This window comes from Dermacentor variabilis, chromosome 4, assembly GCF_050947875.1.
Source record: "Dermacentor variabilis isolate Ectoservices chromosome 4, ASM5094787v1, whole genome shotgun sequence".
In the NCBI taxonomy this organism is placed as follows: Eukaryota; Metazoa; Arthropoda; class Arachnida; order Ixodida; family Ixodidae; genus Dermacentor; species Dermacentor variabilis.
This window is the reverse complement of record NC_134571.1, coordinates 136,124,282-136,246,177: the sequence shown is the minus strand read 5'-3', so window position 1 is coordinate 136,246,177 and position 121,896 is coordinate 136,124,282. Positions and strand designations below refer to the sequence as shown.

Sequence of the window (121,896 nt, the reverse complement as noted above, 5' to 3'; positions counted from 1 at the left end):
TGCAACAATTCTTCTTCGCAAGACTGCGAGACTGCGAGTCGGCCTAGTTGGAATAAATTCATCTTTAAAACTTATTGTGCGCAAGCAAACAGGGACGAAGAATAGAAGAAACACAAGGAAAGTGCTCGTCCTTGTGTTTCTTCTATTCTTCGTTCCTGTTTGCTTGCGCACAATAAGTTTTAAAGATGAATTCTTCTTCGACATTCCCTGAAGCTTTGGCCACCCCACACGTGCGAATGGTGTTGCCTATCTTGCTCTGAAAACGTGAATAAGACAGAGAATCACGATCAACGACACAACAAACTACGGCGCGCGCCAGGCTCCTCTCCCGTGTGTTCTGCGCAAGGCCGCCACCAGTGGTGCGTCCGTCGGCGTGCACGGCGCGTATAAAGAGCTTGGTGGAGCAATCACCGCCCCGTTCCAAAGGGGACGCTCATAACATCCATCCATTCATCCATGACGCCGTTTGAGGCGCTTCCCGCCACCGGATCAATCCGACAGAAGCTGAGAAAAGTTTGCGCAGGTTGTGGCGTGGTACGGGTAGGGTAGTACGGGCTATTCGCAGGCATGGTCAGCACATGCCGGGCTCAGTTGTTCGCGAGAACCCACATGTGGACAATTCCACGACGAGACGTGTTTAGTGGAGCATTGCAGGCAGCATTTTGGTCCGCTAATGTTGGTTGGTGTGTGTTTCTGCGGCTTGTCAAGATGTGCGCGATGGAAGAAGCGAGGAAATACCGACGCTCCTTGCGTGCCGCAGTGTGCGAAGTGAGCGCTTAAAGGAAAGATTAGTCTTCATTGCTTTCCGAATGATGTGGTCAAGAGAAGAGAATCGATGTTGAGACTCTGCATCGACGAGCCGCTGTCGCGGTTGTGCAGCGCGAACTTCGTCGACAACGACTTCAAGGGTAAACATTCATTGACTCGTCCGTATAGATCACAACGTGCGCGGCCGTTGTATTCGTCGTTGCAAATTGCATGAGGAGACATAATTCGAAAAACGAGCACGAACATGACAAGGACTCAAAGAAAATACGACGAGACTCACTTTCTTTGAGAGGTCTTTGGCCGAAACCCCAGAATGAATTGTGCCAGTTCACCGAGGAACCAACTAACCACCTTTGTGTCATTGACCTGCTATTTTAATGCGAAGCATTCTATGTCAACGTTAGGCACTTTATCATCTGGCCTTTTACGCCTTCGTGATTCCGTCGTGGTCGTTTCTTTAACTGGATCATATCAGGATTTGTGTGAGGTGCATGCATGTCATGAATCGCATGACGCGCACGACACGATATGAATGTCATGACAGCATGCATTGAAGACATGACATGGATGGCATGTCATGCATGTCATGACGAGCTTGATTAACATGACGTCTTGCTTCTGTCGTCACACAGAGGCTTGCATAACACGCATTGCTTACTTAATACAAACACGTTCGCCCATCTAGTAACTCCTAAGAAACCCGCCGGGTTGCTTAGTGGCTTTGCGCTGCGAAGCACAAGTTCGCGATATCAAATCCAGGCCGCCATTGCCGCATTTCACCCCCCGAAATGCGAAAACGCCCGTGCACTTTGCATCGGGTGCATATTCAAGAACGCTAGGTGGTTGAAATTAATCCGGAGTCCTACACTATGGCGTGCCTCATAATCCTCACCCCTTTTTGTCAGGTTAAACCCCAGAATTAAAATTTAATTAACTCCTTAAAGTGCCCTGAATGATCTTGGATAACCAGCTGCCTGCAAGATGTTTCGTGTATTGTTGATTCCCCAGTACATCGAATGAGGATAATTTTTATCATTGATACCTTACGAACTCACTCAGTTGATTCATTTGCATGGGGCAATGTGTACACCACTTATTGATTTAACCATGCATTAGGACATTGATAACAATGCCAACCTATCTAGTATGCGTGCAGCACTTATTGAAGCTGCAGTAAAGTGCGATCTTTTAAGCTTCTCGTTTTCTGAATGTTTCCTTTGCCTCTTGGGTCACTGTGCAGGCAGTGCACGAATTGTTCTTTAACTATCACCTTATTTTGTACAATGAATACGATTTACTGTGGAACAGTGCTAAGGAATTAACATGTAGAAAAGGCATTCAAAGCAACAACAAAATTTTACAAAGCAACTCCAGGTACCTCTGTGAATGAAACTGTTTAAGTGTAAGTTTACATGTACATTTGTAAATGTAGACCAGCTTGTACATAAAGTTTCTTAATATAACACCTTGAGGGAAATCTGGTGCCATCGTCAATGAGACTTTCTTAGGGGCCGCTGTGCTGTCATGGGAATGGTGATATTTGTGTCTGTGAGGCTTGTGTTGGCTGGTGTTGCAAAAGGCTTAGTCTAAAATGTGGATATGGCAACACAAATAACGCATTCTTAAAGTAAAATCTTCATAAAAGGTTTTCATTCACGCATGTGGTTACAACCACAGTGTGGTTTTCAACCACAGCAAAGCCATGTATCCTCCCCCTGCGCAGACTACCTCTCATCTACAATAATTGTTTGTGAAAACCACCAGGGACTGGAACGGTCTGTCTGCCGACATAACGCACCACTCCGACGCTCCTCACTTCAAGGCTGCTCTCGAATCACTGTTTTGTTAAACTAAGCCGATCCCTCATGTAATACCCCATCTCTGGGGTCTTTGAGGTATAATAAATAAATAAATAAACAAATATTACATCTTCCAGTGAAGTTTATTCACCTACAATGCATAACCAAGCAAAGAAAAGCAAGAACAGACAACAAACTGTTCCAAAGCGAGCGCGAATCTTGTCGTCTATCCTCCAACTTTAGCGGCCCGCGGATACTTTTTACGTTTCATGTAGTTGTACATTCAATAACAAGTTCTCATAATTAAACAAAACATGTTTTTGTGTAATAATGCTTAAACAACTTTTTACGTGCTGTTTTAGTAGAAAATGAATCATTGTGACAGATGGAATGGTGCTTGCCAGGTGCGTCATCAAGGTGTCCTGGCTCTCCAAGAATGATGCCAATCTGAAGTCACAATATACCGGCCTTCCACAGCACACTAGCGTCAGATTTCCCTCTAGGTAATATAATGAGAAATTTTCTGGGCTTGTACTTCCTGGAATGACAGGCACTATGGGCCTCTTCAATGTGTCATCCCTGGAAAAATTGGCCTGCCCGGGAGTGCTCTAGACCTACTGCCTTGAGCATCCAGTGAGCATTGGTGTACGCAGATTTTTGACAGTCCTAGGCTGCCCGGGACGACAAATTGAAGAGTCCCAGGGCTGACACACCTCTTGGCCTGTTTTTCACTGTGAAAGGCCTGAAGGTATTTCCAGGTGTATTGATTTGTGAAGCACTGTTAAAATTATGCGTGAGTTCTAGAGCACACAGACACATTTTACAACTGTCCACTGTAAGTGGCCCTCACCTCCATGAGTTCGCAATGCTTTTGCAACCTGTCATTCTCACACATCCCAGCTTGTCTGAAGTGGTATCTTCCAAAAGGAAATTTTGAGTGCTACTCTGCTACTGCGCAGAAACAAAATTGGGAGTGGCTTAGCTCGGCTGTGCCAGGATATATGTAGCGAAAGCTAAGGCATAGCATGGTTAGCCTTGGTTAATTTTGATTGCAAGTCCAGGTTAGTCTGGTTGTCTAGCTATGTTGTGGCGTTTAGCCAGTCATTCAGCGCGTTGTTTGTCTGTTTCCTGGGCGATTTGTTTCCTTTTCATCTCGTTCCGATGTCGATTCCATGCCTCCTCCTGCTTATCAGAATTGTCGCCGTCAACACTGCCGCCTCAACTGTGGTTGCGGTGCCTGCGTGCTTTCCTTTTCAATCCTCCGACACGTTATCAGGCATGCGACGCAGCTGGCGAAGCGAGCAGAGGAACGCGGGGAGGAACGCCGAGGAACGCGGTGTGATGTCATACCAAACGGTGGCGGCGGAAAGGCGCGGCGCTGCGCAGCTGCAGAACACCGGTGGCTCGGTGCTACTAGTGGCGCATGTGCAGTAGTGACTAGGGAGCAAGAGAGAGAGAAATATCAGCGGCGAGGCACGCATTGGTGGCGTCATGTGCCTCCTTGGAGCACATCCACGGCGAAATCACACGTTCGAGGCCAGTAAAGCTTTCGCTTTAATAAAGTGGTGTAGTTCTTTGAGCAGAATGGCTTTCTTTCAGCATCATTCACAATGCAGCACATTCATGCCGGCATTTCCTGGGTTAACAAAAAAAAAACCAACAAGCAGCAGATGCCCGCATCTTCCCATCACTTTATTTGCATTGTGGATGTACCCACACAACTTATTGATGACGACTGTAAAGCCATTAACATCAATGCATCTAACTGGAAGGAGGTAAAGCATTGCATGATATAGTAGAGGCTGTGCATGACCCTGTGCAAACCCTGCCCCCACTGAACAGCACCACTGTCATTAAAAATGGACTAGTATGGGTTCAAGGGGAAAGCTAAGTAATTCCTGAAAATTTTCATATAGAAATGCTGCATTCTGAAAATTCTGCAAGTCCTTGTCCTTAATAAAAGTTGCGACAGTGCAGATCAGTTCTAGTTTTGGAACAGAGTGAAACGCATGTTTCAAGTCTGGAAACTGCAGACACTGCCAGCTTCACTATTTTGTCACTTCTGGCAAGGAAATCGGTGGATTTACTGCAGTGGCAGCTACTTGCACCTTGTAATTTGCCACCTGAAAACATTTGCAGGGGAATGTAGCAATATTCTGTTATCCCACCTCTGAAACACTGGCATGAAGATATTGTGATGAAGATAAGACAAAGATAAGGATGAATAACAGGGCAAGGGAACAAGAGTTCAGGATCACCAGTCAACTTCTAGAGTCAATGAAGGAGTATATTTGCCTAGGTCAGTTACTCACAGGGAACCCTGGTCATTTTCACAGAAGAATAAAAATGGGTTGGAGCGCATACGGCAGGCATTGTTAGCTCCTGACTGGATGCTTACCGTTATCATTGAAAGGGAAGGTGTACAATCAGTGCATTTTACCGGAGCTGACATATGGGGCAGAATCTTGGAGACTGACGGAGAAGCTTGAGGACAAGTTAAGGACCGTGCAAAGAGCGATGGAATGAACAATGCTAGGCATCACGTTAAGAGACAGAAAGAGAGTGGTTTGGATCTGAGAGCAAACGGGTATAGCCGATATTCTAATTGGCATTAAGAGAAAAAATGGAGCTGGGCAGGTTATGTAATGCGTAGGCTAGATAACCGATGGATCATTAGGGTTACAGAATGGGTGCCAAGAAAAGTGCAGTTGAGGATGGCAGAAGTCTAGGTGGGATGATGAAATTAGGGAATCTGCGGGCACTAGTTGGGATTTGGTTGGCACAGGACAGGGGTAATTGGAGATCACAGGGAGAGGCCTTCGTCCTGCAGTGGAAATAAAATTGGCTGATGATGATGATAGTGATGAAGATGTTCTGTCAGTAACACAACTAGAGAAGCTTCTCAAAGAACTACTTTGCTCTCTGTTCTGTACAGAATAAAGGTGCTGTACAAAAGCTTTTTTTTTTTAGCTCTGGCTTATGCTGTGTTGTTCAGAGCAATGGGTACATGTACAGCTGGCCACAAAATATTACGAACCATGAAATCTAGGAAAAATCTAATATTTCTGCAGCCTCACAATGCAGAGTAGTATTTGCATTTTGGTCTTCGTTTAGAATATGCTAACAACATTGCCGTATACAGTTTTACTGGCTAATGCTACAGGCTGCTCGGGAATTGAAAGTTTTCTGAGATCTTGTGGTCCATAAGCTTTTGTGGCCATGTGTACAACACATTTGATGAATACCATATAGTGTTGTGAACTAGGTGTTGTCAGTTGCCACTTGGCTAACCAGTGTATCTATGCATTCCAGTATTGACTAGCATGATTACTATCATTACTTTTTAATGCTCTCTCCACAAGGAGGTGTTAGGTTTCAGGTATTTTGTGCTCAGAAAGAGGCTTGTAGGTGTGCAAGTGCTATATATGTCTGTTGTCTTGACAAACAGCAAACTAATGTATCTTAGCAGATGTATGCCTAATTTTTAATAAATAACTGGCACTTATAGTGCTTGCTGACTTATGGTGTCTTCTATAATTAAATTTTTTTTCTGTGAATTTTGTACCTGTTGCTTCATCAAGCATTGTTCCAAGATCAGCTATAGTGCAATGTTTATCTTGCGCACTTCCCTCTATCTTCTTTAATGCTGGTTAATGGTGAGGCCTTAGCCTTAATCACTAACTCCTTTCATGTCCTTATGTCACCGGATTTTGTACTTCTCAAACCCACGAGCATCTACAGCAGAGCGAAAATTATTGCGGCTTAAGAAAACTGCAGTGCCGTCATGGTGCCTGCTTGTAACGATGGATGATGAACATGCTGAACTGGCACCAATGATGACTCATGATTGTATGTCTGTTAGCCTGTTTTCTACATTTTCGAGTAAAAATTGCATGACACCGAGTGTAAGCTGTAGACATTTTCATTAGCCTTACTATGCGCACACTAGCAAGTGAAAACAAGCTGAGGTGCTGCAAAGCGAATGTTCTCCACCATATAAGAAATGTTAAAGGCTGCAAGAACATCCATAAAGTGGTGTTGCACTATGGTTGATAATAGTGTGTGTCCTTTTGTTGACACAAGTGAATGTGTCTTGACTTGTGTGTACTGATTCTCCCTCACTAGCGTCAACAGTGCTTCACAATAGCGACGGCACACATGGAAGACATGAAAGGGTAAGCGCCGACTCCTGTCATCAGATATGTGTTAATTTAACATTTTTTTTAAACACGGCATGTCACAAGTGATGGTGCTAGTATACAAGAGGGCTTCTAGGGTTTCTAGTTTACCGTGCATGAAAGCAGTCAAAGTAAAAAAAAAAGTAATTGTGGGCTGTGTTGTCTACAGTTATGCTCTCTGTTAAAAAAAAAAATAAAGAATGCTAGTGAGAATCCCATCCTACTAGAAGCTTGTTGGCATTGTGCTAGTGAAACGACATAGCTGTCATGAAGATGGCTAACTGCTATTTGAGCTTAAGTTGTGCACAGACATTAGAGAAGATACCCCACGACTTGTACCTAGTGGAAACAATGGCTGGTGAAGAGGAGTCTGGAAGTAAAATGGTCGAAGTTGAAAATTGACTCTAGCAGTAATGTGAAGTTGAAGATTTAAAAATATAAGAAGAAAATAGGTACCCATTACTTCTTTTTTTGCCCGGAAAACGAGATGTGCCCCATCCACAAAGCCCTTTTCACTTCCAGCATGAAGGAGGATGAGCCGACCACCTTAGCCGCTTGGTGCAGGAAGCCCAGTTGTGAGACCCTTGCCAAAGGTGCCCTCATGTGATGACACAGTGGTTTCTTCCCACGTTCCCAAACCTTATCTTATGTGTGCCCAGCATTCATCCATGTCTCGTCGAGGTAATATGTAGTCCTGCAAAAGAAAGATAAATATGCGTCATATCTTTTTGTGAGAGAGGTCAGTTATGACAGAGAAGGCATTTATGGCATGCACCTAACATCATTATACCGTGCAGGCAGGTATCTGTGGCTTTTGGTGGCACTGCAATATACCAAAATAAAAATGTTCGCAGAAGGTCCATCGCCCACATGACCAGCGAAATGCCGCCATTGAGAGTTATCCATAATTCATTAGAACACGTCGATACATACTTGTCCCTTCCTTTGCTGTACCGGAACAGACAAAATACACATAAGAGGCACGGATGCAGAACCGGGCCAGAAAAAATATACAAACCAAAATGAACACCAGCATGTATGAGGAGCGGTGTTATTATTAAAAATTAAATATTTAGCTGTATGCGAACTTCCATAGTTATTTCCTCTTCCTGCATTTTCAACTCCGAATGTTTACATACAGCATTTGTGTTTTAATTGCCAGCACTGATATTTATTGCTTTGCCCAACAAATCAAAGCAGCAACTGTACGTAACGTTTGCACTTTCAAATTTCTCGAATGGTCCGCAGATTTTTCTGCCGGCACATTATGATGTCCTCCCTTTCCAGAAGCACACAGTTATGTTTTCACTTCCGAATAGCAAATCCAACCTCATTGAAAAGCCTGTGCATCATTCTGACATTCAGCTTCAGCAGCCCCATGTCGCAGTCACTGGTTACATTGCTGAGGATCTTTTCTGCAGTTGGCGCCTTGTTGCGAATGAAGTACTGATGTACTTTCTGTCATAGAGCATAAAGGGTGAAACTATCGTACCGCTGTACTCTTGTCTTTCCGGTAACTTTAGGTGGTGTTCCAGTCGCGAAACGAAGCCTTTTATGCTTTGGGGACTTCAAGGTACTACTCAGAACCTCCGCCTTGAGCCGTGCAACAGTACGCTCGCTTATGCCAGTAAGCTGGCTAACTGACTGACATGCGGAAATGACGGAGAGTTTTGCTTGTGTCAGTCTGACGTGGGTGTACACGTTGCAGACCACTTGCTTCAATTGTTTTGACAGGTTTTGGTTCTTCAGCTTCTTGAAAATCCTAAGTGGCAAGCTATTGCAGGAAAAGAAAGGTGCTGTTGATGAGTAGGCCATGTTTCTTTTTCTGAAGGGAACCTATGCGACGCGAGTGGAGAACGCCACAACTAAAGAAACCAGAAAATCTAAAAAATAATGGTGTTTCACATATTCACAAAAAGACAACAATATGAAATTACACTATATAACACATAAAAACCGCAAACAGCACTGCAATTCGAAGTTAACGTTTTCAGTTGTCGCACTTTTGTGTCAGCTTTCGCAGCAGCCGCCGCATCGTTCCATTGCTTATATTAGTTATTTAACATGATCTTCATTGAGCACTTTGCAATCATGCTAGTCAGCAAACTTGGATCGTGCCCATTCGAGCATGTCACTAGGTCTTCAAACTCTGGCAAGGTTTCGATTACCAGTTGCTTAACAACATGCCTCTGTTTTTTTGGCTGAAGGAACTTTGTGGCATTCTCTTGTAAACATGAGGAGATATAGTGTGCAATATGCAAGTGAGCACCATTGTTTGCGAAGAGTGCTGCAATCTTTCTTTCTCAACTAACACTTGCTCCCTCAAAAACTTGACAGTGTCCTTCCTATTTTCATGGACATTCTGCTGCAACTTATTTAATATATCAAGTAGGACATTGATATTACTGATGTCGTCCGGAACCACACAGTCTCCTATGCATTTTACTGAGTTACCATGAAAACATGCAATGATACAAAGGTCTTCAAAAACAGTAACAGAGGACAGGAGAACAGGCGAGCTTTCATTTACAATATTCAGGAACATTGTACAGTTCGGGTGATATATTATAGGTGGCGTGCACACCGATGGCTGCGCCACTGGTGGCGGCCTTGCGCGGAACGCACGGGAGAGGAGCGAGCCGCGCGCCGTAGCACGCCGTAGTTTGCTGCGTCGCTGATAGTGCTTCTCCGTCTTATTTGTGTTTTGAGAGCAAAATAGGCAACACCCTTCGCATGTGTGGGATGGCCAAAGCTTCCGAAGAATGTCGAAGAAGAATTGTTGCAGGGTGGGGGGCTCAAATACCGGCGAAAACGTGCCGGCGATAGGGTTCTAATTATTCCCCGCAAAGCCTCATCAGCAGGAGAAACGGTGGCAATGGATCGTCGCTTCGGCGCGAAATTTCTTGTTCTCATCCTTTCCTTCGTCGCTTCGGTTTCTTTTATTAATATTTTTTTACTCAATTGTAGTTAGACGCGTAAGCGACGAATTCCTTCTGCAGTGCAGCATGTGGTTTAAAGGCATTTTGCTAAAGTTCGGAATGCCGTTTGCCGCCTATATTGTTTTCCGCTTCTTTACCGCGTTGGGCTAGCTAGGCAGCACGACTGCATGAGCGCATTGTGTTGTATGTTAAAGCTACATAAGTTTGCAAGAACTGAAATTGTTAGTTTTATGTGGCCCGGTAAATCCTCGCACCAGCTGTCGCGGACTTCATGTTTTTACATCTATTTTATGCGTGGCTTCGCACATGTTTAACTGTTGCTAGTTGCTTCATGCATAACTCTTGATTCTTTTGGGCTGCGAGGTTTTCACCCTGCCTCGTTTGTAAAGGGTATAAATCACGCTGTGTCTTATCGGAATGACACCAAGCAAGCGCTTCTTTAACAGCTTTATTCATTTCGCCCGAGGGCATCTTAGATATCGTGGTTTTTTGGGAAATGTGTTTAGAAAATAGGTAGCTCAGGGCGAGAATTGCGAATAGTTGCTGCATATGGTATTTTGGTCCATTTTTCGCTGATCCATTTTTCGATGAATAGTTCGCGTCACGTTTGGTAAGTCATCACACGTTGATGCTGTCAGAGCAGACTTAACATGCCGAGTAATTTGTTTGTTTCACAACGTAGTCGCTTCTTGCAAGTGAATTTTGTACTCAACTGAATTATTTCTTGTTATGCTTACGCCGCATAGGACTAAACCCGGCCTTGCCGCCAGCGCTGGATCTAATTTAACTGGCGCTGCTCTGCCTTTAAATATATCATGTGGCACCTCTCTCTAGTAACATTTAAAAAAAGTACTGCAACGTTAGACTATAACTTTGTACGTTTCCAAGCAGCTCCCTTAGGGAATTTGAAATTGCAAAAACTGCAGCGCGAACGGCAGTTCATCGGCGGTACAGCGCTAACACGCGCTTTTATTAACCCGTGCGTTTGGTGGCTTCGTTGACTACAGTGTACGCGTTTCTATCAATAAATTCGCAATTATTCTTCTTCAGGCGACTTTCACTACACTTATTCGGCGGCGTCACATGTATTCATCGGCAGAAAAATCACAACGGCATATGCAGACATCGCACCGTGCGGATTTGTTATCTAAGTCTGCACTAACGACGGGTGCTTATTATTGAAGTACAGAAGCAGCATTACGGCAAGGGTAGAATTAAAGAAAAAAACACGGTCGAGACATCGCATTAGTCAACAAAATTTGTCGGCTAGTTTACATGAGCTCCACTTCATGTAAATGGTCTTCATGGCGTTTGTCTGCGGGACGCACCTGGCGCGTATGTGGACCATGTTGCCCCAAACACCGGTAACATCTTGTTCATACCCGCTCCCACAGAGGTCTGCGTCTTCCCTACAGCTGTCACCGCAGAAGAAGCAGTCTGGCGCCCGAACAAAGGACAAATCGCAGCCGCGAACTTCAGTCACCCTTGCTGCAAAGCGTTGTCGTCTGCTACTGCTCCCGCGCGTATTGTTGGAAGCGCCCGCTAGGTGGCTATCAGTGGCGCCTCTATAGGCGGTGCACGAGGCCTATAGTCCATTCCCCTGGAATACATTTTTTCTTTAAGCGCTCCATAATTTCTTGAAGTGACACAAATTCGCACTGCGTTTGTTCCTTGAGGTACAAGGCTGTGGACTCTTCAATAGCACAAGCAAGACCTGCTGCCTCCAGGCACATTTTCTTGGCATCTGGGGGGATTCCCTTGCTGGGTAGGCATCTTGCTTCAACAGATACGAAGGGCAGCCAGGGAACTGAGATGGCACTGATCCAAGGCGCATTTGTGGCACTTTTAGAGGGACTTTGAGCACCTTTTCTGTTTGGGGATCGGAGTACGATGATGTATCCTCAAGCCAGGACACGTGGAAGTGTAAGGTGCACACCTGCATTACAATGGCAAATGTGCAATGCACCGGATTGCCCACGTGATACAATATAATAACAAGGTCGATCATTATAACTTATTTCATGGCTCCCTCATATACCGTATGTTTTTGAGAACAAAGAAAAATTGCTTCATACCTTGTTGTTGGCTGTAGGCACAAAATCCTTTTGAGGAATCTCGCTAAGCCACTTCTGGTAGAGTGCTTCATCCTTGGGAACGAAAATACTTGCACCTTGTTTCCAGTCGTGTAGTTGCTTGAACACATGGGCACACAACACTTGTTCGGCATGTCGAAGCCTGCATGCCGCAGTAAGGGTGAGAGAACTGCATGGAAATGACTGTCTCGACAAACTAGCCGCCCGCCGAAAGAAAGGAAAAGTGCATGCCAGGAGGTGACGGGACGGAAAGGCCGGTACAGGGAACTGGCGGGGGCGGCCAAACCACTTCTAGGAGGCATTGGCAGGGTAGGTCATCGGGAACATAGGACGGCGGTTGCTGACGTCACCAAAGAGGGCGCAGGCCTTGAAAGTTCTAGGAGGCGTTGGCTCAGCCAACACTCCCTAGACTACTAAGGCCTCAGCACTTGCCCTGTGACGTAGTGCGAAGAGGCCCACAGTCATCACCACTGATGGCGACATTGAAGGAATCGCGGCTAGGTTCACCTATCAGCAGTATGCTTTCATTGACCACTCCACACTTTTTCCTCAGTCGAAACTGGAATGAGCGGCAGGCACCTTACACAGCATTTATTTAGAGGCACAGATACAAAGCAGCTTTGTAAAGCTTGCGCAGGTATTGAGGCCAGCAGCTTTTTATAGCATCGCACTTTGTCTTCTTTGTAATGTATGTTTTTTGCACATTACTTCAAATAAGTTGACCCCATAAAATCTTTTCCTTCTGTATTTTTGTACTTATGGTTCTTGTGAAGAATGTAACATACTCAATTAGCTTCACAGTTGCATATGAACAATGTTATTGGGGCACGTGTGCTTATTCCAGTCTAGATTATGCTTAAATGAATAATTTCACTTTCAAGGCACTAATTACTGCAGTCCACTTATTGACAACTCAAATAAGTTTAGAAATGGGATATGAAATGTCATGCATTTATTTACAAGGAAACAGCTGCCTTATTCCGCAGAGTTTCAGCTTTTCTCTTCTTTCCCTTAGCATTGGTATCCAATATTTTTGATTCATCTTGCTGCAGTAGTTCAATAAAATATTCGTGCTGCAGCACAAAAGGTGCCTTAACACAAATTCACACGCGTGTCCAGCAGTTCAAACGTGAGGTCAGTGACTAAACAACGTTGGTTCGGCAGATTAATAAATTCCTCTTTCGCTGATAGTTACTTAACAACCACATAGTTGTGTGCGACAGTATTGACGGCAAACATACGGCTTGCGCAGTGCCTATAGGGGCGCCACTGAAAGCCACGTAGCAGTGGCCGTTAAAACTGCAGGCTCCTGCCAGAAACGCCTGCTTCCACCGCCGGCATGACTGAAGTGTGTGCGTGCGATATGCCACTTGTGCGTGTCCCAGATAGTTACCTCTGCAGTGTCAGTGTGCGCAAGGAAATTGCACTGTACAGTAGTGCACATGTATCCAACTAGCCTTGTGATCATTCGCGATAGAACTGAGCTCTGGTTTCTTCTTCTGAAGAAATGCAGTTAGTACCACATAATATACACAACTACTCATTATGTTTGCATGGACCAGAAAGGTTTTCGTACAAATCAGTTGCTAGAAGTGCTTGTGGTAACAAGTGCGAAATCAGACACCCCACAAAAAGAGAAGACACGCAAAAGCACAGAAGCGTCTGTCCTTTGATATGCGACTTGTGGGAAATTACAGAAGCTAAAGACGTGCTAGCTTGGGCAGAAAGAGGTTTGCTGCTTGAAGTGCACTAATGTGTGCCAAAGGTTAGGCAAGACAAGAAATGTAACCACAGAATCAGCAACACATCATTACTTCTGGGATTCAAGGACCAGAGCTAGAGAAAATGTGACCAGACTGCCATATTACTATCAAAGGCAACACTGCGATTCAATCATCGCTATGCATTATTAAACATTTATGCCAAAACCTCCCTTGCAGTGCATAGCTCATACTCACATCCAAAACTTTGAAGAGGAATTCACTCCTTTCCCCAAAAGCCGCTGCCAAAAGTGATACTACTACGTGTTGTTTTGCTTTTTCGTTGCCGTTCTCCTCTTCAATTTTTTGTCGGACCATCAAGTACACAATGTCTTGCTTTGATGAAGATTGTAGGCAGGTCAGCAAGCCTGAAGAGCATGGCTGCAGGTGGCTTTCAAATGTAGCCTGGAATAGAAAATCAATTACCTTTGTTGAAGGAACAAAAAAAGTGGGGCCCGACTTTTTGTTGTGCTGTCATTCCACAATCCATAGGCAAACACAAAAATAAAGTTATAACATACTAGCTCACACATGTTCATATATTGTCTGACACAAGACTGAAGTGCTGTTTTGAGCATCACTAAATAAGTTACAATAGCATGCCTGATGTTTCACTACTTCTAAGAGTAACTTGTCTCAACTTCAAGCAGCACATTGTGATTGGAAAAACTACAAGCATTGAGAAAGAAGCTATTTAGCAGATTTGAACTGGAAATACAGCAAAACACTTACTCAATCTAACATCTATGCTAAAGCCATCTGCCAGGTTCATTTCTCACTAGAGCAGCAAGTTAGTGCTTACTTGTACATCTTTACCAATAAGTTTATTGGCATGGTGGTAAAAGAAGGGCCTGTGAAATATAAATGGCCATTCTTTTGCGACTTCTTCTGTGCTGTGTACTGGCTCTGAGTTTATAAATGCTTTCACTGCTGTGCATATGTCTCTTCCATGTACTTCATTACCAAAGGTGTGTCAAACTCTCGTGTGGTCTTCTGCCCTTCTTGTTTCAAAAACTCTATCTCACTGCCAATATCTTCTACTCCTGGACCATCTTTGGGCAGTTGCCAGTTTAGGCAGCCATATGTGAACTTGCTGTTCCTTCTGGAAGCTACTGCTTGCAACGATGCTGGCCGCTTTCCACATTTTCTATTCGGCTCTCCAGTTGCTGAAACAGAGAGTCATACCCATGGCCCAACAGTTTTTCGTTGACGCTTCTGTCTTTAAATGCCCTGGGAAATCTTATCGTGAGCTCCTCAGCGACACTTCTGATCAGTTCTTGGTTTGGCCGAGAAGTTTTCATCATTTCCCTTGCCACACATCGCACCAGTTCTCGTCTATCTGTAGGAGAAAGGCATGGTGGGGGTCTGCACAAAGAGCTCCTTGAATATGTGCCGGGAATGTCTCTGTCTGTAGCGTGAACCGTATTCCTCTTCCATGTGGTTAGAGGTGCTTGCTTGCTTGCACTTGCAATCCACCTATGACAAAATATTACACCTTATGTAATTATAACTCTATTAAAGTAAAAAAAGTTGAAAGTGACTGAAATACATCACAGGACATTTTGTCACTAACGGACAAATACGATCAAGCCTGTGCTGGGAATGGCCAAGAGAAATCAAAACAGGTTCTGTAGCAGGTTAAAAGTAAATTTGGAGTAACTTCCTTGTGTAATGTATCAGGGGCACAATACAAAGAAGCAAAAATGTAAACAGAGCTTGCATTTAGAGCAGATTTTCTTAAACAGCACCTAAGGGCCATTTTCAGCAAATGAGTTAACCAATTAGTTTTCATGAAACTTTCTTTCACACTACTTTCATCACCTATAAATAAGAAATCGGCACTCTGGTGGTGGTTTCAGAAAGGCAATTGTAGTACACATTTTTAAAGCATATCAGTCAGCTCGAATGACCACATTGCAAGTAAATCCATGTTTTCACGTCTCAAGAATGGTATTACACCTGTCTTCCAGTAGGCGAGTCATGGATGCTGCGGTGTGAACTGGGCTCCGGTCGTGTTTTAAGGAAAACAGACCGTCCTTAAGTGGGCCAATCATGGTGTACGGTATAAGGACGGTGTCCAGCAGGTCTACGTATGCTGCGGCAGTAAAACGTTTGTCCAGGCATACAAGCAGGCCCAAGCCGTTTTTGGAAATGGGCCCCCACACGTTGATGCTACATTGGCCGCTGCTTGCAACACGACACAGATTGGGCGCGTTGAACCTGGGCGAAGGAAGTGGAAAGAATACAGACATTATTTTACTTCACCACGATCTGTCGCTGCGATTAATAACCGCGATGGTAGCGGGCCCTGCTCTAGAATGTTGGCAGAATGCACTGCTTTTCGTAATTATTTCTATGAGCTGCTTGTATACAATGCACATAACAAGGCGTTGGTGAAATGTTTTTCGCCGTGCGCTCTATCCTTGCGGTAGCACAGTGCATTGAATATTAAACTTAGTTTTTGATGAAAATGTATACCTAGCCACCACATACATTTGACCATCTATCTTGTGCTACGGGAATGTAAAGAAGGCTAAAAGTTGGTCGATTGTTTAGAGAATCTGTGCAACCCTCGCATAGTGAAGCAGTCGACCTACCTCATGTCCTCCACAGTCGCTGCTGCTGGTCCCATTTTGATGTAAACATGTTCTCGTACGTAAAAATGACAATCTGCCACTCTTTCACTGTCCAGGACTGATGCTCCTGTGTAAACAGCAACTTTTTGATGCTGTTTTCCGACGAGACGAAAGGCTTTATCGCTGCCACATGGCTACGAAGGCCACCCATGTGAAGGTGCTCGCGTACTACTTGCGTGCTGGCTGCGAGCCCCAGGTCGTACTGTATTTATTTCACCGTCAGCTTCATGTTTCGTCTCGCTGCTTCAACTATTCGCTCGTCATCGAGGCAGATTTGTCAAGCGATCTTCCGTGCTGAAAGCCTGCACGATCCTGTTCACCGACAAGTGGGGGCATCCGGTCATATCGGCGATTTGTTGCTGCGGTAAATTTACTGCAGACAGCGTCGCAATCTGCATCCATTCTGAGATGGGTATTTCTGGCATTGCTGCTTGTGACTGAAACAGAGGCACGTCTCGTGCTCGCCATATATAACTGCCTGCCAACAATGCCAGGAGTTATTATTTCAAGGCTGAAATAAAGAAGGCCCTTTCTCGGCGGCCGCTCCACAGGTGTTCACACGAAATAGGCTTTCTAATTGTCAGGGGTGGAAGCAGGTTTTCGCCTTTTGGAGCAGGCACGGGAGCAGCAAAAGTGTTATTTTGGAGCAGCTTTGTACAGCAAAAACTCCATTTTGGAGCAGGTCTGGAGCAATTTAGGGGCTATATCAGAACACTTTTGGAGCACACTCAAGGCATTAAAAATAATTGAGTGTATTTTTTTATAGAAACTAATCCAAAAACTACATGAAAATTGATTCTCTCTCCCACTGACCAGAATTATTTAGAAGGAGCGCAACAAATCAAAAGATTTTTGCTCAAGTTCATGAAATAAGTGGCAGCTACTACAAACAGTAGTTGCACTAGTTTAGCTATTAATTTCAGTTGAAAACATCAAAAAAGCACCACATGATGGGGGAAGAACTTTATGTGTACTGAACAAAGCCATTGCACTTCGTTGCAACACCACCAACATACAGTACTATGACAGTGTATAAGAGCACACACCAGTGCAAAAAGAATCACAGGTGGTAATTTGCTTGCAGCAATGTAGTATCAGAAGCAACTAGCTACTGCCATACGAAATACAACGACCTTGCCGCTAAACATTAAAAACATGAATAGAGCCACGTAATGAGGTCTGCACACAAACACCACCTTAACAAAAATTCAATTGGCCTTCAAAGACTGAAGAGCTAGGTCAACTACTTTGATTCGCTGAAGGACAGGGGGCAGTTTAGAGTTCGCATCCCCCAGCAAAATATTGCCCCTGTCTACTTTGTCCATGTCCTTGGCAGCCAGACCTTTACCTATAAGCTCTTGTGCACTTCCAAGTAGAGCTTTGAGGGACAAAAGTCGGTTTTGGAGGCTTGACTTCTCGTTGATCAGCTTCTTTTGCTCACAATATTCAGTTGGCTCCTCCTCCTCGTGCTTTCAGCAGGAGTGTGCATCCCGCCTTTATGGAAAACGGCTCAAAGCAAGGTGCCACTGCATTGTTTTGCGCGGTGGCCGCCTCGCAAAACAAAGAACGTGTGGCCAGATCACTGCCATTGCCGCGACAGTGCGACTTCCCAGTAAGTGCGGAGTGCGATCATTACGCAGGAAGAAAAAAAACGAAATTTTGGTGACAGAATACAGGGGTGGCGACCATTATGCAAGCAAATATCGTATTACTAGATAACAGTTCAAAGTGCTGTATTTACTTGCATATAACCCGCACCCCTAACTTTGAATTCCACGAAAAAAAAAAAAAAGAGCACTAGAAAGATACAACTGCACACTCAGTGATAATTTCGTTTTCAGAACATTTATTCATATGACCACCACCATGTCACTGGTTATCCGATTCTCAATCGTCGCCGCTCTCACTGCTGCCATCTGAGGCTTCATCGCCACTCTCAAAGACGTAGTCGTCCTCGGAACCATCCAAGCTGTTACTGATGGCACATTTTTTAAAGCTTTTATGCACCAAGTCGGCCGGTATCGCTTTCCACGCATCCATGATCCACTAGCACAGCAATGGAATATCGGGCCTTCGCACGCGTCCTGTCAGTGTGAGGGCATAAAGGCCGTCGGCCATCCACTTGACATACAGCTGCTTCATGTGTGCCTTGAATGGCTTGTTCAGGCATACGTCGAGTGGCTGTAGCATGGATGTCATGCCACCAGGTATTATAACGAGGTCGGTGCCGGTCTTGGTAAGGCGCGCCTTCACCGCATCAGTGCAGTGGCCTCGAAAGGAATCCAATACGAGCATCAACCGGTGTGCCAGCAACGCACCTGGTCTTCGTTCGCAGATTATCGAAGCCAGTCACTGATTAGGCCACTGTTCATCCAGGAATTTTCTTAAGCATGCACAACGACTCCTGGGGGCAGTGGGGTGCTAGGTAGCGTCTTACGTTTGAAAATGACATACGGGCGCAGTTTCGTGTTGCCAGCCAAAGCACATAACATGACTGTGCAGTGCAGCATAGCATTTCTGCCGGGTCAGCACACTGACTGATTTGGAACCCTTTTTTTCCATGGTCATGTCCATTGGCATCTCAAAGTACACAGGTGTCTGATTAGCATTTCCCACCTGAGAAAGCAAATAGCTGTGCTCCTTCCGAAGTGCGATAACATATCGTTGAAAGTTCAAAAAGTTTTCCTCACAGGCATGAGGAAGCTGCTGGCACATGGTTGTTCGCCGCCACATAGAAAATCCATGTTTTTGCATGAAGCGCTGAAGTCATCCATGGCTTGTACGAAACTCGTGTGGAATGTTCATTTCCCTGGCCAACTTCAGGGCTTCCATTTGTGTCATCTCAGTCGAAACAACGTGGCTACGACTTCTCTGCTCCTCAATGAACTGGGCAAGCTGCATCTCAAGGTGGAGGTACGTGCCAGTCTTCGGAACACGAAATGCTTGCCTGTCCCGGTTCATTGTTTCAAGACTCTTTTTTTCTTCCTTCAGTCGCGAATGCACGACTCGTCGACGTCATTCTATCTTGCAGCAACTCTGTTGCCGATTTCTTTGGCAGTGGCTATAATCTTTAGCTTTTCTTTCGCTGTGAAAGACTGCCGCCGAGTCGTACTCAAGATGCCAAAACAAAGCAGGCAAACAGTGCACACTGGGGTGTAGTACACGAAACAGCGCCTGACACTAGGCTCAACAATGCTGGCTGAAAAAGACGTGGCCAGTGGCGTGGGTATGGTGGCTAGAAGGAGAGGTATCAGCATTAGTGCGCCGGAGAGGGAGCAAGAATTCATTCAGATGCGGCGCTGCTGCTGTCAACTCCAAGATGCCCTCCGCAAGCGCGCGTGCGTAGCAGCCGTTTTTTGTTGCAGCTATTTCACAATGCTGTGCAGATTACAACAAAGGCTAGTTGGCACACTTTTCTGAAGGCTCGCTGCAAAGTGTGTATTGGCACTGAAAACTATGTTTAAACTTGCTTCCCTGTGTATTAGCTGCGTGCGCTGCTGGCACCCTGAAGCGCTGGAATATAGTGAATCAAATTACTTGCCATGGGCTTGTCACCAAAACAATGTCCTTGCAGTTTTCGCTTTGATGCCGCAGTGTTCTTCATGACGTCTCAATTCAGGTAGAAGCATCAGCAACCATACTTGCACGCTTTATTTTTATGACTTGCACATCGAAAAGCAAGGTCTATTTCGTACAAGCTTTAATAAGCAAGACATTTATTTTGACACAATCTTACAACTAAACATCAAAAAGGCCATCAAAAGAAAATGCATCATTGTAGGGGATAACTGCAAGTTATACAAAACTAAGCTAAGGAAAGTAAGGCAAGTAAAAAGAAACAGTCAATATGCAATGCCAAGATGGGCATACACACATGGCATTGAGATTTGATTAACAAACACATGCAGTCATAAACCAGTTTACGAAAATTGATTTCTACCTATGTCAAACACAGCCAGATTGTGACATCAAATTTGCTAATGGGACCTTTGTAACAATGTGAATAAGACATTACTAAAGAGTCGCAACAGATGACACAATGTGGGTAATGTACAATAACATAAAAAAGAAAACCTTGTTGGCTGTGTTAACGTTATGAAAGTTAAGTAGTACGTCTCAACTTCAAAAACTTCATCTTTTCTCTCTTTTTTTGGTTGGATGCCTTTTTTCCAGCTACAAGAAAATGCATCCTTGTCAGTGTGAAGAAGTGAATGATTTGATTCGTCACTTCCACTTTGTGCTGCTCACAGCCGACCATACTTAACCTCTTCACAGACAGGCAAGAAATGAGGTCCATGATGCTATCAGTTTTCAACTTGTTGAAACTGAAGCAATAGGTAAAAGCATCCTCCACAGCTTTGACCAGGTCTGCTAGAGACTCAGACGGGTACAGGAGGCCACCTCTATCTATGTAACATGTGAGGCATGACTCTGCCGGAAGCAAGCTCAAGTTCTCTGTGTGAAGCAACAGCCTGCTACATTCATTGCACTTCGTCTTTTTCAACATCTTCCGGGCCACATAGCCACTGACGTAATAAGTGCTCTGGGAGTCACTTTTGTGTCCAACGATTTTAGCGTGGTCAGGGAGTACCAGCATTTCGAGAAAGCCGCGGTGATAACAGTGTTGAGACAAGCACTACAAGTAAACCATACGAGTGAACCGAACTTCAGTGGATATAGATGTGGCGACGTCCTTTATGTAGCCAGGGCTTAGGGTTTCTCGGCCAATGATAAGACTCTGCTAAATTTGGCACTATACACGTAGTATGCACGCCATAGTATGCACGCCGCCATCTTGGGGAACCTTATCAACAGGCACGCGCATAGGTGCGCGGTTATCACTTCATCATTATTTTTTTCGTGGCCTCCGTCGCAATAACTGTAGTGTGTTTGAGGCAGTGATGGCGAAAATGAATCCTGCTGGGCTTTGCCCAATGTATTTCAACGACCTTGTCGGCCCTGCGCGACAAAAGTGAAAATGTGTGATAAAATCGGCGTATACACATTATGCATCGGAACCGATGTCACTACAGACGCGGATTTTCTGCCAGCCACAACGTACCCGGACATTTATAATTACCTTGTTCTTCCGACAAACTACACCACACAGAATAAGATGAGAATGGTCAAGTCTTTGGAGGCCCATAACTTCTTCACAAGTGGATGGGTTAGAGGCCTCGCAGCGAAGCAACTGCCGCCAAAGCATGTCATGGTGCTCAGTGAGGTGAGTTTTCAAAAGAGTGAGCGTTTTCAGAGTGTGCTCGTCTCTTTTAACGACGCGATTCCAGCAGCGAAAGCTAGCAACGTTAGTCAGCGTATTGATGCGGCCTGTTTACCTGTCGCTGCTATGTTCCATGGGATGGCCACCGCCCGCATACACACAGCGTAGCTGAGTGATTGCTGCAAGCTAACGTTTAAAAAGCCTTCACTGTGCAAGCTACATTGACTTCTGCCTGCACTAAACTATGCCCTTAATGATTTTTCTTTTCATGTAGTCGCAGCGAAACTTCAAGAGGTTGAATTTACCATGAACGATTTTGTTTGCACCGTCGCCTTGCAGCACGCTCGTAGCGCACAGGGCCTTCATTCTTTGCTTTGTAGCCTAGCAAAAGCATTGGCGCCCAGTCTGGGTTCGGTTTTCCGCAAAGCTTGGAGGGTCTCCCTACCAATGCAAACAAATGTGATTCTAGCGCAGTGTTAAGTGCGCCTTCTGTAATAATAGTGCAGGTTTACCTGTTACAGAATGGGCGCCGCACACTCAGATGTTTGGGAGATCTCCCTTGAGATCGGCACGCTTGAATGTGTGACCGGCTTGCCATTCCACAACCATTCGCCTTGCCATTCCGCAACCTTCGGTAGCCGTAAAAGGTTTGTGTTTGCCGACTCCTTCCTGAGGCTGCTTTTACTTCCATTACATCTAACAACTGCACAAATAGCTGTTGCAAAACAGGGTTATTCGCATGCCGGAAAACCGTCCCGTCATTAGTGGAAGTGACGTCACTGCAAGCCATGTATACCGCAGCCATGCATTGGAAGCGCGCGCATTTATGACTACACAAAATCCCGCAAATAACCACCACGCGCTCGCGCATGCGAAAAGGTGATATATAATTGGCGGTTAATTATCACCGTACTGCTCAGAGATTGCACCTGACACTAGGCAGCTGCGGCAGTACTTGGCTAAAAGTACCACAGATATGAAGATATATCGACACAAAGTGTCGCGAGCTAGGTCAGTCATGCACTAGGACAAACTGACTAAACCTAATCTAGGTTAGAAAAGCACCCAAACAACAAGCTTGACAAACGAGCCCGCTCTGGAAAGCAGAGAAAAGGCCCGATTTGACAAGCATTAAACTAACGATGACCTCGCGTGCCGTTAATGCATGTCCGGAACAAAGGCCACTTACCCAAGTCCATTATTCGGCCATGAGCACCTGGGCAGTGGTTGCAATAGTCGCAACAAATTGTGCTTGCTTCGGAGTCGTCCGGCGAACAAACAACGACTTAGTGCCGACAGACGCAAAAAGGTTCGTTGGAGCTGCCGTACCCACATGTCCCTGCTGCTTAGCGGACCAATTTCGTGATGCGCACATCCGAAGTACAGTGGAACCCCGTTCATACGTTTTTCACCGGACCGAGGGAAAAAAACGTAACAGCCGGGAAAACGCAACAGTGAGGAAAGCTCCGAAAATGAATGAAAAAAGTGCAGCTTCAACTATAGACAATTTATTTACACCCCCCCCCCCCCCCAGAGTGCGCTTAGAACTTTAAAAAGTCTAAATGGTGACTTGCCGTTTCTTTCGCTCGCTCGAAATCACCACACGTTTCTCAATAGCCTGGAAGGCCGCATTGCTGTCAGGGTCGCTGTGAGGTGCGACGTACGTGCGGGGGAGGTCCAGAGCCGCGACGGCTTCTCCAAAGCTAGGATTTGGCAACTCCCCGGCATCATGTGGCTCGTGCTCCTCGTCGTCACCACGCCACGGCAATGGCAACGGACGAAGGAATATCTGCGGGAAATTTTGCCCTCTTTGGCGTAATCATGCTAACGTGCTAACGATTGTTTAGTATTGCTGCGGAGCGTGCGCGTCCGAGCAGCCCGGTTGCGCGCAGCGCGGCGTGGTTTCGCGAGAAATGTAAACAAGAGAGGAGAGCTGGCCCGATAGGCGGAGCAACGCCATGAGCAACACCAACTTCTGGCTTCCCTTTAGCTATAGCCTCACAAAGAGTGACGTCAGGGCCTCTCCCGAGTTTCCTTCCTCCGTGAGTCGACCCGTCCAGCAAACCATGCGGTGACCGTAATCACAGTGATGATAGTGAGAGCATTTTTCACAAATGGTTGTCACTGACAGCCACGGAAAAGTTGCATCCCACAAGATCTTCACGGTCGTCTTCACACTGTTTCGTAGTAAGTTAATGTCAAAAGTTTTTCACGAAGCTTTTTTTCACATTCGTAGAGTTGACGCACTCAAATGTGGTACTGTGCTCCTGCTTGTTGGAGGTAACGGCTTAACCGGTCTTCTAGTATGTCCGACTGAAACTTTCCCAGCAAGACGTACTTGAAGTTCTTCCAAGCACTACCGCGAGAGTTCTACCAGGCAATAGCACATCAGTCACAAAGCACTGTATGTCTCTTTCTTCGTCAGCGAGTCACTGCTGGTGCCAATTCGCATCCGAGCGTCCAGTCAGTCGACAATGGCACTCAGGAAAGTTAACTGTGTTTTGTCAACAGACCTTACAGGATATTGCATGCTGTCCCTAAGCCTGTGGCCTTTGCAAGGGGTCTTAACATTGACTATTCGCCGCCATGTGAGGATATTGTTCATGAAAAGAGCAGTCGACTCAGCTTGAGCAATCTTGAACGTGGAACCATGTGTTCTAAGTGCATTTGACACGAACTGATTCATGACATCCAAGATGAGTTTTACATTTTGCCGCTCCAAAGAGGTTGGACTCATGGCTTTTGCGTCCAATCTGTAGCCAGCCTTAACAAGCGATGTTTTTTCTGCAGAATAAAGCTGCTGCACAGCTCCAAAAGAAGCAGCTTTCATACGAGGAGGCCCTTCAGGCATGGTTCCACTCAAATCCATTTCAGGAGATTAGAGACATGTTCGGGAGTTTTTTCTGGTTGATACAATTGTTCTGGACGCACTTCGACAGATGCAGAGGATCTACAACGTAGAAAAGATGGAGAGCGTTGTCTGCTGGATGGGGATAGACAATGCTCACTTGAGGGCTTGCAGCAAATAAGGACATCATCTTGCGGTTCAGAGCATTGTTGTCTGTTATTACAGCGATAACTTTAAAGCCCATTTTCTCGACATTTAGGATTATATTTTTGGCATGCTCGTGCAAAATTTCTGTGTTCATTTTGCTCACAGGCAGTATGTGAATGACGTCCTTATTTGCAGAAAGGAGCGACTGTACCATGAACACATGAGCTGTTGTGACGGGTTCCGTGGAATGAACTGATGATCCTACTATTGCGCCGCCTTTGTAGTCAAAGTATGGTTTTATGTGGATCTCATCAGTCATCAGGGTGACGGTCTTTTCGTGGTCTTGCATTGACTTCACTTGTTTTCAGATGTAGCAAAGGTGGTGCGTTTGGCTTTGCTCTAGAACAGGGCCAGCTTTGTAGTTTGAGCAAACATGCCGGAGTGGGAAAGGATGGGGCAAAATCATTCTTGTTGCAGCTCTTGTGAAGTATAGGCGTAAGGAGAAATCGAATTTATAATACTTGCGAATACCAATAGTTTTGGACTATAGACACGCTGTTTTGCAAGAAGGTCTATCTGCTCATCCAGAAATTTCAACAAAGCAGAGTTCTTTCGGCATATCACTGTCCTCAATGACGTATGCAAGAAGTGAACTGACTAAGTGCAATACTTTAGTTTCCTTCGACGTCACTTCAGGTATATCATGGAAGTGTTTCTCGATCTCCTCTAGCAACAAGGACAGACTGGAGGTGTCACATACTTGAATTGGCACAGTGCTGCCCCAAAGAAGCAAGTGAAGCTTCACTCTGTTCAGGAAAATGGAAAATGATAGATCTGGGAGAACTATCAAGGCACATTTCACATTATGTTAAGGATCGTTGTCGATGAAAACCCTAATGCACTGTTTATCGACAGAAGCAGTCCAAAATGTTGTGTTGCAAATTCCAGACAGTTTAGCTTTCAGTTTCTCATATGATAAAACTTTGTTTATTTTATGCTCAAGTTCATTAGATTCAAGGGGTTTTCTCGTAGCCTCCCGCAGAGCAGCGTTTTCCTTGCGTTTTTGATCTTTGGCAGTTCACTGCATGCTGGCATTGAAGAAATGTATTTGGACAGTTTGGGAACAGAGAAGGCACAACATCCTTCTTCAGCTGCAGTCTATCACACTTCAGATCTATTGTTCTTCCTGTCTGTTCATCTTGATGAGACGTCATGTTGAAGTCATCTGCATGGAAGTGCAGTTCACAGACGTGTGAAAAAAATGAAATGACGCAAGGCAATTCGCCAGAACTGTCTATTGCTTAAAACGCCAAGTAAAAAACATCTTAAGAGTGCCGCCGTTTTCCACATTTGTCACGCAAACAGGCAAAAATTGTAGCATGTAGAAGAAAAGAGGCATAATTTATACTAAGGACAATAATCAAGTTATACAAGCTAAAATGTGAGAATGGCGTTCGTTCGAGCGTCTGCAAAGATGTTCTTATTCGTGTACAAATGTACACACAGTCTGGTGCTCATCTGCAGAAATAAATGCCTGCTGACCAATCCGTACATTACTTAAGATGCTATCACTGCCTATGAAGGGTACTTTCCGTTCATGGAGTCATATATAAATTAAAAAAATTCCCTGAAGCATAGCTTCAGTACCATACCCTCGAATGCGCTGTAGGTGTGAAATCCTTCTGTGGAATGGCTCGCAACCACGCTTTCTTCAGTGCTTCATCTCTTGAAAAGCAGTAAACATGCACTTTTGGGCCATTGTCAGTTTCCACGACACCCGGGAACACAGCACCGGCCCATATTTCATGGAGTTACACTCGCCGCAACAAGGCAAGCATTCAGCAATGAACTCTGGGCAAACTTCCCAGTTCTACGATAGTACACATATGCACGCCATAAATGGAACAGCCACACGGAAAAGATACTGTAGACGTTGCAGAGGTGTTTAAGTAAGCACAAGTGAACACAATAAAACACTGGTCTACAAAAATAGGAACTTGTATTGCATTAGGACCGTTGCTCAGCGAAGAGGTGGCAGCGACTTACTGACGCCGCTGACGCTGCTAGTATAGAGGCTAGAAGGTTATCCTAGTGTCGTGAAGGCACGAGCTGATATGAAATACTTTGCTATGCTCCGACAGATGGCGCCAGCACTCGCTGGCGGGTTGCTCTTGCGGGCTCCAGTGCGCTTTTCAGCGGGCGCTCGCAAGTGACTGGCACTTTCCGCCAATTTGCAAGTTCAGATAACAGGCATGCAATAATCTATGAGGGCCACTCCTTACAAAATTAGTGAGCACGCTTATTGCGATGAGCGGTGAAATAAAACTTTGTTTTGGGCTAGTTTGCCCATAGCTGGTTATGACGGCAGCGTAACTGAGATGAAGAAACACACAAACGAGACGGTGCGCTTGTCATGTGTTTTATGTGCCTTGTCTTTGTCTCTGTTGTGCTGCCATTTTAACCAGAGTTACGGAAACTACGCAAGCAGCCGTAATAAAATGGGGTTGGCATTTTTTTTTCTACAGGAGATGCGACACCAATCAGCCCACAAATGTGGAGAGGAAATTGAATGCATTCTGTTTGTCTCGTGCTTTAAATTTATTGCAGCTTTAAAAAATTGCACACTATGGTCCACAGAAATGCTGTATGGGGAGCGCTTTCAGAACCTATGTCACAAGTTTTTGTTTTTGTTTTATCGGACAACGAAGGTATGTTAGCGACTGTCGTTCTACTGGCATCGCCTCATTTTCAGGAGCTTCTGCTTCTTTCTTTGTATGTTCCATTCCATGTTCTTTGCTTTTCACAAAGAAGTGAAGCCTCATCAGTGCATAGAATTTTATTATGTTTGTTGTAAAACTCCGCCTATGCTCACTGCATGCATCCCACTTCTTTAAGCTTCGCTCCCTGAAGGAAACGCAAAAAGCAGGCCATGCTTTCAGCATGAAGCTGATTCCTGCTGAAATGTGCAGTAAATGTGTCCTCGACATTACAAACAAGCTCCTCAACAGCTTTGGAAGGGTAGATCAAGCCCCCATGATCAAACTGACGTGTTAGTATGGAATTTCCATCACAATCTGCTTGTAGGGGCAAAAAAGAAGGCGAAAGGCATGCTTCGGATGTGGAAATTTTTTTAGACTTTCTGGCAACATAGCCAGCTATATAAAAATACCAATCTACTGTCACTGTGCTTTTTGACACAGTTGTCGTGATGTAACTGCTTGCCTTGTGTTTTTAACACAGATTCTGCACACTCCAAATTGCCATCATCCAATATCTCATCAATAATTTCTGTTAGGTGGCCAACCTTTCGTTTTCCAACATCAGATGGCTTTGAGAGTGCGGTTACAAAGTCTCCTGGTGAGTTCCCATTTTTAGGAGGCCTTGCCAGACTGTAGAATGACAAGCTGTTTATTATAATTAAAAACTGTTAAGGTGAAGGATGGTCGTTACAACCAAAGGATTGCCTTACAACATGAAACATATTTTCCATTTTGTCCTGACTAAGATTAGCTGTTAACAAGTACTTATAGCCTAGTGAGCTACTTAAGTAGTCTAAAAGGGACAGAGTGCTTTTATGGTCGCACGCAGACCAAGGGCAGTTCCTGGGCTGAGAAATCCACCACCATGCTTGGCAGCATAATCTTCCCATTCTGCAAGGAATGCAACGAACTCTTCAAGAAACTTTGCACTTGGAGAGTTGGGTCGGAGGCCTTTAGATGGTGTTCTTGAAGTCATTATAAATATTAACCTTTCCATAAGCTTCACAAGCTCTTTTGTCGGCTCAGTTCTAAAGTGCCTGTCCAAATCAACTCTATAGAAAAAAATCCCTTTAGTACTTCCTTGCTAAATAGCTGGAGGGATAAGTTCATGCGAACAACAAATAAAGCAACACTAGATTTTGGCATTACAATTGCAGTAAGAGTGACAAAATCATCTGAACATTGCACAGATGTAACTCAACTTTATTACAGTAGTGCAATAGTGTGTCGTTGACAGTGAAACTATGCAGAACAGAAAAAGAAAGCTGGCACCAAAGGAATGTTGGAAGCAATGTGCTTCAAACAAGTTGTGTGCAGTTAGGCACTAAACATACAAAAACATGACAGCTAATATGAACAATCACTTCTCCAAGGTAAAGGCAATCTAGAAAGCATAAAGCCTTATGTTTGAGACTAAGTACTTCAGTGATGTAGTCTCAGGTACTCGTGTAGACTAGGTGGATGAAGTTCAAAGTATTGAGACACCTGGCTGCCATACAAACATGTGTGACAGTCAGAATTGTGGCTGCTTTGCACATGTGAGCGACTTGTCGCAGTAGTTTCTCATTCTTTTTAAAATCCAGAAATGCAAATTCAGTGACCACCTTCCCAAATCCCCATTGAACAGCCTGGTGAACACGACTCATGCTACTGTTAAATGCCAACTGCGTTGTCGTCAGGGAAGAGCTGCCATAGGGCTTCATTAAGAGTGGCTTTAGTGGGTAGGCAGGATCGCCGTATATCATGAACTGGTGGGGCCCCACCAACTTTTCCAGTTTCATATAGAGGCCACTGTACTGGAGTATCCCTGCAACAACAACACCAACAACAACAGAAAAGGAATTCAATTGACTAACAAAATGAGACTGCATTGGTCCATCTTAAAATTAGTACTTTAAATAAACATTTTCGCGACCAACTATGCCTCAAGGGGTCAAGAAAGCTATCTAAATAGCAAGTGTAAACATACGCGGAAAACCATTTCAAACATATCAAAGTGTACAACGGAGACGGAGAAGGTGGGCGGAATGTTGTCACTGAAGAAGTGCTGTGGTGGAAAGGACGGCGAGCGGACACACGGAAGCTGGACGATTTTGACCTGAGCGTGTTGCGAAGGTTGGTGCACGAGTGCTTCCAGATGGGGAAGATTCCAACTCTCGCCAAGGTGGTGCCGCGCTTCAAAGAGGACGACACACTACCGACTGTGTCCGCAGCAACGATGCAAAGGATGCTGAAGAAGTTCAGCTTCTAATACAAGAAACGGTCTCGGAATGCACTGTTGATCGAAGCGGCGCACATCGTGCAGTGTCGCTGCCGCTACCTGCGCCAGGTAGTATAGCTGCGACTCCAGGGTAGATCCCTCTAAAGGGATAACTTGCACAAGTCGAGATCATTTAGTACTGTCGCAGTGAGAGCAGCGAAAATGAGAACGAGAACATATCCAATGAGCTATGGCAGACGCCATAGTGGAGGGCTCCGGATTAATTTTGGCTGCTTGTTAGTAGAAAAAGAAATAGGGTCAGTCCCTTTGGAACAGGCGTTGCCCGTCCAAAAAAAAAAAGAACGATGAAAAAGACGAGCGCTACCTGCAACAAAAATAAACAAGCTAAATATTAGTACACTTCTTTTAACATAGATGGAGCCACGTGTCATTATTATCATGGGGTGACAGGTGTGTAGGAACACAATTTTCTGAGGCACTTCATCCTACTTGGCTAAGCGGCCCCTTTCAGCAACAGGTTGTGAAACTAAGTATAGACGTCGGCAGAGATGCCAGCTGCACTCAAGTTCACTGCGTGCTCCACGCACGTCCGTGGCGAATGCGGGAGCACGGACCGCGTCGGCATTGGTGTTTGCGCTGTCTCTTGCTGCCTCAATGGTGTCGCTACAATACACTGGTGGGAGAAATGAAAATAAATGAAGCGAACAGCAGCTAACCGCTCAAGATGGCAGTCTTGCCTGCACTTGTCGTGGCAAGCACGCCGAGGGAGGCAAGGTGACAAGGGAGTGGAGTGGTCATGCTGGTCAAGCAACAGGACACATGATGTGACCTAGCGCGTGTGGAAAGGAGGGTCAGGAGAGGCCTGAAGAATATTGAGACGGTGTTGGTCTGTCACGCACGATTGTACCCATCAGTTTGCCGACACAAGGCGTGAGGGAGATGGGGCGAAGGTTCTCCACATCAATAGATTTGCCGGCCTTCGGGATGAAGGCCACAAGAGCTGACTTCCAGTCGAAAGGGAGATGAGTGTCTTTGTCCCAAACGCTGTTGATGTATTTGAGGAGTGCGGTGTAGACTGCGTCGGGAAGGTTTAACAAGAGCTTGACCGTAACCTTGTCGTACCCGGGTGCAGTGCCACGCTTCATCTTGCTTAAGGCCGCCTGCAGGTCATGGAGCTGGAACGGGGTGTCCAGCGTCGCATTCTTTTTGCCTACATACGAGTATGCGGCCATCCAGAGTTCTTTGGTGGTGCACAGGTATCGGTCCCTGAGCATGTGCGCTAGCTGTGTTGTTTTGTAAAGTTGTGCATGGCCCTATGTAAGTGGCATTGGGTTTCCGTGCATGTTTGTTTGTGTTGGATTGATGAGAGTGCAGAGCAGGCACCACGTGTTGTGGTCAGACATCTGGCGTGCAGCCGTGTTGCACCAGTTCACCCAGTTATTGTTGGCTAGCTGAACAGCATCTTCCGCGGGCTGCTGTGCGAGTTCACGGATGGGCTTCTTGAGGCGTCTATGTTTCTGTTTCTTCCATCGTTTGATGAGGCTGCGGCGGGCCCCCTAAAGATGGAAGAGGTGGTTGTCCACATCCGTTTGTGTTTCCATGAGCTGTATCTGCTTTTCGTGTTGTCTGAGTGTAGACGTGAGCAATTTGGACCAGGTGTCGTATCTTGACTGGAGGGGTTCTACAATAGGTAGAGTTGCAGAAAGTCGTCCAGTCCTGGACACGAGCTTGTGTTGGTGGGCGTTTAAAGGGACACAAGTAGATGGTTGTGTTGATTTTACAGTGACCACTACCGAGAGTGTCCTCTGTATTCAGCCAGTCGGCATGGCATATGTTGCATGTAATGTGAGGTCTGGGCAAGTGTCTCATTGAATTGAATTGCCTACACATGTTGGGTTGGCAGGATCAGTGTGGAGGGTGAGTCCAAGTGTGGAAAGAAGTTCCGTAAGCTTCCTCTCACGCGTGTCCTGCCGGGGTTACCCCTAGGGCCTGCTCAGGGTGTTCAAGTCGCTGACGATCAGGAGGAGGTCCCTTTCTGTCACCTGCATAGCTTGTCTGAAAATTTTGCTAAACGTAATGTTAAGTTTCGGGGGGCAGTAAATGTTTAGAATGTGTACACATAAGTCAGTACACACTTTAGGGGCAGCACCGACACCATCGTGTATGGGAAAGGTAATGTTGTGGGGAGTGTGACCTCCTGCGCAGTATATTGCTTGTGAACAAGTTACACGTCTGCAGATTGTGTTGAAATATAGTGCAATTTGTGAGTTTGAAGCCCGTGTCGGGTTCTCGAAGGGTAACTATGGCGACGAGGAACTCAAGGGCCTCAAGGTAGAGGCGGTGATGAACCCGCTTCTTGCTGTCCTTGACACCTTTGCAGTTCCACTGTGTTAGTTTAAGCGGCTAAGTTGCTCTGGCTCACGACTTCGGGTTGGGGGCCATGGTCGGAGACAGAGGGTGGGGTTGCGTTTTTAAGACTCCCCAGTCTGCTAGTGCACGGTGCAGATGTGCAGGAGTGTTCCGAAAAGTCAGACTAACCGGGAATTCTCAGGGTGTCTACCAACCGGGAAAACCAGGAATTATCAGGGATTTTGAGTAGTCTGGAAAAACTCAGGGAAAACTCAGGGAACGTGTGCCTCTATCAGGGAAAATTAGCTGTAATTTTGCTAAAACGGTCGAAAGTCGCGGTAATGCTGGCTCGAGTAACATACAGGAATCGTAATGAATCGTCTTTGGCGCCCAGTCATCGGCTGGAGGAGTTGCCAGTGTACAGTCAACGACCGACTTTTCAGATTCCCGATAATTTGGACGGCTTCGCAGGACCGCCACGTACCCTATAGAGTCAGTGTATCGGAACGTCTGAAATTTCGGACGCAAGAACTCTTCGCCGTAAGATTTTCCGGATGTTTTGCCGTGACCGCTGGTCCGAAACGGCATTAATCAAAGCCACCAACGCTGCCATTTTCATTGCCTCGCTGTCTCGAACCGGCGCTCCCGCACGCAGATCCGCTGGCAGCCGTAGCCACCACTGCGGCAACGCTAGACCTAGCTCCTTCGACGTGCATTATTAAGGTTCTTGCCGTTGGGGGCCGTATTTTTCATTGAAAGAATTCGCTGCTGTCATCTTGGCACGGTCTCCGCCTTTGTAGTCTAGAAGCTTGGAAAGCTCGGTGCGTTGCATAATTCCGGTTCCTGAAAGTCCGCTTCGCCTCTGTACAGAAGTGTTACATGGTGAAGCGTACGCAAAATTATTGCAGTGAAGCATAACAAGCTTGAGAAGGGGCTGTTGCCACGGGACGCAGTATGTAATCCTTAATTACACACGCGTTCGCCCGGTATTTCCTGTCAAAATACGAGCACCGATATGCCTAATACGTGTACCGACAGGCCTTCAGAGCGTTTTTGAATGTGCCTGTGGCAGTTTGAGCCCTAAAGGGCAGTAAATGACATGCATTAATTTTTTTCAACGCCGATTTTTCTGACGTTTTCACGGCACCTGGGGAGTTAAAATCGGATGTGGACTGTGAAACTAACCAAGAAGTTGCTTGAAGTGGTCTGTGGGGCGAACGAGTGGAGGAAGGACGACAAGAACAGAAATGACCTACACATTGAGGAAAGAACGGGAAAGGAAGCATGCTGCTGCTGTTTTGAAGGAGCTTGAGCTCAAAAAACACAGTGTTGGCTGATGCTGAGATGCAGGTGTCCCTCATCCAAACCAAAATAAACTCTTTAAAGCAGTGAAGCACAGCCTTGAGGCGTCATGCGTGATGATAGTATGTCAGGACAGTTGAGGTTGATTTACGAGCTGTTGAGAGAGAATCTCAATTGTGACAAAGTACGAGCCTCATACCACAGAGCTTGTAATCAGTTGATAGAAATAGCTCATATTCGAAAATATTTGCTTCTATATGCATCTCTTTTTTATTCGTATTTGAGGATGTCCGACTCAATTTGCAATTTCTTTCGAAGACATTTTATTTGCTGTGCATTATACTAACCCCTCCCTTCTATTCCCTTTTTGAATAACATAAACACTACTTCTTAATATTCAAATTGAATTAAGTCGTTCTTATTTAATTTTTTTCATATGCTTAGTAGAGAGTGACAGCATTGGGCGATATGGTTTCAGCCTGTTTTGACATAAAACATAGTTCTGCATCACTCAGGGAATTTTGCAAGGGCACTCAGAGAAAACCTGGAAAACTCAGGGAATTTGGAAATGTCAGCTTGGTAGAGACCCTAAGTTCCTGTTAAATATTTAGGGACGGTTAACGTCCCTGATGGGCCCTACGTGCTTGAGCTTAAGGACGTGGATTGTCTTGTATCCATTTTTGGATAATGTGAGTCACGGCTTGTGTCACTTGTGCTATGATACTCTCCGTATGGCGCTCTGCAGTGTGGGTAATTTTGGGGAGGTCAGGCAATGGTGTTTCAGTCGCGGTCACCTGGGTCTCCAGGGCCGCAACGCACCTCTCCATAGGAATAAGAATCTCCTTGTCTGTTATGTTTTCCTCCTCGTCGCTCTTGGAGGGTGGGGTAGCGCATTGGGTTCTGAGCAAGTTAAGCTCACTGGCTAGTTTTTCATTTTGAGCTCGCAAGAGGGCGAGCTCGCGCCTGAGTTCATGTGTCTCGGCAGTGCTGGTGGTGAGAGGAGACGACCCTTGCCCAGTTGCCTACCTTGGGTTGGTTGCGGGCGGCGGCGCCAGGTGGAATGCTGAGAGCTGGGAACTCCGCTTCTCCGAGTGGTGGCGTTGCTGCTGCTGTCTTGCCAATGGGTGGGCTCACGCCACGGCGCGGCGTCTCCTGGTTGACTTGCTGCCGCCCGGTGGCATGACTTCCCCATGTCGCACCGGGATTGATTCCAATGGGTGACTTTATTGCCGCCTTGGTGTTGCGGAGGGTGGGGGGGGAAGTGATGACCTGGGCCCTGGCTGCTGAAGCCTGATGAATTTCTCGATGCATATTGTCCTGACGACTACGGTGACAGCGTCCTAGGGGAGACAGTGCAGAATGGCCAGTGGAGGCAGACGGTAGCTCAGGTTGGTACTCCGGGTGCATTGCCAGCTGGCAACCGCCCGGCTAATGCTGCCATGGCTTTGAGAGGTGACATTGCTGATTATTTTGTGTCTGCAGAAGGCACCTTGCCATGGCAGTTGAGCGTTTTGACAGGCAAGTAGAGGCTGTGGGGCTCATTGCTTAAGGCACAAGCCATGCTTTTTTCACAGCCGCATTGTACAACATCGTGTGCAGGGCACTAATTTCTCAAACACGATCATGGTTAAAGGCACCAAACCTGCCTTCTTGGAGTAGCATATGTCATATTCCCCGTGACACTCGCTCGGTCACTTTATCTGCCTTGTCAGCAGTGCATGCTCATGTTGAACAGCTTTTTTCCCCACCAAATAAGCGTTGTGTAGAAGAGGGGGTACGAACGCTTACTCCAAGAATTATGTTTTTGCAGTTTATTGTATCACAGTTACAAATACTTTTGTACATATCGCACCTGAAAACTTATTTTCTATAACATTTGGAATTGCGTAACGTTATCTCAGTTACATATCACAAAAATTTGAAGCACGACATGACACACCTTGTGATATTCCAGTGATAAAATTTTGTTATCTGGATAATAAAAAGACAATTAAGAACAACTGACTTCTTGGTTATCCTCGCTTTGCCTCGTGAGCACTAGTATTGGATGAAACTTTACAATGCGCTTTGACATCTAGGTCAAGCTGACACGAAAAAAAATATTAATATAATAAGAACGTTTGATACAATTGAAATAACAAAGACCATTTCCACAATAAGTTATTTCAAACATACAATACTAAATGGTGCAAAACATGTCTTTTTTTTAGGCAGTGCAAGGAACAGCAGCCGTCTGCTTTATTCTGAACGCAGGAGCGAAAATCGTCGCAAAGTTCCTGAATGATCAGACATCAAATTCAGCAATAATTTCCATTATCCGTACCTTGCATCTGGCTGCTGCTTGCCTGGTCATTCTGACCAGGGTCATGCCTCTGGACAAGCCAAATGCCTCATTTTCGGCCATTATTTGTTGCATATGGGACAACTGTTGCTCAAGTACGCCATTTTCTTTACATTTTTAAATCTATTTTTCGATGGCTGTTTTGTCGCCTGCATAGCGACTTCATCCTCATGATGTACTAGATCCGTGTGGCCCGTTGAAAATTGTTCATGGTCGCAGTTGCTCCTCCCTGTTGCTGAAGATGTGCCTCGCTGTATCGAGGTAAAAATTGCTTCCGCTGCGGTTTCATGGTCTACTGCTGATGGTACTTCCTCGAGGTAGCACGTGGTTCTACAGGGAAAAGAAAAACATACTTTACCTAAAAAGATAAACAAGTTCACGTGTCAATGTTTTGGATTAAAAATTTGATCAACTGCAATACGGAGCCTATGAATTCTGCGCTTAACAGTAAATTAGCTAGGTTCCCTTGCAAACCTTCACCTATGGTTTATTAGCGCACCAAACAATTTTAATTACTTTTTTTCACTTGTGAACTCCCTTGACAGCCTGGAAAACTAGACTGCGTAACCTTGCTGAGATTATGACTGTACGGAGGAAACAACCTAAACACCAACCTCTACACATAAATTCTCACTTTTAATATATATACATTATATATATATATTATTATATATACACATCTGTGCCCTTTATCTCATCGAAATCAGAAGTAAAAAACAAACTGTAATGTTCTCGAAGTTAGTTTTTCATTTTGAGGAGCCTGTCCTACCAGCGACGTCATGGCAATAGCACCCTGACAGACCTGCAAACCTTTTCCCTGTGCCTCCTGCAAACTCATGACGTGCGCTTTGTGTTGCAGTGTAGTGCAGCTAGTCGATAATTTTCCATTATCAGCTCGAAAGCTTCATGTTATATCGACCCTCTAATTTAAGTATTTCTACAAAACATGACGTGCCTAAATCAGAGGGAGTAAAACAGTTGGTTATCTTTTTGTTCTCAATTTTTTATGTTGCGGGATACTGCAATTACACAGAAATACAGCACTGATTTCTTGTCAGTTTTCTTCATTGCATGGTCGTCATAAGGTCACAGGTGCTATAGAGATTATTTTGGTGCCAGCGTGGACCCTACCAAACAGCTATTAAATCTGTTTAGTGCTCAGTTGGCAGGATACAAGAGCGACATCTAAGCACAATCTTGTAATCGTACACTACATCCTACAACTCGAAATTGGGTCGAGTTTCCATTTCCTGATCACTGGCCCCATGATCGAGCTACATCACTGACGTCAAAAGTGCATTGATAATTTCTTGCCTGCTGCTAGATGCTGCCACACATGCATCTTTATGGCTTGAGCTACCCCAAAATGGTACACTGTTTTGCAACTAGCAAACTATTGAAGCACGTAAACACATGCGTACACACACACACATGCATGCACACAGTCGTCTTCAGCATTTGCATGTTTACCAGAACGGTATGTAAACACCGAAATAACTTACTTTCTCGGGCCACAGCTCTTGTAGAATTCCATTGACTGCGCAAATTCCCACCTTCGCCTTGAAACGAATCCGCTGCCGCTCCACTCGCCAACTCAACAGCGTTTGCCTCATGGTTGTGATCTCGCAGCCCTTTCCAAAGTTTCATGTATTCTTTGACTAAAAACAGCAGGAATAAAAAGAAAACAGGGTAATTATGTGTGCCCCAGCAGTGAACAACTTATTTCAGTATCACAAATCACAACTCAGCAAGGAAGCTTGCCTGTAGCGAGACCGCATTGGTGGCGGATGGCTTCCCATGCATTGTTTTTTTCTTGCTTGATCACGGTAATCCATTCGTCTTGTGTCCTAAACACATGGGTGGGAGCGGATTCCCCCGAGGAGCCATTTGATCACAGAATCCGAAGCTTCACACACGTTCTGGATACTTTCATTCATTGTTTCACCGGACGTTGTCGCACCCAACATTACTAGAGCCTTTCAGTTGTCAAACTCCCCTTGCAGCGGCCATCAATGCACGGCCCCTTTTCGTTTCCACTCAGCAGGTGGCGTGGCGGCTGCTGTTAGCTCGGCCGGGCTCGGTGCCCTACGCTGCGAAGCGCTGGTAGTTTGCCTAGCGAGTGGCATTCTTTTAGTTGAAATCGCCAAATATGCACAGCGCGTCACTAATCTATTTGCAGCTTATTGCGGACCTATTCCGAAGTTGGAAAAAGGCCGCGACTTAGCCAACTGAACAAGGAAAGCACTTGCGCCCAAAGCTGCGACGGACCACCCTTCACTGTGACCGCCATTTGTGTCTGCTAGAGCGCGGCTGCTTTTTATCCAGTGGCCATGGATAGTTACTAGTAAATAAAAGACAAATAAATAGGACAAGGGCTTTGTTTCTCTCAACAAGTTCAAAAGCTTTTATTACAGGAGCCGCATACGGCTTATGAATTTGCCGCATGGCTTTACAGAAGATGAGCTTTTTTGTTTGCGATGGCTACTTTCTCTCATGTTTCTAAGTGGCGGTTCGCATCTCTCGCATTGAAATGCATTCGCATGGCAATGAAAAAGTTCAGTATCTGGCACGTGAACGCGCATATGTGCCCATTGCAACCCAGCCGAGCAAGACTGCACTTATCTAGCTCATCCAGGACTTTCCAAAATAGGTCATCGCAGACACCTGCCTGATCAAGGGAAAATGATACGGAGTCATTTGCAATTCTTACGAACTGTAGCCTCTTCATTGTTGAATGCTTGAGGCTCCCTTCCTTAAAGCTCCGATATGTTGTCAATTATGCATCGGAACTAACGAGTGGAACAGTTGAGCTGATGTCATGCAGGCACAACTCACACTCTGTGTGCTTGCTCATTTTGTGTATGAAATAGCCACTTAAGTGGTATGTCAAAGCATCGTCTACATCGCCTCTGAAATAGCTGTATTCGATGTCCATTAGATCAAGAAAGCTTGAAGGACCAGAAATAATTTTTTACTAGTGATGTAAAAATAAAACACCGAAATACAAACTTAATACACGCAAAAGAAACCATCATACAAAAGAACATGAATTTTAACAATACTGAATGTTATGGAGAATTTGGCGAATATTTGTGCCCTGAAAAACAAATGACATCAGTAAAAGATAGGACCTCCTCGCCATTCTTTCACGGAACGGATTCTCTTTGGAAGCGAATCTTACAACGAATCTACAAAATCAGACAAAAGCCGCAGTCGTTCCCACTCTTCCTTTACGGCTTCCCAAAGTTGGTCCCCACTCGCCGTTGTAAGAGAAGCCTTTTTTGACAAATTGTTTTTCCTGATACCCCCCACATTTTCTATTATGTTGAGGTCAGGGCTTCTTGCTGGCCAATCCACCCTCATGATTCCTAGGCTGTTCCTGGACACGCTTGGCTGTGTGTGTGGTGCGCCATCCTGCTGCAGCCAGAAAAGTCCGTCAGGGAAAGGGCCATCAAGCACATATGGCACCAAAACAGTCTCCAAGATATTCATGTATGCCTCGGACGTCATCCTATCCGTGAATCTGTAAAGTGATGCGAGGCCGGCGTGGCTTACTGCTCCCCAAACGTGCACAGAGAGGTGCGGCCGCTTGAACGAACGTTCCATACGTATTGCCCGTCTTCCCTGCATTGCATTGAAAGTGTGCGAAGGAAAAGCAAATAGATCAGATTACGCAGCACATGATGTCCAAATGGATATATGGTATACTTTTCAAGTGATAAGAATTGAATGCATTATAAACGCTGGTTTCTTTGAATCCTGCTGACTGCAACCGGGCAGCACAGGCACTACTGATTACACCTTGAACCGCTATACTTTAAACCCGTATTTTTTAACGCGGTAGATTGGCAGCGCTTCACAGCATCATGAAAAGTCATGTTTTAACACTTGATTTGGTTCTTGTGCAATTTGTAAGCACCCTTCGGCACAAAAGTCAGGCTCACAACGGTAGAAACGTCGCAGTGCATGCTACATTGTCGCCTATGGGCTGCACCCTTTCGTCATGCGCTGCTTGTCTCCGGCAGTTCTCTTAGGTATTTGAGAACTTCAAACTAATCTTGATATCTGGATCAAAGACAATGTCTGAAGCATGGAATTTGGCAGGCATCTTGACTTATGCGAATAACTGTAATAAGCAAAAGTAAGAAAAAATTTCATAACTAACATTTTTTCATAATTACACGAAAAAATAATACAATATCATCGTGTGGTAAATTATTTCCTTATTGTCCCGGTGTATATATTATAGATTAAGGTGCAGATGGTCAGGGCTCAATTTATGCTAAAAATGATTATTCCGCACTCACCGACACTTTTCAGGCCGCCAACATCTCTTCTGCACGTCCCATTTGGTGCAAAAGGTGGCTTCGTCTGTGAAAACCACAGCAGGCCAGTTGTTTGGTGTCCATGACTCCCACGATGAAGCGAACTCCAGCCAAGCTTGCCTGTGTGACTGTTTGAGACAAGTCTTCTGGGCCGCGACCATGCGGTGGATTCCACATTCATGAAGCCTTCTTTAATGGTTGACACGCTTACACGAGACAATCCAAGCTCGTCTTTAATTTCCCTGGCAGTCAGGAAAGGGTCCGCGACCGCCGCAGCAATGATGAAACGGTCTTCTTCGACGGACGTCGCCCTTGCAGGACGCCCGCGTGGGGCGTCTGCTATGCGGCCTTCTTTGTAAAAAGCCTGTATCACCCTGCTGACGGTGGCCATGGGCCTCCCTGTCACATTGCAGATGGCTTTATGGGACATTGTGCAACCCATAACAGCAATCGCATGCTTTTCTTCTGCAGTAAGACGTAGAGCCATGAATAAGACGGCAGTGATCTTTTGGCTGCGTGTGATTGCGATCCTAGTGGTTCACGGCTGTCTGCGCAAACGTTCACCGGTGCTCCAGGTTTCGCGCAAACCCACATGGCAGAGCAAGCATGCGTAGTTCCGGCGGTATCACATCGCTCGAACGTGTTGTGCACCGCAGCATTCTAGCCGTGTCACGTTCGCAACTCAGCTGGCAGTGCTCGTCCAGTGATAAAAAATTGGCTGAAGGCTTAGCTTGGTTAAGCCTGGAAGATTGCGAAAGCAATACCCTTGGCTGCGCCTTGGTTCGGCTGATGGTGTGGACATGGTTGCCCTTTGGTAAACTTATGGCTATACATTGTTTTGCTTGGTTTCTGCTATTGATATCCTTGGTACACTTATGACTTATGTATGTTATGCATGGCTATACATGGATTCGCACTGGACACAACATCGTATTACTGTGATGTTGCTTTATTTAATCCTATGAATACGCTTTTGTGATCCCTGAAGTAATGGCTTTTGGTATGTACATTGGTGATGACATAGTCGTCGGAATGCCTATACATGACTAGATCTAAACTGCTACTCCATTGGGTGGTGCTCTTTGGCTGTAGGGGGCATAACTGAAGACAGTACTTCTCGTCAAGTGCTTGGATGAATCGATGGTCTCTTGTAGGATCCTTATTGTAGTCTCCCTTGCAGATAACCATCCGTTTATCACTTCGCTTCGGCAGCCCGTTGGACAGTATGGCAAGAGTGGCGTCGTCTCCTGTTTGGGGGAGAGATATAGACACCAGATACAACTAGGTCCAAAGCGTGTAGCTGTACACACAGTGATTCTCCTCGGTCTGTCGGTACCGGCGAGGTTACTACAGAAGCTTGCAGTGGCTGTCGCACATATATGGCTACTCATGCGTTTCTCATTTGGCTGTCTCTCCTGGCCCTACCAACACAGTTAAACCCAGGCACAGGAGGCAGATTACTCTCACAGCACCCGGTTTCAGTGAGATCAGTAAAGAAAGCGAGCGCCCTCTCTCAGTAGCGCCGCAGCCTTGACCATCGATGCCGCGACGTCACACCAGCGAGTGCCCTCTCTCGGTAGCGCCGCAGCAGTGGCGCGCAAGGCTTCGCCTCCACCATCGATGCCGCGAGCTGGGGGCCCCGTCTCTCGGTCTGGCGTGACGTCACACGGTTGTGTGACGCGCAGCTGTGTAAGGAAGCGCCACGACCACTGATAGGCCGAAAGTGCGAGCAGTATTGCTTTCGCAATAAAAGCCGGTGCTCGCGACCCGCAAATCACGCAGGCCTGTATCTTGGCCGCCTGCGAATGCTGCAGCGTCCACGCGTGTGGTGCTGTCGGCCAACACATCTCGAACCCGGTGCTTGTCGCTAGGCGTCGCAGGCGCAGTGCGGAGCAGCCTTCGGGCCACTCCAGACAAGTGTGATCGACTCTGTACTGTTCGACTTCATGGATACTTGTGTTCGTCGATTTTCCGTATTATGGCGTACTATACAAGTTCGTTTGTCAAACTGGCATTGCTAGCATATCGTCTGTGAGAAGCCTTCTAAAAAGCTTCACTGGAGATTCAAGATCGTACGGTTCACTAAATGTTCCCGAAAATTACTAAAGCCCACTGTATCAAATATGATATGTGCAAATTCCGGACGTTGTCACGCAGCATAAAACTGCTGTGTATCGATGAAAATTACTTCTGGTGATTCGCAAACGTACTGGGAACAATTATGGACCTGCAAATGCAATATATAACACACAGGTTACCTTCTTTGGAGTAGAACGTGCGACATGGTATAGCGACGCGAGTGTTGCTGGTGGACGCCATTTTGGATGGATGGATGGATGGATGGATGATTGAGGCTCAACCCTTTGAATCAGGCGGCTGCGGCGCGCGCCACCTAGCCTCTAATGGTACTATATGCATGCATACCTATGTATTTACTCCTTTACTTTTGTGTTGGTATTATCTACCAATCAGATAGTCTCCGTTTAGTTATTTCTACCTGTTCAAAGTCTATTTTACTTTCACTGTCTTTAAAACCCAAAGCTTTGAATAGTTCCCCGTTAGATTCAACTGCAGGGTGAAGTTGTTTACAAGCAAGTATCAGGTGTTCAGCCGTTTCCTCCTCCTCTCCACACGCCTCGCACACCAAATCTATCTCCTGGTATCTGGCTCGGTACGTTTTAGTCCGCAGTACACCTGTCCTGGCTTCAAACAACGAGCTTCCTTTATAATTATCGTAAATATTTTCTTTGGCTATTTCATGCTTAAACGTTCTGTATGTCTCCAATGCTGATTTGGTTTGCATCTCTGTATTCCACATACCCCTCTCTGTCTCCTTAACATTTTTCTTGACAGATGATTCCTTACCTGTCCCCCCGCTACTGCCCGAGTATTTGCTTGTCAATTTTCTAGTTTGCTTCCTCCACCTCGTGTCAACGTTCCTCGTGTATAAGTAACTGAAAACCTTTCTAGCCCACCGCATTTCCCCCATTTTTCTCAATCGCTCCTCAAATGCTACCTTGCTACTAGCCTCTCTGCCCTCGAAAGAAGACCATCCCAGATCCCCCTGCACCCCAAGATTTGGTGCCTTGCCATGTGCTCCCAGAGCGAGCCTACCCACACCTAGTTGCCTAATTTTGAACTGTTGCTGGGTCTCTGCTCTAATACATAGAACTGCATTGGCAAAAATCAGGCCTGTGACCATTACCCCCTTCCATATCCCTCGTACTACCTCGTACCTATTGTTGTTCCACAGTGCCCTACTCTTCATAATCGCTGCACTTCTGTTACCTTTAGTCGTTAGATATTTTTCGTACTCTGTCAGATACTCAATGCCATTATTTATCCACACCCCAAGGTACTTGTATTTATTGACTATCTCCAGCGTGGCCTCCTGTATCTTATGCTCGCCGCAAATGTTATCTTTAAAAATCATCACTGCTGATTTTTCTTTGCTAAACTTCAAGCCTAATCTGTGTCTCCTTCTGTACCACATATGTCCATTAATTCCTGCAGATCTTCTGCATTGTCAGCCACTAATACAATATCATCCGCGTACATCAATCCTGGTAATGACTGTTCAATCAATTTTCCTTGTTTGAAAAATGATAGGTTGAAGCCGAGTCCGCTTTGCTGTATTTTGGCCTCTAAACCTTGTAGGTACAGCATAAACATCAGAGGTGACAATGGGCACCCCTGCCTAAGCCCCCGCCGAATCATTACATGTTCTGAAACCTGCTTTTCTCATTGTATAATTACCCGGTTACCTTTATAGATATCTTTTAAGAAATTGGTTACTCCATCTTGCACTTCTAAAGTTTCCAGAATGCCCCACAAGCCCTCTTGAAGTACACTGTCATAGGCTCCCTTGATGTCCAAGAAAGCCAGCCATAGGGGTCTGTGTTCTTTTTCAGCTATTTCAATGCACTGTGTTAGTGAGAACAGATTGTCTTCTAGCCTCTTATGCTTCCGGAACCCGTTTTGTAGCTCTCCAAGTACCCCCTCGTTCTCTACCCATGCCTGCAGTCTGTCCTTTATAATCTGCATAACCACCCTGTAAACCACTGACGTCACTGTTATAGGCCAGTAGTTATTTATGTCAGCTTTGTCCCCCTTTCCCTTATATATCATTCTCATCCTATTTAGCCTCCATTCGTCAGGTACTTTACCATCCACTAGCATTTTGCTCACCACCTCCCTCAATACTTTCTTAGATTTCGGGCCCAATTTCTTAACATAATTGGAATACCATAAGGGCCTGCCGATGTGCTACTTGGTACCCTCTTCTCAGCCCTTTCCCACTCTTTTTGTCCAAGCGAAAGCAGTGGGTTGACCGGGCTATCCCTCTCCGACGTACTGCATGTACCATTTCCCTGTTTTGTAAATTTTTCCCTCATCATAGTTCCTATATGCTCCATTGCCTCCTCTCCTTCTAACTGAGTACCTTGAGCTGTTACTATATACCTCTGCTCTAGGCTTGTCCTATGACCCAGGGAGTTCAGATGTTGCCAGAATTTCCTAGCTGCCTGTTTATCTTTTTTATTGCTTATTTTTGACAGCCATTGGGACCCCTTTGTCTTGATTTTCTCGTTGATCAAATAGGATGCTTCCCTTTTGCATTTTATGTAGTTTACCCATTTCCTCTCTACTTCTGCTTCAGGTTCTCCCTTACTTTTGGAATACCTGTGTGACCTGGAGGCTTCCTGACGTTTCTTTATGGCCTTCTTAACCTCTTCATCCCACTAGCTCTTGAATTTTCGTATCTCTTGCCTTGTTTTCCTGACTCGCGCCTTACCTAGCTCACGCTCACATAGTCTCATTAACTTTGGGTAAGTCCAGTCAGTTTCAGTGCCCTCTGATATTTCCTTTTCAATTTGTTTGGCTGCTATTTCCACTTGGTCTTCTGAGTAAAAGATCACATCTGGCATTTCCTCGCGTGTCCTTCGTGCTTTAGTTTCCCTCTTAAAACTCAGCTTGATACGTTTGTGGACGCTACCTATACTTCTGGAGCCCTGTTCATCTATAATCACGGCTCCTAATCTATCGTACATCCTATGTGACATTAACGCATAATCTATTGTCGAGTGTCGACCCCCTACCTCCCATGTTATGATCCCGTCACACTTTTCAGTAGAGTTACAGACAACTAATACCTGTGTCACACGGGCGTTTGGAAGGCCTTCCAACCGATAGTCAGTTGACTCAAAGGTCAAGTTCGAGCTGCTACACGGGCGGTTTCGAAGGCCGCCGAGTCAATAGTCTATCGAGTCAACGGAGCACCTTATAACTCTATCGAAATCTCGATGGCCTTTGAGCAACGGAAGCGGAAACAGTGCGAACATGCCCTCTCGTTCACGGTGTGCTCGTACTATCGGTTAGAAAGAACAAATCAAACCAAAATGTTCTAAAAATACTGTGTATGAGTTTTATTATTTATTCAATAAAGTATTTTTGCCACTTGATATTGCGAACTGCACATACTCTCGACAACAGCGACATGCAGTGGCGCAAACGTTGCCGTAGTTTCACTACTCAACAACTTAAAAACTAAACATATATGTATGGCAATGTATAAACATTTCTTTAAATGTATAAACAAACATAAAAGAAATTATAGTACTTTTAATTGGTTTTAATGTTGCTTAACTTTTCGTGACATGAAAACGAAAGTAAAGATCCGCAGCGCCACACAATTTTACGAGAGACGCCTGAACCACTCAACGGCCTTTCGAAAGTGCCGTGTAGCAGCCAGACAACTCCTTTGAGTCGATAGAGTTGTGGCATTTCGAAGGCTGTCGACTGGAAGGCCTTCCAAATGCGCCCTTGTGACACAGGTATAAGTTAAGCCTCTCACACATATCCAGCAGCATGTTACCTGAGAGTCTGTGTACCCATCCATATCTTCAACATGCGCATTCATGTCTCCTAATACAATTACTTCACATCCTTTTCCTAGCTCATTGATGTCCGCTGCTATACAGTCCAACATTTTTTTTTTCCCTCTTTAGCATTTTATCCTGTCCAAAGGTATACAAAGCCTAGAAGTGTTTTCGCCCCTGCTACTTTTTCTTTTAGCCATAAATGCTCCTTGCATTCCTGTTTGACCCTTTGCCAATTTGTATTTTTATGAATGAGTGCTCCAATTCCCCCGCCCTTTCTGCTACCCTGCACTCTGTTGCAGTATTCCCATGCATAATCAGGGTTACAGGACAGTTGTTCCATGTCCCTAAGATGTGTCTCTACAAACCCATAAACCATTAAGTTCTCCTGCCTTAGTTGTTCTTTGATTTCCTCCCATTTTAGCCTATTTCTGCCACCTTGCATGTTAATGAACCCTATGTCTGACTTAATTTGGCTCTTGCGCTTATTCCTGTCGCCTCTCCTACAGTACCGATATTTGCGTGTTTGTGGCTCCTGCCTCGAATCGTCCACGCCTACACTGCTTCTTTCAGGGCTCTGGGTCCCCCTAAAAAAGCTGTTGCCTGGCGACCCATCCTGCCCCCTATCCTTTTGCCAGTGGCACCACTGTAGTGAATGCCATCCTGCACAAAAGGCCGGAAGCCGGTTCCGTACACGTCCCTGTTGACCTCCATCACGCTGTACCCGAGTCGTCCACTCAGACTCCTAATGACCCGATTGGCCTCAACCACCCTCCTTTCTACCTGGTAAGCCTGGTCCTGGACCTCTGGGATAGTGCATATGGTCACATGCACCCTCCCGGAGGCCTCTCTAAACTTACTCAGCCCAGTCTCAACGTGCCTCTCAAGGTCCTGGCTTCTCCCCTTAAGCACGTCATTGAGCCCAGAATGCATAATGACCAAGCTGTCGCTCTCCGTGCTGACCCCCACCACTTCCCGCGCCTTGGTCATTGCTTCCGCCATGCCCTTGCCCGCTTGCGCCTCCACCTGTACTTGCCCTTCCGCCTTCACTCTCGCCATCACGCCTTGTTTGGCCCTCCCCACGTTGGAGTCCCCTATCACCAGGACCCTTCTGCGTGCAAACCGTTCGCCTCCAGCCTGTGTCCGCTGCCCCTCCCTTTGCGCCCGCTGGCGCCCCTGTGGCTGCAGCGTCACCTCACTCGGGGCGCGTTGCGCAGCTTCACTATAACTACGCCGATTCACCGGCGGTGAGCTAACGACCGCTTGCTCTGGCTCCCTGCCTCCCACTTTGCCTGTAGGGTCTACCCTACTTCCTGAGCTTTTGCCAACACTTTGATGTCCTGACCCGACATTCTCCGCTGCCCGCATCTCAAGCGCATCGAGCCGCCTTTCCAGTTCGGCGCTCCTTTTTTTCTCTTCCTCAAGCTCGGCCATGGTCCTTACTAACTGCGCGGCCTGGGCCGCCTCCATCTTGACGAAATTGTCAACTTTCGCCTGCAGTGCTACCCGCTTCTCCTGCTCCTCCCTCAGGTCTGCCTTAAGCTCTTCGAACTTAGCCGCCCAATTCCCTTCCAGTTTTTGGACGGCTTCCCTGACGCCCTCGCACGACCTGCACATGAAGCTAGACCCCTCCGCGTCTGCTAAATTCTGGAATTTAGTCTCGTCGAGGAAGCACCATCGCAGGCACTCGTCGCACTGCACATCCCCCCCCCCCCCCCCCGTCCCCTGCGGCCTTCACGTTCTTCGATTTCTTCGCTAGGCCTACGTCCCTAGGCCCAACGAGCAAGTTCGCCAAATGACTCAAGCAAAGCCGAAATCGACCGCTATGCCAAACCAAAATAAAGAATTATCACTCCCTACCCATGTAAGAGTCCGAAGAGCTAGCTGAAAGAATTAACTAAGCCTATCAAATAGGTCCCTCCTACCAACTAGGCCTAACGGGGGAGCTGCCAGACCTAGACAAAGCCGGTACGTTTACTACTGTTACCAAGAATTCATAATTTGCGCCCCTACTCCATGAAAAAGGAAACACTTCAAAACCCTAGCTAATAAAGATAAAAGAGTACTTTGCTACGAACGAAGTCGCTGAAGCCTCAACACTTGAAGCCTCGACATTTTTCAAAGACAACTTGCGACCACCTGGTGGTAGGAATTAGAAGCAGCCGGAAGAGAAAACAATTTTCAACGTGTCAAGAGAGACCCACAGCGGTTTCCGGAGTTCCAGTTTCGATTTTCTCCAAGAGCGGGAGATTTGAATTTGTCGTATCATTTATGATACGCTGGGCATTGTGGGCATTGCAATAACACACTTATGATTATATAATGTATTTATATTCTTTGTTCGCAAGTACTACCATATGTACTTGCCCTTGCTGTTATAATCCCATGAGGGATTGACAGTATGTGAAATAAATAAATGAAAGGGCCCTGACCTCTGGGACAGTACCCAGGGCAATGTGCACAGCCTCAGCGGTCGCCCTTAGTTTCGCCACTCCCTGTTGAATCTGTCTGTCCAGCATTCGCCCCCTATTCTGCAGGACGTCGTTCACCCCAGCATGCAAAATTACTAGGTTTCTTCCCGCCCTATTTTCCTGCAGCTTGTTTTTGGCTCTCCACCACAGCTTCAAATCGCGCACCCGGCATGCATTTGGCCTTCACCCGTCTGTCGTACTGCACTAGGCTGCACGAGAGCAAGCCTGTGTCATTGTGGCCAGACATTCGCAAGCGTCTGCTAGGCGCGTGCTTAGTTTGTACGAAGCCTGCACCATATTTTAAGAAAATCGCAGCGGGAATTCAGGAGGCTTGAAATTTTGTCAAATACAATCACTGGGAGGTTATCAAGAATAAAAATGTATGTCCTGGTGCTCTTTGGCCTTAGATGCCCTTGTGCCAATAAAATGCAGTCATCATCATCTGCATGAAGTTGATTGTAATTGGATGGGACTCATCTCCACCGAATGAATGCACTAGTCTAAAGTGTTGCTGAAAAAACATAAGTGAGTGAATTTCTAGCAAATAGTACAATGTGAATAGTCACAACAAATGTGAATAGTGTGCCTTACCTACAGTGGATCTTGATTTAACTTCGCTCTCAACATTGAGCATGCCCTGACACAGCAGATCATCGACAATGTCTAAAGTCGACATCAGAGTAACTCGCAGTGACTCCGTTCTTTGTCGTGATTCAAAAAGCTTCAGGTTCTTTTGAATTGCACTCTGTTGTGTCAAGTTTAGAAGTTCAAAAAAATCTTTGATCGCCTGAAATTATTAGTGTAACAAGTTTCTAGCCCTCGGGAAATATGCACGAAGTTCGAAGGATGTGGTCTGGTGCATCATTTCATCGTAGAATGCCTGTAAGCGGTAATAAAACATGAGAAACCACGAGTAAAAACAAAGTGGTAGCTAGGGAGGGTGCCCTAGCTATCACTTTCTCTTTGTTACTTGTAGTTTTTATTGTTTCATTGCTGTTTGCTGGCATTGTATGACACAATAATGTAATAACTTGCCCAACAAGCCACCCATATGACGTATTACCTGTATTTACTTTGAGTGGCACCTGATTCCCCTGGCTGGCAGCTTTGTGTTCAGTGCATCAAACAAGTCATTCAGCATCATGGTAAAAGCCTCTGTGCCTTCCGAGCCTTCCATGCCTGCTGCCTTGGCTTCTCAGTACCCTCTAATACCAATGGCCGTTCCACGGCTAAAGAGCTGTCAAGAAAGAACATCTCAGTTAGTCTTGTGAAATTAAGAAATGATATTTGCTGACCCATTTATATAAAAAAAGTATGTTCTAACCGATAAAGACTTGTGTAGCTAGTTTGACGCTCTGCTTACGAAGATTGTCAGGGGCAACATGGGCACTTGTCAGCTTTGGAACATCTCACACATGTTTATCCTTTTCTGCTTCATAAAGGGCAGTGTAATGTTTATAGTTGATTTGATGATGACCGGCCTGAAAGAAAACCAAGTTGGTGATGTAACGTGGTCGCCTGATAAAGATAAACAAGTACATTTGCCAATACCCCCCATTAAAGAGCATCACCCTAATGCTGCAAACAAATGAAAGTAATCCTCTGCCAGCGATGAACACGCCGAAGATCTTGATGGCATAATGACAAGCCGCCATCCCTACAAAGCCTGGAAGCATAGAATGCACCGGCGAAATACTTGACGACTATATGTACCAGCCACATGTCAACGCGGCTGTGTTAAAACTCGAGGCAATGACTGTGGTGTTCTTACCATTCTATAGTCATGTTTCTGTAGATTTCCTGATGCACTTCATAATATGGAGAACATCACATACAAAGTATGTCTTCTGGAAAAGATCCCAAAGGTTCTTAATGTAGTGACGTGTAGAATGTTACTTTCCAGACAGCCCAATATGATTCCACATTGACTTATTGTTGCCAGCCCCGTCACTGATTACAGCAAGCACTGAGGCATTGTTCTTGATCAACTCAAGGATGGCACTCAGTACAAGCTTCAAAAGGATCCTTCCAAGCGCTGCTCCTCGTTGTGAAGCTTGCTATCAGCTGTCCTTGAAGAGCGACACAAACATGAGGACTAGTGCAGGATCTGCGAGTTGATCTGTGTTTGCAGCTGTCATGTCACCATAGTCAACAAAACCGTCCATTTTACAGGAAGCTTTAACTGAAACAGCCCGTTTCATTTTGATTTCATGAAGCAGTAACACCATTCCGGTTACGCTGATCCTTGTTGTGGAACTGTAGCTAATACTCCTCAAGGCAATTTCATTAAAGCCGAGCCTGCGTGCTTCGGAGAGAAGCGGCAACAGTTCCATGTCATAAATTAGGATGAATGCTTTTGGGCATGATATCTGTAGCAAAAGGCAGCCACTCATTGTCGTACCGCCTCCCTTTTTCGGCCTTGAACATCATTGAACAAGAGCTGCTGCTTTGATGGGAGAATGTGGAGTGCACTGTCTGTCTTCGCTTCAGTGATGTTGCGAAGGGAGTTCATGACAACAGCAAGCTTATGCTTCAGTTTTCTCTTCTAAGTGTTGCCTGAATTTCTTTGCGATGCAATGGTTTCGAACCGATGCTTCTTTGCCTTTGTTTTCGCTGCTGGCTCTTTTTCATACGGCCCATGAAGAGTTTACTCAGCGTCTTACATTCTGGGCAGGTACATGCCTAGAATGTCTGGGCATGGAATGTATGGCAGTACATGTCTTCCGTCTCTACATCTCGCGATCTTTCGTGGCAACCGTTGAAAACTCGATTTCTGGATGCAGCTTGGCAGGGGTACCTTTGCACGGTTTCATTTGGTCAATGTAGAGATTTCAAGTCATCAAGTGAAGTCATTTGGACAGACGCATTTGTAGCAGAAATGGTTGACGGTACAAGTAGGCCGTTCGCACTAGCAGTTAGCTTGAGCTCGCTTGATATTGTTATGCCTTTTTCAATGCGAGAAATAGCATATTCCAGTACAAGCTTGAACAGCACAACTGTACCACCAACTGCTTCCGTCAACCAGCCTAGTGATGGTCAGAAGCTTGTTGAAGAGCAATGCAGGGCTTTCGATGATAACCGCATCGTCTGTGGAACACACTCATTCACCATGGCCAAAATCATTAGGTGCCGCGTTTTAATTTTCACCTCCATTTTGTTTCTTGCAGTGCGTAACTTCAAGAGCTGGCCTCACAGTGGGTATCTTGTGCTTTTTTGGGCACTTTGATGACTATTTCGGGCAATTCGGAAAGACATTGTACAGCATCTTCCTTTAGCGCCCTCTTATCACGTGGTATGGTGACCACTTCACCATTTATGTTGTGGACGAAACCTTTAACAATGTTTTCTAGCTGGAAGTGCAAGTCACACTCCACACAAGAGCTGGAAAGTTCTATTTTGAGCCTTGGAAGATGCGCTTCATTCGCGAAAGCGGAAGTGAGTTTACAGCGGACTGAAAAAAAAAAATGTCTCCTCTTGTTCAAAGGTCACGCTGAGTTGCAGCCACTCCTGCAGCCAGTTACAAAACACCGAGGCATGTTTGCTCACAAGGCAAGCGGCATTTTCCTGGTGCACAAATAATTAACACAAGCAAAAAATGTGGCACGCAGCTGCACGCCTTGGCGTCTCTGTCTGTTTGCACCGCCTGCCTGGATCCGACAGCACTTGTCGCGCCCCGCGGGCGCAACAGAAAGGGGCTAGGTGCCATGGCAGAGTTTGACAACTGAAAATAGTATCTAGTAACGTTGCTCACAGTCGCGGTGCTCAACTTTTTGTGTTTTTTACTAGAGTGAAGCACCGGCGTATGTTTGTGCATGCACATCTCGTGCATATTGGAACAGCTGTCGTCGGATATTTTGAGAAGCCCTCTATATAGATACTCGTTCCTTGCCTATACCTACTGTTCTCATCTTGTTTTCGGCTCCCTACCTCGACTGATATATTGGAAGTGCAGGAGCAATGTCACAAAATAGTGCGTCAAGTTGTGCACTTGGCAGCGTGTAGATCCGGTTACGACCACTGTGCTGTGCTCTCTTGTGCTGTCGTTCTCCGTCTATCTGCATTTTGAACATTAACTGCGACCGTTTTTCGTGCATTTTGCCTATATATGGGGCATGGGGCACAAAAGCTCTATTGCAGCACGCCGCGAAATTACGTGTGATTTGAAAGAATTGTGATTTGATGTTTATTCGCGAAGTAAATCATTTGGTGCTGCAGTGAGAGGAGGCTCAAAATAGCGCATGGAGCTCGTTTTAAAAATCACTTAGGTACGAAACAATCAAGCTGTGCTTTAGCATATTGAACCGCAAAATACTATAATTGCATTGCATGTCACAGCTTCCTTCCTTGTGTTCAGGTAGCTGGTTTAAAATTAACTCTAGATCTCTTACGGTAAAATGTGAATGCGGCGGAATGTACACTGAACAAATGGTGATGGTTTTTGAGCTAAAATGGTGACAGCAACGGCTTTTATGCGAGTGTTAATGGGAACTTCTCTGGCTGCTATACCACCTGGCAGAACAATGGCTACACCACGTGACAGCTGGTTCGCCTGAGTACGGTCGCGCCGTACAACAGTGAAACCTTTTAAGATATTATTGTGTTTTTCGCCTAGGTTTGTTTCCTGTAAACACAGGGCCACAGGAGAGAAGTTTATTAGCATGTCTTTGATGTCACCCAAGTTGTGTAATAGACCTCTACAATTCCAATGGATAATAAAAGCCATCTTAAAATTGAAAGATAAGAAATGGCACTACGGAAAAATTAAGAGGTGAGGTGTCAGGTGACACGGATTTTAAAAAGTTAATACAAATGAGCGATAACCTTTAGGTTATCGCTTTCTTATTTTGGGTGGTTATTGGGATTTTTGTCCCTATTACGGCGCTCGAGAGAGCGTTTGTCCTTCGGTGTCAATGACACCGGGGTTTTTGTGTCGACCTCCATCGCTCTCTCTGAGGCGCTGGAGGACCGAGAGTTTGGCGCCGAAACACGTGTCTTGGGCCTTGGGGTTCATTTGGTCTTAAGGCCCTGCGAGACTGGTGTCTACAGGGCCTTCAAAGGTGATGGAACAGCACTGGCTGCTTCCACCACGGGGGCGGGAGGTGTCACTACAGGACCACTGTACGTGGGCTACGTCGCGAAAGGTACGACAGTCGCTTTCTGGCTTCAAAGAACGAGATTTTTTCTTTGACAATTAGAGCAATGACTTCTTTTTCTTTTTTCCAGCAAGGGCAGGACCGCGAATAAGCTGAATGATCTCCCTTGCAGTTAACACAATGTGGGGAAGAGGTGCAATTCTCAGATTGGTGTTCATTGGAGCTGCATTTAGCACAAGTTGTTTGTCCTCGGCATACATGTGAAGCATGTCCAAAGCTTTGGCACTTGAAACATCGTCTGGGGTTCGGTATATATGGTCTCACATTGACTTTAATGTAACCTGCATTGAGTGAAGTAGGCATTACGCTTGTTCCGAAGGTCAGTATAACATGTTTGGTTGGGATCTCTTGGTCATTCCTGCGGATGGTAATTCTTTGGACTTTGGTAACATTTTGTTCCTGGAAACCTTCCAGCAGTTCTTCATTGCTCAAGCCAATAAAATCTTCCTCTGATATCACGTCCCTGCTTGTATTTAGTGTCCTGTGTGGTGAAATTGTTACTGTCGTGTTGCCAATACTGGTAAGTTCCGAGAGCTTTTGCGCTTGATCCTTGTCATTTAGTTCTAGGAGGAGGTCCCCGCTAGACATTTTTGAGGCTTTGTATGTAGGTCCAATTTTTTCTTTTAGACACTTGGCCACTAGGAATAGCGAGAGCTTTCTTACTGGTACGTTGTTTTCGCTGAGCAGCACGTAGAACTTGGGAAATGATGGAGCGTTGCTCCGAAAAGAGAATTGGAACTGTACTTCGGTGTGGCATCTTTTCAGACGCCGATCATAGACTACAGAGGCTTGCGCTGCCATAGGAAAATGTGCATGTTCGGCAACAGCGCCGACCGCCCGCCACAGAGCCCAACGAGGGGACGTGGCAGAGCTTGTATACAAGCCTGCCCGACGCCAGTCGTACGCCATCACTATAACCAAATATGGTGTACCCAAGGTAGGATAGCCACACAAGGTGAACCCTTGCCGCCAAGGAGAAAGGAAGTAAACAGAAGAGAGAAGAAGATAGGAAAGGCCAGAAAGTGAGAGAGAAAGACGAAGATTCGAGGAGAAAGAGACTGGAAGAGGACAGGAATTGTGCATGTCTGCTATGATTGTAATTCACAACGACAGTACTGTACCGACGCGATAGATAAATTTTCAGAGTTTGTGGTATATTAGAAGCTGTCTTGCAGCCAACCACACCCGCGCTGCCACTGAGATAAATATATTCCCACGCTTCAAGCAACAAGCGTGTGCTCCAAATGCGCAGTTCCTGGCTTGTAGAAACATACCATACTACGTTGCTCATAGGTTACTGCGCAAAGGTTGCATTGCGCAATTTGTGATCGTAACCTATAGATTGCTTGCATTTTGCATGTTGTAACGTTTAGACTCCACAAAAATGAAAACACACACACACAAAAATTACTCCACAACGTTTAGACTCCACAAAAATGACTCCACAAACATGAAAACTAACCCCTTGTAACCTTTATTTCATAGGTTGCTGACACCCAAATGTTTAATTACAGGTTATTAGAGAGCTTTAGAATTGGGGGCCCAATGCTCTGGGCCCCCAAGCTACAGTGAACTAGAATATTTTCCAGTGGTGCGACCGCGCCTCTCAGCCTGACGCACGCCGTGTCCCCTGCAGCAGCAGCGCTGCGATCGACCACTCTTGAACGCTCGGCTCGACTCCGCAGTGTGCGATGCCAGCACACGAGACTGGAAAACGTGCTTCGTTATGTAGCTGCGCGTTTAATGTAGTTTTGTTTCGCGCCTGCTATTTATCTTTAATATTTGAAGATATTTAGCATGCGCGGATGTTTACTAAATTGAGCGTACAATGTCGATCCTGCCATAGCAAGCAATAACAGACGAAGGCTATTGAGCGCACTGTAAACATTTTTTTTAGCTGAGTATTACAAACTGTCGCAGTTCCAACATATTGCGAGGCACTAAATTTCGCAAAGTAACAGTTATTCTTGGGACCATTTCTCACGGGATATACACGATTAATATATATATATATATATATATATATAATATACCGTTTTCATTATCAACCAAGACACAAATTCACAGAATATTAGGTGTGTAAAACTAATTATTCCATGCTGATACGAGAATGCACTTCAGTCAACACATATAGTATACACCATAAAAATGATTGACGCAAAAAACAGTTGAAAAACTGCTTTATACGGTTTTAATGCAGGTGTTTGTAATTTTCATTGAAATCAACTTGAAAGTTCCAGTGCACGAAGCAAACAGTGTACAAATATAGCTAATTCAATCTGCTTAGCTTGAGGTGCTGCGCTGCCTTTGACTCCGACAGCATGTTTGACTTGTTCAGTCCTTTGATAAAAAAATGAAGCCGTGTAGTAACATAAAAACTCACTATGCGAGGAGTGATACTCTCAGCATGTGCATTGCATCCCACATTTAAAGCAGCAGCACAATGGATCATGTGTAAGATGTCCATGACACTATCATAATGAACTTTGCGTGCACTAAAGCAATTAGTAAAAATGTCCTCCAGCCTGGTGACGAAACGGAACAGTTCAGCCGAGGGGTAGAGTAAGCCTCCTTCGTCAATATGCTTAACAAATTCTGCAGCATGCATGCGGTGCCCTTGCTCTGCTGGCAATAAGAGGCAATCGATACATGCAGGACATTTGGTCGGTAGCGCGCACTTTTTCGCCACGTACCCAGAGATGTGATAGATCAACCTTGAGTCACTTTGGATGTTATAGTCATGTTGCATAGCTGCACTGCCACATGAAGCCAACGGTCCCTCTTTTTCGGATGAAACCTTCACTTTCTCCATCAGTTGCTGCTTTGCAGTTTCCGCTTTGTCCCCCGCATCAAGAAGAGAACTTAATATGTCGCTCTCTGCATTTCCACCTGCAACGCTGTGTGCCAAGTTGTAATAAGAGAGGCAGTGAACAGTGATAAGAAATTGTTGTGGTGTTGGATGGGAGTTGCAGCCAGATGAAAGCCTTACCAATCCAAAGAAGTTCTCCACTTTGTCCTGGCTCAGTCGTGATGTCAACAGGTAGCTGTAGCCAACTTGGTCGTGCAAGTACTGAAGGAGCTCAAGAGTACTTGTTAGTGTGACTCTAAGGCCTCTAAGGACTCTAAGGTAGATTTGCTCAGAAATATTTTTATCAGCGTGGCTCTCCCAGGTGTCCAGGAAACCTAGGGTTTCCTTTATTAACTTCACACCATCAGAAGCAGGCCTGAGGGCTTCAGCTGTATACCTGCCAGTCATCACAGCAATCAAGGACTTCATTCTTATGAAAAACTTTTCTGTAGCTTCAAGTTTACCGCAGCTCTGCTCCAGCTGAGTGCGGTCAAGGAAAAAGGCTCGCAAAGGTCCATGCCCGAACACTTGGAAGGCATAACTTGCCCGCATCTTTTCGAAATTGTTGGGGCTGATGTGCACGGTAGTTATGTCAGGCATTGCTTTCATTGTTACAGCATTTCTGTCTAGTTCGAAAGCTTTTCGAACAAATTGCATTGAAACCGTTTCATCGGGGGTGTCAAAAGTTGTGACAAGAAGCCTGTTTCGAATATTTTTGACAAGATGTGGGAAATCTTAAAAAAAAAATATAAGAAACGGCTGCTGTCAACAGGATGCAGTTTCTTGCAGACCGCTTCTTTCAAGGAAGCTCGAATATTAAACATACGCCACATTTTTTGGTTCCGTCACATGTGACGTAGTCCACTAAGAGGCCAGCCCTTTCTGCAAGAACTATGGACTCGATTACAATTTTGACCAGCAGGTCACCTTTCACGTTCCCGTCACTCCCGAAAACGCCAAGAACTTGAGTCCAGCTGCCAATGAGTGGCACAAACATCACAACAAGACCATGATTGCATGGCAATGTTTTTTTCTTTTTCAGGCGTATATGGGCCAAGGCCAACAAAGCCTTCTATTTTCGCACCTGTTTTTTTCAACACATTGAGCATTTTTTCATTAAATCCGTAGCCGCTTCTGTACTTGGCAGTGTATTTATGCAGCGTTGTATCACTTGGGAGTGTCAAGATGTTCTGCCTCCTCACATACCAGTACAGTTTAGGGCTCCTCATTTTAAGCAATATGCATTCAAGCATCCATTCCTTATCGTACTTCATGCCCCGTGGGCTTTTTCTCTTGGATGCTTCGAAGCACTGCCTTATAGCCAGCTGCTGCTTTGGTGATAAGGAGCTTATCTTTCGAGAAAGTATTTCCTCAGCTGTTGCAGCGCACTTAGTTTTCATTTCCTGAAGATCCACTGCGAGCTTGTCTAGCTTTAATAAAAGCCGTTTGTTTTTTCGGGAACACGCTTGAAGCTTCTTGGCAATGGGACTGCGGCATCGCGAACCAGTATTTTGGCTGTTCGTTCCTTGACGCCTTTTCAGGCGTGACTGCTGCTTAAAAAGTGCTTTCCTTAAGTACTTGCAACTGACGCATGAAGTACCATGTTTGGTTGCCTTGCCTTGGCAGCGAGTACTATATGCTGTTCTTGATTTGTACTCAATTTGACTTTGCAAGCTTGCTGTTAGGCTGGTCATCAGGGAGTTTTCATCCCTTGACGCTGCACCTTTGCAGATATGAAAATCATGCGCTTCTTGCATTGTGGTTACAGCATCTTGCATTGTTGCCACTGGTGCTCCAGCTACCTGCTTGCCCACCAGGAACGTCTTTGCATGCAAGGCACCGGCACTGTCTGCAATGAAGAACACGGCCTTTTCCACGGTCACTTCAACTGACAGCGAGTCGAGAGCACATAATGTTAATCATACTCCATCTGCGGCTTGAAGTTCATGCTGCTTCCATCGCTTCCCTAGGAATTTCATTCTCCTCACCGCAGCGACAGTCGCGGCCGCGCATACTTCGTTGCTGGCCACAGGTTCGACAGGTTCATCTTCGATCACCTCTGTAACCTGCCTTCGTGCCTTTTTTCGCGGTGTGACATCGTCATCACTGCTCCTTTTTCTCTCATTCCTCTCGGGAGTGGCGAGCTTGCTCAAGTAAGCTGGCAGATTGGGTAAAATTGTGGGGACTGCATCTGCGGAAAGCGTAGGCGTCCCACGTGCAATTCGAACTTGCTCGTCATTTATGCGGTGCACATAATCCCTAAGAATGAAGCGTGGCTCAAAATGTAGCTCACATACCGCGCAGTCTGTAATTAGCGGCTTATCGCCTCTATGTAGGTTCCTCTCCCACGTGGATATGCGCTCAGGATCAGCAGGCACCTTGAATAGCGACAACTTTCGCGCATTTTTTGTTCTTGCATATCCTGTGCTGCACCCTGGGGCGTAGCAGTGGTTGCGCCGTTGCTTTGCACTCATTCTTGCAAGAAGTTACTACATTCACATCAAAACACTCGTGCAACGCAACCACACTGAATGAAAAGCCAGTGCACAACTGAAGCGCCGTCGGGCGTGCTCTGACCCGCCGCCGCCGGCCACCTTCAAGAGTGGTCGAAAACAGCGCCGCTGCTTCAGGAGACACTCTCAGTGACGCGCGTAGTAAGGCGCTGCCCCCTCCGCTCGCTTCACTGGAAAATATTCTAGTTCACTGTACCCAAGCCACGTTGCGTCGGTTGCTCTTGGGTTTAGAGGAGCAGCAGAGTTTGAGGATTGGGTCGAATGCAGACAGTGTTGGGTTGAGCGCTCGGGATGCCGTGGTGTAGAAAATAGATAGGTGCTTGAAAGCAAAAAAAAATTAACCCCGTTTCTTACAAGGGAAAATGAACAGAATGCATTTTTGAGCAAGAAGAGCGAACAATAAAATGTAAGAAATGTAATCACTGTGTTAGTACCGGTTAGTATTATGAATTAGGTGTGCAGTTATAAGCCAAGCAAAGCCAATCGAAGCCAAGTGCACTTAGTTGGTGTTTTCTTGTGAGGCACTGCGAATCTGCGAGTTCACCTGCATGAAATGGCAGAAATCAGTCGACGTACAGCAAGTTTGCTCTGCGACCATCTGCTGTACGCTGATTTGAGTTCGGCTGACATCGAAGACCTCTTTCTACCGTTGCCAGAAGCGACTTACCGACGACATGGCCAGCGGCAGTATACGTCTCGCAAAGGATGGCTCGACGTCGGAAGTATTGAAGACGACGTCTTTTGGAGAATGTTCCGTTTTGAGAAGGCAAATATTGATGAATTGTCACCTGCTCTCTTAATTCCTGATATGATTGAGAGCATTCAGGGAGTACGAGTATCTGGTAAAGATGCTCTCCTGATTGCCCTCCGGCGACTCACATATCCTAATAGGTGGTGCGATTTAGAAGACGTTTTCGGACGACATACCTCCATGATGTCCAGCATAGTTGCCTCCGTCTTTGGCCACATTGAGACGACCTGCGGTCACCTCCTGTACTTGACAAATCATCGTTGGCTGAACCTCGCCAACATCGCTCTGTTTTGCCAGGTACGTACACGCTGTTGCATTAAGGTTAAAACACGTACGTTATTGCGATTAGGTTAGCGACTGTAGCCATCGCAGGATATCTGTAAAAATAATGTTTCTAACCTTAGCTTTTTGTTTAGTTTGCTATGAAAGCTTTTGATAGACTGCCGTTAGAATGGAAGTGTAGAGACGGCGTTTTACCTCGTTTCCTCTGATACATATGCCATACGAGATAGGAAAGTCACCTATGGTGTGTGTGTACTTTCTTGCTATGCATTTTCCAGTACAAGCAAGTGGGATGCGCCTGTTGACCTAGTTGTTGAAATCTTTTTAGTAGAGCAATATTGCAATAAATACTGCTGCAACAATAATCTACATTCTGAATTGCAGGCTGTGCATGATTGAGGTGTGCCTTTGACTAATTGCTGGGGTTTCATCAATGGAACTCCCCGACCGATCTGCCGAGCAACGTACAACCAGCAACTGTACTTCTCCGGGCACAAGTGGGAGCACATTGTCAAATATCAGGCCGTTATGTGTGCCAACGGCATCGTCTGCGACCTTGCTGGCCCATATTTAGGCCACAGGCATGATGCAGGTAAATGAAAGGCCCCTCATTTCTTTGTTCCCAGCCGCATTGTTCACACACTTGCGGTATGATCGCCCAGAAAGATAATTACACACATGTATTGAGTGTAATTTCTGCGAAGCACATTTTAAGCATAACTGTTTTTGACACGCGACTTCATAAATAATTATTCGACTTTCATATTGAGGCAGTGCCTCAGTAAGAACACATTACTAGCAAATACACTGCTCCTAAATCTAACCGTCGCTTTGAAACAGCAAGGTGCAACATTCTGTGGCTCATTATGTTCATTACTAGTTGCTTTTCTTTTGCAGGAATACTTCGGGAAAGTGGGCTGTATGAAAAGCTTCTCCAGTTGATGCAGGGCAATACATTCACTATATATACCCCCTCTGCCCTCTGCTCATGTGGCCATATGCTGGTGCACGTCTCAATGAACAGCAGCAAGAATTCAATACTGCCATGAGCACTGTAAGGCAGTCAGTAGAATGGGGATTTGGCAAGACGATCAGTCTGTGTGCCTTCTTGGACTACAAAAAAAATCAGAAAGTCTTCCTCCAGAATGTGCCACAAATGTACAAAGTAGCGACGATTTTAACAAACTGCCACACTTGCCTTTATGGCAACCAAGTGGCAATGTTCTTTCACCTTTGTCCTCCTTTTCTGAAAGAATACCTTGTGTTACGTAACAAGTGAGAGAGAAGAAAAAGCTAGTATGAATATTGTTTATTTGTCCTATTGAAGCAATAAATGAACTTTGGCTCATGTGGACTACACAGTTTGAAGCTGTAGTGTAACCAAAATGCGATTAAGTTGCTGGAGCAGAAAGCTTTCCAAATGTATAATGTTCACAAATACACATCTTTTCTGTGAATAACCAAAACATTTAATTTCCTTTATTAGCCAACACTTCCTTTAAAACATCAAGCAGAGTGTTTTGTTGTGCCATAAACATATTTCTCTCTGCTTCGCGTTCCTTGTGTACTGCAGTACGTTCTTCTCTTTGAAGCCTCCTTTCTTCAGCGCGATCTTCCACTTGGGCTTTCCATTCAGCAATATGTTGCTGTAGTTTCGCCTGCTCGTGTAACAGTTTCTTTTCTTCAAGCTCCAGGCGCCGCTCTTCTAGTGTGCCATCTCTCTCTCTAGTTGACTGTTCAAACTACAGCCTTCACTCAAAAAATGCAAGGTTGGCTTCAGAAGGAGAATTGGCAGCTGTAATTGAAAGCACACAATTGTTACATATGACTCTTCGAACAGCTCATAAAAAGTATAAGACACCCTAAAGTGTGTTAACGTAAGTAATCAAGTTCCCTTTAATGTTCACCCTTCGACATTAAAAGTTTACCTTCACATTATTGTGGAGCCCAATATCCTGCATGGAGTCAGAAAAGCGGAACTGTGAGTTATAAGTGCACTCATGGACTACTTTGCAAAATGTGTATGGGCTAATTATAAACACATGACCAAATGACTGCTTGCTGCAGCATAAAATTTTTCTGAATAACATCATAAAGGTGACCTGTGAGGCATTAAATTATTAGGGAAAAAGGCAAACACTGATCAGATTTGCATAAGGCAGCACAGATATTCAGTGCAGAATGTTCCACATAGAGGAGAAAATTGTTAGTCGCCTGCCTCTTTTCCTTTGCTGGGTGCTGCTCCTGGCGTGCATACGATTGCTGGGCTGGGCGTTGGATGGTGGAACTGTGTTCCTCCTTCCTCCTTGTGCCAAACTACTCGTGTCGGGATGATTGGACTGTGGTCCAGGTGACTCTGTGCCATTTGGGAGGCTCAAGACTGGATGTTGCGGCTGGCTGTCTTGGGGTAGTGGAGAGGTGGCGTCTCCTTGTGGGCTGCTCGGGTTAGTGTATATTATTACACTTTGTGTACTTGGAGGCATCACATCTACATAATTGTCATTGTATATGCTATTCAGAATTTGTGATGCCTCCGTGGGCTGAAAATCTTCCATGCCTGCAAGGAGAGTGAAAGTATGATTAACATTTCACATTGGTTTATTATTCATCTAGTCATAACTCCATAACCTTTGAATCAGTTAAGGTAAATCCTACTGGATGCAGTAGCTAAACAAACGTTTATTATATACAAATATATACAAACTGATAATTTGCAGGATACATGTTGCTGCTTAACAAAATGCTACAACATGCGATAAAATACAAGCATATTACAGTATCACACTTCTTGTTCCATCTTCATTATTTGATTGAAAAACATGCAGTACCGTCCTCTTCTGCATTTTCCACTTGGGCATAATGAGCTGCTGCTGCTGTATCCCTTGTTTAGGCTGCAACCAATCGCCCAAAATTTGCAGCTCTGCTGTCAGTTGGAGTCGCTGGTTGTATGTCAGGCTGCATTCGAGCAGCTACCTTTTTCAAGGTGGCTCCTCTGATGGCATACCCAAATTCCTTTGCGAGAGCTAAAATTTCTGTGAGAAGCTGCTCTTTTTCAGCATACTGTTCCTCGGTTCCCGACCTGTAATACCAGATAATTAGCTTCCTACGTTTTCTGTACGTCACATACTTTATTTAGACTTGTTTCACTATTTTGTTAACCCTTTGGGAATCGCTGACGTAATATATGGCACCGCGAACAAGTCTCAAATGGTCGATGCCATTATTTACGGCACTATCTGGATGTTTCAAATACATGCCAATTTTTCAATTCTTTTTCTGACCCTTGGTAGTACCCTGCAGGGAGGCAATAAATATTTTTCTGACGCCATCGGCCTTGTGTTTCACTTCCATTGTTTGTTTACGCCGGCGCGTTGACTACCGCTCATTTATATGGCGTACGCGGGTGGCAGCGATTAATGTCGAATTCGTCTCACAGGCGGTTTCCCTTTGCTGCGCTGGCAAAAGCTGATACCTTACTGGTTTCTAATCCTTTAAAGAGTTACCCGTTCGACACTGGCTCGTTTAGTGTCCATAGGGTCGTGATTACAGCTGTTCAGAGGTGGGCACCAGCATATACAAGTTCCCTCGCTGCAGGTAGCTACACGTGGAAGGGGAAGCAGATTTGCATTACACTCGCAAGATTACGGAGGCAGCATACCGAAGGCAAATAAAGATTACATAAGAGGTTTGTTCGATTCAGAAAAGGTGCACGGCACCGGAAACGAAAAGGTGCAAGTGGTGCCGATACACGGTGCAGAAGTTCTCGGCACCTTGTGCGAGGTCACAAGTTGGAACCTGTCTGCAGCGCCACCGCTAAAATGTCAATCGAATTGTAGGTGCAGGCCTGTCGTCTGCTGCGTCTACAAAAACATGGGTAATAAGCTGGTGAGACGACCACAACGACGGTGTGCATGTCCAAAGAAGCCGTTTTATTTATCTTGTGCGTCCACAAACCTGCTGACTTGGACAATGAAATGGATGACCTGCACGTTGTTATGGAACTCAGAATCTGAGAGCGAAGACGAGGAACTCGATGCAGTGTTGTGCCGAGTCAGTGCTGAACTGGTCCGCAACGATCGCAACCGCATTCCTGGATATTACGAGGAAGTTGTGGCCAGGTATTTTGATCATGAATTCAAGCGCCTTTTTCGGCTCTCCAGAGGCACATTTCAGACCCTTGCGGAGCGCTTCAAGGCATCTGTTTTTTTTCCAAGCCCTCGGGGAGATCGCCCGCAAATACCCGCGGAGAAAACGTGCCTAATTGCTTTGTCTTATTTAGGTACTCAGAACAGCATGTACAGAATTGCTGATACCTTCGATGTGTCAGAGTCATCAGTGTCTCTGTGCCTTAAAAGGTTTCTGGACTTCTTATTCAGTATTAGTAAAGAAGTGATTGCTTGGCCTAGCGATGAGGAGCAGGCGAATATCAAAGTACGCTTTCTTTCTAGAAGCAACGGCAAAGGACCTTGTTGGGTGTGTTGACGGCTGTCACATTGAAATTCCTCACCAGAAAGAGTCCCCTTCATCCTACTATAACAGGAAAAAATTCCCTTCAATCGTTCTGCAAGGAATCTGTGATTCAAGCAGCCGTTTCATAGACATTTTCGTTGGATATCCTTGCTGCGCACACGACGTGCGCGTGCTGAAAGAAAGCCCCATCTACGGTGTAGCCGGGACCAAGTGCGCTAACGACTACTTGCCGGGCGACGCAGCATATCCGCTTCTCCCATGGCCGATGCCTCCATATAGGGACCATAGGGCGACGTTTGAGCGTTACAAGTGGAATTTCAATAAGGTTCACAGCCAACAACGTGTGGCAATTGAGCACGCATTCGGCATTCTGAAACAGCGTTTCAGGAGACTGTATCTTGCAGACACAGATTCAGTTGACCAGTGTTGTCTTATTGTACTTGGTGCATGTGTACTACATAATCTGTGTAGCAGTAGCATGGACTTATTAAGTGACTGCGAGGCCCCCCCCCTCCCCCCCATGGAGAGTAACATAAAAAATGCAAACGATGGTGCAATCACCAGTATTGCAGCTGTTAAGCAGATGTGCGAGCTTAGACGCAATAATATTGCGGAAACACAGCGCTGAATGTTTACAGCTGCAGCCTCCACTTTCCTCAGAAATGCACTTTGCTTTCTGACTTGTTCTGACCACTATAATTTTGTTTTGAATGCTTTGCACTGTTCCCAGTCTCGTACCTTCTGTTTCGTGTCTTGGTTGAATAAATGCCAGAAAACATGATTTGATGAAGACAAGCTGTTCATTTTTTTGCTTCATAGGTGCTCACAAAGCGCTCCAGCAGGGCCATCTTCTCTTTGTGCCGACTTGCCCTATTTTTTTCGATCTCGTCTAGTTTTTGCAGGAGCTGCAATAAGAGTGGGTCCTTCTTTGGTTCATGCAGCTCCACATGGGCAGTTCGGCTGTTCACCGCTTCTGGGGCCTGCAGTTCCCTGCAGCAAAAGTATTGTTAATTAGTAGAAATTTACACTTCTTTAGAGAGGCTTGCCTGGCGACATGCCTAGCATATTGCTCAAGATTGCTATGATGAAAAATGCAATGTGTACAACGCACAACAAAAACCTCAACAATCAACGGACTAAAGTATCTCAATGAGACCCGTGTCCTGTGCCTTCATTGGCATAACATGCAGGCAGTGTTAGTCAATGGGCCAAGAAAGTGATACCTGAAAAGATGGCAGTCAGTGAATGTTCAGTGTGGAAATTGAGGCTCTTTCTAAAATAAACAGCCCGTAAGCACAGATAAAGTGGACTATATCATCATGTATAAGGGCCGTTTTTTTTTTTCAACCTCCGATAGGCTATAAATAAAAGACAAGTTCATCTAAAACAATAATTTTATTACCAAAAGATTAGTACAGTTACGGTTACTTTTCGACGTAATCACCGAAGAGATTGAGGCATTTGTCATATCTGTGGACAAGCTTTGCAATACCCTCTTCAAAAAAAGTTGCCGCCAATGAATTCAAGTAGTCCTGGACGTTGGTTTGAAGGCCGCCATTGGTTTGAAAGCGCTTCCCACCAAGCCACGTCTTCAGTCCAGGAAAAAGATGAAAGTCACAGGGTGCTAAGTCTGGACTGTATGGTGGATGATAGAAAATGTCCCATCCAAATTGTTCGAGAAGCCGTTGAGTTGCTCCAGCAGTGTGTGGACGGGCATTGTCATGGATCAGAACAAGTCCAGCGGTCAGCTTTCCTCTTCGTTTGTTCTGAATGGCTCTACGCAAACGTCGTAAAGTTTCACAATAAACAGCTGCAGTGATTGTGGTTCCGGGCTCCATAAACTCCACAGGCAACACACCTTGTTGATCCCAAAACACAGTAGCCATGGTCTTTCTGTTGTTGAAGGTTTTTTTGAATTTCTTTGGTTTGTTTGGTGAATTTGAATGCATCCATTGTTGTGATTGTCGTTTTGTTTCCGGTGTGTCGTATTGAATCCAGGTTTCATCACCAGTCACGATTGCTTTCAAAAGGTTGTCTCCTTCATCCTGATAACGCTCAAGGAACTCCAAAGCTGACGCCATTCGTCGAGTTTTGTGGCCGTCCGTCAACATTTTTGGGACTCAACGTGCACAAAGTTTTTTGTAGCGTAACCGTTCAGTAACAATAGAGTACAAAACAGACCTTGAAACTTCTGGAAATTCCGTAGATAAAGCAGTAATGGTGCATCTGTGGTTTTCTTTAACCATTCTGTCAACTCGTTGACACTTGGCGGGAGCAACAATAATGGCAGCCATGTTTACGTGGCTGTAGCACAATGCCGACTGACGCCTGAATGTCAACAATGGCGGAGTGTGTAGTGCGAGAGCTGCGCAGTTGCCTACAGCGCATGTCCGCTTTCTGCTGCCCGCGTAGCGCCTGCACGGAGCGATCGGAGGTTGAAAAAAAAAAAAAAACGGCCCTCATATGTTGCACACCAGGCATCAGTATTGACCATATCCATTTTATTTTAAGTTAGAAATGTTTATTATTTGTGCCATTTAGTCAACTGCGGTGTAGGCATGCCTGGCAGTGCATCCTAAAGCCACATGGCATGAAAAACTAGCTTTAGGATTGCAAGTACAAATAGGTCAGTACTAGCTGCTGTTCCCGAGTCTGACAGAACACCAAGTCCATGCAGACAGCATGCAGGATGCAACACAAAACATAAGAGTTGCCATCTTTATACGATCATGCTCATCTCTCCCTGTCGACGGGCACCATTCTACGTCCCTGTGCGTAAGTAACAACAGGACTCGTGTGATGTTGTTTTTCCATGAAGTCCTGCAGGTGCCTAAAAAATTAAATGCAAGTAGCACCAGAATTTTAGTACACCAGCAAAGCTGGTGCATTTGCACAGGCAAAACTTGGAACATTGTAGCAAAACAGAGAAAGGAAGTTTCTGCTCTTTAATTGATTTGTATGCTCTTATGCATATCCCATTGCCAACAGGGACCAGGCAGGAGTGAGAAACATTGGCGTCGAACAAATCACTTAGCCAAATTGCACACATGGCTTGCGGAAAGCATAACTTCATACGACAGTGGTACAATTTCCTATAAATTGAATGATGGAAAAGGATGCACTACAAGAATAAGCTATTCTCTGAAGCTGACACTTGTTAACATTGCATGCTCAGTAATTTTTGATTTATTTAGCATAAAGTATTTCAGGAATTTGCTAAATAAATCTGGTCTAGAAACAACCAGTTTTGTTACTAATTTCATGTACACGCTGTGAATAAGACTTCAGGTACGTCTTAGTTTAACTATGCACTGGCATAAGAGACCGCGAATAATATAAAAGCACTGCGAACACTTACCCCTCAAAACTGCACGCGGCAGCCACGCTGCCGGATTTATTATTGTTTGTCCGCACTCTCTTATAAGCTCTCTCAAGGGATTTCCATTTATTGGTAACTTGAACGACAGCGAGGCAGCACCCGAATTCTTCATTGAGGGAGTCCGTTAAGAACAGCATCAGCTGCTTTTTGGTCCTGCGTGCAGAACGATACAAAATGCAATCCAAATACAAACGCATCGAATGCCAAGCCTCACCTTAGTCTCCCCTTTTGCCCGATGCGGCCGAAGTGTTCCTTGTAACTTTCTATAAGGAATTTTGTTCTTCTGCCGCTCCACAAAGCTTCCTCACCGTCGGGTTGCCGAGTCGGCATGGCTGACACGTCCACCGCAGCAGCTTCGGTGGTCCGCGGCGTGGCGTCTCCGCAACGCGAAGTTGCGGCTCCCGACCGCTCTATGTGCTCGGAATCGGTGGCAAAACCACCCGGTGTGCAAATCACCCACACCCTTCTTCCATCTGCAAAAATAGGGGAAGAAATGTCGCCACTTCGCACGTATACAAACCATGCTATTATGCTTACGGACTACAATGGCAAACTTACCTGCTGTAGTGTAAAGCTCGGCGTCTCCGTCGAAGGCAATCACGCCAAACTCGTCATAAATTGGGAACAGCTCTGTCGGGCTGCCATCAATTTCAACCAGCACAGACATTACTTGCCGTTGTCTACTCCAACCCGTCTGCTATGGCGGTAGATTTGCCCGGCTGCACCTCTTCCCAGCCAGGTTCAAAAGTGCACTGCACCGCGGCGACACCTAACCTCGCACCCTGCGCAATCAAGGACGAGAATGCAGGGGGCGCCTCTGCACCTCAGGGAATCGAGGGTTTAGGTGCAGCGCACCCTGGATGAGTGCAGAAAGTGCAGAGAACCCAAGCTGAATCGAATAGACCAAAGGGCAAGCAAAGCACACAGCTAACCTGCGCCTACTGCAAGCGGAAGAAGTTGCGCAGTAAATATGTACTTACTTTTTCAGATTTGCAGTATCCTTGTGCAAAAACTGTGCCATAAGCAACTCGCAGTGGTTGCGTATTGACCGCAGCGAAAACGTCTTGCTTGTTGCCTCTACAAGATTTTTCGCAACCTGCGGCCACAGCCTGACGTCTTGAAAGGGATTCGTTCCGAGTACTTCTCGCAATATGCAGAGATCGTCTGCAGTAAACTGCGAGAAGTTCTCAGAGCAGTCATGCTTGGCACGTGAGAGACAACGGCTATGGATGGCTGCGGCTCGTTCGGCGCTCCTGGCTATCTCGCAATATCTCGTCACCTGCGAGGGCGGCCCAAGATAGCTTGGGGGCCCATGCTAGTTTTTGATTTTTGGGTCTTGGGTTAACGCGAACGCAAGAACCCAGGACTGGCTTGGGTTCTGTGCATGATTTTGGCTTCTAGCGCAAAGTGAAACAGGGACACAGAAAGGAGCAGACAGGACGAGCGCGGGAAATTATCAAGGCATTCCACATAAAAAGATTAGGAGACACTTGCGTCAGTCATGCTTCGTTGTCTCTGTTAGATTGCGAATTTCAGTACCTCCGCAATACGTGTACTAATCTGAAGTAATATATATATATATTTTTTTTTTCTTTGACTTCCATACCCCCTGATATGTTTAACTGATGCTTTTTACCTTGTCATGTTCTTATGCTACGGTTTTTGCAATCACCTATATATATGTTCTTCGTTTTAATAAAAATTTAGTTGAGAGAATAGCGCCTGTCCTGTCTGCTCCTTTCTGTGTCCCTGTTTCACTTTGCGCTAGAAGCCAAAATCATGTTACCGTACCAACTCGCCCAACTGTCTATCCTTTTGCATTACATTTCTGTGCATGCGCACTGGCGGCCCACAATTTTCTTGGGTCCCCAAGCCGCTTGGGCCGCCAATTCTAAAACTCTCTGTTGTGTTTAGACTGTGCTGGGAGGATGTGTAGCGCTGCTGTCGAGGGCAAGCGGTTCACTAGGCCCGACATTTATTGCGTCTTGGAACAGGCGCTCTGGCTGCATGGGGCGTGAGGGGTGCAGCAGCTTGGAGTCGTGTGTACTGCAGCGACGAGGTGGTCTTGTCAAGAGATAGTTTCCGGTTCTTAGTTTTCTTTTTCGTATAAGTTGCTTTACAAACTATATCTGTGATGGTAAAAAAAACACTGGTTGATTTGTTGTGGAATGACCCAGGTGTATGTAAGAAATCAAATTTTTTTAAAAATTTCTCGTTGTACCTACTTTGGCATATCAAGCAAACTTCAAATGGTGTGCCATGATGGAACAGCCCACAACAAAACTGTGTGGTTTGACATGAAATGACTAAAGAAACTTAAATATGAAATAGTAAAGAAACTATATAAAAAATTGACATCAGCATGTAGTAAAGTGTCACAAAGCAGAACACATTTATGCTGGTTTGAGCCACCCAGCGTGGGTTTTTCAGTAGACCAACATAAAATAAAATTGAAATAACAATGTCAAGGCTTACAAAGGCACAACATTTGTATGCTCGTTTGGGAAATTCGAATTGGGCTCTTCAGGAGACTAATGCAACAAACATAAATGAACATAAATATGTCGAGAGTTACAAAAGCACAGCACTTGTATTTTGGCATGAGGTGTCCAACTTGGGCTCTTCGGAGGCTTTAGATCTCACGCGAGAAGCGAGGCCAGGGTGTTCTTTACATAATGCATGTTGGTACCAGGAAATTTACGACACGTGAAGCTTGCAAAAACAACAAAAAGCGAGAAGTTTTAAAAACCAAGTTCCACATGCACGAGTGTGTGTGGTATACAGTACGCCTGCATTATAATAAAATTGATTTATGTACAGTCGCCGACCGTTTATTCGGACCTCACGGGGACTGCGGAAATGTCTGAATAAACAGGTGTCCGAAAAAGCAGAGTAAGAAAAAAAAGAAAGAAATCCTTTATTTCCACGCACTTATTTGGGCTCGGCAGTAGGCTTGAAGAAATCGTGAATGCGCCGTTGCAGGCTGTTCCATTTACGCGCAATCAGATAAGTCTGAATCTTGGAGAGGGTTGTACGGTCACTATAGGCGGCTGAAAGCACAGTCACTGCATGTACACGCTCCGTATGCGATGGCAGCGTAGCACATGGTGCGTCATCTTTCGACTCGGAGTCGTCCAGCGGAGCAGCAGAAACCTGACGAATGATCTCACCATTGTCAAGTTCTGTGCATGTCAGTACAGCAGTGTTGGCACCTGTGAAATTGTCAAATGAGACGGTGTTCGGAATCGCAATGCAACCACTGCGCAGGTCTCGGCAGAAAATTTTCGGCGTCAGTAGAGAGCACATTAGAAAGTGACAAATCCTAGGCCTCTCGGCACCCGCTTGCCGGCATTCCCCAGCGCAGTCTGCGCGGGCACTGTCGGCGCCATTAGACACTTGACGCAATGTTTCCGTATGCTGCGTTGGATCACCGCAGCCTCGATACAGCACGCAAAGCAAACACCACCACGCCATCACGCCATCACGCCGACACCAGTCGCACAAACAAAAAATGTAGCCTACAAATTAGCTGCTGGATTGTTTTGGCATGGCTTACTAAGCTGGGACCAGAACTGCTGGAGCCACTCTATTGAACCAGGCAAAAACGATGATGAGCGGGGATTTGCAGTAGCGCCACTTCGTGGGGCAGCAAGGAGGCTCAGTTCAAAACAAAAATGGCATTCAGCAAGTCGAACCATGCACCGGTCAGAATTGGTGCATGGTGCTCTCGATCGAGTTGGCTCAAGGAGTGTCCAAAAAATCTGACGAGAGGTTGCAAGGTGTCCGAACTTTCAGCAGTTGTTATACATTATGGTCTATGGGGAGAATGGGGCGGTGCCGCGAAGCAGACTGAATAATCGAGCGTGTCCGAATTTTTGGAGTGCGAAAAATCAGTCCGCGACTGTGTTTTTTTTTTCGTTATTCCAACTTTTTTCGGGTACAACTTTGGTACAACCACTGAAATTTATTCACTGTGGCACAGGGCTCCACTTTGTGTCAAATGCAGAAAAGAGCAAAGACGAACAACACACTGTAGCAAAATAACTTTATTAATATCCTTGATGTCAAAGACGTGAAATTTGCTTGCTTAGAGACTTCTTGTCGTTCATGAGGAAACCTTAGGGGTGATTACTATCAACTAAAATTATTTTTCTTTTCCTTTTCTTTTTATTTCTTTTAACTTTCATATTAAAATGGGCAGCACTTCATTGTGCTTCTCCATGCTCCAAATGCAATAGTGTCATGTCATTAGAATTGAGTGCGGCTTCATTTAAAATTACATTTTACGAGTTCACATGCAACTGGAGTGTACTTCTCGCCTTACAATGGCTTTCTAAGATTTCTCTACTTTAAGGAAAATACTGCTAATAGCGAAGTGTTTTCTGTTTCAATGACTGTTATATGAGGATTCTCTGTAGTTGTGCACCAAGCTGGTTACCCTGACAAATGCAGAATGTGACAAATATGAAGCAACGCTCAGTCTTCTAAGAGTCATGCGTGATTGGACTGACTTCTTTAGCCTTTTGAGGTTCACTGCCATACATCTGTGGTGATGGCAGAACATTTGAAAAAAAAACAATACACCTTTTCAGAACAAAATGTTGCCCAGCGTCACACTGGAGGTGCTGCGGCCTTCTAGGACTTCTAGAAAAAATTCTCATTCTACTGTCGTCCCTTGGGTTTCTCCAAAATAGATTTTTCTCTTAGCTCTTTGGTGGTTGTGATTGCAGTAGTTTAGAAGTATTGCCATTTCATTTAGTCCACTATAAAACAAGTTCTGTAGGTGTAATTACATAAAAAGATTATGCTACCTTATTCTGCATAGAATAAGCCAGGTGTAAAACTGCACATACCAAAAGTTTTGTCTCTTTATTGGCACTTAAAAAATTACTTACCCATATTTTCTCGAAAGGTCACTCCGAACATAAATTTGCAATAAAAATATTATGGATGTGTGAATAGCGATTCTTGAGACCGAATACAAATAGAATAATGCCAGAAGTGAATCGAATATCAGAAAGCTTTTGCATAATGAAAAGCTGATATCACAATATAAAATGATGTTCACATCCTAGTATTCTTAAAGTTAGCAAGTTTTTGTCATGCATACTATGCTGTGAAGAGCTGCTATTAAAAGCACAAATAGAGCACCAAACAAGTAGTTTCCTCACATGCAGAAGACTCTTCAGTAAGCGGGAATGATTGCTGTACAGTCTCTTAAGGTACAGCTACCTAAGTGACGCAGCCTGCTCTACTACACGATTTTCCGTGTTTTATGTCTATACTATGTCCTTGGGAGTGAAAATTTACCCAGACTTTTGCTAAAATATTGTTTCATTGGAGTCTTGAAACATTCAAAAAGGATTAAAAAAAATTCGCAGTTACAAATAGTGACTATTCTAGACGAAGACCAAATTGAATAAGACACTATTCAATTCGTTATTAGAAAGTTTCGAGCATTTGCACACCTCTAAAAAATGCAAAACCCCTAAATTGGGGACACGTATTTTGCCGCAAAATTTCTCAACAGGTTAAACAAGAGCAACTGGAAAGCCCATTCATCTTTTCTGTAAATCTAAGCCCACAGGCTACTTAGCAATGATTTATAATAACCCTCTAAACAGGCAAGTGAAGCCAGGAAGCAGGAGGCACTTCCAACGGTTTCAGAATGGGAGTTGCGGACATGTCCCATGGTGTGTAAGAAGCTTTAGACAGTAGTCGCCAAAGGTCTATTCAGTGTTGCTCGCTTTATTGAAGCATATGGGGAAAAGCCACACAAATACTTTTTTTTTGTCGTGTCTTAGAATATAAAGTGATAAAGTGAATGTTAATAAATAGGTTAGGTGCTTAAAAAGAATAAGCGTTCGCTAAAGAGTATTGTTCATAGTGATACTGGCAACTCTGTCTCTATTGCTGCTTTGATTGAAACAACCAAAGAAAAATGCCACACAAGTCATGTTACCCTCTGCTGAAAGGCTGCTCTATGGCATCGCATGGACCTCCTTCAAGACAGGAGCAAGTTTAATCAAACGTGGTCTGTTAAAATTGCTGAAACCACTGTTGCCAAGAAACACGATTTCCCCCCTGTTCCCATGTATTTAGTTAGCAGTCCCCGAGCTAAAGCTTTCTCTTATAATATGGGTGTCGAATGGCACACTTTTTATAGCGATCATGCGTGTCATGTAGGTAATGAAACAGCCGCCCGCCTACGTATTGGCGCTTTCATGGTCGTGTCGTTAGCTTGGTAGGCTCCCCGCACTCTGATTTGTATAAGATTGATTCCCACAGAGCGTGGGATCTGCCATTTCTTTTTTCATTCGGGACGTCACAAACTGAAGGGTGGGCTCCTACAGCATGCATTTGAAAAATCAGGCCACGTTCTCCACTTCATGCATAAGAACTTATTTAGCTTAAGGGGAGATGCTACTCTAAGACACTTCTTTTTAATATACAGCCTAGAGCAATGAAACTCAGCATGATTATAGCTTTTGATGCTGAGTTCAAATATGTAATTAGTTTTATTGCGAGTTGTATAGTTCTTGTTCTGTACCATGGCAAAGTGTAAAATATAGGCCTTTTATTCCACCCCCCCAATTTTCCATAATTAAACTTCTATAATTACGGACCACTGATAGTTAATTTTCTTCCACTTGGATTGTAGAATTCAGAAAACTAAGTAGAAAGTGCACATAAAAGATCTGAATACACGAGGAAAATTGGAATCGAGGAAGTCTACATTACCCAGATACCAGTGAGTGTTTACATAAAATTGGCATAATATATATAAATAATATGGAAGTTTAAATGATATAACGGCACTCTCCACACCTCGAGGAAAATGTGGGCAAAATTTCATCCAGATCTGAGCACCAGAAGTGCCTAAAACACGATGGGCACAGTCAAAAAGTTGCCAAAAATTGCATTTTGAGAAAAACAAATTTTAAAGTTAAACTTGAAAGTTTATTTACAAAAAAAGGCTTGAAATGAGATCAAACTCGCACACAAAAGAGGAAAACTGTCCTCTGAGCAGCCACTGCCACTAAAATAAGTCCGCACCATAAGTTTCTCCCTCAAGGCGCTTCCGAGCAGAGTCCTCGACATGGGCCTTCTTTGTCAGCATCCGCCGATGTGCTCTTGACTCGGCAGTCTGCTTGTCAGACATATCTTTTTTTTGTGTGTGTGCTGTCATGTGATGTGCCAAGAACAATCAGATCTTGAGGTGGAAGCACACCCAGCTCTACCGGTACACATTAAAAGCTGGAGTGCGCTCGATTGAACCATAGAACTGCCAAGGCAGTGGCCACCTTCACGACAAACCTCAAGGCAAATCAACTCTTCGAACATAGAAGCCATATTTTGCTATTTAGCGACTCTGCCGCATTCTGTGTTTTGCCCTGAACACAATGGGTCAGCACCTTTCCATCGGTTAGCCTTTTATAAATAGGGAGTATTGCCTTCCCTTGAGCCTTCGTGAGCAAGGGTGTGTGGGTTGGTGCAGGTTCATACAACGCTTCAGCACACCTGTGCTTGCACCAGGATGCTGCTCCATCTGGGCAGTACTTGTGGCTGCTCGCACCATCCGAGGAGCAGGAATGAAAGTATGATGCCGAAATCGCCTGGTGCATTCTATTTACACTGCCCCTGTTGCTTGTGATGGCAACCTGGTAATAGGTTTGTAGCTTCTGGATCACTGGATCCTTTAGCATCTCCCCTCTTGGCAGCTGCTCTTTTAGCTCGTGAAGAGCAGTTCTCAGGCCCTTCACCACATGATTTGTGCAGTCTTCCTTTTCAATATCTACAGCACCACCATAGACATCTGTCTCTACAACTGCGGTGTAGGCATTGGAGTCTCTATCGCTCAGGAATTTCTTGAAGTGCAATGGTGTGCCATAGGTCTGGCTCCTTTGCCATATCCATACGGCAGCTACTGCTTCCATTGCATGAGAGGAACAATGAGCATTTTGCTCACACTGGGCCATGAAATGCTTGCCAGATTTCTTCTTCATCTGGCAGGGCCTTATGCCGACTGCAGGCTAGGCAAAAGTTGGGCAGGACTTCAAAGTCCAGACAAAGTCTAGTATCAAGGGACACAACAGTTCCAATACCATTGTGGCTCTTATGACCTTGTTTGTGCCATGTACCGTCATACATGATAGCAGTTTCGTCCCTGCCCACGTAACTCGCTGTGAATTGCCTGGCTCGCGCAAGATTTTCGACAATAGCATTCATTGCCGCGTCATGAACTTTCCAGCTAACGGCAGCAAAATATTTGTGATGCATCGGCTTTTGCAAGCCAACAACTGCAGAAAATCTGAACAACTGCTCGTAGCCAATTCCTACAGAGCGCACGACCACAACAGCTTTCACATTGACAGCGAAGCTATCGTGTGCACTCTTGCTGTCGTAGGCTCTGGTTGCGCGTGGTCCATCGTCTGCAGCACTCGTGCTGGCCTCCCCACCCGGAGAAACACGCTGTGATGTGCACGTTGCTGAAAGAATGCTTTCAGGGCATGCACTGTTCTCGCAGCATAGTTCTAGAAACGATGCAAGCCCTTTGCACTTGTCGGCCCGTTCCCATACGCACATTTCCGAACGGCGACACGTTGAACAAACCGCACCACTCACGAGGATGTTCAATGCAGTTAGATCAGTGATCGCACACGACTCACTGTCTTGGACACTTTCTTCGTCGTCGAAAAGTCCTACTTTTTTTTTTGAGAAGCACTGACATACTCCAACACTGCGTCGAATTCGCCGGAGCAGCCCGTCCTCTAGGAAGATGCCAGACAGGTGCCATGCTCGCCCATTGTTGCCGGCCGGCCGTGCTGTTGTGAGCTGTGGCCACGCGGTGGTGCCACCCTCTGACACTATCTCGCCCCGCGCTTGGTACAGCTGCTTGCTTGCTGGGGAGTGTTATGTGCACTTTTTGCAACAATTAAGGCTGAATGCGGCTTTGTCTACACACATGCTGTTGAAAATGGTGTGCCTTGCATAAACCACGACCGGGAAGCATTTGCATCTGCTATTTGCAGCGCCCTTTCCTACTAAAATTTACCTGATTTTGCGTGTGAGCACTAACAGCAAGAATAAATTATTCAAAACACGTAAATTAGTTTCATATAATGTTGCAAATTTATTGCCACATGCTTGCAAATGCATCACAGCTTGCGCACCTTGCGGTACAGGTGTTTTTGCTCAAGATTCTTCGCAACAGAGTTTCTGTCTGTAACCACCAAAGCATAATTAGCAAATAAAGGTTTTGTAAATTTTTTTGTGACCAGTTCGAGCAGCTGCTGCCATTGGCTTCTGTCCTCGCTGCCACAGGTGAGAATAGGCACATCCATGAGTGTGCTGACACTCCTTTCCACAGAGACTTCCAAAGGCTTTGGGATGGACTTCCTATGGAAAGGTACCGTCTCAGCGAACCTTTTGAGTGCCATCAGAAGCTTCACAAGCACTGATGGCACTACTAGGGTAGCATAGCCCACCTCGGTCTTGGTGTGCAATCAGTCCTTGAAGTGGCATGTATGCTCTTGCTCCTTGCATAAGTTCAATGCATTTTGCACAGGAGAGACTCTCTGTTGCTGCCCGAACAAGGTACCCTCCAACCAGAGCGACACTGGCCACATCAGGTGTTGGAAAGCATGGCCTTGTCAAAAGACGATCTTCTTTCAGTCGCTCCCTTGCAAGTTGTAAGAACTTCTTGGCAGTGTCCAAGTTTTTGCAGGTGTTCTGCTGGGTTGTGATGAGTTGCCTCGAAGAGAAAGAAGAACTTTGGACATTATTTCCTTTAGATGCAGCAACAATCCCAGTCTTCAGCATCTTTTCGAGTCCATACAATGCACCCTTTATGTCCAGTGCATCATTGCATCCAGCATTTCGGCTTAAAAACTCAAACATTGATTCAATTGGGTCGCTCGACATTTTTCACATCAACACAAACTTAAACTGCTTTGCTGTTAATAGATAATGGATGCATTCAACATTTGACTTCGTGGTGAACACCAGGGCATGATATGTTTCTTTGCTGAAGAAGTTCTCAGGCCGACTTGCATTCTTGAGGTTTTTCCATGTAGCTGAGGAAGTCTGTCTCCAGCCATTCCAACCTTTCGTCATCGACATCTGTGTAATGTCGAGCATCTTCATTGTTGAGGTGGATGTGTTGCTGACAGTTGCTCACATCCACGAGAGTGAACCATTTCTGTATGGTCTTCATAAATGTTACTGTAGGTCCCACTGAGGCATATTGCAAGTCGCAGGTGTGGCCTGCCTGATGCTTCAAATAGCTGAATGCTACTGTAACTGGAGGAGAAAACAACTGCATGGTCGACTTGACATTCACCTTTGAATGTTCGAAGGATATAGATGCTTCCGTGTTAAGAAACGAATAGGCCTTACCGTTGAATCCTGCTGCATCTTGTGGAGAGCCTTCAGGTGCTTGGAGGACACTTCATGCTTTCTGCCAATGTCTTTAGCCAGGAAATGCGATCTAATATTTTTTAATTATGTGGCTCTGATCGAATGCAAGAAAAATGGCCTTGGAGGGATCTGAAGGGTGTTTGGCCCTTGTCTGTGAGGCACCGTTGCACAAAATGTCCATAACTGCGACATTGATTGTCAGTCACAATCCGAACAACATCGAAGCCAATTTCCTGAGTCTTTTTTACTAACATAACTTGTAGCAGCAAGCTGTTCGCCAGTGCACCCCTTGGCGAAGAAGTAGCCTGCAGGTATCCTGTACCTCCCGTGTAGGCCACACAGCAGAAAAACACAGAAGTGAATTTTGCCAAGGTATTTTTTTTTCAGACTCTGGAACAAGGTGTGTTGTAGGTCTGCGCTCATCTCTACGTCACCCACAAATGCATCTCTTTGTGTTTTGGTATTCCAACCTTTGCTTGATTCGTACCTCGTCGACCACAAGTCCACATACCTTGGCCTGCGGTGCTTCCAGCATTTGTGGTTCCATTTCTAAACGGCAGTGGACCAATTCGGTGAATCCAACTTCTCCTGAAACAGTCCCTATGTATTTCCGGAGGGCATTTCTACATGGCAGACGGAGGAGTCCTTCACCTCTCATGTATTCATAGGACTTAGCAGATAAATTCCTGACCACTATGCAGTGCCTGATTGTCGTCCCCGACCACTGTGGCAGTTTTTCATTTGATCGAGCAGCAATACTGCTCTGGCATTGCCTTGTTGAGCATCATCAACAACTTCCATGAATGCGCTAACGTGGCACTGCTCTTTGAGCTTTTGAAGCTCTTCTTTGTAGGCATCAACAGTCTTTTTTAAGCTGTCAGTTTTTGCCTCTAACGCACACTGTTTTTCTCACCATCTCTTCCCTGCGATGTAATAGCTAGATGAATACTCTTTCTTAGTCTGCAGGCCGCAAGCGCACCTCACATACGGTCTGGGCATGACCACTCTGTCGGAGCCGGTAGAAGCATGCTGCTCGAAAGAGTCAGTACTGAGCGTAGCGCTGCCTGTTTCGTTCTCACAGTTGTGTGAAGCTACATCAGAGTTTCCTTCAGTCTCTAAGGCTGCCGCAGCCTCATAACTCAAGAAAAAGTCGATAGGAGCACTTGCCTCGCAGTTCGGTGACAAAAGTGTTCCACTTTGAACATGTGAAGTGCTGTTGCTTGTGGGGCTCATCCTCTGAATGGTCCTGCTTGCGCTTTCGAATGCTGACGTTGCTTCTTGCGGCCGCCGCAGGCTTCGCCATATAGGACGGGTAACCAGGAAACATGCTCAGCACAACACCAGGCTTTAGCTGCCACTTCTTGCAGTTTTCCTGGAAATCGGATGCTTGAACATGCAAACTGCACACGACAGAGTAGTTAGACATCATATTTGGCAACCAGTTCTTCCTCGAAATCGCCTTTAGCCATTGTACAAGTGCAGTACTGTCGGCTGGCATTTCGTGAAAAGAAACACCTGGAGGTTTTTTTTGATGACTATACGTACACAGTGGCACACAACAGTAACGCATGGCTGCAGGAGTTCATCCACAACAACTGTCAAAAGTCGTCAATCGTACATCGGCACAAAACAAACACGCAAAACATTCGTGCGAATAGCATGCACAGTAGCTCGGGCCGGTCTGGTCGCGTCTGGGGATGGATGGATGGATGGATGGATGGATGGATGGGTGGGTGGGTGGGTGGGTGGGTGGATGGATGGATGGATGGATGGATGGATGGATGGATGGGTGGATGGGTGGATGGGTGGATGGATGGATGGATGGATGGATGGATGGATGGATGGATGGATGGATGGATGGATGGATGTTATGAGCGTCCCCTTTGGAACGGGACGGTGGGTTGCACCACCAAGCTCTTCCTAATATACTGCCTAATGTCCTACCTAGGTTAAACAATAAAAAAAAAACACTATGAACTACCACGCCCAAAGTTTCTGATCCCCTATCGCGAACTGTGCTTTTGTACGTCTCCGTCTTTTCCATATTTTTCTTCCACCAATCCTCCAATCGCCTCTTTCTAATGCCTATTGCGGACATGTTTGTTTTACCACTGCTCCCGCTGAACCCAAGGGCTTCAAGGAGGCCAGTGGTGCCTAAATTGACCAATGTGTAGACGTCTTCACACTCTAATAAAACATGCTCCGTCGTTTCCCTCGCTTTACTACAGCAAGCACATGCTTGCTGATTATAAGCACATGCTTGTAATCATTGTGCTTTATGTACTTTTTTTTTTCACATGTGAAATGTAACATCTGCAACTTGGCTGTGTGCTTTTGTGTCTGCGTATAATAATGTGTTGTTCACTTACACAAATTTATGTAAAACCTGCAATTTTTATGCTTGTTTTTTTCATCTGTATCCCCCCCCCCCATCTGTAATGCCTGAATGGGCTCTGTGGGTACTAAATAAATAAATAAATAAATAAATAAATAAATCCCAAAATGCAGTGTGCCGTGGCAGCGCAATCCTCATGTGGCCCATGAATGGTGGCCTGAAAAAAAAAAATAGCTAAAACAAGTTTGAAGACGTCTCCTTGACGTGAGGGTAAGCTGATAGGGCAGTTTCGCGTGCTGCAGCCAAACAGCACGGGAGAAGCGCCGGCACGGCGACAGCGAGGAGGAAAAACAGGAGGACAGCCGCACGGGGGAGAGTGTGGCGGCAAAAATCTAAGGGTGGTGCTACTTTCCAGAATAAAAGGGTTTTATCGTGGATGACTGGGATCACTGCTCCTTGAAGGGGCGACGACGAGTGCGAGCAGCTGTGGTGCTGCACGATGTCAGGCTGTTGCCTTGGCACTGTAGGGAGTCGGTTGTGCTTCATCGTCAGGGACATTTTGAGGAGAGAGAAGTCTGTTCTCTTCAGGGTAGTATCTGTGCTGTCCATGGATGGGGAAGCCTCCAGTGGGCTCTTGGACAGCTGGGTCCATACATTCACACTTTCACTGAATGCACACTTTCACTGAGCACTCTGCTGTTGGATAAAATAATGAGGGGAGTATGATGAATCGTTTCGGCATCACACTACTTAATGTTAGCAGACACTGGGTCACAACCCTTAATCATTTTCAGTTATCCTTTTGGATCAATGTTAGGATCATTGAAAATGATTGCTCGTCTATCTTGGCAATCTTGGAATGGAAATGCAGGGTACTTATTAAATTTACCTAAGTACCCTGCATTAAGATACCGGTCTGCAATACAGTCAGAGAAAAAGTTCTTGCTGCCACCATCTGATACACAATAGATGGCATTCTTTTTTGAGATTTTTTTCTCCATAATTTGGTAGACTTCCCAAATTGTATTAGCTACATTCCCTGTTTGAAGCTTTAAGTCTTCAAGAACTTGTACCCTATCTAGCACAGACAGATATTGTACACAAGGTTTAAAAACACCGTTAGGATACTCTTGGTAATGGCTTCAAACATAACAAAGTCCCACTGAGCAGTTGTTACTTCCCATGCATAAACAGCATTTTTGTATTCATCATGGCTTGCATTCCACCACTGTGTCCCAGGTTTGAGCATCCAATATGTGCTATCGCATGTAACACGAGGAGGGCAAACATTTAATCTTCTGATCGCTTGTACAAGCGTTTCGTTATGATCTGAGCCTTTTGGTTGCGACACTGGTTTTGTACATTCCTTAGAGACTTCGCTATGTGGTATTCCACTTCGTTTACTTCGGTCCGGCTCTATAATCTAATCGGAGCAGAGGTTTTCGCCGCTACTGCTTTCCAACTTTTTGAGTTTGGCAGGCGCTGATAATCATCTGCCCTCCACAACTTTAATTCCATCCAATGCGAAGACGATAGAATTTCCGAGCAGTTCTCCGTAGACAAAATTTTTACCTCTTGTAAGGAGATACTCCAACTTTTCGGCATATTGTTCGGTAACGTCTCCGTCTGTATAGCCCTTGCCATTGCTGTGCTTAATTGAGACTCCATTGAGTATGGTGCATCTACATTGTCTTGAGCTGAAAGTGCAGACATTGATGACGTGAAGGTGTCTCGATGCACATGCAGTTGGCATACAGATTTCTGCCTTTTCAAGGGCAGCTCCTCATTCTGAGATTCTACAGTAGGTATCATTATACGTTTTCCATGAATCATGTTCGACGATAAAGTAGAATCCTCTACCAATTCCGGTTCGGCCTCCGTGATCTGATTTCATGGGTGATGTGGATGTTGACCCGTTGCTGCTCGAAGAGGACTCTGAGGAATTGGTGTACCCTTCCTCGTCTGTGAGACGTGGTGCTATGAGCGTTGTGGGCACACCTCCGGGAATCCTGCGGACTCCTCGTAGTTTGCAGGTGGCGCTCCTTACTCTTGGCAGTGACAGTACTCACAATGCTGTTTTAATGTGAGAACTTGGTAAAATAAAAATACCGTGGTACAGTATGAAAAGCACAGCGCCCCTTGCCACACGTCCTTGTCCTTCTAGTCTCTGTCCTTGTCTCCCCTTCGAGCTAACTTCTCGAACCCCTCGTGCGGAGCCGAGGTAGAAGAGGAGGAGGCTTGAAATGCAGCGTTGAAATGTGATCCCTCTGCCAGTGGGTTCGTCTCGGTGGCACCAGGTGGGTGTCGGTGGCTGGTGCTGTGGGTGGTGGAGTCCGCCGCTCGTTAGCCAATTCCGCGCTAAGCAGGGAGAGAAGAGGGACAGGCAGCAGGACGTGGTGCCTTCGTTTCTGTTCAGTAATTATAGTTACGAAAGTTTATTCGATCGCTTGTTGCACGATGCGACGAGCACGTGCATCTAACTCCTCTAATGGAAACTGGGCATAATGAGGAGTGCTGCGGAGGAGGGGCAGCTTCTGGGAGAGCTGTACCACTCACCTGTGAAGGCGTACTCTACATCTGTCGCTGGTTAGGTAGCGCAGGCTAGTTAGGGTCGTCAGCAGCAGGCTTAGGTTCAGGTAGTTATTGCCACAAGGATGACACGGATCCTGTTGATTACATTGCAATTTACCTGTCTGACTGTCTGAAATCCATCTGCTTGTGGGCGGGCTTTGGTTTCTGTTTGGGCCGATTTTTACTGGGCTTGCGGGTTTGCCTTCGGCTGCGGTTGCTGCTGTGGCTATGTCTGCAGTTGGCGTCGAGGGCTGAATACCGGTTGTTAGTTGGCATGCCGGAGTCCTCTTGAGTAGGTGGTCGTGAGAGACGAAGGGCTGCTTGATGATTCTGATTGATGCGTGTCGGTGGTTTGCGTCGGCGAGATGCCTCCTCTACAGCGTGACGTTGTGGGCAGTTTGTGTCCAGTTTGTTCCAGGCGATAAATGTTGCCCACAAGATCTGCAGCACGAATATGTCTAGGCGTTTGGTGCAGACATCAGATCTTTGTTTCAGGCTGTAACAATGCCAGTACTTAAGGCATTTTGGCTTGGGTGGGTACAGTCGGTATATTGCTGAAAACAGCGATGGTGCTCATTGGTATTTCAGGGCCATCCACTGTGATGATCAGAGACGCCGTCTTGGCACGTCGCCGTAGAGACAGGATTTTTCGACCCTGAATAAAGAGTTCTTTCCGTATGGCATCTTCAGAAAAGGAGAGTGGCACGCCGTGCAGGACAGTGCAGGCATTTTGTGGATCATTGGCGCAGTACGCACTCACAAGGTGCGATTTTCCATGGACATCCACGGACTGTAAGGCGAGTAATTTGGTGGTGGCCGATGCACGGTACGTGTCGACGGTGATGAGGTTTTGGGCGGTTCGAATTTTCACGACTGTGTCCTGTCTCTCGAATTTGGCAAGGTGGGCCGCCTGATGAATTTGTAGGCTCAACTTGATTGGAGAGGTTGAAGCCATCGGGCAACTTCAGGACGATGGTGGTGGCCTCGTCGTGCTGTGGTGCTGAAGGGGTCACACACGTAAATGCGCCCTGTGAAGCATCACAAATGTCCATGCCCTGCAGGTTCAGCGTGGTGGATGGCGTGGGCTGCGATGCAGTCGTAGGTGGCGAGGGCTGCGGATCCATGCCGAGCACGACAGCGAAGCGCCTGCAGTGCGGCGCGAGGTCGGAGGGCTTTGTGCTAGGGGGGGGGGGGGGGAGGGACATAACATGAAACATTCAAGTATACCGAGATGTCTTAGCATCACTACTAAAACAAGGTAGCGATAAAAAAAATATCGATAACTTAGAATACCACTCACAAGTTATAAAGCATATACAAGGACACACCTTCCTCCAAATGGGACTTTTCTGCCTGGCTAGATAACACTAGAATATAAGGCAGCTTGTAAGCACAGGCAGATACAGATACTTGAAATCAAGTATCTGGCTGTGATGCAATAGGGGTTCATGTGTGACATAATGCCAAAGTTGTTTTTACTTTTGCTCATTTATACAGGTCTGGTGATTTTGCAAATAAAGATCAGTCGAACTCAGCGCCTGCGTTGTGTTCTTCCTTCAGTCCTGGTCTTTTGCGCTGTGCATACATGTCGATCTTGCAGGAGACTGTTTCAACTGCTTTAAAAACAGTTTGTTTGTCTGACATCAAGCACTGTGGAAATGGATCCCTCCTAAATAATGCTGTCTGTACCAAACCCAAGGTTTGACCAAATGCATGTGGGTACGTGACATCCAAGACAAATAGGCAAATGATTAGAGCATACTCCAGTGATGGATCTCCCAGTCAGATGTCAGAGGCCCTTGCAGACGACTTTGTGTCCTTCATCTTTGGTGACGACACAAGGCCCTGAGATAGGCACGTCTCGTTCATATGTCTCTTTAAAAAGAAACCTTGGTTCACTGCCGTGCAGCAAAATGCCCTCTGGCATTTGCCACAACTGGTAGCTATTAAATCTTTATAAATAGCTATCCATACCTTTGCCAAAAGTAAACAAAATGGCATCTAAGTTGAAATTTTTTTTTTTTTTTTTTTGCTAAAGCATACATATGACATCGATCACTGGTGTTTAAAATGTGCTAAAATGTGAACTAGCACGTGCGTGAAGGCATGTTAGCATGTTGTGCATAAAGAACACTTACCAATGATATCAGCGCAAATTCAGCTTGTTCGGCCCAGCATCTTTCGAATATCTTGAAGCTTGGCTTCTACGTCTCCAAACGTAGCTTCAAACCTCACTTCAGCCTCAAGTGCAAGCTGCAAAAATGCACACAAAGTGCTTAGTATACTTAGTAGGCTAGACACAGTGACAAGGCTCAATCTCTGGAACTACACATGTCTGAATTGTGGTGTCCAGTAGGCAACAAAAAATGGTGTCATAGAAAGCTAACACAACACTAGTTTTGTGTTTAAAACCGCAATCAGTTTTGAAAACAAAAAAACTGTAATTCCACAATGCTTGCACCTTTGTGTAGAAATGTGCACATTAAAAAAAAATTCAGCCTGTGTAGTAATGTTCATAGTATCAACTTTTACAACTGTAACAAGCATTACTAAATCAACTAGAAGACAATGTAGACAAGACACCTCATGTGCACAAGACATGCACCACTCTAGCCTCATCTGGTGTATTTACTTCGGGAAGCAACATCACCACGATGATTTCTAAGAAAAGCGAAAACTGTAATAACAATTATGAAAAATGGCAAGTCAAGAACTTAAATATAGTCGTATTACATTTGGGTTCAGAAAGTACACAGACAATTCGTTGTCTGGTCTTTTCCACTGAGCATCCAGTGTTACCTCCAGCAAAACTTTCATTCTACTGATATCCAAATCTGCTGGGTCCGAAATGGTATTCTTGTCTGAAACTAAGCGACATATCATTTTCACAATATGTAGCACACTAAGCATCCATTCAATAACTATTTACAAATTATCCACTACCATGACAAGGTTTACAGTTGGTCATAAACTGCATTCTGTGATAGTAAAGCAAATATGGCTAATCTATGCTACAAGATAATCTTTACCTTGAGCTCACACTCTGCATCAGTACTTGATATTAAGGCCTGTCAGGACCATTGGCCGCACTCATTGAAGACTACTAAAGTCATATATTCATCCGTAGCTTCCTCTTCTTTCTTGTGCTTACTGACCGCATGAAAGTGGTCTTTAAAAAGGAGAGAAGCCAGCATCACTAGGGCGGCTTACCATGAGTAGAAACTCCCTTAGGCAGAATTATCACTGACTGCGGAAGCATTCCATCACTTACCCACATTTGCAGTGCATTTGTTTGCGACCCATTTTTGCATCGACTGCTACTAACTCAGCCAAGTTCACAGTCAAGTTTCTGCACCTTGCTGGCTCGTTCGGTTTCCCATTTCATATCTGAATGTGCTTCATAAAGTGCCTCACGATATGCCCGATGCTCCACCTTCCAATTGCACTGTTGTCGCTTTCAATCAAGTGGTTCTTGCTGAAATAATTGCAATATAGTACAGGTACTGCATAAGCCATTTACTGTACCAATTACCAACCACCACACATTTAAGTTAGAACAAAGGCATTCTAACAACTTTCTGCTACTTCGACATAGTGTCAAAACTATAATGAGCCACTTGTAAATTTAGTTTGTTCATCCCTCTAGCTCACTTCCTGCTACTTGTGCATTTTTACATCTTCGTGTAATTTTGAAAGGTATAACAAAGGCAAATAATAGATAATTTCTACATCGTCACAGTAGTGAAGCACACCAAGGCCTCTGTCCTGGTTATTTAGCATGGCATAGTGCCTGAACCTCAACCCATCACACAGATCCCTCAGGAAACCACATTCAGAGAGAACAAACCTTCGCTGAAGATAGCTACTTGCTTCTGGATGTTGGTACAAATTTTCTAAGAGTGCCCTTAGCGATACATAATAACCACGGGAACTATTTGGAAGTGCTTTTTTGCAAGCATCAACAGGCCACAGGAGTTGAAAAATGTCACTGTTCACATTCAAGAATTAAAGGGCTTTGCATGTTGCTTAGCATTCCACAGACTGACCATAACTGGTTGATCAGCGGGCCAAGGGACAGGGGTATGGGGCGGTCAAAGATGTGATAGCACTTGATGCGCTGTATTTATCGCTCAACATGGACGTGACAAGATGCAATATCTTATTTCCTTGATGTCTTCCTCTTCGAACTGCCCTGTCTGAGGAATGGTGGAATGTTAAGGCGAACTTTTTTTTCATCAAGCAGGTCCTTGATTTTGAAGTCTTTATCAGCCATGACCGAGTCTCCAGGAAAAATTCCTAGTCCAGAAATCCACTTCGAATGACTACTTCTCTATCGGACAGTAAACCCATGAAAAGTTCCAAAGCGAAAGTCAGCAGACCATCTGGTGATAGACACACCAACAAAGGCCTTAAAAGTGTTGGCTGTTTTATAGTTTGAGTATGTTCCTGACTGCATTACAAGAGAACTAGGTACCTCGCACCTGATCTCTGTGGCGTCTATAATCACTCTTATGGATCGGTACAGGTTACTGAAAGCAGCCGGCATGTGGAGGTCAATCACACTTCGGGGTACCCACAAAGGGAGTTTTCCCAGGTGGAGATACATGAAGTTCACTCAGCTGCAGAATACCCTCGACACTGTGCTGGCAAAGATGCCAAAAATGTGCCCATGGTGCGGGTGAAAGAATCCTGTCCCGAGTTTCACTAACGTGAGGAACAGCTCTTCCTCGGGTGAAAGCTTGCGAGGACGACCCCTGGCCTCATTAGGCAGGCATTCGTTCTTGCTATATACACATTGCATGAATTTTCACCTGGTTTTAGCCGTAGCAGCAGCTTGTAAAAATCCTGGTAGTTAAGTAGTCCCTTGTAAAACTGCATGCTACTATTGTCATTCTCGAATCTGTCAAGAGTGAATACCCTTTGGTGTTGCCTTTCAGTTAGAGCTTGCGCTTCTTGCAGTTGCCAAGTGGTTACTTCAAGCTGCTGTTAAATATTTCCATTCTGTGCTGCAAGCTCCAAATTCTTCTCTTTTTCTGCAACAAGTTCATCTTTCAACTTCTGTAGAGAACTCCTCAGATTTGCTACATAAGTATAGAGGCCTTTAAGTTGTTCGCACTTTACCTGAAGCTTCACCTTGACGACGGGGCACACAGAACAAACTTGAGGTTCCAGATGTCATGTTGGCTCAGCAGGCAAGTCCACTGGCTGGTTTTCCAACTCCATAGATTCGTAGTTAAAATTGCCGAAGACACTTAGAAAATTCTGGTGTGCTTGGCGAAAGCCTTGCGGTCAACCCACTGCATATACCATGTTGTACATGGCACCCCAGTGGAATAGCCACAGTGTTCGCCGATATCGCTTTGAATTACCCAAAAGTGCTTGTAGTAAACGAGGGACTCTGTATACATCCTGTGTCTTTATTCACGGTCACATTCATACATTCATTGCACTAACCTGTTACTTCACTGTGTATGCCATATCACATTCATTGATTTCTTCGAAGTTGTCCTCCGGGAGAATACCTCAAACCGCTTGGCATGGAATCACTGGGCCGCTTCGGAAACACTGAATCTGTTGGACTGATAAGGTACTCTGGAAGAACGCTAGTTTCATTGCTTTCAATGCAGTAGGTTAGTATATTAGAAGAGAAAATGATGGTCAAAGTACCATTTGTGAATTTCATGCTGATATCCCAGGGTCAGCACATCAGTGTGACATCGCGGATGCTGCAATATTCTTCTTGCATATAAGTCGTTGTGGTTCATGTAGTGTTCTTGAAGCTTCCCAAGATAAGAATTTGGCTCTTTTAGAATTCAGTGTAATTCATTCTGACCAATGAAAATATATCCAGGCCTGAGGGAAACAAGTCAGAATCCATGATGTTACAGTAAGACGGTGCAGGAACTTCAAGGAAGTGTTGCCACCAGTCTCCAATTTTTGCATCTTTTCTGGCATGCCAAGCATCGTCTCACCGTAAGAGTGGCTGTTTTGGTATTGCAGAAGAGCAATGTACTAACACTGCTCAAAACAATGTTCTCTTTAGCATCTCATTAAATGGCCTCAAGACCAAATTTATCACTGAGTATGCACAACTATGTCTTGTCAGTGCAGACTACTGCAACACATTTTTGTACAGCAGCCATTGGCACTTTGATGTGTTCTCCAGTGCACTTGGCGAGGACAAACTGAGAGAAACTGTTCCTGCGAAATGTTCCCAACACTTCGCCGCACACCCTGAACACTTCTATGTGGAGCACAATGTGTCTCAGACATGTGCATTTCGCATGCCCCTCAGAACAAAGAGCACTTATGTCAATTAGACGGCCAAAGTTACCACCCACAAAAACAAAAGAATTTACTCTGATTTATCAAGTTCCGCAGTGCAAAATGTGAAGGAGCTTATTGCCATCTTCTTATAGTGGATGCCATCAGTCCTGTGTACAGCCTTGCCATAGAACATGACCTCCCCATTTTTCACACTTCTTTCTCAGCTTGTAGCGCTTTACTAGCATTCGGAAAATGTCGCCAACATCAGCGCTCCTTTTTGTGACATGATGCCATAACAATGGAACAGCCTGCATTAAACAAAACTTTTCGACAATATGCCTTTCAGGGTGCCCGGTACCCCTAACCATCTTTATAAGCTTGCCATTCATAGACTCAAATGGGAACGTGGAGTAAGCCCACAGAGGGCCCCATTCTTTTACAGTGTCAGCCAGGTGCAAAAGCAAATGCGAATTAAAAGTCACATTACTAAGGCCATAGAGCTCCTCATATTCCCGCAGAAACTTTAACATTCTAATCTTTATAGCATGTAATTTCTCATGTGCGATCCGGTCACTCAACATGCAATGCATCATGTCCACAAAAGACAGCCAATGCTTAAAATCTCTTGAAGGTATATACCCAGAGAGAACAACAGGTGAGTATAACAGTAACCAGTTTCACCAGTCAGCAGATTTCCAATATTTCACTTCCTTCAGGGACCTAGGCAGCCTAGACATTTCCCAGACAGGACTTATGCCCAACAACCTTCCATCAACCTCTTCAAAGCGATCACGAAGGTGAAAGCCCTGGGATGCTCTTGACGTCAGCCATATTAATGTTGTCGCCTTAAAAAAGCCTGAGCACACTGCATGCATATAATCAACCGCAAAGCCAGAACAAAAAGTGAATGAAGCCAGAAGTGTGAGAATACTTGTGCCTTTGACTCCACAACTTGCTTTCTGTCTTTGTGCTCTGGCTTTGTGGGCACGCTGAATGAAAGAGTCATTTGTGCACAGCTTGGGCATAGATTTTGGTGCAGAGTAGACACGGCAGTGGCCATTGCCTCGGCCAACCACCTGCCCTGGGGATTCACACCAACTGCAGCCATGTTTCCGATTAAATTGGGTCATGTCCATAAGTTCACTCCTGGCTACACTATCAACAGTGCAAGGACCAGGATAAACTTTCGTTGTTCTTACACAACCTTCAAAATCCTGCCACTTTACACCAGTAGAAGAAAGCTCATTCACCCGCCGTGGTTGCTCAGTGGCTATGGTGTTGGGCTGCTGAGCACGAGGTCGCGGGATCGAATCCCGGCCACGGCGGCCGCATTTCGATGGGGGCGAAATGCGAAAACACCCGTGTGCTTAGATTTAGGCGCACGTTAAAGAACCCCAGGTGGTCAAAATTTCCGGAGTCCTCCACTACGGCGTGCCTCATAATCAGAAAGTGGTTTTGGCACGTAAAACCCCAAATATTATTATTAGAAAGCTCATTCATCTTGAGCACGAAAGGCAACAGAAAAGTGTTCATAGCAGGTTTCTGGTTACCGAACCATAAACCAGCTAGAATAAGATTATTAGCCCTCTCTTTAAATTGTAATTCATTTACTTGGGCAAGAAGTGGCCAAATTCCATAGCTGCTGCTCTCAAAAAGTGAAACACCATCTGTATTGAACGTCAAACTAATATCACTTGCGGGAAGAGGAAGCTGACTGCTGAAGAGGTATGGTGCGCCTTGTTTTCTTGATATCGCGTATTTGCCCTTCGATGTCTAATACAAAAAAGAATGATGCTTTTTTTTACATGGTCAGGCGCCTGAAGCTGAGCTTTGCATTTTTTACATGTAACCTGCGCCACCTGTTCAAGAGGGCCAAGGTTCGATGAACAACTATTGCAATACAAGTACCTGGCTTTCTTCAGGTCAACCCCATTAAAATGTCGGAATAAAGTATACTTCGACGTTCGCAGCAGCGTTTCGTTGGGTACATGCGCATGGAGGAGCTTCAGAAGGCTTTCGGCCACGGTGACTTTTGAGCCTGGGTACAATGGCTGGTCCTATCATAGGTACAGTAAAAGATTCATGTTAAGAACAGTCTCAATCTGTCTCACTTACACAATGCTTAAATCAAAACTGAATAGCTTGCCTAAATAGGGTTGTGGAAACAAGCTTTAATAGGTGTTAAGTATATGTTATATATTATATTATATATATTATTAAATATATACAATAGGTCTTAAATATATATATATTATATTCCTTGTCAAGGAATATAAAGGCGTCAGGCAGGGAGATATGATCTTTCCAATGCTATTCACAGCGTGTTTACAGGAGGTATTCAGAGACCTGGATTGGGAAGAATTGGGGATAAGATTTAATGGAGAATACCTTAGTAACTTGCGATTAGCTGATGATATTGCCTTGCTTAGTAACTCAGGGGACCAACTGCAATGCATGCTCACTGACCTGTAGAGGCGAAGCAGAAGGGTGGGTCTAAAAATTAATCTGCAGAAAACTAAAGTAATGTTTAACAGTCTCGGAAGAGAACAGCACTTTACAATAGGTAGTGAGGCACTGGAAGTGGTAAGGGAATACATCCACTTAGGACAGGTAGTGATGGCGGATCCGGATCATGAGACAGACACACAAATTGAATGTTTTCAAATAGTTTTAGCATAATGAACCGCGTGACAGCATATATTCAAGCTCAAGAAAAGCGCCAGCCAGAGTTGAACATGCAAACAATAAAAAGAAACACAACCACAATCATCACAATGTGTGGAATATTTGACCGCAGTCTGGAATTGTTAGAACTGACAAACCAACACTCTACGGTCCATGAAAGTAGAGGAAGAAAGTAGATAAAAGGCTGCATGCCGAACACACCATAAACACATCAGAAACTAACAAAGTGGCAACAAAACAATAACTAGAAAAAACAATTTCGTTCGGAGGCAAGATTTGCAAAGACTGTAATTGTCATGACTAAACAAGAGTTTATCTACCGTGAGTAGGTGCAAATTGGCTCTTCGAGATCGGAGGACCAGACCAGCCACCGAGTAGACTCACTCGCTCGGGGTGCTCGTGGCTGGGATGCATAGAATTTTTTTAGCCAGACATTGGGGGGGGGGGGGGGCGGAGGAAGCCATGGTAGCTCGTTCTGAGCCCGTTTCCAAAATTTTAACACGTCCTTCACTTGCGCGCAAGGTTTACTTAAAAGTGTGTGGCACTCCGCATTGATTTCGTTGGTCCACTGCTGTGGCGCACTAGAATGGCGTCGTGCTGAGGACGTCAAAGCGTCGTTAGGGCGCATGTCACATTCATTCGGCTTTGTCACGTCGCATTCCTTGATATGGCAACGCACCTGCTTCGCTAGAAACTAAAGTTTGGGTGTACCCCTTTCTCTCACATAATCTTCAACCGCTTTTAGATTTCGAAATCTAGGATTGAGAAGCGATGCCGTGACCATGAGATCTGTCACGAGGAAACCTGTGTTCAAATCTCTTCAGCGTCTCTCTTTTGGTTTCTTAAACTACGCTGCTTCCAGAGATGTCTTGCAGTGAGGCGAGAAGCTCGCTTCGAATAACGATGATCACATTAAACGTGCTCGATTTTTGCTGGGAGAGCAGCTCCACCGCGCATTTAAACTGGCTTAGGAATTGCACAACCTCTTCAATCAGGCACCAGTCTTCGACACCAGGGAACGGGCGCCCTATCCGAGCCAACAACTTCCTGAGCGCAGCCTTATTCGCGACGAGGCTCTGAAACATAGCTAATATGCTATTCCACCTGGTTGGTGTGTCCAGTTTAACTGTGACTGCCCCTCCCCATACTACTGGAGCGGCGTTGTATGTGTCGAATTGTTCCAGGCACCTTTGAAACTCATTCATGATGGCAGCGCCTGTGTCTCTCGGTCATGTGCCTCGTGCTCAGGGTCAATGACACGAGCTCAAAGTTCTCTGAAATAAAAACAGCAACCATTACAGTCTGAAACAGCGTGGTACGCCGCTTCCCTCACCAACAAAATACTTCTTGGTGATTTATAGTAAAAACAAAAAAGGAAAAGATGTGTGCCAGCCGCGGCATCTGTTATCGAACTATGAAGCACCTGAGGTGCGGCCAGCCTAAATAAAGGGTCGGGGAGTGGAGAGGAAATAAAAAAGGGGAGCGATAGGGAGAGAGGACAGGGGTACAGGTATAGCTATAAAACACTGTACAAAGAACGCGACGCCCGCCCGCGATTGTCCGAGCACCGAGATAGCTTAGCACTGCAGGCGGGCGTCCCCTGACTGCATAGCACCCGCGCGCGCATGTCCGAGATTTCACGGCTACGAGCGCTCGCGCGGGCTTGGCAATACATGATATGCACAAGCCGCGCGAGCGGCGCACACAGAGTCCGCTTGCAGGTGGTGGGCGCCGAAGCACGCACGCGATGCCGTCAATCGGCGCGCGGGGACGCGCGCGCGCGGCGTGTCTTATCAAGAAAACTAAGCAACGCGCGCGGTATACTATACTGTAACGGCTGCCCGATCAGCCGTGGATCGAGCCCTTTGCACTGTACGACAGCCAGAGTGGGGGCGCCCGGCTGTATGCAATCGTCCGAGGTAGCACGCGCAGAGCATCCTGTCACTGCGTGCAACCAGCCGGAGAGGAACGCAGAATTGAACACATTTCAAGTGTGTTCGCTACACTCGCCCAGTATAAATGTGATCATTTAATGCTTTCGTGATGTAATAAATATATCTTTAGACATAGAAGCAGAAACGAAGCTTTTTCTTTTGCCTTGTCTGAAAGCTCACGTCCGAAAACTTCTGACGGTAAATGAAACTTCAGAAAAGTACTTTGGAAGCACGCGCCGAATTTTAATACATGGGTTGAGGCACGCGCTTATTGGTATCAGGAGTCCGAAAACAACATGCTGAACATACCATCAATATGATGACAAGTGAACGTCATGTAGGCTCGCCGCCTGTAACTGTCGGTTCACAGATCGTTCCTGATGGCACAGAACCTTGACCCTTCAGTCACCATTTTCTTCACCTGTCCGTGCATGGCACGGTACACATCATCCAGCGCTGCCCTCGACAACGTCGTTCAGTCAGGGCGTTCTTGAAGCTCTCTGATGACGTCATATTTTATGAAGAAGTCCTACAGAAAAGAAATAGTCACTATTCGTTCACACTTACAGTAATATTATAAAAGAAAAGCTTATAAACTGCGTTATAGCTGTCACCCACCTGTAATCCTTCGCCATTCACAATGTTAAACGGCAGCAGGTCTCTGGCGATCAAGAAGACCAGGTCTCTGGCGAGCACGCTCTTTCTTGACGACGTTGTCGTCTTGCGCATGGGAATCGTCGGGAAAAAATGCTTCACCGTCGCGGCAGCCCTAGCTGCCCCGTTCTTGCAGTCGTCTTGTAGTTTGTGGGCATCCATCAAGTGTCTTCGCAAGTTCGACGTGCTTACTGTGCTCGCGTAGCGTTTGACCTTGCAGCTGCGGAGGAAAGAGGAAAATATGTAAATTCTCACAATGAAATGATAAAACAGCTACGACCAAATTTAATAGTTTAGCTCCGTAATGAACCAAAGGTGCTCTACTCACGATTCGAACGGCTTTGAGTTGTCTTCTTTTGATGATTTGGTCAAGCATCTCTCGCAGTAGTAGTCACTTCCTACTGACTTCTGCTTTCCCCGAGTGAGGTACGCCAAATGTCCAAAGTGTCTCCAAACAAAACTTGACTTCACCTTCGAATGCAACGGAATAATTCGAAAACTTCCAACCGGTATCGTAAACACGTCGGGGCTAGAAAACTCCATCTCGCTAGTTACACGTACTCTCGCGCCGATGCCGTCTTCGGACATGTCGCCGATTCCAGCCACAGCCGCAGAGCCCACGACCGTCAAGTCGTGGTTCCCACGTTCCGAGACTACTCGTTGCGCCATGTTGCGCTTTGCAGAAGTTTAGGAATTGCACGTTGCGCTGCCGCGCGGAGAGCGGGGTTGCTTTTGTTTGTTTTGTTTTGCTTCATTGCTCAACTCCTTGACACGATTATCTGCCTCAGACAGAGAAAAGAATTTTAAAAAATCAAAATTTCGAACGCGGTCAGATTTCCAGGGAAAAATATACTTATTTATATTTAGAGGGCGCGCTGATCACGCCGATGAACACGGCGGCGGCGGCGGCGCGCCGATGCCTCGGCGCACACCTCTAGGCTAGGGCCACCGCTGTTGTCCAGTCATCTCGTGATGATGATTTTCTCATCGCTGCTTACCAGGCAGTCAGAGGACCCACTTCTCTCCTTCTTCATTTGACCTTCTAGCTTCAACGGACATTTCTCGGTCTGGTTTGATCGGATTGTTCCAGCAGCATATATAGTTTTGTCACGAAGCACCCGCAAAACTGGCAAGGACGTAAAATAATTGTAAAAAGAAAAGCTTTTGGCCAGTACTATCCGGTATTCACCTCGCAAGATGGAGGACAAATGCTCCGGTCACTCCGAAGTCCGTTTTGTCTGCTGGAACAAGTTCAGTGGTTGAGCCTTGATAAACGAGGAAGCCGTAGATAATCCCCGAGGCACCGCACAACATGAAAACTTTCACTCCCCACGGATTTGGTTTCCCCTTGATGTATTGTTTTATGTCTAGCTGTCCTTTGAACGGGATGATTTGCTCGTCGATGCAAAGATGCTCCTCTAAAGTCAGGTTTAGAGACCTTTCACGAAATGTGTCCAAAAGTGTCCTGACCTTCCAGAGACGATCATTGCTGTTGTGGTCTCCGTTCACATCAACAATGTGTAAGCAGTTTCTGAGCTTCTCGAACCGGTTTCGTGACATGTTCGCAGTTGAAAAAAGCTCAGTTTTGAGCGACGGCTTCCAGTACATGCGCAGCCGTGGGTAACGAAAGACACCCATCGCTAGATGCAGTGAAAGCAGCTTTCTGACTACTTCTTCATTTGTTTCAACGGACTTTCCCTCTTGAGAAACAGAATACATGTTTGTTTTCTTGGCAAGATCAACAAACACACTCTTCGGCACGTACCGAGAAAAATACTCATACGGGGTCGGTAGACCATCAAGATCATTCTCATTCTCGTCACCAGATGATTGAGGTTGATACGTGGCTGCTGGCTTATTGAAAGCTCTCCTCGACCACGACCTGTCTTCCGGTGTTTCTTTGTCAACTTCTTCATCGCTGGAGGAAGCCGAGAGCTCCTCTAGTGCATCACGCTCATTCTCACAAACGTCTTCAAGAGCCTCAACCATGTCATCCACGTCATCCTCAGCGTCTTCGACCTCCGACACGTCACCATCCTTTAGTGTAGCAAACATGACATCTTGAGCCTCGAGACGTAGATGTCTTAATCGAGGTCGCTTTGCCGTTGAATAAATCAATCCGGTCGGAACTTTGGCCTCTGTAATAAAAAACATGAAGAAAGTAGGGATTCCAAAAAAAAAAAATGTTCTGCCTTTGCATGCAAGACGCGCCGATGGTTTATAACCACTGAGGCGTGGTGTCCTGTATATAGGACACACACATCGCGGCGTGCTGCGACAAATGTACTAGTCAGAGAGAAAACTTTGTGCAACTGTTGAAGCCTTGAGTGTCTTAGAAAACACCTACAAAATTCTAATCACGAACACGCTCGTAGGTATGGAGTAAAAGAAAAATGACAAAAATTGCGCTTACCACTGCAGCTGCCATTGCCGCCTTCCGCCATTTTCCAAACTCCCGCCAAAACATCTAAACTGGGAAAGACGAAACTAGCGTTTTATTGGGCGAACTTGTGCCCTCAAAAACAGGCTACACTCAAAGAATGGCGACAGCGGTGAACACAGTCGGCGATAGTCTGATGAGCGGATCAAGCGTGTCGGCTTTTATACATCAATCGTCGAATGTTACGGAGTAATCGCTGGGACACGCGCTCCTTCAACAAAGTTCTACACCATTCGCATTGCGCATACATGCAATCAGATTACGCAAGGTTCGGCGACAACAGACAACGGATAGAAGCATCAATAACATTCCAGAAACATCCGATACACGCAAGCGCGTCCCGCGCTGGAAGACGAAGGAGAAAGTGATGTCTATGCTTATGGGGATGTCTTGGGAGTCAGCTTAGTTCTTGTTTCAGATTCTTGAGCAGTTGAATCATGACTTGTAGCCGTTCTTCTTCGTGTCCTTTTTATAGGACACCAGGGCCGAAAGGGTTAAAATGGCTTGCAAGAGCCTCGTCATCTTGATTGCTTTTTTAGACGCTTGTTTCTTTGGACCCTGCTGCGCTTGTGTTTTTTTTTTTGGGGGGGGGGGCACTGCTGATGCCCTGCAGTAGCCGCTGCTTTGGGGGCCGCCGTTTGGTCGCTGGTTTTGAAAATGGAAATTCGGATGGAATGCATTTTCTCCGTCGTCCATTTGCAACATTGCTGATGAAATCGTATGGCTTGAAATGCTTTGAGCATACCTTAGTTGATTGCTCAATTACAAAATTAGGGCCTGGGTCTCTCTTTATGGCAACAATCCGCTTCTTCGGCAGTAAACTGTCTCGGGGAAACTTGTGATAAGACACCTGCAAAAGATGTACATGGCATTGAGAATGATGTAACAGTGCTTTTTTTTCTTTCTAATCAATTGCATGCCGCAAATGTTCAGTATTAATTTTCCATTGATCAACGTCATAAATAGAAATAAAGGAACTCTCCTCTGAATTCTTTTATTTCAATGAATGTTGGCTTCCTTCGCAGAAAGAAAACATTTGCTATGCTACGAATTGCGAAATCGGTAGCTTACGCACGCCACCAAAACGCGTCGATGTAATCGCGTGCGCAAGCCATACAGTAACGATGTCACAGAGTTCTTGTGGTTGAAGCGTCCTGCCGCTGATCACGAGGTGTCCTGAAGAATATTTACTGCGGCGATCGCATTTATATGTGCGAGTAACGCAAATAGGCATGATGTGTGACGGCAGTGCAAAAACGTTATTCCCAGCTGCGGTAAACATGTATCCGAAACAAAAGATGTTTCTTGTAGCCCGAATGCAGCTGCAGGACCCTAATGCATGGGCAGCATAGAAGCTGGAAGCCTAATATAGCGCACACTACATGGAGACGAAATGTTAGAGTCACGTGGACTTTGCGATGTCACCACGTTAAAGAACTCCAGTGGTCTAAATTATCAGTTACCCTCCACTATGGCGGCTCTCATATTATCCTGGGTCGCTTAGGGATGTTAAACGCCTTTAACCAAACCGTGCTGCTAACAAATGCAACGTGCACGAGTTTGCGGTCAAGTGTATACCCGCAGCTTGGGTTCGATCGCTTCCAGTGAAAACGTCGTTCGCTCAGGTGCACAAGCGCGCAAGAACAAACGGCACTCTGGGCAATTTTCACAACACCAATTATCCAGCATTAAACTGCACAGATACCAGCGCAGCACCTCATACTTTAGTAATGAGTGACGCTCCTGCGTACCAGGATCATTTTGTGCTTCGGCGCTCTTCTTTCGGCGCCTCGCGGAACGCGCAGAGACAGATAATTTCGTCGACCTGCGATTACTAAGCTGTGTCTCATTTTCAGAATAGATAACTCTAGAAACTCCAATTTACAGTCAACCAGAAAAAAATGACACGAGCTTAAACTGTGAACCGCGGCAAAACACGATATGAAAAAACATGCATCAAGTGTTCACGGCACGCGAAAGAGCAAACGCGGACGTACCTTTTCGCCATTCCTGTCGCGATATCCATGCTGGTGACATTGTGGAACACAGCAGGAGTTGACCATCGTGACAAGATCCAGATAACACCAGAACCAGGAGTGCCAGACCCCTAGGCAAGTTAGCTCGGAGTAGCACTGTTTATCCGTGAGCCGACCGACTCGGTTGTCTTTCCGGCCTTCCCCAACATGGCGCTTGCGCGCTGTAGTTCCGGTAACCGCCACAGGTGGCGTATTTTCGCATGGGGTCTATTACAGCTGTCAAGCGGCTAATGGGACGACAGCCAGGGAGCTCCTGAAGGCATTGCGCACATTCGACGTGGTGGGCTGAAAACGAGTTTCTCCCGTCGCCTTTTCTCTCTTGCGCTGTCATCTATATTGGGGGCGAGGACTTACGGAGTCGCCACCTATCGGAAGCGACTCCCTTACGTAGTATGAGGGATCACGCGGCGCGCTCCTCATAGGTTTCGCTTGCGGAGCTGAATAAAAACACCACGCGGCAGCCCTCCTGGACATTTATGTAAGTACTCTCAAAGCGAGAGAAGTTTTTGACTGTCGATATAATAATCTTGGGCAAACTGAAAGCACAGAATCGTTTACGGACGCTATCTTATTACCGAACACGTACAGTGAACGCCAGTGCGCGCGGTCGCCGCGATGGAGTCTCCCGAAACGGCTTCTTGCGTGAAACGTAGGCAAACGCTGAGAGTAAACTATGTGAAATACGTTCTTATAGCGGGCTGTCCGTATATCCAAATGGAGCATAACAGAATGAAGCCTCAATCCAGCGATGGCACGGGTTGGTAGCGACCGACTGCGCGTCTGCATGCATGTCCGTGCACAATGTTTTGCTTTCGCTGTGAGCGCGTTTTCGCTCCGTGCCGTGAGCTGTAGGCCGCAGCATATGACAGTACATTTAACAGTACGCTAGCAACCATTGTTGCGTTTACGCTATCAGAACTCTTCAAAAATAATTTCGTTATAGAGACTTCGACGCCTACGGAGCCTGTGATGTGCCGTCGCGACGATTCAATCTTTTTTTTTTTTTTTTGGTCTACTAAATTCTTGGACATTTCAATATTATTTCTCAAGTTGCGTCGCACTGTATGTTTATCGGTCATCTCAGCGTGCAATTTCCCTCTGCTTCTTTTTCGTAATACAGTGCATTAATTCGTAACACAAACATGACCATATATGCCATGCCCTTTTTTAATGCGCTTCTTACCGCTCCCTTTCCATTCTAGTGAACTTGCCAGAATCTAGTACCAACAAGTTCATAGACCTAATAAAGCGTCATGACATTAGCCGGGCAGCGGGCGCGAGCGAGCGTCTCAGTGCGCGTTTTCTGCTGCTCGCCGAACATCGCCCAATCCCGGCAACGTAGCAGAAATATTCCTCGCGTCTGTGCTTGCTGCATACCCGAGTTGTAGCCGATGGCTCTCTGCCAGTTCTAAGTTTGGCCAGCCAAGCTTCACGCAGCTCCTTGCCCTGCGGCTACGTCTGATTAAGGCTGACACCGGGCTCCGTTGCCCACGTCCGGCACTGCGGCACCGAGCAGTAGCCTACCATGCTGCACGCCTCCAAAGGCAGCCAATACATATTATAGTACTTTCAAATGTTGTCAAGCAGACACCCAAGGCGGTAAAGCCTCACCACTTAATCAGAACCGCGGCGCAGGAGGGACTTTGAACTTTCGTTTTCAGCTCGCTTTGGCGCTTCCGAAGCAGCCGAAGCGGTCGCTGTGTACACGTGATCCCTCAAGCCACGTCACCCCGACGGTGGCGCCAGCTTTTCCAGTGGTGGAGCTCGCCCCCCAATACATGCTCTGAACCACCCCCCGACGCGGTGTGCGTGACAGCAACCCACAGCAGCAGCAGCAGCTGTGGGAAAGTTGCAGGAAGAGGCAAAGAAAGCTTTGCTTTAAAGAAAAGAGCAGCAGCCCAGTGAAAACCTGTCCCCTAATAAGGTTCTGAGAATGTTGCCAGCATAAGCTTCAGTTATCACGAGTGCAATTTTGCTGAAGGAGCTGATCGTAAGAGGATGTGCATGGAGTGAACATACAAAACCGCCATATGTCAGTAAGTTTGCTTGTTGTTTACAGGCATGACAGTCTGCTGCCAACTTAAAACAAGGCAGTTCAAATTTTGGGGGTTTGTACATCAGCTGAGTAATACTTACCATCTTGTGCACCCTCATAGAGGCTGATGAAAGCTCCATATAAAACACGAGAGTGCCCACAGAAAATGCACCAGCCAATAGGTACTTTGTCATGGCCAACTAGATCAACAAGGTGCTGAAAACCATTGCATTTGCACTCCTTGCAGCGCCCTCTCAGCACACTGGTGATGTCCTGTGGCACAGTCGAACATGCCATTATTCATGGACGTCTCCGCCTGTGAAATTATTCCAGCTCTTGTCAACCACACTCATAGATGAAAAGCACATGCCTCGGCAAAAAGCGTCTAAAAATTAAACTTTCTTAGTGCGCGCTGTTACTAAAATCGACCCGCAGCTTCCCTAGTGTTGTGTCGGATCGGTGGTATTGGTTGATGAAAAGTCCGAGGACTCTAATCTGAGGTTGTTCAGGGATTGGACCATGCTCTAGAGAGAGAGAGAGCAATTTTGGACGTGGATTTGGGCGAGGGGTGGAGACTCACGAATTCAGACTTTCGGGAGGAGCACTGGAGGCCGCAAGCGTGAGCATATCGGTCCACTATGGTCGCCGCTTACTGCAGGTTGGCCTGCATGTCTCTAAAAGAGCCTTGGTGGCCCCGATGGTGATCTCGTCCGCGTAGAGTGCGTGTTGCACCCCGAGGACGGCTCCAGCTGGGCAGGCAAGTTCTTCATGGCCAGATTAAACAATAGAGGGGAGAGGACAGTGCCCTGTGGTGTACCTCTGGAACTAGAGTGTACGGGCTGTGTTCAGTGTCCTGTGTGCCTGTCTCTGTGTTAGAAATTGTAAGATGTACTGAAAAACGTTACACCTGCACTTGGTTTGAGAGAGATGAGTTAAGGTGATTTCATGAGTGACGTTGTAGAATGCTCCCTTAACGTTTAAAGCTAGGACCACTTGGTTACAGGGGCATTCAATGGAGTCTAGGACTTCCCGATTAAGTTGGAGGACATCCTGTGCAGATTTGTGTGGGCGATACCTGAACATGGTGTCCGCAAATGTGTTATCTTCCATGAAAGTAGACAACCGGTCCCGCACCATTGTCTCCATTAACTTGCCCACACAAGAGGTGAAAGAGATGGGGTGGAGGTTATCCGTATTTACCGCTTTGCCAGGTTTAGGAATAAAGGTGACAAGTGCTGTCTTTCATTGGATAGGAAGGGGCACTTCTCCCAGCCAGATAGAATTAAGGAATGCCAATAATGAATTGTAAGTTTAGTCCGGCAGGTTTGCCAGGAGCTTGATTGTAATTTTCTTCCGTCCAGGTGCAGTGCCACGTTTCATTTTGGCCAGGGCTGCCTTCAGGTCGTGGAGCTCGATAGGTTGATCCTGCTCGGCATTCTCAGAGCCTGCATATGAGTGTGTGTGTAGTGACTTTTGATGGAGAGGAAGAGAGAAGTGCAGTGCCGTAACTGTCTCTCAGAGGAGGACACCTCAACAGCACTGCACAGGGAAAGGGGAGTGGGGAGAAAAAGATTTGGGAGAGAAGGAAAAGAAGGCGGAAAAAAAATTGGCAGAGGCTTAGCTTGGTTAAGCCTAGTGGATTGCGAATGCAAGACTGCCTGGCTGCGCCCTGGTTCCACTGAAGCCGTCCTTGGCGATTCGTTTAGCAGATCTTATTGTTTTACATGGTTTTGCTACCGTGGTATACAAATGATTGACTATGGAAGCATCGCATGGTTCATTCCGTTTCGACCTTATTCAATCCAATGAATACACTTTGGTGGTCTGTGAAGAAATGCCTTTGGTCTGTACATCGCCTGTTACATAATCATCAGAATTCCTATACATGACTGAATCAAAACTGTTTCCCCAATGAGTGGTAGACTTTGGTTGTAACGGGCACATCTCTAGGCAGTAGTTCACGGCGAGGTTCTCGATGAACTGAAGGTCTCTCCTAGGGTCTTTGTTAAAGTCCCCCGTACAGACAAGCATTCGTCTATCATTTCTTTTAGGCAGACCATAGGCAAGAGTGTTGCTTGCAGCTTCGTCTCCTGTTTGGGGTGAGATCGTTGCAGCTTCACCTTATACACATCATCCGACATACCGTGGAGGATTCGCTGGGACGATCGCGACGAGCCGAGTTGGGGGGCCGCTTTTCCACAGCTGGCATGACGGATGGATGGATGTTATGAGCGTCCCCTTTGGAACGGGGCGGTGGCTTGCGCCACCAAGCTCTTGCTACTATGCTGCCTAATATCCTACCTAGGTTAACCAATCAGAAACAAAAAAAAAAAGACACTATGAACTACCACGTCCAAATTTTCTGATACCCTATTGCGAACTGTGCTTTTGTACGTCTCCGTCTTTTGTCGTTTCCCTACTTTTCTTCCACCAATCCTCCAATCGCCTCTTACTGATGTCTATTGCGGACCTGTTTGCTTTACCATTGCTCCCGCTGAACCCAAGGGCTTGGATGGATGGATGGATGGATGTTATGAGCGTCCCCTTTGGAACGGGGCGGTGGCTTGCGCCACCAAGCTCTTGCTACTATGCTGCCTAATATCCTACCTAGATTAGCCAATGAAAAAAAAAACACTATGAACTACCACGTCCAAATTTTCTGATACCCTATTGCGAACTGTGCTTTTGTACGTCTCCGTCTTTTGTCGTTTTCCTACTTTTCTTCCACCAATCCTCCAATCGCCTCTTACTGATGTCTATTGCGGACCTGTTTGCTTTACCACTGCTCCCGCTGAACCCAAGGGCTTCAAGGAGGCCAGTGGTGCCTAAATCGACCGCTGGATAGACGTCTTCACATTCTAATAAAATATGCTCTGTCGTTTCCCTAGCTTTACCGCAGCAAGCACATGCTTCTTCTTCCTTCTTATATCTCGCTCGTACAGCGTGATATAAGAAGATATATCTCGAGATATATCTCGCTCGTTATGACGTCACGTACAGCGAGCGCCCCTCGCGGCAGCGGCGCGCAGCTGCAGCATGGAGGATTCCCTGGCAAGGGAGAAGCGAGTCGAGAGAGCTTGCTTCGCGAGAGCGTCGGCCGCTTCGTACCCGGGCAGGCCGATGTGCGCGGGGACCCACTGCAATGCCAAATCGCAGCCCTGATTTACGAGATGGCGCAGTTTTGATACCACGCGCTGCACAAGCGGAAGACCCGCATAGTCCTTCCTCAGCATGCACAGAGCCGCACGCGAGTCCGACAGTATCGCGACAGACGAGACACCGTACTGCTGAAGAAGTAGGTCAGCCGCGAGGTCAATCGCCGCGAGTTCGGCGACTGTCGACGAGGCAGGAAAACGAAGGCGGCACTGTCGAGACGCAGAAATGTCCGGTGCCGTGCACGCGGCAGCGGCGGAACCGTCACTGGACACGGATCCGTCAGTGTACGCTAGGAGTCGGTCGCGTAGGTGTTCGAAGATCAATGCAGCCGTCTCCTGCTGCATGGCACACAGTGCTGTTTGTCGCTTGCTCTTGACGCCCGGGACGGTGATGTTTACGTCGAGGAGCGCGGAGGCGTGCGGCGAAGGCGGCAGGGGGAGGAGTTGAGGCAAAGAGGCGATGCGAGTGCTGAACTCGGTGGCATGCTGGCCCATGCCCGAGCCCTCGAGGGTGTGGAGGCGGCACACGAGACGCTGACCCTGTGGCGACCGCTGCAGACGCTCAATGTGGTGAAGCGCTTGTTTCCGCGCGCGAAGTGAGGGCGGCCAGTTTCCCGCTTCTAAAGAGATTCTAAAGAAGGAGATGGAAGTATGGGATTAAGTGCAGCGCAGTAACTGTCTCTCCGCAGAGGACACCTCAACCGCGCTGCACAGGGGGAACAGGGGAATTAAAAGATGAGGGAGAAAGAAAGAAAAGCCCGGCGGCGACAGCCGAAGCGGTAAGGCCGTGGGTGGGGCAGGTTTACAGGCGGCTTTGTAGCGCCGCGTCCTCGGCGAAGCTCAAGAGCGCGCGGAAAAGGCGCCTGTGTTGTGAGATGCAGCCCGAGGGATGCAGCGTAGCGTCCAGCGTGGCACATGGTAAGTTTAGCGCACGGTACACTTGCGCAAGAGCCAATCGCGCGGGCGAGAGGGCAGGGCACTCGCATAGTAAATGCTCTAATGTTTCGGTCGCGCCGCAATCCTGGCAAAGGGGAGAGGGTGCTCGTTGCAGCCGATGCCTCCTCTCGGCCGGCCACACGGAGCGGGTCCGCAGGGCGAGGAGGAAGGCGCGCTCGCGCTAGTGAAGCCGGCCACCGGGAGATGGCGCCCCCCTCCGCCGCTCCGTGGAGGGTGGGGACAACCGCGTCGTCTGCTACAGAGTCCGCCGTATTTGTGCCCACTTCTTTCATCGCGCTTCGGGAGCGCGCACTGGCGCCGAACGCGTTTCCTTGAAAGTAAGCTGTTTTTCTCGCGGAACGACACGTATCATTTTGAACAGAAGGCGGATGACTGAAATGATAAAATGTCATACTTTCGGCGAAGTCAAGAACCTCAGTGGCTGCTATTAGAAGGCAGTCATTCTTCGGAAGCACACACACACAAACGATGCTGAAGTAGGGTATTTGGAATGTATTGCGACATCCAATATTTTATGAAACCTCTTATATTCTCTGGCCTTATAGAGTTGGCGTCGCGTTAACTGAATATTTCTTTTTCATTACAGCAAAAGACTTATGTAGATATCACTGAAAGAATCCACAAAAATATGGTGTAGTGATCAAAAGCTTTGCGACACCGCTGCATCAATTTATTACAACAATGTGCGAAAAATATGAAAATACTATAGAAAAAAGTTATAAAAAGTACGCACCAGCTCTGTGCACACTATCAAAATTGTGGTTTCACTGCAAGTTTACTGCAGCACACGTTTTGCTTCCGCGGCCGTTGACTTCTTTCTTTTCAAGCTGACGCAGGTGAATGCGTAACCTCATTCGGGCATAGGTGGAAATGAGAAGCTTCTGAACAGTTGCACTGTACACTTGGCAAGCATTCACGTTGAACTTAACCATTTTCCTCAAGTACGTCACAACAGCCTGTAAAGGAGATTGTACATAAGAAGGCTTTCGGTCCATTCCGTGATTCCCTTGAATAGCTCCTCGCACGACTTCAGAATACTCATTACTTGAGCACTGGGATAATGCAGGTTGTCGCCGTTCCGGATGTATTCTTTTAGCCTTGTCAGGTACCCGCCGTGGTTGCTCAGTGGCTATGGTGTTGGGCTGCTCAGCACAAGGTCGCGGGATCGAATCCCGGCCGCGGCGGCCGCATTACGATGGGGGCGAAATGCGAAAACACCCGTGTACTTAGATTTAGGTGCACGTTAAAGAACCCCAGGTGGTCGAAATTTCCGGAGTCCTCCACTACGGCGTGCCTCATAACCAGAAAGTGGTTTTGGCACGTTAAACCCCATAATTTAATTTTTTTTAAAGCCTTGTCAGGTAAGAATGCTGACTGTCTGTCGAACCTAGCAGAGCAGCTTTGCACTGCTCGTAACTGCTTATCTTTTTGATAATGCCTTTCACGAGGAATCCGGCAATATGAAAGAGGGTGCTACATTCTGTAGATGTCAGCTCTTCAATGAAGAGTATCTCAGAATCATCGATTTCAGATGGGTCTGGTTCAGCTAGCTCACGCTTGCCATCTGTCAGTAGATCAACCAGATACTCCGAATCATCGACAGCATAGCTGGTTGTCTTCGGCGTGTGCAAAAATTGGCTAATGCACACAAGTTTGAGAGCATATTTCATGTCAAATGCATCTGGAACCGGCTTCTTCAGGCGAACAACAGAGAAAAGGTTTTCCAGGCAATCTTGCAGTATTCTGCCAGTTAGAAAGAAAGTGTAACCTTCAGAGCTCAAAAGAATGTCCTGGAGTTGAAGTACAGCAGTAGTGGTGATTAGAAGGCCGGCCTGTGATGGCTTCCACTGCGAGGTGCTGCCCATATTCATGCCTTGAAAAGTATTGATGGCCAGCTTGAGAGTACAGACAGCTTCATAATGCTTCTCCATGTCTTGAAGACTAAGAGAAACAGAAGGGTGGCGCTTGACATCAGAGTATACCACCTTGATACAAGTTCTAAAAACCATGCTGTGGTTTCGGCTTCTTGCTCCAGTATTTTTTCTTTCACCAAGTACCGGATTGAAGCGGGGGTCTCTTTGAAAAATTGCACTGCAAGTCCCACTTTCATCTTTGTGAAATGTCCCGAGGAAACATGTGCTTCAGAAAGCTTCGGCGCGAGCTTCAACTCCCTTTCTTTGTCGAACTCTAGGACAGCACGTACGTGCTCTAGTTTCACATCCTTTGAAGGCAGGTTGTGCTCGCTGACGGTTGCATCACTTAATGTGAACACGATAGAGTTTAGAAGCTGACCCTTGATATTCTTGAGCACATGGGCAGCATCTGCATTAAAAACTTAACTCCATTTCACTGAATGACGGATGTGTTATAGAGCACGTAGTCTTGGAGTTCCGATGGCTGGAAAACCCGAGATCGCGCCACATCGCTCGGTTTGATGCGCCCATATCCGACGTTACTGCTCGGACTCTGAGCGAAATATCTGCACACAGGCGGACAATTTTGAGAACGCAGTCCATGAGGGTACTGCCGTCGACGTGGCTCCCAGTAAAATGGTATGCGATCACCTGTTTCCATCGGTTGTTGAGGCCTACCATGAATACCAGTGCATGACTAGCGGGATTATCTGGCTTAGGTGGAAGCGTCACACCTCCGAACACGGTTTCTTCAGCACGGTCAAGCTGAAACCCTTGCGCTATCTCCATTTCGTCAAGGAACAAAACACAGTCTCTTTCAATGTCTTCCACGCCTTGCGCTTTGATCCGGAGGAGTTCAACAACATCATTCAAAATTCCCGGCGAGAATTTCAACCCCTGGAGGCGACGATTCAATGTTCTATCTGTCGGCAGTGGATACCCAAGCTGTATCAGTGCTCTGTAGCCAGACTTTCCGCAAGCGAACTTCAATTGCAGCCCCTGTTTAATTGTCTGCTGCGACCACGTAGAACCTTCATTGCTGCTTCTCGAAAGCGCCTGCACTTGGTCTTCATTAAGAAATTTTATTCGCTTTTCGAAGGTTTCTATTCTACTTTCTAGTTTTCGCACCTTCTGTTTTAGGGACTGAATAGTCACGTTAGCCTTCTTGTGAACTTCTTGAAGCTGCATGTAACTTTGTCTTGCATCGTCTAGTTGCTTTTTTAGCTCGGCACAAGAGCTGGAGGAAGCATGTAGATTGCATACTTGTTCTTGTTGTGTTTGCGACTCATTGCAGACTGCCTCCTGATTGCACTTCGTGCTGTCTTGTGCACTGCAAGGGTGGACTGGCAGATAATCTAGATGAGACCCTGAAGACACCTCAAAAGCTGCAGAAACTTCTGGTTTTCCTTGTGGCACCACTGTGATGGCAGCAGATGCTAGAACAGGTGTGCTTCTTTCCTTCGGCTCCTTTCGGTGGGGAACCAAAGCTGCACAGTAAACAGGAAATTTTAGAGCTTATGGACTCAGTCAAAAGCATCGAAAGGTGACACTATAATTTCCCAGTTGCGTGAACGACAAGGCAGTTTCAAGTAAAGAAATGTAAGGTAGAGAAGTATGCGCGCTTACAGTCCTCAATTGCGCCAGTATACTAACATATCAGCAACAGTGATATGCATGGCAAAAGTAATCACTACTGAAACATATAGTACAACTTACGTCGGAACGAAAAGATGGTTGGCACAGCGTTTCCTTTCAGCAGCTTTCGTCCGTCCGCGCGGTTGTTTTCGAAGCAGCTGTCCACAAAATGGGCCTGCGCACCAAATAAATAGTAATATTAACAGTCGAGTAATCACTGCACAAGGAACTAAATCCGCCCCCGTGACATTACATTTAATATACACAAGGCCACGTGATGATACTCGAGGGGTTTTCAAGCGTTTCACTTTTCTGCTGTTCTATTTTTGTCGGCTTTCAGGGGCGAAATTTTTTGGAAATTGGTATATGAAAGTAAGTCACTAAGGCAAACGAACACAGTAGACAGACGGCATATCGAAAAAAAGAACACAGTAAGAGCAAAATAAGTCCTTAGGGACGATTGATTCGAAGTGCGAAAGCATACGCCTTTCGCTTTTTGAGAATCAACGATTACCACATTAAACTCCTTTACAGCTGCAATTTTTCTGCCTTATTCGATTGATCGTTTGTTCTGCTCAGTCCTCTTAAGTCGTACTTATGTCGCTGAGTAGCCGTAAGTAATCTGTATTTTGATTATTTATTTTCGGTGGTCGTTAATTTTGCTGCATTATTTTAAGCCAGTCTAATTTTTCTGCGTCATTCTAAGTCAATATTTAATCTGTTAAATAATTTTAAGCCATATTAATTTGTATTGAGTAATTCTTAAGCAATAGTAATTGTCATAGTCATTAATCCCAGTCTTATACCTTCTTACTTTTAATTATAGTCATCTCTATTCATTGTAGCACTAGCTACAAAGTAATTACGCACGATCGTTAGGGTAATTAGTCAATGACATCATAATACACTCAAGTCAGTGACACTAATGATGTGTTTATTATAATTCTATCGCATATGATGAAATAATCACGCATAGACCATTGCGCTGAGGCTGCAGACAGACGACGAAGGTCGATCTTCGCCGACAAGGCACTCTAATATGACCCCTTGCAAAAACCTTTCACCACGGCCGCCAAACTGGTTTTGGGGTTAGAAATAAGGTGCAGCAAAGGAGACACATATGCCCTGAACAATGTCAGGTTATCTGCCTTCACGCTGCCGCGATAAACGAATTAGGCGCGGTTCTGCCAAGCCACTGCTTTTGTTGGAGAAGGGTGAAATGAGCCCTGCCAAATTGTTCGCCATGTGCGAGCAAAGTGGTATGATGCGTAAAATATTAGAATGCAGAGCTGCACCCAACTTCTGGGCCGGTCCGCCATGGTGAAGGAGCATTTGCTGTGCAGGAAAATTGGTTTTCGGAATATTGCAAACGGTGTACGAAACAATCGCTGGTCTAGTATTAGAACTACTAATCACCACAAAGGAAGTAAAAATCAACAGCTCCAAATATTTCGATGTCATTATATCGGTACTCAACAAATGAAATCTTAAACTTCATTAATTTGTCGTGCGGCCTTCGCCCCTTTACTTATTTTCTTCAGAACCTCGGATGAAAGCTACGGTGTAACGATCTCTGACGCGTTCACTTTCATCAGTGATCAGTAATACAGGCATTCGCAGCGTTAGGCAAACAGATTACGAGCGGCAGAGGCCCAGAGCATAAAGGTCCGGGCACCACTGCAACACACGCATGTATTGTGTTCTGTTCGGATCAAGGTCCCTCATGCCTTGAAACTTAGTCTCTTTACACTGAAGATGCGATTCATGACCACAACTCCGCGTCCTGAAGTGTACGTTGGCTAAGCATTTTAAACACAATGCATGGTGCCGCGGTATATGCTGGCATAATCGATCGTACCCAGTATCAAGCGCGAAATAGTAATGAATGCCTACAAAAACTGCAACGCCGTTTTTAGCGCGCACGTTGGGTATTATTTTAAAGCAGTACATTTATCTATGGAGCAAGCAGCACGGAAACGAAACAAGGAATATAGTACTTACACTGCATAGGCGTGAAGTGTTGGCCGGCTGCCACTTGTGCCGTTTCACTTTTACACTCCACAAGAACCTTCTTTTCGGATCTCTCGGAAATGAAAACATTCTCCAGCCATTTCGGGAGTGATTTGTGCACGCAGGCACGCAACACCCCGGCATGTCTTCCTCGTCTTGCGGCCAAGAAAAATTACAACCGACGGGAAACAGGCCGCCGCACGTGCAACTGATGCAGACAGGACGGGGAGTGGGCACAAATATGGCGCGCGCCCTCGCCGAGGCGGCACTGACCCTTTCAAAGGATGTCCCCACCCTCCACGGAGCGGTGGAAAGGGGTGCGCGCATCGAGGCACCCTACCCCACGCAACCCGGCCGTCGGGATGGCGAAGTGCGAGGGTGCGAGAGAGTATAGTGAACTAGAATACTCTCCACGTATTCTAAGTATTCTAGTTCACTATACGAGAGAGAGAGAGATTCTTGTTGGTGGAAGGAAAAAATTGGGTAAAGTGCAGCGCAGTAACTGTCTCTCAGATGAGGACACCTCAACCGCGCTGCACAAGAGGGAGAGAGAATTGAAAGAAGGGTGAAAGAGACGCGGCGGCGGCGGCCCGAACAACGCGCGTGGGCAAGTTGGTGGCCTTCGCTTATGGGGCGCGGTGGCGCGCCTAGTCGTGGTGACGCAGAGCTTCCTGCGCGGCGAGAGCCGCGTCGCACATCTGTCGCACGTTGCTGTCGATTGCTGGGCATTGGACCAGCAGGGCACGGAGTGCAGCCGCGAGAGCGGCTATGAGTGCGTCCCTGGAGTCGCTCGGTTTGTGGGCCGCGTAACGGCTCAGGAGCGGCCGTCTGGGTGTTTCGGCCACGCAGGGCGTCACTGTATGATCGGCCCTGCGAGGTGCGAGTAGACGTCGACGGAGCGGCTGTATGCGGCTCGTACGATGTGGCGTCGGCCAGCTCAAGCGCTTTTTTCCTCGAAAGGGGCCGCTCAGACGAAGACAACAACACGGCCGCCTTCCTCTCGCGCTGCCACTCGGGACAGCTCGGCTCTGTCGAAGGGTGTCGACCACCGCAATTGACGCAGCGTGGCTTCTCCGCGGGGCAGTCTCCTGTAGGATGCGAGTCACCGCAGCGGAGGCAGCGGGCGTCGCGGAAACAGGTGGCGCCGGCGTGGCCGAAAACGCCGCAGCGGTCGCACTGAAGTGGTCGGGGAAGTCGGGCACGAACGGCGCGCAGCTGCTTGAAAAGTCGCACGTTCGGAGGCACGACGCTCCCGACGAAAGTGACGGTGACGCTTGCGCCACTCCGCGAGCATGACAGCACCGCGACGGGTGCCTCCAGGTTTTCTCTCACTGTGCGGGCGTCGAAAGAAGGGTCGACCCCATAAATGACACCCACACAGGAGTTGCTGTGCAGTACCTTCGAGCGCACCGCCACGTCACCAATGACGCACACCTCGAGAAGGGGCGCCGAGTCGGCACCGTGTGTCACGTCCACAGCCACCACGTTGCGACGGAAGTTGACACGAACGCGCCTCACGCCCGGCACGGCGGATAGCTGAGCGGCGACACTGTCTCGCGAGAGAGCCAGGAACGTGGCTCTGTGCTCGGTGGGCCGGTAGAGGATCGTGACGGCGGTATCGTGAGCGACACCGCCGTCAACGGGTGGAGAATGCGGTTCAAAGTCGACGAACCGTCGGAATCGGCGTCGTCTTCTTGCGGCGTTTTTCGGCTTTTCCGCTGCGGGCTGGCAGGCTTGCGAGCCCTTAGCGGCCGCGAGCGGCAGCGGAGAGTTCCTGAAGAAGTGCTGCCCTGTTCCTTCAGGAACTGGGGTTTGCGTTCTCGGCCGGCTGTGGTTGGACGCGGGGCTGTCGGCGGCATCCTCGAGATCGCCGGGAGGCACCACCGCCGTCGCGCACGGACCCTCGTCTGGTGCGGTGGACTCCGCGGTGTTGAGCGGAGGCGACGAGCAGGCCTCCGGCGACGAAAGCAAGGGGCTGTCCGGGCGGATAGGACTTGCCTCGAGTGAGGCAGTTGCGTCCGTGCGGGAGGACGTAGAGTCGGAGCCAATCATGCTTGCGGTTGGCAAGTAGAAGGTGCCGGCACTCTCGTCGGTGTCGCCTGTCGACGGGCAGCTGGCACTGTCGTCGGTGGAGGCTGCCGAAGTGGGGGCCTCCGCGGTGGTATCCGTTGAAGCGGACGGCGCGGCGTGGTGGTCGCTGGCAGTAGTTTTCGGCGCATCAAAGGGAAATGCGCGGAAGGGAGTATCCAGCGCAGATGGGGCGCGCGAGGATGGTGTCGTGCTCACTTGAGGAGGCGTGCATGACGGCGCGGAGCTCGTTGAGTCCGCCGAGAGTGCGCGTAGCGCACGAGCTTTCAGCCCGCGCTTCCAACGTAAGGCAGGAGGCGATCTGCCGGAGCGTGACTGCCGGCCACGTGGGTGGAGCTGCAGGGCTTGTCTGGACGTCGGGCCATCGTTGCAGTCAGGAGGTTGCTTCGTCGGCCTCTTCCTCTGCTGCTTCTTCGGAGAGTCGCCCATGAGATGGGGCCTCCGTCTGTCGTGCGAGCCCTGAAAAGAGCTGCGCTCGTAAGCGCGATCGAATGCGGAGACGTACGCGCGCGAGAGGTGGCGGGCGAGCCGTAGTCGTCGGAGCGAGGGGCGATGCGACCGCTCGCTTCGAGTGTCCGGGAACGTCTGGGTGCGAGCTCTCGGCGGGTCCGGAGCAGCGCTGTGTCGAACGAGTTGACCCGTTGCGTGATCGGCGTTTTGTGGTCGTGTGCGCGTCGCGCGAGCTAGTCGACGGCTTCGTTCCCGGCGACGCCAACGTGCGAAGGCACCCACTGCAGGCGTATATCCAGCCCTCGCTGTATCTAGGCGTGGAGTCTGCACGCAACACGCTGGGCGAGCAGTGGGGCGCGTTCTTCAAGGAGCAGCTGCTGCAGTGCGGGCCTCGAGTCGGTGAGGATCGCCGCGCAAGCGATGTGCGGCGATTGCTCGAGCGCGTCCGCAGCCAAGTGTATTCCCACGAGCTCAGCGGTGGTGGAGGTGGCTCGGTAGGGCAGGCGACACTGGAACTCGATGCCGAGGCTCGGAGCGATGCAGGCAGCAGCCGCGGAGCCGTCCTCGAGCACCGAGCCGTCCGTGTAGAGGTGCGCTCTCCCTGCCAGGTCGTCTTCTATCCTCGCTGCAGCCTCCTGCACGATGGCGCAGAGAGGCGTGCGGTGCTTGGAGCGAACGCCTGGCAGTTCGAGACACACGTCCAGGGGCCCGGCGAGACTCGGAGGCGGCCAGACTGGTGGTGGGGCCGGCGGGTAAGCCACAATTTCCTCGAACAGCTGCAGCATCTTGCCCACGCGGGATGCTGGGAGTTGCCGGAGCAGTGAGAGGATAGGGCTCGCGTCGGGGGCACTGGAGAGGCGCTCGATGTGGCCGAGCGCGCGGAGATCGGCCGTCAGTGAGGGAGGCCAGGCGCCGGTTTCTGCAAACGTCTCCGCCACTCGTGATGCTCGCGGGAGGCCATGGCACATGCGTAGCACTCTGCGGTGGTCGCCGTCGATGTTGCGCCACTGTGAATCGCGCACACCACACAGCGGCAGCGCGTAAAACACCCGCGAGAGAGCCAGCGCATTATACACTCCAACCGCGAACGATGGGGGGGCTGCCGTCTCCGCGCGCGAGGAGGCGGCGGATCGCGCACTCATTACGCAGTGTTTCGGCTCGTAGGCGCCGCACAGCCGGAAGCCAAGTGAGGCGATGGTCTATTGTAAGGCCGAGGTATCGCACCGTCGGCTGCCAGCTCAGGGGAATACCGTCGACGAGCACGCGGCCGGTGTGGCAGCGTGAGGGTGCACCATGAACGCCTCGCTCTTGGTCGACGACAGCTGCAGGCCGATGGCACGCAGAAAGCCGGCGACAGAGTTGAGGGCCTCCTGCAGCTCGCAGCGCATCTCGGCAATGGCACTCCTCGGCCCCCGCACGTAGAGGGCGACGTCGTCCGCGTAGACAACAGCACGCACAGGGAAGCGACCAGCTTTCGGCAAGCACTCGATGATGGGAGCGAGGGTGAGGTTGAACAGAAAAGGGCTCAACACACTACCCTGAGGTACGCCGGTGGTCACTGGTCGTGGCGAGCTGGTTGCGCGGCCCACGCGAACGCCGAACGTTCTGTCAGCGAGGAAAGCCTTGACGTAGGCAAGTAGGTTGCCGACCACGCCGAGAGCTTCCACAGCTGAGATGATCGACTCGTGCGGGAGTGAGTCGAAGGCGCTGCGCACGTTGTTACGACTTTGAGGTGGTCCCGTAGCGCTCGTCACCCGTTTCGTGACAGAGCGTTGGTAGCGAAGACTCCGAGTCAGGCGTCGGTGAGAATAACAAAAGGGACTTTATACACTATATACAGGTCATTATACAGGACATGAAGGGATCGGCACTGGGGCCGAGAGCTCACAGCAAACGCGACTGTTCCCGCACGGCGACGTCCGGCGAAAACACGTGACACATCTCACTCCAGTCGAGAGCGGCACTCTGCTCCCGGTGGGTCGGCGGATCCGGTTTTCCAGGCGGCGCGCCGCGGCTTATAAGCCCCCAGAAACCATTGTCACTCAAACGGCCCAATACAAAGTGAGCACTCGACGGTCGTCGGAAGAGGTCCAACCAGCGACCACGCTGGCCACCCCGTTCAAAGTTGGCGGGCGCGGTGACCTCCAGGGAAGGGGAGGTACGGCGCCGGGCTGTCTGGCACTTGGCGACACGTTTGAACATGTTGCCCGCCGATGCTTCTCCGGAGGACACCACTGCCTGACGGCTCAGCATCTTGACTTGTCAAGGGAGAATTAGGGCGCTGTGCCTTTCGGCGCAGCCCCGGGTTTGTCCAAAGGGCGCTCGCAGGATAAATTCTGCACCTTGCAGATTCGGAATCCGGGCTTGTGGTAATGGCACAACAGCATCCCCGCCCTCAGATAAGGCGCCGGGAAGACGAGCTGCCTCCACGTGGCTCGGATGCCAGGCGCGCACGTTCGTCAGGCTCGTCCAAGTTTACGTCCAGTGTCGGGACGCCAGGTCACTTCACGTGCCCAGGTCCCACTCGCCAGGACAGGAGCTCGGCTCACCGCGTTGTCGCCAAGGCACCTCAACCAGCTCCGCTCGGGTCGTTCCTAAGCCCTTGCTTCTCGCCACTGGTCCCGGTTAGTCGTTCTGCAGCTTGCAAGACCGACTGGCAAAAGGCAACACCCAACACGAACAAGTGCCCTCTGTCTCCCGTCAAACACCAGACAAGGCTATAATCCAAATCAACCTAACTGAATTGCTATCCCCCTTTTTGCTCCCGCTGCAACAAGAGGCAGGTGTACGATCTAGTATACAAGGCTCAAACAACCCTTTTTCAAATGAACAACACACCAAAGATCAGGAACAATTAATAATCAGCAATAACAATGACAAATAGAATGGTCCCCTTGAAATCACTTGGACCGAAAACATACTACTGAGGAAGCCAATGAGGTCATTCATTTTTTTCCCCGATCTCCCTGTGAACAGGACAGGTCGTCGCGAAGCAAGAGAAGGTAAGTAACGAGTAGGAACGAGTAGGCCACTGAAAGAAGCGAGGCCTAGAATGCACGACTTAGAGCGTCAGCGTTCGCGTTCAACCTTCCCTTCTTATAACGGACAACGAGGCTGTGCTGCTGGAGGGTCATGCTCCATCTCAGCAAACGGCCGCTTTTAGAGGACATGCTACTCAACCAAGTTAGAGGGCAATGGTCTGTTTCCACAACAAACTTAGAACCGGAGACATAACAAGCCAGCTTCTGAACGGCCCACACAACGCAGGCGCACTCTTTCTCAGAGGTACTGTATGCCTCTTCTCTACAACTTAGTTTGCGACTTAAATACAAAATTGGTCGTTCATGACCACTAGCATCTTCTTGGCATAGTACCGCTCCCATGCCGCGATCACTCGCGTCGCATTGAATGATGAAACCTTTCGAAAGGTCTGGTGCCGTCAGAACCGGCTTATGGCTTAATGCTCGCTTCAGCATTTGGAACGCATTTTCTTTCTTTGAGTCCCACGTCACCTTAACGGGCTCCGACTTCCGAAGTGCGTCGGTTAGCGGGCTGGCAAGGTCAGAGTAGTCTCTCACATAGTGTTGGTAATATCCAGCTAAACCTAAAAAGGCCCGTATATCCGTCTTCGTGGTTGGCCGGGGATAGTTCAAAATAGCAGCTACCTTGATGTCGGACGGTCTACGCCGGCCGCGCCCCACCACATGGCCCAAATAAGTCACTTCACCGCAACCTAGGTGACATTTAGCTGGTTTCACAGTAAGACCTGTCTCTTTCAACCGGCTCAACACGACTCGCAAGTGCTCCAGATGTGATTCCCAAGTGTCCGAAAATATGGCAACATCATCGAGGTACGGCAATGCGAACTCGCCTAAACCCTGAAGCACTCTGTCCATCAGGCTAGAGAAACAATACGGCGCGTTTTTGAGGCCGAAGCTCAACATGAGTGGCCGGAACGTTCCAAGCGGGGAAACGAAGGCGGCATAGCGGCTAGCTCGTTCCGTAAGGGGTACTTGCCAATAGCCTCGCACGAGATCCAGGGTAGATATATAATTTGCCTTCGACACTGTCTCTACCCTTTCTTCCAGGTTCGGTATCGGATATGTCTGATCTCGGGTTATCGCGTTCAGACGCCGATAATCGACACATGGCCTAGGATCTTTTCCTGGAGCCTGGACTAGTATCAAGGGCGACGTGTAGTCGCTCTCACTTGGTACTATAACCCCCAAGTCACGCATGCGCTGAATCTCCTCAGCCATGATTTTTTTCTGCACGGGCGAACAACGGTACGGTTTACTGCGGATCGGTTGATCAGAGGTTAACTCGATGTCATGCTATAGGACCGTTGTTCTTCCGGGACGGTTCGAAAAAACCTCCCTAAACTCTGAAATGATTCCCTTTAAGTCCTCCTTTTGGGCGGCACTTAGACGCGCTTCCAACGTCAGCTGTTCCACCATTAGCTCTAAACCACATACCTTCATATCAGCCGTCGTCAGGATTTCGGCCCCTTCCTCATCGTCAGCATTTATCGTCATGCTTATAATCGCGCGACGCTGAATGTAGGGTTTCATCAAGTTACTGTGGTAAATTTTGTTGTGCCGTTTCCCTAATTTAACTTCGTAGTTGGTATCGGAAAGCTTAGTTACAACCTTTGCGGGCCCCTCCCAATGAACCTCGAGCTTGTTTTTTTTTCGACGGTCGCAGCAACATCACTTGGCTACCTTCTTCGAAGGTGCGTTTTTTTGCTGACTTGTCGTAGTATTCCTTTGACAAGGTTTTCGCCGCCTTCATGTGGCTCTCTACAATATCTTTGGTTTTCCCGAGCCTCTGGAGGAGGTCAAGGACGTACGAGACTACATTTGGGTCGTCGTCACTGCCTTCCCAAGACTCTCGCAGCATGCGCAACGGAGTTCTTAGGCTCCGGCCATATACAAGCTCCGCGGGACTAAAGCCGGTGCTCTCATGGGGAGCCGATCTCAAGGCGAACATAGCGGCGGGAATGCAGGCCTCCCAGTCACAGTGACGCTCAAAGCACAGGGCTCTCAATATTCGCTTCAGCACCGAGTGCATACGCTCTACTGGGTTAGATTGCGGGTGATGGATGGAACTGTGCACTACCTTAATGCCGCATCTTTCCAAAAAAGTAGAAGTTAGGCAGCTGGTGAAGACGCTGCCATTGTCGCACTGAATCTCGGAAGGGAACCCGACGCGTGCGAATATTGAGAGCAGAGCGTCCACGACCTGGGAGGAATTTAGCTCCTTAAGAGGTACTGCCTCGGGGAACTTGGTCGCGACACACAGGGCGGTCAGAACATACCTACAACCGTTCGTTGATTCTGGCAGAGGGCCCACAATATCGATTACTAGTCGCCGAAAAGGTTCGGATATGACTGGCACCAACTTCATCGGTGCCTTCCACTTGTCAGTGGATTTGCCGATTCTCTGGCAGGTGTCGCAAGAGCGCACGAATTGTTCGACATCCTTCCAACAATACGGCCAATAAAACTCCTGAGCCATTCTAGCCTTGGTCTTTTTCAAGCCAAGATGCCCTGCCCACGCGTTTTCGTGCGAGAGTTCCAGTAACTGTCGGCGATATTTCCGAGGAATCAGAAGCTGTTCATATTTGCGACCCTGCTTATCCGTGTAGCGGCGGTACAATAAGCCAGATTCCTCGTAAAATGAAACCCTCTTTTTTTTCACTCCCAGTTTGACGCTCTTCATCAGATCGGCTATTGAACTGTCTTCCTTTTGCTCGCGAATCAGAGTTTCTCTTTCAACTGCAGCTAGCTCCTGCCAGCTGGCGGAAACCGGAGCGAGTATGGAGCATGCGTCGCCTAACTGCGGCGTCGTGTCCATATCGCGGCTAGCACGGAACGCGTCACTCCCAGTCACTTCCAGGACACGCTCGACCAGGCTAGCCTCCGCGCTCTGCCTCTCCCGTGCCTGCTCGCCACTCAAGTTACCTTGATCAGTCCGTGTGCCGCACCTCTGTTCGCTCACCGACTCAAAGTCAAGTTCTCTCGACAGCTGGCGCGCTTTGGATCGCGTGAGGGCCATGTACGCCACGTCGGCAAAGAATGATTTGCCCTGATCCTTCAGCAGCTGTTCCGAGCTATTTGAGAAGAGGTAGGGAAAGTGCTCCGGGAGGGCGGCAGACACAGCGGCTTCTGTGTTAAGTTTCCCAAACTCTCCTTCAATGATAACCGTTGCGATCGGTAAACAGACACTCTCCTCCTCGGCCACTTGCCGTATCCAAGCGCACTCTCCCGTAAAATCATTCGAGGAGACGAAAGACGGGTGGACGACGTCCATAGTTGCTGCAGAATCCCGAAGTGCTCGGCACTTCTTGCCGTTTACCTTAATTTCCCGCATATATGGCTCCAAGAGTCGTATGTTTTTGTTAGTTTCCCGTATTGTTGCAAAAGCAATTTTCTCTGGGCAGCTCGCAGCGATGTGCCCTTGCTTTTTGCAATTGTAGCAAGTTAACGGCTTCCGTTTTTCAAAAGAACGCGTCGTATCGTTTCGCTGCTTGGGACCATCGTTAGCATTCTGAGATGTATTCTGTCCTTCCCTTACAGTTTCTTTAGTAAGGGACTCGTCTTTCCGAAACTCGCGACGCGTGATTTGCTTCCGTTCGTCGGGCTTCCCGGAAAACCCATCTCTCCTATCTGCTTTTTCTACGCGCACTGCCTTGCTGTGCAAGCTGCGGCGGGTGTAATACTCTTCCGCTAACTCTGCTGCCTTGTTTAGCTTAACCTCCTTTAGCCTATCTTGCAGCCAGAGCCTGACATCCTCATCAATGCAACGGTAGAACTGCTCCAACGCGATGCATTCGACGATTTTGTCGCGGTCGTCGTAAACCTCTTCGCCCTTCAGCCATTCCACCAGATCGGCTTTTAGACGAAACGCGAAGTCAACATTCGACTCCTTGCCCTTTTTTGCATACCGGAACCTCTGCCGGAAAGCTTCGGGCGACAATTTGTACTTCCGCAGTAGCGCTTCCTTCACATCACTGTAGCTCTCAAACGCCTCTTTCGATAAGCAAGTTATTACGTCTGATGCCTCCCCAGGAAGCAAGGCTAACAGATTCTGTGCCCAGAGGGATCGCTCAATGCTATTCCGTTCGCACACGTGCTCAAATTTCACGAGGTATTTGGCCATATCCTCTCCGACGACAAAGGGTGGAAGTTGATCGCGTATTCTTGGAACGTTAGAAGTGAGACTAGGCGCCGGCGAGCTATTTCGAGTCTCCAACTCTTTCATTTTAAGCTCGTGCTCGCGACGTTCCCTTTCTTTCCTTTCCTCCTCGCAACGTTCCTTCTCCCTCTTTTCCTCCTCGCGACGTTCCTTTTCTGCCTGCCGCTCCCGACGTTCATTGATATCCGCCCAGGCCTCTTCGGCTTCCTCAGCCGTTACGTCCCCAGTCCTCATGACCTCAAGGATCGCATTCTTTCTTTTGGTTGAGCCCAACTCAATGCCCAACTCCTCACAAATTTGGAGAAGTTCTTTGACCTTGTACTTCTCCATCGTGCACACTGTCCTCCTGCTGTTTACCCTTTTTGAATATACCTGCCGTACGCTACTATAATGCTACTAGTAAGAAATATGCAAGTATTTCACACACTGCCCTGTTTACCCCCTCAGCATCCCCTGGTTTCCAAAACACTCCCACTAGGCTTGAAACACACAAGGTTAACACAATGCAACACCAAATCCTTCCCTAAGCTACTATAACCTGTGTCAGAGAAAGTCTGGTGTTTGAGGTAAACTTCAGGCACTCACCTCGCCGAGGTAGCTGATGCCGGTCAATCCCGTAGCTGCCATCCACTGTTACGACTTTGAGGTGGTCCCGTAGCGCTCGTCACCCGTTTCGTGACAGAGCGTTGGTAGCGAAGACTCCGAGTCAGGCGTCGGTGAGAATAACAAAAGGGACTTTATACACTATATACAGGTCATTATACAGGACATGAAGGGATCGGCACTGGGGCCGAGAGCTCACAGCAAACGCGACTGTTCCCGCACGGCGACGTCCGGCGAAAACGCGTGACACATCTCACTCCAGTCGAGAGCGGCACTCTGCTCCCGGTGGGTCGGCGGATCCGGTTTTCCAGGCGGCGCGCCGCGGCTTATAAGCCCCCAGAAACCATTGTCACTCAAACGGCCCAATACAAAGTGAGCACTCGACGGTCGTCGGAAGAGGTCCAACCAGCGACCACGCTGGCCACCCCGTTCAAAGTTGGCGGGCGCGGTGACCTCCAGGGAAGGGGAGGTACGGCGCCGGGCTGTCTGGCACTTGGCGACACGTTTGAACATGTTGCCCGCCGATGCTTCTCCGGAGGACACCACTGCCTGACGGCTCAGCATCTTGACTTGTCAAGGGAGAATTAGGGCGCTGTGCCTTTCGGCGCAGCCCCGGGTTTGTCCAAAGGGCGCTCGCAGGATAAATTCTGCACCTTGCAGATTCGGAATCCGGGCTTGTGGTAATGGGACAACAACGTCGAGGAGGAGGAGGAAGGCAGCTTCTCCCGCGCGCCTGGCCTGCTCCAGCTTGCCGACAACAACAGCGATGCAGTCGCCGGTAGATCGGTGTGCACGGAAGCCGCACTGCTCGGGCGGAAGGGCGCCGCGAGCCCGCGCGATCCACTGTAGCCTCGACAGCGCCATCGTCTCCATGGTTTTTCCCGGCACCGACGTCAGCGAGACGGGCCGGTAGGAGGCGAGGTCGCGTGCAGGCTTGCCACGCTTCAGTACCGGTACGAAGACAGCACAGCGCGAGGGGTCCGGCAGGCAGCCCTCTCGGAAGACGGCGTTGTAGGCGTCCAGGAGGTGCCGGCGGCGGTCGTCGTCCAGGTCTCTGAGCATTTGGTGTGTGACACCATCTGC

General features: G+C 46.9%; 1 protein-coding gene, 1 long non-coding RNA gene and 3 pseudogenes across 3 annotated transcripts; 1 reads left to right on the top strand and 4 right to left on the bottom strand.

Moving 5' to 3' along the window:
- Positions 1–514: 514 nt before the first annotated feature.
- Positions 515–83,688, top strand: LOC142579822 (uncharacterized). 2 transcript variants are annotated; one of them, XR_012827469.1, is made up of 3 exons: positions 515–908; positions 6,693–6,742; positions 7,268–8,513. It is a non-coding gene; the product is annotated as an uncharacterized LOC142579822 (long non-coding RNA). The 2 variants fall into 2 exon arrangements; XR_012827470.1 differs by lacking the exons at positions 515–908; positions 7,268–8,513 and adding exons at positions 2,538–3,070; positions 83,343–83,688.
- LOC142579821 (uncharacterized) lies at positions 37,811–38,385 on the bottom strand (annotated as a pseudogene).
- LOC142577659 (uncharacterized) lies at positions 49,739–59,556 on the bottom strand (annotated as a pseudogene).
- LOC142579820 (uncharacterized) lies at positions 74,411–75,366 on the bottom strand (annotated as a pseudogene).
- Positions 83,689–105,656: 21,968 nt separating the features above from the next.
- LOC142578348 (uncharacterized) lies at positions 105,657–106,727 on the bottom strand. Its single transcript, XM_075687744.1, has 2 exons — positions 106,363–106,727; positions 105,657–105,873 (listed from the first exon to the last, which is right to left on the bottom strand). The coding sequence occupies exons 1-2, from the start codon at positions 106,585–106,587 to the stop codon at positions 105,682–105,684; spliced, it is 417 nt and encodes a 138-aa protein (XP_075543859.1). The 5' UTR covers positions 106,588–106,727; the 3' UTR covers positions 105,657–105,681.
- Between the last annotated feature and the right edge of the window lie 15,169 nt (positions 106,728–121,896).

Excerpts from the sequence above, each read along its gene's own strand:
- LOC142578348 (XM_075687744.1), bottom strand. The coding sequence starts at position 106,587 with ATGAAATATGCTCTCAAACTTGTGTGCATTAGCCAATTTTTGCACACG. Across the intron at positions 105,874-106,362 it reads TTCATATTGCCGGATTCCTC|GCTGTTGTGACGTACTTGAG; the intron begins GTGAAAGGCATT and ends TCTCCTTTACAG.